The sequence below is a fragment of the Pelophylax lessonae genome (genome assembly GCF_965119305.1).
Source record: "Pelophylax lessonae genome assembly, chromosome: 1".
Lineage (NCBI taxonomy): Eukaryota > Metazoa > Chordata > Amphibia > Anura > Ranidae > Pelophylax > Pelophylax lessonae.
This window is the reverse complement of record NC_138768.1, coordinates 230,761,421-230,863,920: the sequence shown is the minus strand read 5'-3', so window position 1 is coordinate 230,863,920 and position 102,500 is coordinate 230,761,421. Positions and strand designations below refer to the sequence as shown.

Below are 102,500 nucleotides of genomic sequence, written 5' to 3'. Positions count from 1 at the left end.
GACACCTCCCTCTCCGCACACAGAGCGTAGAGGGTACCTGCTCAGCGGGGGATCGGTAGACCGATCCCCCGCTGAGCAGAGAACGGTATTTGCATGTATTTGCACAATTTTCTGTTCAAAAAAAAAAATTTAAAAAATAACATTGTAATAATATATGAGCAAATGAATATTTGAATAAATAATGTAATGTAATAAGAATGTAAAATAAATACACAAATAAGAAAAATCATCATAAATAAAAAAATAAAAAAAATAAATGAATAATATGTAGTAATAAAAAATAACTAACCCCTCTAACCCAAAAAAAATATTAAATACATTATTATTATTTGTATTACTATTATGTTTAATTGTTGATTATTATTAATTATTATTTTAAGGGTAAGGGGTTAATTATTTATGTATTATTAGATATTTTTATTTATTAAATGTATTATTTATTTATGATTTATTTTATTTATTTGTATATTTACTTTACATTTATTATGCAGAGAACGGACCACATCAGACAGCAGACCGTGTGAAAGGAGCCCAAAAGCATAACTCCACTTTTGTTGAAAAAAAACCCATTCCCCTCTGAGTGATCTCTGTACATGGCAGGGTTTGTTGCAGATTCCTTCCTTTTGTTATTCTGAAGAAATCATTGTTTGTTCCTCTGTGCTTATGCCCCGTACACACGTTCAGATAATCGGACGACTTATCCTTCGCATTTTGTTGCATGATACTAACATCGAATTCAACAATGTGTACAAACCGTATGATTTTTTTTTTGTACGATTCTGGAAAAGCTTCCTGGTTGCTTAGCTACATATCAGATGGTGCAAAACAAAAACAATGGCAGCCAGGCTTTTTCCGTGCTATTTTAGTGTTTCTTTGCATGCGCGGTCTTTGTCGATCGATTTTTAGCGGACGCATAGTGTACTGATGAAACGATTGTACAATTGTTTGCGAGGCTGTCGTACGACAGAAGTTTTCCTGTTTGTCCCTTCAGATTTTGTTGGATGAGCTGTCGTGATCGGCTGTCGAAAGCTGTGTACTAACGATCAGATTATCGTGCGATCAGGTCGAAAGCGAGTTTTGTCGTACGATTATTGGAACGTGTGTACGGGGCATAAGGGCTCTTTCACACGGGCGTTCAGTTTTTTATGCCCATCAGTTCCTTTTTTTTTTTTTTTTGAATCGGACACGGATGACACTTGTGTCATCCGGTCTGTATGTCCGTTTTTCATCCCATCCGTTTGCGGATGAAAAAACGGACATAATGTATCTCTATGTAAATACGGATGTCAGCGGATGACACCACTGACATCCGTTTTTGCGTCCGTTCCGTTTTTTGAACGGAAGAAAAAATAGGGTTCTCTTCCGTTCAAAAAAACTGAACTGAACTGAACGGACGAAAAACGAATGTCAGCGGATGATCATCCGCTGACATCCGTATTTACATAGAGATACATTATGTCCGTTTTTCATCCGCAAACGGATGGGACGAAAAACGGACATACGGAACACCCGTGTGAAAGAGCCCTAAGTGGGTCTAATGCAGTGTTTGGGGTAACTAGTTACAAAGTAACTGATTACAGTAACTACTTTACTTTTTTTGGTAACGAAGTAAAGTAACTAGTTACAATACTAATATTGGTAACTACACTACTTTACTAGGCTATAGGAGGTAACTACACTACTTTACTAGGCTATAGGAGGTAACTACACTATTTTACTAGGCTATAGGAGGTAACTACACTACTTTACTAGGCTATAGGAAGTAACTACACTACTTTACTAGGCTATAGGAGGTAACTACACTACTTTACTAGGCTATAGGAATGCGCTTTCCTGCGTTACCCAAGCCGTGCGATACAATCGTTATTTCGAAGAATAGAGAGGGATGAAGTTTATGACTTTTTGTTGCACTTTATGTTTTATTCTGTTTTTTCAGGTTTTGTTCTCATGTTTCCCAAAGCCTGTGTTTATACAATAAACTCTATGCAGAAAGAGTGTCATGTATCTTCTACACGGTCAGTTAAGAAAGAGGAAAGTAAAGTAATAAGTAGTGAAGTTACTTTTCAAATGCAGTAACTAGTAAAGTAATCTCCTTACAATTTACAGAAGTAACTAGTAACTAGTTACATTTTTTGAGTAACTACCCCAACACTGGTCTAATGGGAGTGGTTTCATAATTATCTATCAGCTGTGGCAGCTGCAGGGCACTAATGAGGAAATCTGCATCCCTTTAGACGTGTTCCTATTGGGAGTATCTCACCAAAAACATTTTTGTTGCAGGGGATGCCTAAAATCTGACTTGTATCTTAGGCAGACTTCTGGGAAATAGGTGAGCCAATCACACAGGCAAGAGAAGGATGTTTCTGGGGGATGGTCAGTACACATTCTGTGTACAGAACACCTCCAGGCAGCCATATTGTATTGCATTTTCAGAAAATTACAACAGCTGCAGATTGAAAAGGAAAGGTAATTTTTAATAACATTCAATCATAATATGAATTGTATCGCAATTTGTATACGCTATATTGTTTTTTCTTTGTTTGCTAATTTTTTTTCCCCACGAAAGTGAAGTTACCCTTTACCAATGTTGATAAACATTTGCTGCCAGAGTCTCCTTTTGTTTTGACAGCTGAGCAAAGAGTAAGCAAAGAACAGCTCTGTAAGAATTGAGGACATGCAGTTTTAAGATCTTGAGGGGGTAAATCGTGATAACGATTAATCGCGCAGCTCTAGACAACACACAACCATTAGGAGGGACCCATTCACACCTCAGCGCTTTGTAGCTTGAAGCTCCAAAATGCTGGAGGAGAAAAAAAATGATTCTCCATGGAGATGGTTCACATCTCCACTCCAAGTCGTTAGATGCCAAACGCCTGAAGCTCAAAAAAGTTCTGGAGCTTTTTTTGTCGTTTTTTATTGCTATAGAAATGAATGGAAATGCGCCATTTGCTCGTTTTTGTGCGCATTCGTAGGTTTTGTTGCATGTATTTGCACAATTTTCTGTTCAAAAAAAAAAATTTAAAAAATAACATTGTAATAATATATGAGCAAATGAATATTTGAATAAATAATGTAATGTAATAAGAATGTAAAATAAATACACAAATAAGAAAAATCATCATAAATAAAAAAATAAAAAAAATAAATGAATAATATGTAGTAATAAAAAATAACTAATCCCTCTAACCCTAAAAAAAATATTAAATACATTATTATTATTTGTATTACTATTATGTTTAATTGTTTATTATTATTATTATTATTTTAAGGGTAAGGGGTTAATTATTTATGTATTATTCGATATTTTTATTTATTAAATGTATTATTTATTTATGATTTATTTTATTTATTTGTATATTTACTTTACATTTATTATTATTATCATTATTATTATTAGTAGCACTAGTATTAATAACACCCTAACAAATAAATAAATAAATAACCCTAACCCCTAATCATAACCCCAACTCCTAATCCTAACCCTAGCCTAACCTTAACTCTAACCCATTACCCTAGCGGAAAAAATATTAAATGAATAATAAAAATTAAAAAATAAATAAAAGCTAATGGAAAAGCTAAAAAACCTGAAATGCCTAGCAACAAATAATAGTTTTCTCTATTGGCTAATTAAACGCTAAAGTGTAAAAACGCTGTATGAAGTAGTAACAGTAACAGAAACAGTAGCACATAAAAATGCACCAAAATCGAGCAAAAAAAAAAAACCAACAGAAAAACACTCAGACACTCAAAGAGCTTACAATGTAAAAGGCAGTGTCAAGTGATACAAAAGGTAATAATGTAGCAGCATGAGCTAAAGGGGAAAATAAGAGGGTGGGATTGTCTTCCCTGATGATTTGAGTTTTTAGGCCCTGTTCACATCTCCATATTTGCGATCACATAGGAAGCTGTACAGAAACTGTAAATAAATAAGAGGATCAATGCGCTACCCAGAGGGGTTTGATAGGAGTAAATCAATTCCAAAATATCAAATAAATAAAGGAAAAAAAAAAAAATGTAGAAAAAGCTGCCAATCTAAATCGGTGTCCCCACCGTGAATTGGTACGTGTATGGTGTGAAAAATCGGCGCTAATTCAAATCATAAATAAATGTGATACACTCTGTGACAATAACGATGTCCACCACTGTGGATAGTGCTCTATATGATAAAACCTGATGCAAAAATGTCGAAGTAAAATCAATCCTCAATGTAAAACTGTAAAAGCGAGCCTATACACAAAAGATCTTCAGTGGATGACTCTGAAAAGACTGTGCATAAATAAAGTCCTCAAAAAAAAATATATATATAATGCAATCACAAAATCAATGCAATAGATGAAAAAGGGTGATGATCAATGTAATCGTTGATGACCGATATGTGATGAAAAAATTCCTGAAAATATTTCATAAAACAATTCATAAAAAAAGTTGTGTATAAAAATATAAGTGTCTGAGAAAATCCCACAGTGTCCAATATACAATCAAAGATGAATGAAATAAATTGATCATCACCCTTTTTCATCTATTGCATTGATTTTGTGATTGCATTATATATATATATTTTTTTGAGGACTTTATTTATGCACAGTCTTTTCAGAGTCATCCACTGAAGATCTTTTGTGTATAGGCTCGCTTTTACAGTTTTACATTGAGGATTGATTTTACTTCGACATTTTTGCATCAGGTTTTATCATATAGAGCACTATCTACAGTGGTGGACATCGTTATTGTCACAGAGTGTATCACATTTATTTATGATTTGAATTAGCGCCGATTTTTCACACCATACATGTACAGAAACTGTGCTGCAAACACGCAGCACGCTTGCCTTGCCGTAAATGTTAATGGCACCCATAGCGTGGGTAGCAGGCATGTTTTGCTCTGTGTTTTGTTTCACAAAAAATGCACTGCAAACTCACTGAAAAGCGTGGGAAAAAAAAAACGAGCCACGCTCCACTCCAAGAAAAAAATAAAAATACAGGAGCTTCTTTGGGGCCTTTGTCGCACGTAGAGAAACGTATTCAAGTAAATGGGCTGCCCTATGCAATGCACATTAACACATGAAAAATGCAAGTTCCAGCTATGCGCAGATGAGAGTGCAGCCTTGCACTATTTAGCTTTTTAAATTTTAAAGCTCAATTACACCCTCTGTACTTATAACTGAACTTTTAATATAAGGACACTTACCTGACCATGTATCCCGCAATGTCGGCACTCCAGGCCAATGCAGTTGAAGGTACTGGGACTGCTGCTCCCTGCAGTCCACTAAAGGCACTAGGATTTTCATGGACATCCAAGCCATGGAGAATGTCAAGATGGATTCTCACTTCATGAAGGTATGCCTGGGCAGCCACACTACAGTACATAGTTTAGGGATAACGATGTGGTTTATATTGAACTGTTATGCTGCAGCTTTCAGTAAAGTTACATTAACCATTCTAAACCTGATCAAAGGTAACCTGAAGGTAACCTGAAATTATTCAAAGGGTCGCATTTTGGTTCTGGCATATCTAAAGAAACTGGGTCTGTAAAACACAAGGTGGGAAGTAACACTGCTACAGAAGGGTTTTTTTCAGCAAGACAAGGAAGAGGAGTGTAGTTGCTAGGATTAAACAAGTTCGAGACACAAAGCAACCCGTTCTTAAGTGTGGTACCTGATAAGGTGACAGGTCCTTCGATAGTGAGGGGTTTGATGTTCTGGCTCCCTCCCTACCGGTTGTTATCCATTAGCAACCGGATGCAAACCTGCATTATGGAGATCTTTGGCCTGGTCACAAAGTATGAGAAGAAAGGAGCCAGATAGCAATGATAAATTGCCACAAATATTGTGGCAGTGTTGCATTGTAAGTCTGTTAACTTGCTGCACATTTTCACTGGTAAGTTGTACCCCTGCAGAGCACTTGAAGCACAAGTTCTAGTTGACACTTTTCCAATTTGTAGAAAATTTGCGTGGCAAGTCTCTAGCAAGAGCAAAGTTGCAGTGGTGAGTCTACAGCAAGAGCTCTGCAAGTCTATAGCATGAAAATTCAGCCACAGTGACCCCTGTGGTGGGATGACTATTGCACAACATAACTAAACCAGAACTTGCAGCAGACCTGTAAAATGTTTGCAATGAAAGTTGATCTGGAGTCATGCAATGATGACTTGCAGCAATTGTGCAACACACTTGTGAAGCCTGGCAAGTCTAGGAATAGCTTAGCAAGCCATTTTTAAACTTGCAGCTCAATTGCTTGCTATCTGGGGAGTTAACAAGTGCACACATGAGATTCGGGCTATGTGCATGACAGGACCACATTCTGTTACTGGGAGTGAGGTAACAGAGCTATGCTGAACTGGTGGAGCGGGTGCAGGCTCAGCACATCCCTCCTAATACAACATACATCAGATGCAGTGTGTAGTGACATGGGATAAGACACTTTTCAGAGGAATTCTACATTTTTACTGCATAGTGTTAAGGCTTATCTCACAGTTGGGGAACTGCTTTAGTGTTAGATTCTTCACACGATTGCAGTCTCTGCCTGGTCCCTGGCATTAATGAGTGTGCTCCGATGCATGTAGGGCGGAGTAGGCCCCGTCCACAAGCGTTTTTGTGCATTTTTTCTCAATACCCCAGTCTAGAGGGGATATTTGTAATACAAGAAAACAACAAGAGAAGGGCGCACCGACCTTGTGCATTACCACTTAAAAGTTTATTAAAATCAAAGAAGGGTAGCGTACAATATACTCACAAACGTAGCATATGAACAAGCATATAGGAAATGGGCACCGCTCGCTTCCAGGACACATCTTGAGTGGCGATTTTGGCTCTGAGGAAAGAGGGTCCTCCCTCGAAACGCGTAAATCACATCAGGTTTTGAGGATGCCATCACGCTATCCAGCAGTAGAGAAGTGTCCTGGAAGCGAGCGGTGCCCATTTCCTATATGCTTGTTCATATGCTACGTTTGTGAGTATATTGTACGCTACCTTTCTTTGATTTTAATAAACTTTTAAGTGGTAATGCACAAGGTCGGTGCGCCCTTCTCTTGTTGTTTTCTTGTAGTGCCTTTTTGATACCCTTGGTCCTGAGGGGGGCAGCAAGACCACTTCATTCGTGTCATAAAACCGCCTAGAAGATTCACCTTCCCGCATACCACTCGAGCGCAGGAGAGATATTGTTAATATTTGTAATACCCCAGGCACCTCCTCTTCCTCTTTGTGAGTAGTTTTCTGAGCAGGTAGATAGAGGTGTGCAATGGAAATAGAGTACAGAGCAAAGCTGGTGCTAACCATTGTGTGCCTATTGGGAGGAGAAGAAGATTGAGGCAGAGAACGAGGCAAATGAAGCCAAGGTTGGTAAATCCCCTGACATCCCAAGATCTTACTAAGGGATATATTGTCCTGATGTATGAAGAAATCAGAACCAATCCTGATAAAGTTTACAACTTTACCAGAATGTTAGTGACCACTTTTGACAGCTTACTAACTATTGTTAGACCACGTCTGCAAAGAATGAATACCAACATGAAAATGAATACCAACATTCAAGGAAGTAAAGGGAAAGTGTAACTTTCCGCTGCTAAATGCACCACATCTACCTGCAGCTAAACGCAATGTGCATTTAGCTGCAGATAAGAATGAAAATTCAACCCTGAACGCAGCTCTTTCCTTCTTTTCCTAAACACTGTTAAACTGTCTCCAACTAAACTTTGCTATTCATTATGTGTGAAAAACATTATTATATTGCACTGTGTGAGTCCAGCTGCTTTTATAAAAAATCTTCTAAATGCAGCTAAACTCTGAGATTTAGATGCCCATGTGAAGGTAGCCTTACAAGAAGGTCCAAATTTAGGCACCTTGCTGTCCTAGGTACATCTAAATGGTAAGGCGCCTCTGTAAAAACTCATCCTCTTACTGTAAATCATGATTATTGTTGTAAAGAGTGCTTACAGAGGCAGTGTGCAAACTGTTTTACATTTTCTATTCGATTTTTGGCCAGGGGTAGGCAACTTTAAAGAGGTGGACTGGAGATCTACATGAACTACATGGGAGAAATCAAAGATTACTGGGCAGTGTCACCTCCTCACACCTGATTTAAAACTCTAATTGTCATACTACGGTGTCACAATCGCGTACATTGCACAGCAATCATGGGTTTAAATCAGGTGGTGAGGAGGCAACCTATCGCTTCGTCACCAACTGTCAAACCCACTCGGATCACTTTTTAGAGGAGCAGCTGTGCATGCTGCACTTGTGAATGAACATTTATTTGCATTCGGCAGCAGCACCCTTAGGTCTTGTTTACACATGAAGTTGGGGGGTGATAAAACCCTGCAGTTGATTTGCAAATGTATTGCCCCCAATCCCTACACCCTTTAGCTGCTGAGGCAGCAGCCAAAGATGTACACATGCGGTATAAGCCGATGCCTCCTCTGTAGTGCTGGCTCCTGTCCCATGCAAAGTGTTACTAACTGCACTGTTTTTACCACCCCTGCCCCAACCGCACCCTCTTTAGCTGCAATGGCCAGGGGTGTACACCTGTCGCAGCCGCAGCAGGAGTTTTACGCCATGTCATGGTTGGTGGGTGTAGCACCTGCCAAGCATGACCTATTCAAGAAATGTGGCCACTCTGCAAGTGCCCCCCAACTGCATACTTCTGCAGGGTCCAAGGGGTCAAAACAGATGGTGAGAAAGCAACACAACACTGCCTGCTTTACCCCTTGTTTGCTGTACTGCACAAGGTTGCAGGGCACTTGCAGAGTGGCCTCATTCATTGAATGGGTCATGCTTGGCAGGTGCTACACCCACCAACCATAACAGGGTGCATAACTCCTGCTGCGGCTGTGACATGTGTACACCCCTGGCCACTGCAGCTAAAGGGGGTGCGGTTGGGGCAGGGGTGGTAAAAACAGTGCAGTTGGTAACACTCTGCATAGGACAGGAGCCAGCACCACAGAGGAGGCATCGGCTTATATTGCTCTTGCTCTCTACCACAGCTCCAACTTTACAAGTGGTCCCTCTGCATTTAATTCTGTTCATTCCTCTTAGGTGGTGGGTCAGCAAGCCCAGACCATAATTTACCAGTTACCTGGCCGCGGCCTACAGGTTGCTGCCCCCTCTATATAGGTGTATGGGTCAATAATAAGGAAAAGGAAATAATTGTTTTCCATTATAACGAAGGTTTATGATAACGAAAAAGCTATTATTGTTTATTACAGGCACGTTTTAATCCTTATTGCAGAAGGAGGTATATAATCCCTTTAACAATTACATACAGTATATGTTACTGAAATAAAAAGTGTGCTGTGCCGAAATCTTATTGCTCCAGCATTGTGTAAAAGATACATAAAAGATCCATGGAATGTAAAAATAGATGAAAGGAGAACACAGGTGCCACACTAAGTGCAGAATCTTGAGATTTATCAAAAGAAAGGTACTCACGAAGGGAGCAGTATAAAAAGCATCATTATGTATGTGGATGATCGCTCCGGTGTTTTGATCAGGATGGCTTGAGCGGTCGCGGTACGCAGGCTGTAATCGGTGGCAATCCGTACTTCCTGGTCGCGGGGACACTCTGTTGCCGATCCGTCGTCACTTCCTGGATGGGTAATTGCGTGATGGCGCCGGCGACACGTTCTCTGAGCATGCGCTCCTTCCTCGGCCTTTCAGTAAATCTCAAGATTCTGCACTTAGAGTGGCGCCTGTGTTCTCCTTTCAGTTGGCTCCAAGCATCTTCTACTTGTCACAAGAGCAGCCTACGGAGTGTGTCTCTGGGATTTCATATATTTATTTGTATATGGACTTCTAGATTATGAACTATCCTGTTGAGGATTTTTTGTTTGAATTTTTCATTTTTTGTTTGACCCCCTGCCCAATTAGTGAAACTTGAGAGGTCTCTAGTACTCCTCTCTCCCCGTTGTGCATCAGTTTTTGTTTAACCTTGTAAAAATAGATACCTAGCATTGGTCTATTATACAACATAGTATATTGCATTCATTTTTCTTTGCATTCATCTTCATAAGGCAGGTGTCAGCGCTGTTTTTTTTTTCATCATGTACTATACCCTAGTGAATTACTAATGCCCTCAGGAAGATGATTATTAGAATTCAAAATAGAAAGCAACAAGAAACCAATTACATATTTTCTGTTTAGGGCATTGCTTTCTCTTAACTCACTTTTAAACTCAGTCTTTTATATCACTTTCTTAAGTAACAAGTGGCATGTTTTGCCATCCCTATTAGTGCAATTACATCATAAAGCTCTTCCGTGTTTATGGTAGAAAAACAATCTTCCATTGCACTGGACTATAACATAATTATACTGGTATCTCTAAAAAAAAAGAAACCTAAATATGAGTAATTAGATACACCAGTTTTGCACAGATTAGAGAGACCTCGCTCTAAAAACGCAAGGTCTGCTAATTTACCAAGGGCCCCCTCCTCCATGTCAAAATGCTTCATAGCAATTCATTTAACCAAGGGGTTAAAATGTTAGGTAAAATATCTTTTCCTTGCTTTTGTTTGCCTGCAGCGCCTAGGAGAGGGTGGCGTCACCATCCTTGTAGTGAGATCCTAAGGAGAAGACACTTTTGGACTGTGCTGGAGGCATCATCTCTTCAGATCTGGGCTACTCAGCATTCCCCTGGATTTCGCCAGATTGAAGGATGGTGACATCAGTCTCTGCAGTACTGAGGCTAGGAAAAAAGGTAATTATTTGAAACCATACGTGAAGCCTTTACTTTTTTTAATTTTCGATAGAGGGTTGAAATGTTGAATCATGTATCAGGTTAAATTTGTTTTCTGTGTCCCACTGGGGAGATTTCACTTCACTTTCTGTTTTAGAAACGCAACAGGAATTAACAAGAAATCTCTTCAAAATAAAACAAAATTCCTGTCTTAGAGAGTTATCACAGGAAAATTTGCTCCTATTGGAGAATTTTCCTTACCTATTGCTCTCCTGATGACTCATAATGGTTGTATTTCCCATCATTTTGTCTCTTGGTGACAATGGTCACTTGGAAAAATTGAGACAGTAATGCCCCGTACACACGTACCGATTGTTGGCCGTAAATTTTCGGCCAATGTCCGATCGGCCGATTGTCGGCTTGTTAGTATGATGCTTCCGACAACCGACTGCGACTTTTCGGTCGAACAAAATCTGGTGTGCATGCTATAAAATTTTTGTTGGCCGTCAACAGAACGGCCGATTGTTCATCAGTCAGTACAGATTTCGGCCGACAAAAATCAGATGAGCAAGATTGAGCATGCTCAGAGAAGAAAAAACACACGGAAAGTAAACCAACACGTGACATCACTTCTGAAGTTGGTTGTTGTTGGCCGAAAAAAATCGTGTGCAGTCTAGAGCACATTTCAACCAACACAACAGCACTGGACAAAAGACGGCCGATTGTTCGGCCGACAATCGGTGCGTGTGTACGGGGCTTAAATCTCCCCAGCGAGGACACAGAAACTTGTCAGAGATTTTAACTCTTCTCTGCTCTATCCAAAAAGAAAAAACAGCATTTTACCTTTACATACCATTTAGTTTTTTTACCCACAGTTTTTTTTTATTTTCTTTTTTTAGTGCAGTGTTAAGGCATTGGGGAGGGGGCTCTTAAAATAAGTAAATAAGGGGACCTAGCTTGTAGTGCAAGGTAGGCTGTAAGTCACCCATTGGCTTGTTTCATCTGGAGCTTTTCCGGTAAAAGAAAAATAAAACAGTATGCATTTCCCCTGGGAGGTAATTATATTGTATGTTGACTCTATCTTCATGCAGAATCTCCAGGTGCACAGAGATATGACGGATTTTGCCTTCTCTATACTCTAGCATTGCAATTAGTTTCTACTGCCCCAGCATCCTTTTCAAAATTACTCATTGCACATCACTTACATTTTTATTTTTTATTTTGTTGTGAATAGAGCAGGAAAAGGCTGGTACCTTAGTCAAGTTTTTATTGATGTCTGAACAGGAAGTTGAGGGAAATTTCTTCAATTGGGGGCTAAAGACAAAAACAAATCCACACTTTTCGTAGCGGGGGCAAAAGTTAATCTCTTGCTACCCATGTGACGCATATGTGTGTGTTAGGCTGGCCTTTAACACCGCTGCACATATGCATCGGTGGGAGGCTGGGGTTTCTGGTCTGTAAAACTCTTGGCCTCTAGTCATATTCGAGAGATGACAGGACAGGCTTCTGATCATGTATGTAACCACTGTACCAACTAATCACAGTGATCCCATGATCGGGACGTCCGTTAGGCCCCAGGCATAAAATCTAACTTAAGAGTCACTTGGTTGGATGGGAAGAGGGTAAAACAATGTTTTTATTGCAGTCTGTGTCTTCAAGGGGGAAATTACCACACTCCCCAGAAAATTAGGGAAAATCTCCCAAACATGGTCACAGATTGAAAAAGAAACCCCACTGAAAGTTTAAGCCTTCCTTATTCTATTCAAAGCTAAAACAAGTTTGGCTGGAGATAGTTACATAGTAGGTGAGGTTGAATAAAGACAATAGTCCATCCAGTTCAACCTGTGTAGGTGTGTGTGGCTGTAATCATCTCACATAGCCCTTAATGTCCTGATCCTTGAGATGTGCGTCTAAGAGTCTTTTGAAAGCCACCATACTACCCGCAGAAACCACCTCTTGTGGTAGAGAATTCCACAATCTTGTAGCCCTAACCATAAAGAACCCCCTGCGTTGCCTGAGGCTAAAACGCTTCTCCTCTAATCGCATTGTAATAGTTACATAGTAGGTGAGGTTGAAGATAGGATTTAGTAGCTTCAGTGCTTTCCGATGGAACAGATTTATTTACAAGGGCATATCACAGTTAGATTTTGGTTTGAAAGAAATCATATAGTTATCATTGAGCATTCCACCACAAGGCAAATATTTACACAGTCCAAATCACTATAAGGTATTACATTGGTAGCAGTATTTACTATGGCACTTAGACTACGACATGTGTATATCACATGTTTGTACAATCCAGATAGAAAGTAAAGTTCAAATACAAGTTTGACACCAAAGGACAAACAGGACAAAGTCTCCTTATTGTCAAAGTTACAGCACTCCTGGATGATGTATAACCTTAGTGCAGGAGACTGATGGTAACCTCTGCTGTCACCGGTATCAGTGCAGATTGGGGCTCATCTTCTGTTGATTTTATTGTAGAATCTTTATGTTTTTCTTTTGCTGAAAAAAAAATAAAAAATAAATATTGGTATCCCATGAATATGTTTTCTGAGATATTTATAACTCCTAATCAATGTGAAACACAACTGGATACAAGGATGTTAGCATGCAGGGCAATGCAGTGGCCAATTGGTGAGCACCTTTGCATTGCTTTATAAAAAAAAACACCATTAAATCTCACAGAAACCCAATTGGTATTAGTAATGCATTGCTGTTGTGCTCATTTTAATTCTAACTAACTGCTTGGAATTTGTATTTTTTCCCCTCTTATGCAGAAGCTCCTCCAGGTGTTCCAATTTCCGTCAACACTCTAAATTTATACTGGTAGCTAACTGGCTTCCACCTATATTGGACTGCTCTGTTTTTCTGGTTAAAGGTTTGCATGGGGTCTTTATGGACCAGGACTGATGAAAATGGGTTAGGACTACTTTACACTAATCTGTTCTATCACATTGCGATGTTAGCACACTGTGGTGCCATAGATTTTGGAAAGCGCCACACCTAACTAAGGCAATGCACCAAAGCACATGTGTTGCGGTGCATCACAACACATGGTAATTTGTCACCACTTTTTTTGATGAACTGTGTCATAAAAAGTACCGCTTGTCTTTTGTTTTCCATTCTGGTAAGTTGGGAACCCATTCAAAGAATTATTGCAATGCATATTAATGTGTGACATACTGCATGTTAACATGCAAGCATTATTGCAACACACAAGAACAGCACAGTGTGAATGGGCCCTTAGTATTTTCTGTAAAATGATTTGGGAAAGTGTTAGCCCTAAATAAGGAAAAAAAGAAAAATAAATTACGCTAAGGTTTATTAGAAACATGTATTATAAAGACTTGTATTAGCCATTCCAGTTAAATAGATAGGCTCAATTAACAAACCTAAGCAGGCTGAGGAACAACACTGCATCAGAGAACCAAAAACAAAAACGCTATTTAACCATTTAACTGGACCAGAAGGTTTACCCCCTTAATGACCAGGCAATTTTTTGCAATATGGCACTGCATTATTTTTTTGGTGGTATTTTATCACCTCTGCGGTTTTTATTTTTTGCGCTATAAACAAAAAAAGAGCAACAATTCTGAAAAAAAAAACAATATTTTTTCATTCTGCTCAAAAATCAAAATTTTTCATCATTTTATGCTAATATGTATTCTCCTAAGTATTTTTGGCAAAACAAATCCCAGTAAGTGTATATTGATTAGTTTGTGCAAAAGTTATCACGTCTACAAACTAGGGGATAGATTTATGGCATTTTTATTTATTTTTTTACTAGTAATGGTGGCGATCAGAGATTTTTTTGCGGGACTGTGACATTGTGGCAGACAGATCAGACATCTGACACTTTTGACACTTTCGAGGGGACCAGTGACATTAGTAAAGTAATCAGTGCTAAAAATTTGCACTGTCACTGTACTGACACTGGCAGGGAAGGGGTTAACACCAGGGGCGATCAAAGGGTTAAGTGTGTCCCTAGGGGATGCTTTCTAACCGTGTGAGGGATGGACTCACTAGATGAACACAGAGGCCAGTGTTCCTAAATAGCAGGTACACAAGATCCCTGTGTTCCTCTGTAACAGAACGGCAGTTTGCCTTGTTTACATAGGCAGACCACCATTCTGTCTCTCTGGGAAGCGATCGCGCGTGGCTGGCCGCAATCGCATCCGCTGGACCTGCTAGTTGGCTCCCCCTCTGGCGAATCAGCCCCCACTGGCTTTTGCACGAAACGTTGTACAGGTATGTCATTTTAAGCAATAGAGTCGACCTGCCACAGTATATGTACTGCTGGCGGTCAGCAAGTGATAAAACGCAATTATAAACCTTGATGTTTTTAAAGAAAAAAATAAACATGTTATACTCACCTGCTCTGTGCAATGCTTTTGCACATGGTAGCCCCGATCCTCCTTTTCTAGGGTGCCCCGCTGGCGCTCCTGGCTCCTCCTCTTTGATGAGTGCACCCATAGGAAGCCGCTGATTAACAACAACCTACCAAGATATTCACCTCTTTATGGAATATCAGTATATACTGATGCAAAGAATTTAGCTTTGGATACATTTAGCTTTGGAAAAAGCTGGCCTGAAATTGAACACTATGTAGGGGGTCAGCCCCTTGAATGACTAAACTCCATTACCCTGTACTTCTATTGAGAAATTCCCACAGACTGCCATGATGTCACTGTTGTTGTCAATGAGAATAAGCCAGAGCTGAACTTTGATACTATGGACAGCAGCTGAGAACCAGAGAAAGAGAGGAGAGAACATCCCAGAGCACCTCAAGCAAGTTACAGAGCAAGGGGCCAGACTGCAGTGACCTCCAAGTGACAGAACAAGATAAACTACCTGCAAAGAAACCCAGACCAGTGCATAAGAGACTGCAGCTACAGACAGCAAGGGACAGATCCAGAGACCTGACTACACCCACCATCACAGAGACTGAGATAAAGCAGCTGTACCTACAGAACTGTGAGTGTGCACCGGTGCTAACCTGTGGCAGGGCATAGAGCAGGTTTCTGTAGACAGAGCGTTGCATCAACGTGTCCCGGTTAGCGGGAATCAGATAGGATCATATAGCAGAGTAGCCTGTATTTCTGTGTGTGCGTTGGCGGGAGCGCCATTTTATGTATCACGTTGCAGTTAACTTTGCTGTAAACCTATGTAATCTGTTATTACTGTTAACATCATTCTCCGGCCATTATACTCTGTTGGTTAATAAAGCCGGTATCTGCTTCAGCCTCATTGTCTGCTGTACCGTACTTGAATTCTGCATTGCGGTCCCCTACTCCTCTGACCTCTACAACTAAGAAAACTAAGATCATGGCAACTGGTTCTATCACTCCTTGGCAAATAAAAGGGGAAGAAATGGAAACAGCGACAGATTTGATCTTCGTAGGCCCAAGATCACTGCACACGATGACTGAAGCCAGGAAATTAAGAGACGCTTGCTTCTTGGCAGAAAAGCAATGGCACACCTAGACAACATTTTAAAAAGCTGAAACATCACCCGTCCGACAAAGTGTCGTATAGTCAAAGCTATGGTATTCCCAGTAGTAACCTATGGCTGTAAAAGTTAGACCATAAGGAAGGCTGAATGTCGAAGAATTGATGCTTTTATACTATGGTGTTGGAGAAAACGCTTTAAAGTCCCTTGGACGGAAAGAAGATAAAACCAGTCAATTCTCAAGGAAATCAACACTGAATATTCACTGGAAGGACAGATCCTGAAGCTGAAACTCAAATACTTTGGCCACCTTATGCGAAGAGAGGACTCTTTGGAAAAGACCCTGATTCTGGGAAACATGGAAGGAAAAAGGAGAAGAGGACGACAGAAAAAAAGATGGCTAGATAGCATAATTGAAACAATGAACATGAAGTTAAGCAAGGGAGGCAGTGGTGGACAGAAAAGCCTGGGGCAATATGGTCCATGAGGTCACGAAGGGTCGGACATGACTAAAGACCAACCAACAACAGCAAAGCATATTCATGATTATAAGGACAATGACGTGCCACTGGGGAATGTAAATCTCCATCTAATATAGCATGAACTTGATCATATGTACTTCTGTAACTTATTTTGTCTTGCCTACATAAAAAGCATTACATTTACAGAGCATTAATTACATTCAAATGACAAATGAGAATCATTTACATCAAGTTTCTCCATGTATCCTATGGTTTAGAGACATGAAATTATTAATTGATATGTATTTAAAATTTATATTATACATTTGCTTTTCATAAGGAGTATCTTCTCTGTATGAACTGAGTACTCTTGAAAATAAAGATGTTTGATGAAAATCAGCACATGTATGACATGTAAGTATGAGACTGTAATTTACCCTTGTTCTATGGTCTGATTTAAAAAAAGTTATGAATGTCAGAAAAGCTTCTTGGTTTTTTTTTCTGAGACGTTAAAAAAATGTTTGAAAAAAAATAAAAAAAAATATATATATATATATTTTTTTTTTTAACGTCCCAGAAAAAAAACAAGAAGCTTTTCTACACACACACACACACACACACACACACACACACACACACACACACACACACACACACACACACACACACATACAGTGTATGTGTGTGTGTGTTTATGTATATGTATATGTATATATATATATATATATATACACACATACACACACTATATTGTCAAAATGCTGACGCTTTAAGAGTTCCCTTTACTGGAACTAGGGGGCAAGTCCAACCCCTAGAAAACAACCTCACCCACCAAAAGATTTGGACCAGTGCACAAACCAAGGTCCATAAAACATGGTTGAGCAAGTTTGGGGTGGAGGAACTTGACTGGCCTGCACAGAGTCCTTACCTCAACATAATAAAACACCTTTGGGATGAATTAGAGCCGAGACTGTGAGTCAGGGCTTCTTATCTTCATCAGTGCCTGACCTCACAAATGCGCTTCTGGAAGAATGGTCAAACATTCCCATAGACACACTCCTAAACCTTGTGGACAGCCTTCCCAGAAGAGTTGAAGCTGTTCTAGCTGCAAATATTGAACCCTACAGACTAGGACTGGAATGCCATTAAAGTTCATGTGTGTGTGTAAAGGCAGGCATCCCAATACTTTTGACAATATAGTGTATATTGGTGTTAAATACTACTTTTTATAAATATTACTCTCTTTTTTTCTATTTGGAATTTAGCCCTACAAAAATACTAGATATTTAAAGATACCAGATGAGCGCGGTGTTTTATGAGTTTCTGTGATTTCCATTCCACTTTTTAGCTTTAGTTCTTTGCGTTTTTTACCATCATGAGGAGCCTGAAACAGAACATAATAATAATATTCAATGTATTGCTGGTAAAGAAATATAAGCCACTACAGCAACAGACATAGCAAATACTCAAGGCACACTCCAGCCAAAATCTAATTGGACGAAGTTTGAAAGAAAAGTTTGTTTTAGCTGGAATTGGGCTTTAAAGTGCATATATATATATATATATATATATATATGGTCACACAACATCATATAATAAAAGGATAAGGCAAAGGGATCTTATCAGGAAATACTGGGCTCAATTTACTAAAGGATACTGCATGCAATATTTGGATCATATTTTACATTTTTCCCAAATATCGCATACAATACTGAAAATATCAATTCACCATTCCTTTATGTGGTATTCACCTCAAAAAGCAAAAACACTCATTAAATACTGCATAAAACAGTCAACTCACTAAAGGAAACAAATAAATAAATGCATGCGTTAAATACTGCAGGTAGTGGTCAAGCCATGTAATAGTAAAAGAATGTATTTAATTTCAGCTGGTTGTCAAGAAGCTGGCACCTGCCGGCGTCCTTAACAACCAGGAAATAGTCTCAGCCCGCTGTTGGTTGATGTCATAGAGCCAGACCAGGCTCCGGAAAGATCGCGACAATGAATTTGGGATCCGCCCACATGCAAAGACCGGCACCTGGTTCAGCAAGCCGTTGAGAGCCATAAGCGCAGGGGGCAGAGCAAAGAACCAATGACTGACAGTCACCAGCTCTCTGCTCAGGGAGCTGTGAGAACTGAGCGATTTTGGTGTGTGATCCCACGGTTCTCAATGTTAGAACCAGTGGGGGACAGATGCAGCATCGGATTGATGCTGCATCCGCCTAGGTTAGTGATTGCAAACCCTGGCACCCCAGATGTTTTGGAACTAAATTTCCCATGATACTCATGCACTCTGCAGTGTAGCTGAGCATCATGGGAAATGTAGTTCTAAAACATCTGGGGTGCCAAGGTTTGCCATCACTGGCCTAGGTGAATATAAATGTGCAAAAAAGAAAGTCCATACTTTTCTTTTAGGCAAAGGACATCAATAATTCTGAAGCACAAGTGTACTTTAAGGTTAGTGAGAATGTGATTAGAATATCGCCCGATCATTCGACCACCGACTTTTGAAAAAGTATTTGTCGGTCGAAAACGTTGCCAACATGCACGGCCCGAATATCGCTCGACCGTTGCCCGCCGACCATCAAAACAGTGTTCGTCGATCGAAAACGTTGCCAACATTAACAAACATTTCCGGGAAAATATTTTCGGGCATGCGTGATGAGGTTATACAGATTTAAACTGAACGACCTCAACACCAACGTATAGAATATCGTTCTTTTGCAAACGAGACAACAGAATTTTTCGGGTTTTTCAAATGGTATTTTTCGTTCACAATATCGATATCGCTCATTGATGGCTGGGCATTAACGAGTAGAATATTGGCCGATCGCTCGCTGAACGGAAATTTTCGGCCGATTTTCTTATCGTGTATTCCAGCCATTAGTAATGAAAGCATTTGCCCACACAAGCCAATGATTGACCACATGTCAGCATGGTAAGTGGACGTGGAGGTTCCAGAATTCTCAGACCGTTGACTTCTTTCTTTAGATATGACATTTACCATCTGCCTCCAAATGCACTAGGACCTTTTAGGAATGTTATTAAATCCTTTTGCTATCTTTCAATAGCAATGTCACAGATAGGAATTACTAAAAATGTAACTTGTGTGCATGGCTAGTGTTTATTGACAAAATCCTTCTCTGTACCCATTTGCTGAATATATACCTACGGTGAATGGTTTAATTTCCAACTTTGTGTACAGTTCAGATACACTCCTATTTGATTTACATTACCTTGTCATTGCCATGCTGCTCTGTATCCATTTTTAAGATCCCAAAGTTACACATATGGAATGTTTGACTTTCCCCAGAAACAAGGCTTTCCAAGGGCATAACAACAGATCCAAGATTGCGAACCACTGGGGGATCATGGCGGAGGTCATCTAGGTTTTCTTTCTTCTTCTTACTCTTTGAGCCAGCTTTACTTCCCTGGTACAAAACACATTAGATGTACTCTATATATTGATTTGCTCACCTGCCCACCCAAAGAACCATGAGGTATACAATGAGCAAAGGCTAAGGCTCCATTCACACCTAAGCATACTGCAGCAACACCTGCTGCACCACATTTTTTAGCTTCTTTTGTGTGTTTTTTTGTGGCCCATTTCTGGAGTGGCATCATTTATTTGAATGGGCCTCCCTCCACTCTAAAAAGGAGCTCATGTACCAAATTTTGGCACAGAACCAGGCTCGTTTGACGTAGCGATGTTTGCTCGACAATTGTGGCAAAATCGCATCTCTCATATAAAAATAATTAATGGCATCGCAAACGTGTCCCGTGCGCAATTTTTTCCCATAATTCCAGTACACTGAGGTGTAAATGGAGCCTAAGACATTAGGATATACATTTTGTACTACCAGTAAGACCAATCTGTAGCAATGTATCAGGTAAAACAAATGTTCAACAACAACTGATTAAGTACAACTAAGCTCACTGGCATGAATATTTCAATAAACATAGATCATTTTGGTTAACAGAGTTTATGAAGAAAACATGATTCATCAAATTGATCATTTATAGTTATACGACTTTTGAACCACTGAGAGCAGACCAATAACACTGTTTTTTATGCTTTTTTTTTTTGCTGTCGATACTCTAGATACTAATGAACATTTGGTGGATTGCAGTATAGGATGTTAAACAATTACTTGTAGAGGAACTATAGGTGCATATGTGTGGCATTCTGATAGTTCTAGAGATTTAGGAATTTTATATACATATTTCTTGCAAGTTGTGTGGCCAAAACTAGTATTTAATTAAAGCGGTATAAAACCCAAAACCAAAAATGTAATATATTGCAGGTTACAGAGCCAATCCTGCGCCCAGGCGCCGCGAGCTGAGGCGGAGGAGGGGCGCCGAAGCTCCAGTGGCACTGAGTCCTCTCCTCCTCCAGCGGCAGTGGCGTACCCAGGGCCGGCGCTGTGACACAGGGGAGAGGCGAGCTGCGGGCTGTCCTCTCCTCCTCCAGCGGCGTACCCAGGGCCGGCGCTGCCAGGTTACCAATCATTATATGTGATGGCTGCATCCATTTTACCTTTTTTTCCTCTGTTTTCACCTGGTGATCTGGCCAGGTTTACACATCCTGTATTAGTAAGACACAACTCTGGATGAATGAGAAGAGGAGGTAGAGCAAACAAAAGCATTGTCAGTCTGGGGGGTGAGTCGTTTTAAATGTATTAGCAGATTTGGATACAATAACAAATTGAAGCCAAACTCCAGATAACACTTTATAATCAGTTACAGCAAACATTTTTTTTTCTTTTGGGATAAATTGGGATCTTTTTAATCACCCCTGCCAAGTGGTTTGTCTCATCCATGTAAACTGATACATTCTGTTGGAGAGCTTGATTTTGTGAAAAACAATAGACTTGCTGACTGGATTACCAGAAGAAAATAGAAGAAAGAAAGCCTAAAAAAGGAAACCAATGCAACCATCACATCCAAGAATTGGTAAGCTGTAACATAATAATTAGGGTTTATAACTGCTTTAAGGTGCTTGCCCATACACAGAATGACCCATTCTAGGAAAGATGCCAATAACAAACATGTAATATATAGCTGCTTGCTGACCACATCACAAGGATGTTTGGCGGCAAACCAGCCTCCCCTGCTCTGGATCATGTACCTAGAACATGATCCATGCGCTGGCCTGGCTATGCATTGATTCGTTGCAGCACAAGCCGATCAGCGGGTCTCGGTCAATGATTGGCCGCCGTCACCCACTGATCGGCTCAGCCATTCATGGAACAGAGCTGTGGGATTGTAAACAATGCAGAGCTCTGTTCACTAACAGGGGATCTTGGTATTTTGTTTCCCCCTGTTAAGCAACAAGATCCTTAGTAAAAGGAGTACATATCACACACATACATTACACAGTTAGGCACACATTTAACCCTTTTAACGCCCAAGATGTAAACCCCTTTGTACACAGTACCATTAGTAATTAGTGACAATGCATATTAGCACTGATCACTGTATTAATGTCACTGGTGATGTCAGTGGCAATTAGTCAGTTCCCCCCAGTGTCGTACTATCGCAGTCCCGTTATATGTCGCTGATCACCACCATTAGTAGTGTAAAAAAAATAAAATAAATAAAAATTCTAGTATACAGTATGTCTCATATTTTGTAGACGATATAACTGTCAGACAAACCAATCAACTTTCAAGTATTGGGATTTTTTTTGACCAAAGACATGTATAGCAGAATACATTTTGGCAAAAATTTATGAAGAAATTAAATGTTTTTTTTATTAGATATAGTTTATAGCAGAAAGTAAAAAATATTGTTTTTTTTTTTTTTTTTCAAAATTGTCAGTCTTGTTTCGTTTATATTTCACAAAATAAAAAATCCAGTGGTGATTAAAAACCACCAAAAGAAAGCTCTATTTGTGTGAAAAAAATGATGTGTACAGTGTTGCATGACTGTGCAATAACCAGTTAAAGTAGCACAGTGCTGAATAGCAAAAATGGCCTGGTCATGATAGGGGTAAAAACTCCTGGAGGTCAAATGGATAGACTAAGGCTTGGTTCACACTAGCTGTGACTGTGGCTCACAGCAGGGGGTCCGGTGTGTCTCCAATTAAGGCACAAATTCGGACCTGAAATGGACCAGAAGGCACAGAGGACCCTTTTCCAGTGCGGACCGCGGCAACCTCGGAGCTGTGTGAATCAGCTCTATTGAGAGCCGGTCATACTCTCCTGTCCTGCGAATAAGCTACCATCTGTAACCAGTAAACCATCCTGATACCACACAACCAACTTGAAAAATCTGGTCCATGTTAATGTCAGTATCAAGAATGTATTGTAAAACTATGAACCATGAACTAACGAACTATTGGATTGATGACTTTCTAGATACATATACAAGTTCCCTGAAGAAGCAGAGGTGCTCTGGGAAGCGCGGCGGAACTCGGTATGTTGAACACATTATTTAGAATTATGAACATCAATTTATGTTAAGCCGCTGATTACGTTTCTATGTCTGTTGACTATTTGGAACGTTTTCAAATATTTTTATGGTCACTTTGACCTGATTACTGTTCTTATCCATTTGTAATAAAGACGTTTCATTTTAAAGAATAGTCTACACTGTTTACTTCATTGACAACCTCACATTAATTAAAATCCTATATACTCCACAAGGGTTTTTTCCCCTTCAGTTTTTTGGTTTCTGGTCCATGTTATTGTATCAGTCATATATCATATATCTCAATTCAAACACAGTACAGCAGATTGCTAATTCCTTTGCACAACCCTTTGAATTGCAAAATTGACATTAAAGCTGGCCATACACTGTTATGTTTTTTTTTTTCATCCAGTCAGTGGTTCAGCTAAAAAAAGAAAAAAAACCCCAGAAAAACAGAAATCTCCATCCACATAAAACCTGTCTATTCTGACAGCTTTGCCCACTTCTGTGAAAACACTGATCAGCAGCTGCAGCCAATTGCTTGCAACTGCTGATCAAGAAAAATATTCCAGCATGGCCCTTCGACTTCTTTTGAGTGGGGACCGCACACACCAATCTAAATTTGTCTGGTCCCTGCTGAACTGGGTGAGTTTGGATCAGTGTATGGCCAGTCTAAGAATGTTCTCTCAAATCTGCTAGAGGACTAATATATCCATCTAATATTATTATTATTAGTATTATTATACAGGATTTATATAGTGCCAACAGTTTAACCCCTAGGAACCAAGTCTAAAGAAATGTGTTAATTTTTTAGCTATCTGTTCCTTCAAACTCACCCTGGAGCTACTTCTGGCTTTGTCTTTTTCCTTGTCTTTCCCACCTGCTTTTTTGTCAAGCTTAGGTATAGCTGCACCCTGGTCAGCATCCTGTGGCCAGGACAAGATCTAAGAGAGTAAAGATTGGTTTTATTTCAGAAAAAATATATATGTAGAAAGAAACAATACATTCTACATTGATTTTAGACATGTGCTTGACGAGTCATTCAATTTGTAATCTGGATTCGTATTGAGATTTCCTATTTGTAATTTATTTTGTCTTTTTAGAATTTTCTTTGAATTTACAATTTTTTTTCTATTCAAATCGTTCGCATCAATAAATTTTGAATCAGTGGATTTGAAAACTTTAGATTTTTTTTCGCTTTTCGATTTGAATGTTGCAAAGTAAACCCACAAAAGAAAAATCTTCATCAAATGATTATAAGGACTCTTCTGGACCGAGTCCATTTCTGACACGTGTTGTTTAAAGTTAAAATCTGTACTTTTATCTAGAAAATTACTTAGAACCCACAAACATTATATATGTTTTTTATCAAAGACTCTGGAGAATAAAATGGCGGTCGTTGCAATATTTTTTGTTACGTGGTATTTGCACAGTGGCCTTTCAAACACCGTTTTTTTTTTTTTTAAAATAAATTTCACTGCATTTAAAAAAAACTAAACAATAAAGTTAGCTCATTTTTTTTTGATTGTGAAAGATGATGTCACACCGAGTAAATAGATACCCAACATGTTACGGTTTAAAATTGCGCACACCCACGGAATGGCGGCAAACTATGGTACATAAAAATCTCCATAGGCGGCGCTTTAAATTTTTTTAACAGCTACCAGTTTAGAGTTACAGAGTTGCTCTTTTTTTAAAATTATTGCTCTCGCTCTGGCGATCATGGCAATACCTCACATGTGTGGTTTAATCAGTGCTTTCATTTGCGGGCGCGACTTACATCTGCGTTTTCTTTCGTACGCAAGCTCACGGCGAGAGGGGCGTTTTAAAAAAAAAATTTATATTTATTTTTTAATTTTAGCACAGCTTAAAAAAATCTGATCACTTTTATTGCTGTCATAAGCAATGTAAACATTAGTTTAGTAATAGGCAGTAATAGGCAGTGACAGGTACTCTTTATGGAGGGATCGAGAGTCTAAAAGACCCCCGACCCTCCACTGCACTTCAATGTATTCAAAATGCTGAAATCTGCATTTTTGAATACTGACAGTTTTTTCAATTCAGCGCCTTTAGCCGCTGAGTATCCCGGACGTGACGTCATCACTTCGGGACGACATCATGTGACGTCATCACTTCGGGGTTACTACATCTGAGACCTGATCAAAACTGAATCCGGCTTTGATCAGGACTCCAACCAACCGGCGGACGTGTCGGCTGGTTGCTTGGGTCTTCCGGTGGGACGGGAGACCCAGCCAGAGCCACGCATCGGCTGTTATCACCTGAAAGCCGACCACCGGCTCAAAAAAATGATACCGGGATGATGCCTTTACCTGCAGGCATCACCCAGGTACAACCACTTCTCTGAGCCAACGTAGGGCTACGTCGATTCGCGGGAAGTGGTTAAATCACCTAAGGCTTAACAAAAACAGCATTATTTTGAAATGGTACATAAATAACACACACAGTCTTTGATTTTATAAATATGTTTACAGTTTGAATTCGATGTAAAATTCAATTTGAATTTCAGTTCGAATTTCGTTTTGGTATTCGGTGCATTCGGTAAACTTTGTTTTTACTGTAATTCAGGTATTTGGATTACGAATAATGAAAAAGTTGCCTGAAAATTTATTCGGCACGAAATGAACCGCATATGTATAATTAATTTACATCATCACAGTATACAGTTCTGTGTTAAACAGTAATCACATGTTTTTTGGGCCCTATGGACCACTTTGCTGTGAAAGTATGGGAGACATCTTGACAGCAATATGTCATATTATTTTTGCTTAAAAGACATGTAAAATGTGATTACCTTTTCCTCGATAAGAGTGACTGTCATACCAGAGAGAAGAAACGACTTTAGGATGACTAAATCTGTAATGGTATGTTCCTTTGTATACTCATAGTCTATGACTTCACTCCATGGTAAACCATCAGATTTAAATAAAACTGTTGATGCACAGTATTATAAAAGATTAAAGACGCATAATGTAACTAACATTTTATACAGCAATAGTAATGAAAATTGTTATTCAGATAGTTATTTATAAGTGGGAACAGAAAAACGAATGTACGCTATAAGTTTCTGTCTTGATGGGATTAAAGCTGACATCTAGGCAGATATAAAATACTTAAATTAATGGAGCTCTACAATCCTTACTACATCCTTTAGAGATTTTTCTAGAAATACAAACAGTATAACTACTTAATTGTTTCTTGTTGTCACCCTCTTGTAGTCCCTTTACAGCAGAGCTCAGAAATAGGGAGGGAGAGGAAGCACAATGAGCCAATCAGGTGTGCTGCAGTAAAAGGTGTGTGCCAATAGGATGAGAGAGCAGAGTGACAAGTGGATGAGCTCATCCGTTTTCTGCTTCTCCTTTCACTGTCCACTTACAGGATGAAGGTGGGGAGAAGACCTGTAAATGTAAGTGAAATTGCACCAGAGAAAGATTAGGTCCTCTCCCATGCCAGGTAGGACTGTGCTGTATGGCAAAGCTGTGTACATTTTTGGACTGGATAGACAGAATCACAAATCCTATTAGCAGGTACACCAACTCTGAAAAATGTATTTCGCCAGGTTCAAAGTAGAACTATAGGCAAAACTTTTTTTATTTTAAATAGACTAAGGGGAGTTATAACCCCTGTCAATTTCCCTTCACTTCCTGTCCCGTTGCCAAAACAGGAGGTTAGAAGAAATCTCCACAAATTAAGAGAATCCCTTAGAACCCCCCGATCACCAAAACTAGTGTCCCCATTGGAATATTTCCCCTCTATTACTTTTCTGGGGACAACCCAAAATTTGAGAATTTCTTTTACTTTTCTTTTTTCAATGATAACGGTAAACAGGACAATTAGAGTAAATCTCCCTAACGGGGGCACAGACAGCAATAAAATTTGACAGGTGTTCTAATTCATCTCCACTCCATCCAACGCTAAGAAAAATGTTTTGCCTTTAGTTATATACTATATTGTCAAAAGAATTGGGATACCTGCCTTTACATGCACATGAACTATAATGGCATCCCAGTCCTAGTCCGTAGGGTTCAATATTGAGTTGGCCCACCCTTTGCAGCTATAACAGCTTCAACTCTTCTGGGAAGGCTGTCCACAAGGTTTAGGAGTGTGTCTATGGGAATGTTTGACCATTCTTCCAGAAGCGCATTTGTGAAGTCAGGCACCAATGTGGACGAGAAGGCCTCGCTCGCAGTCTCCGCTCTAATTCATCCCAAAGGTGTTCTAATGTGTTTAGTTAGATTGAGGTCAGGAATGTGCCGGCCAGTCAAGTTCCTCCATCCAAAACTCGCTTATCCATGTCTTTATGGACCTTGCTTTGTGCACTGGTCCAAATCATTTGGTGGAGGGGGATTATGGTGTGGGATTGTTTTTCAGGGGTTGGCCTTGGCCCCTTAGTTCCAGTGAAGGGAACTCTTAAGGCGTCAGCATACCAAGACATTTTGGACAATTTCATGCTCCCAACTTTGTAGGAACAGTTTCAGGATGGCCCCGTTCTGTTCCAACATGACTGCGCACCAGTGCACAAAGCAAGGTTCCTAAAGACATGGATGAGCGAGTTTGACAGCCGATTGGCCTACACAGAGTCCTGACCTCAACCCAATAGAAAACCTTTTGGGATGAATTAGAGCACAGACTGCGAGCCAGGCCTTCTCGTCTACATCAGTGCCTGACCTCACAAATGCACTTCTGGAAGAATGATCAAACATCCCCACAGACACATTCCTAAACCTTGTGGACAGCCTTCCCACAAGAGTTGAAGCTGTTACAGCTGCAAAGGGTGGACCAACTCAATATTGAACCCTACGGACTAAAGCTGGATACACACAATCCAACTTTTGTGGTTAGATTTCCTTCAGATTTACCTTTTCTATGTAGTGCAAGGGCCTGCCAGATTGCATACAAATTGAAAGTGTTTAGGTTTGACCTCATATTATATGGTTTTGGTAAATCTAAAGGAAAAAGTCTTCAGAAAATCTTATAGTGTGCATGGCCCATAAGACTGGGATGCCATTAAAGTTAATGTACTTGTAAAGGTAGGTGTCCCAATACTTTTGGTAATATAGTGAACTTTACACTTTTAACCGCTTGCCGACTGCTCACAGTATATTTACTGTGGCAGTGAGCCCCTCACAGGCAGAGTGACGTAGGTCTACGTCGCTCGCCTGTGAGGCTCTGGGGAGCGAGCGCGCGCCCACTCCTGCGCGCTCCCGCTCCTGCGCGGTCACGGACCCCCCCGCGCGTGTGACCAGCGGACCCGATGTCCGCTGGTCACTCGGCGATCAGCGGGGGAGAGGGAGAATGTCAGGCAGCTTGTGTAAACAAGCCACCTGTCATTCTCCTCGCTGTAAAGACACTGATCACACGGATCTAGTATGTAGATCCGTTGATCAGTGTCCTTACAGCTCAAGCCACAGCCAATCACAGTAGAAAGGACGCCCCTAGGGATACACACAGCCCCTCCCTCCCAAATAAAGTTAACCCCTTCACTACCAGTGTATTTTTACAGTAACAGTGCATATGTATAGCACTGATTACTGTAGAAATGTCACTGGTAACCCCAAAAGTGTCAAAAATGTCAGTCAAGGGTCCGATTTGTCCGCCGCAATGTCGCAGTACCGCAAAAAAAATCGCAGATCGCCGCCATTACACGTTAAAAAAAAAAAAAAAATGACAAAAATCTTTCCCTTTGTTAGTAAACGCGATAACTTTTGCGCAAACCAATCAAAATACGCTTTTTGCGATTTTTTTTACCAAACATAGGTAGCATAAAACAAATTGGCCGAAAATGTTAAAAAATTTTGATTTTTACATTTTTTTTTGGGGAATTTCATATAAAAAAATGTGAAAAATATTGTTATTTTTGCAAAATGTACGCTCTTTTTTTGTTTATAGCGCAAAAAGTAAAAATCGCACGGGTGATCAAATACCACCAAAAGAAAGCTCTGTTTGTGGGAAAAAAAGGACGTCAAATTCGTTTAGGTACAGCGTCGCACGACCGCGCAATTGTCCGTTAAAGTCACGCAGTGCCGAATCGCAAAATACCCCCTGGTCGTTTAGCAGGAAAATCCTCCGGGGCTTAAGTGGTTAAAGGATCAAGAATATATCATATTATAGCAATGAGAAGAACATGATCTGTGCAGTAACTCAAAGCAATGGATACTGTTAACACAATTTAAGACAGCAAGTGCTTTATTTCTATAATTACATTATTTTAACTAGGGCTGAGCTTTACCGCAACTGGCAATACACAGACAAGCTCAACTTTATTAACACCGGATTTCTGCATTTTGCTTTTCATGAGTTTCCATTTTTTTCAGCAAAACCCACAATTAGCAGCATATCTTAGATATGAAAAAATGATCTAATGTACTTATTTTGCTTGTTTGGAAACTATAGTGCAAAGGTCATTAAGTAGGACCTTTATACTATGAAAGTGTGGTCATAGAACATATATGTTATACTTCTTTTTTTAAATACAGAGCTACTGGGCTGATGTCACTTTATTTGGGCTCTCCCTGCAAGTCACTCTATTGGGCTCTCCCTGCAAGTCACTCCATTTGGGCTCTCCCTGCGAGTCACTCCATTTGGGCTCTCCCTGCAAGTCACTCCATTTGGGCTCTCCCTGCAAGTCACTCCATTTGGGCTCTCCCTGCAAGTCACTCCATTTGGGCTCTCCCTGCAAGTCACTCCATTTGGGCTCTCCCTGCAAGTCACTCCATTTGGGCTCTCCCTGCAAGTCACTCCATTTGGGCTCTCCCTGCAAGTCACTCCATTTGGGCTCTCCCTGCAAGTCACTCCATTTGGGCTCTCCCTGCAAGTCACTCCATTTGGGCTCTCCCTGCAAGTCACTCCATTTGGGCTCTCCCTGCAAGTCACTCCATTTGGGCTCTCCCTGCATGTCACTCCATTTGGGCTCTCCCTGCGAGTCACTCCATTTGGGCTCTCCCTGCAAGTCACTCCATTTGGGCTCTCCCTGCAAGTCACTCCATTTGGGCTCTCCCTGCAAGTCACTCCATTTGGGCTCTCCCTGCATGTCACTCCATTTGGGCTCTCCCTGCAAGTCACTCCATTTGGGCTCTCCCTGCAAGTCACTCCATTTGGGCTCTCCCTGCAAGTCACTCCATTTGGGCTCTCCCTGCAAGTCACTCCATTTGGGCTCTCCCTGCAAGTCACTCCATTTGGGCTCTCCCTGCAAGTCACTCCATTTGGGCTCTCCCTGCATGTCACTCCATTTGGGCTCTCCCTGCATGTCACTCCATTTAGGCTCTCCCTGCAAGTCACTCCATTTGGGCTCTCTTTTTGTGCAATTATAGCAACCCATAGCAAAAATATGTTTATATTAGCTCTAGAACAGAAGCATGGAGGATTCAGAAATAAACATTTTTGCAATTCTTGTTTTATTTGTAGGAGACCATTGGAGGGGAGGGGGGGGGGGGAGTAGTAAAACAACACTGTGGTTACTACTAAGAATAAATAATCCCAAGAATGAAGATGTAATATAATGCAATTTACTAGTCCTTAGATGTGGTGATTGCATTCGTTTTTTCTTTTTTTTTTTCCAGCAAGTACAGAAATTACCTGTTGATCTTGCCAGAAATGCAATGTCCTTGTAATTGCTTGTGAACTGAAATGATATAAAAAATTTATCTTTATTATGTAAATACATCACCCACCATGTAAAAAAGATGAAGAAAGAAAGACATGTTTGAGGTCTAGCCTGGGTGACAACCACAGCTCCCTCCATAAATACAGTAGAGGAGTGAGCGTAGCCACCCAGGGACACAAACTGTTTAGTGCTGAAATAAAGAAAACAAATGCAGTCACCTCAACTAGGGACTGGTGAGCTGCAATATAGCCATTTTTGTTTTTGAGTTTAGGTATGCTTTAGCATTCATTTTCATATTAAATGCTCAATTTTTTTATAGGTAGTAAAAAGCAATGTATGAAATACAGTGCAGAATCCTTTACTACAAAGCTTATCAGCCTATCTGCACAGCATAACAGCACTTCTGCTTCCTTACACAGATATTTTGGACATAAATGGGCAGAGTGACATAAAAATACCATTATTAAAAAAAACTATTAGCTCGCCCATGGGTGTTCTCTGGGAGGCGTGTGTATGACAGAATGCCCTAATATGTTCATTTCTGAAATGTTTCAACAATAGTATTTTTAATTCAACCACATGGAAATTTCTGTAAATAAATCTAACACATATTGTAATGATGGATTTTAGTCATCATTTTCCAACATAATTACAGAGTTTATAAGACTGAAAAAAAGACCCAGGTCCATCTAGTTCAACCTACAGTATGTGCATGTACATTTTTTTCTCTAACAATTCCCATAGCCCTGTAAACTCTGCTTTCTGAGAAGACATCTAAGTTTTTGAAGTGCTGGGTAGGGGGAGATGTGTGCAGGGAGGTGCAGAAGTGAGGGGAATAGGGTTGCCACTTCATCCCTTTAAACCAGGACACACATTAATTACACAGGTCCTGTGGCTGATTTAGGTTGTAATTAAACTCACTTGGTGCCTCATGTGCATTATATTAGCCTCAGAATCTGTGTAACTAATATGTGTCCTGAAATACAGGGATGAGGTGGGAAGTGTGTGCTGGGTGAGGGAAATGTGTGCAGGGAGGGAGAGAATTTTCTACAGGGAGAAGGGCTGTTTTTGCAGAGTAGGGGGAAATGTGTTCAGGGAGGGAGGGTGGTAAGTGTGTGCAGGGATTGGGGGCAGTCTGTGCAAGGAGAGGGGCAGGGTGTGCAGGGTAGGGGGAAATTTGTGCAGGGAGGGAGGGCAGTGAGAGCAGGGTAGGGGGCAATGTATGCAGGGAGGGAGGGAAGTGTTTCCAAGGAGGGGGGCAGTGTGTGTGTAGGATAGGGGGAAAGGTGTGCAGGGAGGGAGGGAGGGGAGTGTCTGCACAGAGGGGGGGGGGGAGTGTGTGCAGGGGGGTGGGCAGTGTGTGCAGTGAGGGAAGGAAGTGTGTGCAAGGATGGGGGCAGTGTGTGCAGGGAGGGAAGGAAGTGTGTGCAGGGAGGGAAGCAGTGTGTGCAGGGAGGTGGGCAGTGTATGCAGGGAGGTAAGGAAGCGTGTGAAAGGAGGGGGCAGTGTGTGTAGGGTAGGAGGAAATAAGTGCAGGGAGGGGGGCAGTGTGTGTAGGGATGTGGGCAGTGTGTGCAGGGTAGGGGGAAATAGGTGAAGGGAGGGAGGATAGTGTGTACTGGGTAGGGAAAATGTGTGTGGGATGGTGGGCAGTGTGTGCAGGTTAGGGGGAAATGTTTGCCGGGAGGGAGGGCAGTGTGTGCAGGGTAGGGGGAAATGTGTGCAGGGAGGGAGGGTGGTGTGTTCTGAGTAGGGGGAAATGTGTGCAGGGATGGTGGGCAGCGTGTGCAGGTTAGGGGGAAATGTTTGTAGGGAGGGAGGGCAGTGTGTGCAGGGTAGAGGAAATGTGTGCTGGGAAGGTGGGCAGTGTGTGCAGGGTAGGAGGAAATGTGTGCAGGGAGGGAGGGAAGTGTGTGCTGGGAAGGGGGCAGTGTGTGCTGAGTAGGGGGGAAATGTGTGCAGAGAGGGAGGGCAGTGTGTGCTGGGTAGAGGAAAATATGTGCTGGAAGGGTGGGCAGTGTGTGCTGGGTAGGGGGAAATGTGTGCAGGGAGGGAGGGCAGTGTGTACTGGGTAGGGGAAATGTGTGCAGGGATGGTGGGCAATGTGTGCAGGTTAGGGGGAAATGTTTGTAGGGAGGGAGGGCAGTGTGTGCATGGTGGAGGAAAATGTGTGCTGGGAGGGTGGGCAGTGTGTGCAGGGTAGGGGGAAATGTGTGCAGGGATGGAGGGCAGTGTGTGCTGGGTAGAGGAAAATGTGTGCTGGAAGTGTGGGCAGTGTGTGCAGGGTAGCGGGGAAATGTGTGCAGGGAGGGAGGGAAGTGTGTACTGGGTAGGTGGAAATGTGTGCATGGATGGTGGGGCAGTGTGTGCAGGTAGGGGGAAATATTTGCAGGGAGGGAAGGCAGTGTGTGCAGGGTAGGGAGAAATGTGTGCAGGGAGGGAGGGAAGTGTTTGCTGGGAGGGGGCAGTGTGTGCAGGGTAGGGGGAAACGTGTGCAGGGAGAGAGGGCAGTGTGTGCTGGGTAGGGGGAAGTGTGTGCAGGGAGGGAGGGGAGTGTGTGCTGCGTAGGAGGGAAGTGTGTGCTGGGTAGGAGGAAGTGTGTGCAGGGAGGGTGAGCAGTGTGTGCAGGGTAGGGGGAAATGTGTGCAGGGAGGGAGGGAAGTGTGTGCAGGGTAGGGGGAAATGTGTGCAGGGAGGGAGGGAAGTGTGTGCTGGGGGAGGGAAGTGTGTGCTGGGGGAGGGGGCAGTGTGTGCAGGGTAGGGGGAAATGTGTGCAGGGAGGGAGGGAAGTGTGTGCTGGGTAGGAGGGAAGTGTGTGCTGGGTAGGAGGAAATGTGTGCTGGGTAGGAGGGAAGTGTGTGCTGGGTAGGAGGAAATGTGTGCTGGGTAGGAGGAAATGTGTGCAGGGATGGTGGGCAGCATGTGCAGGTTAGGAGGAAATGTTTGCAGGGAGGGAGGGCAGTGTGTGCAAGGTAGAGGAAAATATGTGCTAGGAGGGTGAGCAGTGTGTGCAGGGTAGGGGGAAAGGTGTGCAGGGAGGGAGGGAAGTGTGTGATGGGGGAGGGGGCAGTGTGTGCAGGGTAGGGGGAAATGTGTGCAGGGAGGGAGGGAGGGAAGTGTGTGCTGGGTAGGGGAAATGTGTGCAGGGAGGGAGGGAAGTGTGTGCTGGGTAGGGGGAAATGTGTGCTGGGTAGAGGGAAAAGGTGTGTAGGGAGGGAGGGAAGTGTGTGCAGGGGGGCAGGTGTAGAGCCGCCCAATCATTTTTACGGTACTTGTGGATGCTGCCCCCCCCCCCCCCCCCACATCTTCACGTCCTGAAATGTGGCAAGCTATTAGCATTTAGACCACATGCATTTTTTTTTTCTTTATTTTAACTTGTTTGTATTATAAGTTGCAACTGGCAGGTCCATATGCATAAATAATATGCAGTATAACAGGCAAACTGCCAGTGCACAACAATTCACAGATTTTGTTTTACATTTTTAAGTAAGTATATGGAGCTCTATGTTATTTTACAGTTTGTGGTCTAAAATCTTTCCATACCATGTTTGCTATACATCACATATTTTCCACCTAATGAGTTAGAAATAAGCATTTGACACAGCATATTCCATCCTTACTTCCTTTTTATGTTGTAGAATAAAAATCCTATTACCAGAGTGAAAGTGAGAAGTCAATGAGTTTAGTAGGGTTACACCTTCTTCTGGGGTTGTCAACTGTGGATTTTGGTACCTTTCAGGCTGTAATGATAAAATAATAATCCAACTTAAAGCAATTTTATAAGCCAGGGCAGAAATATCAACATCATGAGGTCTAACCGACAATAAGATTACCTGCACACCCCTATTGTTTAAAGGAGGGAACAATTAGAGATGTATTGCCGGCTCGTTTATAGGGAGATTTCTCCTCACTTGTCATGGTGATCCTTGTCACATGAGAGATGAAAGAAGGGGACATTTCTCCAACAGTAACAGGATTTGTAGCTGTTGACCTCAAATTTTTAGAGTGTAGTTCTTCTTTAAACCATACTGCATATGATGTATGGCTAACTGCAATTGACTGTTTACCATGTTAGTGTATCGAATATCTTAAATTTGGCGACTTTAGAGCTTTCTATTTGCCAAATTAACATGGATTTACATTAAGACTACAATTTTTTACTATTACTTTTCATTTTTGCAGTCTAGTCAGACATTTGTTTGCATTGCCTAACTCCACCAGAGAAGGTATAGGCAGTCGTATAATGGCCACATCTAGAAATGTCTGCAGCCAATCAGTTCTATTGTTCCTCGGCATTATGTCCATATTGTCAGCCCTTCTAAAGATCTGGATGCTCAATAATGGTTAATCACACAATTCACATGTTGTGTGCTCAGTTTTATCCTCAGAAAGGCTTTGATTGCCGAAGTGCTGTTTAAAGAAACATAACCTCCCAAGGTAACAGTCACATAACTGAAACACAGATTCATGTTTAGTTGTGACATGGCATATTTACTGGATTTATTATCAGGAACAGTAATACTTGACAGTCTTAATAGTCATATATTGGTGTAAACCCTTACATATACCCGGTGAAGAGACTAGCCTTAGATAATACACAGATCAAACAAATCCTCATATTTAAGTTGTACCTGTTTATCTGCAGCCTCTCTCTTTTACAAGGGCACAGTTTGCAAAACATGTATGAGCTTCAGGAGGCAGAGGATCTGACATTACACACTGCACAGTGTGGATTACAGACTGCACAGACAGGTGAGCTGTGTGTAATCTGAGACCTGAGTGGAGGAAATGAGCACAAACTCCTCTATACAGTCTCATAGGAAAACATGCACAGCTGAGGCTGTCAATCACCTGCTGTGTGCAGGATGTGGGAAGGGGCTATTGTCCTGGATTGCTTGGTGTCGGGATAAATGATCACAAGTGACTCATGCAGACAGCAGAGGGAGGAAGGAAAAGCCAAAAAATACCACTAGTTGCTTTTGATTGAGGCAAGTACACACTCTAGAGGGATAGGCTTGTTTGTTTTCATATCAAAGGTTTACAACCACTTTAAAGTAGGCAGCAAGAGATCTTTCCATGCCCATCCAACTTTTAGACCTGCAGTGGACTCATCCTGACTGCTAATGATAAAATGTAGAATACTTTCTAAGGAGAAGAGGTAAATAAATAGCAACAACCACAAATGTTTTCCATCATACAGAAAACTCTATTGACAGGCAAGAAACACATGTAATATGGCACAACTGTTAAAGTTCCTTTTTTTGTAATAAATACAGGATCATGTAGGGCTGCATTACCCTAGTCAAATACAAGTATATAAAGACTGAACTACCCCAGCCAATTGAGACTAATCGGTGATTTCCAATTCTAACAGAATCAGAAGGTCTACACACCAATTATAAACTTCCGTATCAAGAGAGGAACAATAACAGCCTTTGATCACAATTCGATAAACTTCATGGCAAGCTCAACAGGGAAATGGCTCATCTGTTAAGTCAGAATCAAATAATATTTCCCATTTCCCGTACCGTTATACTTTTTTTTTTTCTGTATCCAGTTTCAAAAAATATTTACTCAGGTTCTATCATCAATCGCGGTACTCTATGGCTGTTATTTCTTGTAGCATGCTGGTCACAAAAGAACAATGAACCATAGCAACACAGCTCTGGGAGAACTTTTATGAAAGGAAAAGGTCTCTTCAGGCAGAATTAATGTTTTTTTGATGGATTGCCAGCAGTTTTCTGGGTGGTATATGGCTGAATTCAAATATTGATTCCTTATATGACTGAAGCCCCCCCAAGTGACTGTTAGTTTATTATCACACGTACAGACAACAGTTGCGAATATGTACAGTATCTCACAAAAGTGAGTATAACCCTCACATTTTTGTAAATATTTTATTATAAGAAATAACACTTTGCTACAATGTAAAGTAGAGAGTGTACAGCTTGTATAACAGTGTACATTTGCTGTCCCCTCAAAATAACAACACTTAGCCATTAATGTCTAAACCGCTGGCAACAAAAGTGAGTATACTAAGTGAAAACATCGAATTGGGGCCCAAAGTGTCAATATTTTGTGTGGCCACCATTATTTTCCAGCACTGCCTTAACCCTCTGGGGCATGGAGTTCACCAGAGCTTCACAGGTTGCCACTGGAGTCCTCTTCCACTCCTTCATAAGGACATCACAGGGCTGGTGGATGTCAGAGACCTTGCACTCCTCCACCTTCCGTTTGAGGATGCCCCACAGATGCTCAATAGGGTTTAGGTCTGGAGACATGCTTGGCCAGTCCATCACCTTTACCTTCAGCTTTAGCAAGGCAGTGGTAGTCTTGTAGGTGTGTTTGGGGTTGTTATCATGTTAGAACACTGCCCTGCGGCCCAGTCTCTGAAGGGAGAGGATCATGCTCTGCTTCAGTATGTCACAGTACATGTTGATATTCATGTTTCCCCCAATGAACTGTAGCTCCCCAGTGCAAGCCGTGGCTGTGTGTTGAGTTATTTTGAGGGGACAGCAAATTTACACTGTTATACAAGCTGTACACTCACTACTTTACATTGTAGCAAAGTGTCATTTCTTCAGTGTTGTCACATGAAAAGATATAATAAAATATTTACAAAAATGTGAGGGGTGTACTCACTTTTGTGAGATACTATATATATATATATATATGTATATATATTTACATCACAGCACTACTTGGACAAAGATGCAAAAAAATTTAAAACGAAACAGGAAACAAACAATCCTCTATAAAGAATAAAAAATACACAGTCACTCCATACCCAAGAAAAAACGTTTGGAAAGTTAAAGAAGACCAAAGGCAAGTAAGGGAAGAACGGACAGCAAAGACAAGATAGGCACAATCAATTTTTGAAAGTGGGCAAACCTTTTAAATATTAGGATAAAAGCATAGAATAACAAGCAGGGCCCTCTCATTCCTCCTGTATTGAATTGTATTGTAACTGTGCTGTCTGCCCTCATGTTGTAAAGCGCTGCGTAAACTGTTGGCGCTATTTAAATCCTGTATAATATTAATAATAGAATGGATTATCACAGCATTCCCTGTAGACTTTACAGTTAGAAACATGCAATTTCCATGGACCCATACCATTGATCACAAAATCACAGTAGCAAGAAATAAAAATGTCCTCAGACCCCATTTTCCTCTTTGGAAAGGTGCTAAGTGCCCACATTTAAAGCCTTAGAAATGACTAGTAAATAGTGTTAAGTCTCATATTGACATCATTCCATAACCAAAACTATGTCTACTTTTATAGATGGCAAAAAACTGAATACTTCCCCCAGGGTACAGTGAATACTACAAGACACTATACGGGCAGTGCCTGTTTCAGTAGTGTGACTACTTTGATGACTAGGTGGGGCTTACAAGGACAAATGACTTGCAGTAGCTTAGATATCAGTCAGGTCTCAAGCAATGACCAAGGCAAAGAGGGATACCCTGGTCCTCCAGGTTGGGAGTAGGGATGAGAGAATCTGCCAAGGTTCAAATTTACTTGGGGTTTATTGTTTATCCTGAAAATATGAACCTAGCAGTGAACCATATTGAAGTTTAAGGGGAGGAGAATCTTAATAAATTCTCTCTACGTTCAAAAAAGGAGCATGGGGTGCTGGGCACTGTCATGGGAGTTATTTAAAAAGAAAAAAAAACTTGCAATGGAGAGAAAGTGAAGGTTTAATGCAAACTTGAGGACGACATTAGAACAAACACCTTGCGGCTTCACGGGTGAGTCCCTACTGCACATGCGTGCTGCGCATTTGGATTGGCTCGGCAGCGGGAGGAAGAAGGAGGGGGCCAAACATCTCAGAGTAACAGTGCCGCGGCGCCCTATCCCGAAAGTGGGGAAGGGTACCTGTCAAAAACAGGTACCTGTTCCCCCTCCCTCCTGAAAGGTACCAAATGTGGCACCGGAGGTAGGTTTTATTTTGCTATAAAATTTAGAGTGCATTATCTGAGAGACAATAGCCACAAATATTTTCATGTGGCTGCACAGTATTTATGCAGCTTGGTTAGGCCGTAATGTAAATGTGATGAGAAGAGACAGGTTTTATTTTAAGAATAAACATTAAATTGTATGACTTAAAGTGGATGTAAACCCTCACATATACCCAGTGAAGTGAACAGCCTCAGATGATACACAGAGATGAAACAAATCCTCCTACATAAGTTTTATTTGTATATCTGCTGTCTTCAACTTTCTACTCTGTTTAGAAAGTGAATATTGTGTTAGAATGTTTTCTTTCTATTTCAGCAGTGGGTGTGGAGTCTTGGCATACACTGTGTGAGCTGATTGGAGGAAAGGAACACACCCCCCTCCACATAGGCAGAGGAAGGAAGAAACATGCAGAGCTGTGTTGTGAATAGACCAGCTCTCTGTTAATCTATCTATATGCACCCACCCCGACACAAATTTCCAGTTGCTTTTTATCTCCTGTGTCGGTGAACTTGTCAGAAGTTATCATGCTGATAACAGAGGAACGGAGCAGCAGAAAGACACAGGACTTAGGGCTTTGGAGACAGATAAGTACACAACACAGATATATGTGCCCAGGTCAAATTTCATGAATGGGGTTTACATCCACTTTAACATTAGATGGCCAAAAATATTATACATTGGCCGAACAGTATGTAAACAGCTTGGTAAGGCTACAATATAAGTGGGAGATACAAGCAAGGTTTTACCTTGAAATAAATATAAGAGTATTATCTGAGTGACAATAGTTATATAATGTATATTTTGAGTGCCGGAGTACCGGAATAGGCAGCAAACTTTAGGGCGCAACAGATGATTTAATTTACCCTGCAGAGAACATTAGACGATTGGCAGCTAAGGTCCAGCTTTGGAAACATTGTTTGGCAGCTTTTCAGTGCTTGGGTTCTGGAATAAGCTGCAAACTGTGACCTGTAGCTACCCTGTAGCAATGCAGCAAACATTTGAAATTTTGCTGCTGAGGTCCAGCTGCAGAAAGGTGTATGGTACCTTTACAGCCCTGAAGCTTTAGAATAGGCCAGAAGAGGTGGAAGGAGATGATAGTAGGTGCAGGAATTTTTCTTTTATCTTTTTTTTTATTAACTTGATGGTATTTTAAAGTTTAGTCTGTACCAAAAACAACAGAAGTTTTGTAGTCATTGGTAATCCAAGACTGGTTCATTTTATTGAAAGTGAGCCAGTCTACACTGTCTGGTAGTAGGATTACCCTCTCCTTAACAAAACCTCCTGCTGATCGCTCTCAGCACACTGGCTGCAGGACAAGCCAGAAGCTACAGAGCATACTGTACAAGTTCTGGTCAGTGGTCCAGTCTGACCACCCGATAGTTCATGACATCCTGAGAGTTCTGAGAATATCCACATCACCCCTGAACCTGATTTAGTTAGCAATTATGTGGATCATATGATCATTGCTCCAAACTGTCCCTGATTTGAGGGACTGTCACTGTCCCTATTTTTGAACAAAGTCCCTCTGTCCCTCTTTCAACCTCATTTGTCCCTCTGTCCTTCTTTCCTCCTCATCTGTCCCTCATTTTGGTCTGATCTATATAGTAATAAATTCTAAATTGCTGCATTTGTAAATTTCACAAGCCAGTAAAAAGAAATGGTAGTGGTTTAAAAAAAAAAAAAATAAATAAAATTTGTGGGTTTAACTAATAATTTATTTTGTATAATTCTCAAATTCTTCAAAAGGCGCCAAAATACTGCACACATCCTGATTGTTTAGCCACTGGCATGGTCATAAGAACCCCATCTCCCCATGGCCTGTCCTGGTACCATAATGGCATAGGTACTCAATGATGGCACGCTGTTGCTGGTGCAGCCTCTGCAATATAGTCAATGTTGAGTTACAGCATGTGGGGGGTATGATGAGGCAGTTGGCAGGCAGCTGATGTTGGCACTGCATTTCTGCTGGGCAAACCTGGTCTGGTATGACCGCCTAAAAATGCCACAAGCCCTTCTGACCTGATCAAGGACCTCCTCGAAACCAGGGTACTTCATGATGAACTGCTTCACCACCAGGTTGAGGAAATGTGCCAGGCAAGGTACATTTGTGCATAATCCATGGCAAAGAGTAGCCAGCAGGTTAGTGCTGTGGTCACACATAACCTTGCCTGGCTGAAGATGGTGTGGGGCTCATCACCTCCCCACCTGGGCCTGGAGAGCTGCCAAAAGATTTTATCCTGGGACTTCACATATGCTTTGGGGCACTTGTGGGAAATTCTAGGTTCAGGGACAAGTGAAGAAAAGCGGGTACAGGTGACTGCACTGGCACTATCGAACAAGATACCAGGCAGCACCACCAGCTCCAAGCCTGTGTCCCATCCTGCATTCTTCTCAGCTGCTAGAAGATGGACCCTTTGTGCCATGAATTATATGTGGCATCACTGCCCCTCATGCTGGGACACATTACCTTTCACCTGCTGGTGGAGAAAAGGGATTGCCTTCTGGGCAGTATAATGACAGCTGGGTACCTGCTACTAGGGTGTAGCACAGTTCATACATTCTTAAAGGGAAAGGAAACCATGAACGGAAATAGGGGCTGCAAAGCCAGCAGTTTTCAGGTTGCGTTGTAGTAGATACAGAAGGAGAATATTGTGGGAAATGCAGAGATTGAGGAATGAGAAGGAGCAGGAGGAGTGTGGGCCTTTTGCTGCTGACTTGTTCTATTGAGAACCTGCAGAACCCAACAGTGTCATTAGCAGATGATTCATTAAGAAACACCCACACTGCAGAGCTCTGTGGATCAGCCCTGGTAAAAGCAGCTGCCTGTATCCATGGGGCAGCACTGAAAGATGTATTAGGACAGTTGATGCCTCTAGTCCACTGCAAGCTGTTCTGCCTCTCCCTCATATCAATTCCTCCCCTCCAATTGGTGGCACCCATTGACAGTCTGCCCCCTCATCATCCACCCCCTTCCCATCGCTGGAGCCCACTTGGCCGTAATCTCCAGCTTCATGAACATCACTGCCTTTTGCTGCTCCTTGCCTGAGGTCACCATCCTCGATATCTGAAATGAGGAATGCTTGCACATTACCAGACTCATCCACCTTACCAATCGCTCAGTGCCCGCTGCTCCTCTCTGTCAAGGTCTCCACTGGCTTCCGCTCACCCAACAAATTCAATTCAAAATACTTACAACATCTTACAAAGCCATCCACAGCTTAGCCCCCAACTACATCACTAGCCTAGTCTCAAAATACCAACCTAATCGCTCTCTTCATTCCTCTCAAAACCTCCTGCTCTCTAGCTCCCTTGTCACCTCCTCCCATGCTTGCCTCCAGGACTTTTCCAGAGCCTCTCTAATCCTATGGAACTCCTTACCCTTATCTGTCCAATTATCTCCTACTTTATTAGCTTTTAGGCGATCTCTGAAAACCCTCCTCTTCAGAGAAGCCTATCCTACCCACACTTAACAAATATACCTCCATTTTCTCCCTCAGCCCATCCCCCACGGTTATTGCCTTTTGTTTCACTTGACCCTCCCTTCTAGATTGTAAGCTCTAACGAACAGGGCCCTCTAATTCCTCCTGTATTGAAATGTATTGTAACTGTATTGTCTTCCCTCCTATTGTAAAGCGCTGCGCAAACTGTTGGCGCTATATAAATCCTGTATAATAATAATAATTACCAAAATCATCCTGCCACAGAAGGTCGGTGATGGTATGCTCAAAAAATTCTGCTGACTCTTCATTGCAAATTTGTAGGGCTTTGGCCGGATTAGCAGAAGAGGAGAAAAAGAAGAAGTTGCATTAGCAGCAGTTGCAGACATATGGCTGTTCTGCGCCTGAGAGGAGGAAAAGGAGGTTTTTCAGCCACTCATCTACCTCTTGGGATTGAAAAGGCAGACCTGCTTCTAGAGGATGGGCCTGACCACCGTTTTGACCTGCAGAACCTGCTTGCTTCCTACTATCTGCATGTGCAGAACCTCTGCCACTCACTTGACATTTTCAACAGAGGAGCCTGCTTGACATTTTCAGTAAAGTGGAATGCAAAATGGTGGTGCTTTGGTGACAAAAGCTTTGCTTATGCCAGAAACAAGTGCATGCAGCAGGCCGTATAAAATAAGGTCCTAGTAAAAAAAAAAAAAAAAAGTATTATATATATACTTTAAACCCAACAGAAAAAAAAATTGTGGATATAGTATATATTAGATAAAAGAAAACAAAATCCAATATAACAGACAAAAAAACTGCAAGAATTTCCCTGTGAGTGCTATCTAGTCACCAAATGTAGTATTTTCTTTTTTAACCTCCCTGGCGGTATGATTCTTTCGGATTTTAGGTGCTGAAAGCGGTACCATTATTTTGCATGTAATTCTTAACCAACTATTTACATATGATTTTTTTTTCTGTTCTTCTTTATAACATGTAGGGTATGATAAAGTTTGAAACACAAAATCATAAATTATAATATAATAAAAAAAACTATAAATAAGTTAAAGTATGTATGTATGTATGTATGTATACATATATATACTGTATATATACATATATATATATATACACACACACATATATTATATATATATATATATATATATATATATATATATATATATATATATATATATACGTATACATATATTATATATATATATATATATATATAGATATATATATATATATATATATATATATATATATATATATAAAGTACAATAAAACTGCAGGAAAGGGGGCAAACTGATGTGAATTGTTTTTTTATTTTTAAATTGCATCAGTGTGTTTGGTGTGTTTTACATTTGAATTTTCCACCGGTTCCACCCCCTGCGAACGTCACATCGCAGGAGATACATCGCTGGGTCCCGGTGACAAGGTAAGTAACTCCTCTACCAGGATCCAGCGATCTTCCTAGCGGTACCCCGAGTGTGGCTCGGGGGTTACCGCTTTTGGCACTGAAATTTAATCCCGAGCCACACTCGGGAATACCGCTAGTAAGGTTAAATCATTGAAAAACATTGGGTGCCACCAATTGGAGGGGAGGAATTCATATGAGGAAGCACAGCAAAATAGGCTAACAACATTTGTTTCATGGACTCATTTCTACAGAAGGAAAACACATGCATTTTTACTGGGTGAATTGCTTTGCAAATTAAATTTATAACTACACCCCTATGACCATGACAATTTCAACCACTTATAATAGAAATTAAAAGCAAGTAAATGGGTATGGGAAAACTACCTCCAAATTTTGAAGCATCAAAACTGCTGGTAGTAGGCTGCTTTTAAAGGGTTTGGCCCATTTTGTTATTGAAAGCTGACTGAAAGTGGTTGTATTAATAATACCCTTGTGTCTGGCTAGCATAAAATGTGGCTAAAGACCTTCATAGGGTGTAGCTCTATGGAATATAAACCAGACTAGTCTGTTGGAAACAAGTAGTGCATTGAACACTGGACATTTTGGTACAGTGCCTTGAAAAAGTATTCATACCCTTCGAAATTTTCCACATTTTGTCATGTTACAACCAAAAATGTAAATGTGTTTTATTGGGATTTTATGTGATAGACCAACACAAAGTGGTACATAATTGTGAAGTGGAAGAAAAAATTATAAATGGTTTAAATACTTTGTCAATACTTCGTAGAACCGCCTTTCGCTGCAATTACAGCTGCAAGTCTTTTTGGGTATGTCTCTTCCAGTTTTGCACATCTAGGAGAGTGACATTTTTGCCCATTCTTCTTTTCAAAATAGCTTTTCTGATTAATACTCTCCTTGCCTGGCCTGTCAGTTTAGGTGGACGCATAGGTGTGCGCAGCCTATTGCATTAGGGTGTGCACCCCAAAGTTTAATTACACATGCATGTGTTTGCCTACATGTACATGGCCCCGATACATTACTCTCCCTGCTGGCAAAGTGAAATAGAAGTGTGTGGCACTTCTCTTATGGCAGAGCAGGTCAGAGGGAGATCTTTCCCATCTCCTCACTGGCAAACAGAGCGATAATTCTAATGTGCCCTAGGTGATTAGGGTGTGCCCAGGCACACCCGGCACACCCTGTGCGCACGCCTATGGGTGGACGGCTATGTCTTGGTAGGTTTGCAGTTGTGCCATACTCTTTCCATTTTTGGATGATGAAACAGTGGACTGTGAGATGTTCAAAGCTTGGGCTATTGTTTTTATACCTAACCCTGCTTTAAACTTCTCTACAACTTTGGCCTTCATGATGCTGTTTGTGCAAAGAGGTTCTCTAACAACCCTCTGAGGGCTTCACAGAACAGCTGTATTTATACTAGAATTAAATTACACACAGGTAGACTCCATTTACGAATTAGGTGACTTCTGAAGGCAATTGGTGCCACTAGATTTTAGTTAGGGGTATCAGAATAAGGCTCGGTTTCCACTAGTGCGACTTGCGGTGCGACTTGACACATGTCAAGTCGCACAGCAAGTCAAAACCCATTGTTTTCAATGGGGCCCGTTTCCACTGCCGCGGCTTCAGTTGCGGCGACTTCAAAAGTAGATCGTGCACTACTTTTGAGCCGTCTTCAGTGCGACTTCCCTCTATATATGAGGGACAAGTTTCACTGAAGCCGCAGTTTACTTTCGCTACAAAGTCGTGCTAGAAGTAGCACGACTTCGTAGCCGCACTAGTGGAAACCGAGCCTAAAGGAGGCTAAATACAAATGCAAAACACACTTTTCAGATATTTATTTGTAAACAATGTTGAAAACCATTTATTATTTTCCTTCCACTTAACAATTATGTGCCACTTTGTGTTGGTCTATCACATAAAATCCAAATAAAATACATTTACGTTTTTTTGATTGTAACATGACAAAATGTGGAAAATTTCAAGGGGTATGAATATTTTTTCAAGGCGCTGTATCTGCACCAAGAGATGACACCTTACATAAGCTGACTTACAACTATGATTAGGGATCACACCACCTGTAACAAAATAACATTGGCTGGAAAACCATTTATTCAACCTACTTGAGACTCAGGTAGCTCTCCTATGTCCTGGTCCTCAATCAATTCATAGCAAACACGGTAATTAAATGTAATGATGGGATATTCACTTGCGTTCTGTGGTTCTGTGACAAGGCATGGATTTGGAATTCCTTTCACTTTTCCAATGTGCACAAACAACTTTGCTCTTTTGGTCAGAGACTCTGCAAGGAGAATGGTAATATGTTATATAAGGCATTTGCCAGCAGTGGTTGTCTCGCTGTATAATGCATACAAAGTATCATTACATTTTTAATAATAATATTTATTTCATAGATCGAATTGTTTGATTTTGTAGGAATAGGAAGATAAAGAAGACTGCAGGGATTTCTGTGTGTGCAGTATCTAATGACCAAATGTGGTCATTTCTGTTCTAAATCAATAAAAAACATTCACTCAGCATAGGAAATAGGCTAATAACATTCTTTTTTGCCTCATTTATACAGAAGGAATGTAAATAAAAAAATAAATACAGAAAACAAAGAAAAGCTTAGTGGGTATTGGAAGGAAGTGAACTAACTTGTGACCATCAATCATATATCATTCTAAACTGATTTCTTTACACTAAAGTAAACTTGAGATTGCGTTTCGTTAAAGCTCATGTTAACATTACATTTTGCCCTGTTTTGTTAAATATACATGTATGTATGTAAATAGCGTGAAGCACTTAAACATCTTTACTTTTAGCTATTTTTCTAATAAAATCAAATTGTAAAAGCAGTATCAAATCATGTTTTTAAAGCATATCTTACATCTAAATCTAATGAAACAATATTATAATTAATTATAGCAATAATTGTGTCCTATCAGAATTAATAGATTATATTTACTATCAGGTCTACTGCTCACTTACGGTATCCTACAAAAGTGAGTACACCCCTCACATTTTTGTAAATATTTTATCATATCTTTTCATGTGACAACACTGAAGAAATGACACTTTGCTACAATGTAAAGTAGTGAGTGTACAGCTTGTATAACAGTGTAAATGTGCTGTCCCCTCAAAATAACTCAACACACAGCCATTAACCTTCCTAGCGGTATACCTGAGTGTGGGGTTAAATTTCAGTGCCAAAAGCAGTAACCCCGAGCCACACTTGGGGTACCGCTAGGGAGATTGCTGGATCCTGTAAGAGAGGGTACTCACCTTGTCCCCGGGATCCAGCGATGTATCCCGGCAGTGTGCGGCGGCCGGATCTTCCTCCCGATGCTCTGTGCCCCGGCTTCCGTCTCCTGCAACGTGACGCTCGCAGGGGGGTGGAACCGGCGGCAAATAAAAACAGTAAAACACACCAAACACACTGATACAGTACAAAATAAAATAAATTCACATTAGTTTGCCCCCCAGTGTCCTCTCCTGCTACTTTTTATGTATATATATATATATATATATATATATATATATATATATATATATAGATATACACGTATATCTATTGTGAGGGATTAGCTCGGTGGCGGGTGTGGATGACCCCTTTGGGGGTGCGTTTTCACAGAGAGATAGCCGAGCAGTGGTTGCAAACAACACTTTGTTTTATTAATGCAATTTACTTCACACAATTGCAAGCCTCAAAACAGCCAAAATAAAATAAAACAAAATAAATCCTTGCCACTGTGGGCGGCTACCTTCTCACATACTGGAACCTATCTAATGAAGTCTGTCCCCAACCTACTGTTGGGCAGACTTGGCTGGTCATACAGCAGACTCTCAATAGTCCATGTTTTATCTCTTCACACGGCAAACAGTTCATTTAACATGTCCCTTTTCCTCTTCATATGGAACATGTCCCTTTTCCTCTTCATATGGAACATGTCCCTTTATTTCTTCCACATAGAAATAGTTTGTTTATTTACCTTGAGAAGTCTTCACAACTGGTTACCCTCCTTAGCACACATCACTTCAGGGGGTCTTCTCCCATGCCCACACAGCTTGTCGGGAGGCACTCATCTGACTGTCCTCCTTCTCCCAGCCCACACGGCTTCAGGAGACAGCTTCCGGAGGCAGCAATCCTTCTCCCATGCTTCCTCAGCGTCGGGAGGCACACATCTGTCTGTCCTCCTCTCCCAGCCCACACGGCGACAGGAGGCAGCAAGCAATAGGACTTCCTTTGGACAAATTATAGAGGCCTTAACTTCCTCATTCCGAACAGCTGAAGGCCTTTCAACTTCCTTAGACAGTTCTGGCTACCTCTGCAGCCGACACCCTATAGTAATTGGTGATTTGTCTAACCCAGGTGGAAGTGTAATATATATATATATATATATATAATATATGTATATACAGTGCCTTGCGAAAGTATTCGGCCCCCTTGAACTTTTCGACCTTTTGCCACATTTCAGGCTTCAAACATAAAGATATAAAACTGTAATTTTTTGTGAAGAATCAACAACAAGTGGGACACGATCCTGAAGTGGAACGAAATTTATTGGATATTTTAAACTTTGTTAACAAATAAAAGACTGAAAAATTGGGCGTGCAAAATTATTCAGCCCCTTTACTTTCAGTGCAGCAAACTCTCTCCAGAAGTTCAGTGAGGATCTCTGAATGATCCAATGTTGACCTAAATGACTAATGATGATAAATAGAATCCACCTGTGTGTAATCAAGTCTCTGTATAAATGCACCTGCACTGTGATAGTCTCAGAGGTCCGTTTAAAGCGCAGAGAGCATCATGAAGAACAAGGAACACACCAGGCAGGTCCAAGATACTGTTGTGGAGAAGTTTAAAGCCGGATTTGCGCGCGCGACGGGACATGTAGTGTTTGGGGGTGACAGTAATGTCCCCTTGGACCAGGTCATGGATAGGTCGGATGCCGTGCGAGCCTCTCTGAAACATGCCCCGCGTCTGGGGGTTAAATTAGCTAGATTATTGCACTCCACAGGCTTGGTGGATGCGAGGAGGAATGATCATCCCACGACGCGCAATTTCACCCACTACTCTCATGCGCATAAGACGTATGCCCGAATAGACCACCTCTTTGCATTGTCGGCTCTCCTTCCGTTTGTACTAAAGACACGAATCATCCCCACCCCGTGGTCTGACCACTCCCCAGTAGTGATGACCGTCTCTGACTTGTGGACTAAACCTAAATTTTCCTCCTGGAGGCTCAATGCCTCCCTACTGAATGACCCCCTTATACTTAAGGAAGTGACCGATTGCTTACATCAATATTTTCTGGACAACCCATCGACTGATACATCCCCGGCCATAGTATGGGCGGCGCATAAAGCGACGATTAGAGGCAAGCTAATCCAGATTGCCTCCCGGAAAAAGAGGGAACGCGACAGGGAGATACTGCGTCAGGATGCGGAGCTGAGGGACCTCCTAAGGGAGCAGAAGAGCAATCCTGGGGTGGATATCAGACACAAAATTGACGCGGCACGGGTGGCCCTTAATTTTAGCTTGACCACCAAAGCGGAAAAGTCCATTCGCTGGTCGAGAAATCGCTATTACACACTGGGCGATAAACCACACACTTTTGGCTCGCAAGCTGGCCCCGAGACTCTATTCCCCGGCGCTACCAAAACTGAGGCTTCGGTCTGGTCTCCGGTCACAGGACCACAAATTGGTGGTCAACGAATTTTATCACTTTTACACTAAGCTTTATTCCCAACCGCAGCCGCTCAGACAGTCCGCGGTAACGGCCTTTTTCCAGGACATCTCCCTCCCTAGCCTTTCCTCCCCCCACATGGAGATTATGGATAGGGAGTTCTCTACCACAGAAATATTGGCAGCAATTAAATCCATCAACCCTAATAAAGCGCCGGGACCGGACGGTTTCTCTGGCCATTATTATAAAAAGTTTCACGAGACCCTGACCCCCCATCTTTGCTCCTACTTTAATTCTATTAGAATGGGAACCCCCCATCCCAACATATGAAAATAACGCGTATATCCATGTGCTGCCGAAACCGGGCAAAGACCATGGGGACTGTCTCAATTACAGGCCGATATCGCTTATCAATGTCGACCTTAAAATTATGGCGAAGGTGCTGGCAACTAGGCTCAACACTTTTTTGGCGGAATATATACATCCTGACCAGGCCGGCTTTGTGCAGGGCCGACAGGCGCCCGACCAGACCCGGCGTGCGATAGACGTGATTTCAGCCCTCCAATCTAACTGGGATAACGTAGGCCCCAGAAAGGGCATGCTACTATCCCTCGATATTTACAAGGCCTTTGATTCCCTGTCCTGGGAATATCTTTTACAGACACTGGAGCGCTTTGGCTTTGGACAACGCTTTTTATCTCTCGTCCGTACGATGTATAGTGACCCAGTCGCGAAATTGTCCATTAAGGGTTACGGATCCCCTTTCCTGAACATTAGGAGGGGCACTAGACAGGGGTGTCCTTTATCCCCGCTCTTATTTATCTTAGCCCTGGAACCATTAGCCATTAAATTGCGATCCAACCCAGACATTAAGGGCATACAATGTGGGGGGGTGGAGCATAAGTGCGCCCTGTTTGCGGACGACATCTTGATGTACATTTCTGCCCCACTGATTTCTATCCCCAATTTACTTAAGGACATGGCGGAGTTTGCGTCCATCTCAGGTCTCCAAATAAACCCCTCCAAATCTCGGGCTTTAAACCTAACACTAGATGATACTACCCTGTCTGCCCTCAGGGACAACTTTCCATTTGCCTGGCAAGAAAGGTCACTGCCATACCTTGGAATTCATCTCACGGCCTCAATAACTACCCTTTATGCATGTAACTACCCACCTTTATACAAAAAACTACGGGAAGATCTTGCAACTTGGTCTGCTAGCCCCCCGTCATGGTTCGGTAGGTTGAATTCGGTGAAAATGAACATATTGCCTAGATTGTTGTATCTGTTTCGCACTCTACCCATAATGCTTAATATGACTGATCTTAAAGATTTTCAGGGGTCGGTCATCGGGTTTATATGGGGGGACAAAAGGCCCAGAGTCAATAGGCGGACTCTTTTTACCCCTAAACTCAGAGGGGGACTAGGGGTCCCGGAACTGAGCAAATATTACCATGCAGCTCAATTGGCCCAACTGGTACGCTTCCACTCCCGGGACCCTCTCCCGATTTGGATGCACATGGAAGCGGCCCACTTGGGGGTTCCGGTCCACCACGCGTTGTGGTTAAGAGCTAGGGACAGACCGGGGGTGCTCTGTCCTGCCCTCTCACTCTCCCTGGGGGTTTGGGATAGGCTGTCGGGCAGGCACTCCTTTAAGTCCCTCCATGCTCCGCTAGCACCCCTACTGGGCAACCCTTTGTTTCCGCCGGGTCTAACCCCGGCAATGTTTGACTGGTGGACGAACAAGGGGCTTCTCAGGTTGGCAGATTTATGCGACCACCGGGGACTATTTACCAGGTCCGAACTGCAGGAGAAGTATTCCCTCCCTGAGGGGGAGTACTTTCGCTACTGGGAGAGTCTCTGGACAGGGCGGAATGGAATACTTTAGCACAGTTTAACTCTAGATCCATACTTAATACTTCCCTGATAGAAGCAAACTTTAAGGTGTTTTTGCGTTGGTACATGGTTCCGGTCAGGTTGGCAGCGGCGGTGACTACTGCATCCCCCAATTGCTTTCGGGGATGTGGCCAGGCGGGCACGGTGCTCCACACGTGGTGGACTTGCCCGAAAGTCCGCCGCTTTTGGATCAGAGTCTACAATTTTGTTTACTCCTTGACTCAAGTCAACTTGACGAAGGACCCCCAAAATGCCTTTTTGGGTAAACCAGTGGAGGGGGCAACTAAACCCGCTAAGCGCCTCATTGCCTTTGTGTTCACAGCCGCTAAAATAGCCATAGCCCGCTCGTGGCGAACCCCCGTGGTGCCATTTGAGCTCTTGAAAGCCAAACTGACCTGGATCATGTTGAACGAACGGATGGTGGCAATTTTGAATGATAGGATGCGAATGTTTGATAAAACTTGGGACCCCTGGATAAGGTACCTGGCGGGCCCCTCATAGGGGTGGTCGGGCGCCTTGGTAGCCTTGGACGAGTTGTTGTTGGGGGAATTTCCCCCGGTGGGGTGGACGGGGCCTGGGTGTCGACCCTCGACCCTCTACTTTTTCAATAGCCGCTGATGTTTCTTCCCTTTCTCTCACTCTTCCATTCCTGCTGCCCTCCCCCGCTGTTTCCTCCTTTTCCCCCAGTCTGGTCCCTCCTTTTTTTTTTTTTTTTTTCCCTTTTCTCTTTTTTCCTGGTATTTTCTGACAGTACACGGACGACAGGCTGTGCCCCCCCACTAGTGGAGGGCTTGGTATTGGGGTCGGGGTTGGGGCTCGTCCCCTCCAGAAGGGCGCAGTAAGTTCCCGTAGGGGCGCCATTGGGGGGTCGGACCCGGACCGTCGGTCCTGTAGTGTGTAATGGCGGGGGCACTGTCTGTCCATGTGTCGCTATGCTTCCACACTGATGGTTGGATGCCTAACTTCAGTTTACATTTTAGGTTACAGTCTTATTGACTACTCATTTTTGATTTTGTGTTTTTTTTTGCATTGGCACCATTGTATTTCCTGTTTTCTGAGATACTTACTGTATACATAAGAAGTAATTGAGCCATGTTGGCTCCTTGTGCACTGTTAAAACTTTCTTTCCAAAACTTCAATAAAAACATTGAAACATAAAGCCGGATTTGGATACAAAACGATTTCCCAAGCTTTAAAATTCCCAAGGAGCACTGTGTAAGCGATAATATTGAAATGGAAGGAGTATCAGACCACTGCAAATCTACGAAGACCTGGCCGTCCCTCTAAACTTTCAGCTCATACAAGGAGAAGACTTATCAGAGATGCAGCCAAGAGGCCCATGATCACTCTGGATGAACTGCAGAGATCTACAGCTGAGGTGGGAGACTCTGTCCATAGGACAACAATCAGTCGTATACTGCACAAATCTGGCCTTTATGGAAGAGTGGCAAGAAAAAAGCCATTTCTTAAAGATATCCATAAAAAGTGTCGTTTAAAGTTTGCCACAAGCCACCTGGAAGACACACCAAACATGTGGAAGAAGGTGCTCTGGTCAGATGAAACCAAAATCGAACTTTTTGGCAACAATGCAAAACGTTATGTTTGGTGTAAAAGCAACACAGCTCATCACCCTGAACACAACATCCCCACTGTCAAACATGGTGGTGGCAGCATCATGGTTTGGGCCTGCTTTTCTTCAGCAGGGACAAGGAAGATGGTTAAAATTGATAGGAAGATGGATGGAGCCAAATACAGGACCATTCTGGAAGAAAATCTGATGGAGTCTGCAAAAGACCTGAGACTGAGACGGAGATTTGTCTTCCAACAAGACAATGATCCAAAACATGAAGCAAAATCTACAATGGAATGGTTCACAAATAAACATATCCAGGTGTTAGAATGGCCAAGTCAAAGTCCAGACCTGAATCCAATCGAGAATCTGTGGAAAGAACTGAAAACTGCTGTTCACAAATGCTCTCCATCCAACCTCACTGAGCTCGAGCTGTTTTGCAAGGTGGAATGGGCAAAAATTGAAGTCTCTCTATGTGCAAAACTGATAGAGACATACCCCAAGCTACTTACAGCTGTAATTGCAGCAAAAGGTGGCGCTACAAAGTATTAACTTAAGAGGGCTGAATAATTTTGCACGCCCAATTTTTCAGTTTTTTATTTGTTAAAAAAGTTTGAAATATCCAATAAATTTCGTTCCACTTCATGATTGTGTCCCACTTGTTGTTGATTCTTCACAAAAAAATTACAGTTTTATATCTTTATGTTTGAAGCCTGAAATGTGGCAAAAGGTCGAAAAGTTCAAGGGGGCCGAATACTTTCGCAAGGCACTGTATATATATATATATATAAAATATATGTATACGTGCGTGTATATATATATATATATATATATAAAATATATGTATACGTATATATATATATATATATATATTTTTTTTTTAAATATATATATATATATATATATATATATACACACACACATACATACATACATACTTTAACTTATTTATAGTTATTTATTATATTATAATTTATGATTTTGTGTTTTAAACTTTATCATACCCGACATTTTATAAAGAAGAACGCACAGTAAAAAAAAAAATCATATGTAAATAGTTGGTTTGGGCTGCTCGTTCTTAAGAATTACATGCAAAATAATGGTACCGCTTTCAGCACCTAAAATCTGAAAGAATCATACCGCCAGGGAGGTTAATGTCTAAACCGCTGGCAACAAAAGTGAGTACACCCCTAAGTACAAAAGTACCAATTGGGCCCAAAGTGTCAATATTTTGTGTGGCCCCCATTATTTTACAGCACCGCCTTAACGCTCTTGGGCATGGAGTTCACCAGTCCTCTTCCACTCCTCCATGGCGAGCTGAAGGATGTTAGAAACCTTGCGTTCCTTCACCTTTCGTTTGTGGATGCCCCACAGATGCTCAATAGGGTTTAGGTCTGGAGACATGCTTGGTCAGTCCATCTCCTTTACCCTTAGCTTCTTTAGCAAGGCAGTGGTCATCTTGGAGGTGTGTTTGGGGTCTTTATCATGTTAGAATATTGCCCTGCGGTCCAGTCTCCAAAGGGAGGGGATCATGCTCTGCTTCAGCATGTCACAGTTCATGTTGGCAATGATGGTTCCCTCAATGGACTGTAGCTCCCCAGTCCCGGCAGCACTCATGCAGCCCCAGACCATGACACTCCCACCACCATTCTTGACTGTAGGCAAGACACACTTGTCTTTGTACTCCTCACCTGGTTGCGGCCACACACACTTGACAACATATGAACCAAATAAATTTATCTTGGTCTCATCAGACCACTGGACATGGTTCCAATAATCCATGTCCTTAGTCTTTTTGTCTTCAGCAAACTGTTTGCATGCTTTCTTGTGCATCATCTTTAGGAGAGGCTTCCTTCTGGGATGACAGCCATGCAGATCAATTTGATGCAGTGTGCAGCGTATGGTCTGAGCACTGACAGGCTGACCCCCCACCCCTTCAACCTCTGCAGCAATGCTGGCAGCACTCATACGTCTGTTTCCCCAAAGACAACCTCTGGATATGAAGTTGAGCACATGCACTCAAGTTCTTTGGTCGACCATGGCAAGGCCTGTTCTGAGTAGAACTTGCCCTGTTGAACCACTGTTTGGTCTTGGCCACCATGCTACAGCTCAGTTTCACGGTCTTGGCAATCTTCTTATAGCCTAGGCCATTTTTATGTAGAGCAACAATTCTTTTTTTTCAGATCCTTTAGAGAGTTCTTTGCCATAAGGTGTCATGTTGATCTTCCAGTGACCAGTATGGGAGAGTGAGAGCGATAACACCAAATTTAACACACCTGCTCCCCATTTACACCTGAGACCTTGTAACACCAACAAGTCACATGACACAGAGGAGGGAAAATGGCTAATTGGGCCCAATTTGACATTTTCACTTAGGGGTGTACTCACTTTTGATGCCAGCGGTTTAGACAATAATGGCTGTGTGTTGAGTTATTTTGAGGGGACAGCAAATTTACACTGTTATACAAGCTGTACATTCACTACTTTACATTGTAGCAAAGTGTCATTTCTTCAGTGTTGTCACATTAAAATGTGAGGGTTGTACTCACTTTTGTTAGGTACTGTATACCAGACTAGGTACATCTTTCATGAACGAGTCTTGAGACTGTCATTGCTGTCCTCATTCTCGAAATGCTGGTTTCCTGACTGTATTTAACTTCAATATTTGGACTCACAGACCAGGAACAAGCAAGCTTTGGGTGTAAAAAAAAGTATCATAATTCCTTATTCTTTTACTTGTTATGAGCCAGTGACAAAGAAAGTGTTGGAGCCAAAGAGACAAAATTGCAGCCAGGTTACTAACATTTTCAAAATGAGAGGTCAGCAATAGCAGCCTCCATAAAACAGGTGTACTTTAACCCTTTCACTGCCCTCAGCGTAAGGCTAACAGTGGCAGAGGCAGCATTTATACACATTCCTGTCTGCTACAGCAGCCAGGAGTCTGTGTGTGTACTTTCTCAGCCAACTGTCAGTTTTCCCATGGACCATTTTATGCTCCAGGGTCCCTGCTTTCAGAAAATATATAAGATTTGGGGGTTTTAAAGCGGAGTATTTGTCTTTTTTTTTTTTTTGGGTGGGGGAGGGGATACAGCACCATGCATATTAGTTATGTGTAATGGTGTTTATCCCATTACTTGCAGATTGCTGCTTCTGTTAAAAATCTTCTCTACAGTGCTTCCTCATGCTAAGGTAAAAAAAAACACTTGCGCCAAACTAAATTATATAATACAAAAAGGAGAACTGCTGCTGCTTCAAAAACACCTAAGGGTAGCAGACCATAAAATAAATTGCAAAGTGCAATTTAGCAGCGCAAACTCCACCAGCAATAAATTGATCAGAGTGCTAATAAATTGGTGATAAAGTGTTCACATGCAATAAATGAAATATATGCATGCATAATTAATGTTATTAATGAAAAAAATGGAGAATGTTATACATTCAACAATAAATTAATCCCAGTGTTAATTAATTTGTGGTAAAGTGCTCAAGTGCAATAAATGAAATAGATACCTACATAATTAATATAATTGATGAAAAAAATTAAGAATATTATAAATTCAGTTCAAAATGCACAAATATAAGGTGAAAAAAGCATATATATAAAAAAAGTGTGCAAAAACCAGTCCAAATATATGTGAAGAGTGCAAATATCAATCCAGTGATGAATACAGCCAAAGTGTAGTTTAGGCTCCTTTAATTGTCACAGCCTCCATTTATGTCATTAATTATGCATGTATATATTTAATCTATTGCATGTGAACACTTTATCGCCAATTCATTAGCACTGGGACCTATTTATTGCTGCTGGAGTTTGCGCTGCTAAAGTGCTTCCTCATGCCTGCTGGATACTGCCCTGTGAGTCCGTCTTCCATAACTGTGAACATTCCAGCACTGTCTGCACTTGGGGCCATGCACCCCTGCATGGCTGTCTAACTTTGACATGCAGCTGTATCTATGCAGCCACTGTATATCTGCATCCACTTTCCAAGGCTGCCTGCATGCAGCGGGGATGCAGACATCAAAACAAATGCCTCCTTCATGTAGTATGGGTACCAGTGGCCCTTTCATGAGGCCTAAAGCGTCATGGAAAATTATACCTATATATCATTTAAGTAGTGCTTAGCTGATGATGGCTGCAGACATCCATGGCTACTTTGACAGTCCCCGTAAACTTGATAAGGGAAATGTCTGCTACTCTATACAATATGTTGGGCAATAATGCTGATATAGTTGCAATGTTGATGTTCAACTCTAGTGGTTCACATTCATTTAGTGTAGGGGTAGGCAATCTTTCAGAGAATGAGATCTACGTGAGCAACATGGAGACAATCAAAGATACTCGGGGAAGGAAGGGTTCATTGCCGTCACCCCAATAAAAGGATGGCATGAAGAACACAGTGTGTCACCAGGGCCGCTGATAGGGGGGGACCACCAGTCCTCTTGTAGGGGGCCTGAGCACACAGGGGGGCCCACACAGGGAGGGGGATTAGTGATGAACAACAAATACAGAAATCTTCCTCTAGCACCTGAAAGCTGATCTCTGTTCCTCTCCTTGCTGCCAGCTTTTATCAGCTGAGAAAGAGACAGTTGTCCCTCACTAATCCCCCTCCCTGTGTGGGCCCCCCTTCCAGCCCTGGCTCTAATGTTAGCTCTGTTCCTGAGTTTGTTATCTCTAACTTTGTTTCTCTCCCTCTCTCTCTCTGATCCCGGAGTTCCAACTGCCTAGCCTATATATTTTTTTCACCTCATCTTCATTTTTATTTATTAACTCATTTTTTTCTTTTAGATTTGGCAATAATTATGTAAATTATGTTGAATTTGTGTCTGCTAATAGTGATTTTGTTGTAATTTTAGCTAAATATATCTTTAATATTTTCTTGGGGGGGCCCTGTGAGGTAGTCTGTATGGGGCCCTGCGATTTCTATCAGCAGCCCTGTGTGTCACAGTAGTGTATTTTCCCCCCTTCAAGTCACTCCCCCTCACAGTAATATCCTCTGCCTCCCCCCCCCCGCAGTGGTTTCCTCTGCTCCTTTCACACCACCCCCTTCCCCAGTAATGTCCACTGCCACCCCCCACACACAGTAGTGTCTCCTGTCCCCCCGCACATTTAATATTCAAAGCAGTATGTAGTTAGCTTACACCGGCTGTACATCATGTAGTTAGCTTACACCGGCTGTACATCAGAGCAGAGTGAGAGGCAGCACAGTGCTCGATGGAGGGCAGGAGCAGGAGAAGGGGCTTCCTCAAGTAACTTTTCATGTTAACTAGCTGATCATTGGTTGCTAAGACAACAAAGTTAAGTAAAGCAGCTCCAGCCCTTCATTCAGCACTGTTTTGCCTCTCACTCCACTCTGATATTAAAAGGAGAGCAGTAGAGGCTGGGGGAAGAATCAGTACAGCCCTGTTTGTGATCTACCTGCTGGCTTCCCGCGATCGACGGGTTGCCGACTCCGGATCTAGTGGCTTCAACAATGCATTGCTGGTGTTTTAGGACCGGTTCACATCGTGCATTGTGTTTTAGGCACTAATACTACTTGCTAAGGTCTAATATTACGTGTGGCCTTCAAAAGTTTTAAGGACTAACTCCAAAGCCCCCAAAATGTGACAAATAGAAAAAATAATAATATTGTACAGTAATTCAGGAAATTCATATTTATACAAGAAATGTGAGGGCTCACGTGGCCCTGGAAAGTGTGTAAGCTATTACACTAAAAGTATGCTGCGCCACATTATGGTGCCTCAAATGTAATAGTGGCCCTAGTTTATAACATAGTAACCCATCCTCACCTTTCTGCTTGCATAGTCCATCATACTTGTGTTTTTCATCGGGCAGTATTGAAATATCATCCAATACACACAGCTTTTTTAAACTGTCTATAGTATAGCCTCGATAGGCAGGAATGAAGGTCAGAGGATTACCCTGCAATACCAGGATACGCAACTTATGAAGGGTGCACAGTCTGGAAATCAGGTCGAAAAGATCTGTGAGGTCATTAAAACTGAGGTCCAGGGAAACTAAGGCTGGCCTGAAAGACATATTAAGCTTTTTGTTCATAAAGTAGATATATAAAATCAAATGTGTACTTTAACATAAAATGGGAGCATTTATATTGTACATAGTCCATAATATATTGTGTAATAGCAGCAGGTACTAGAATATCTAATAAGGTTGGCTATTTCATCAACTCTATTTTGTGGGCGAATCTAGAATACATGTGAACTCTCTAAAAAGATAATAATATGATATAGTTTGTCACATTAACATTTCTGTGATATAATTTTTTTACCTGTTGATCCTGCTGTTAGAGCTGTAATTTTTATATTTCTTGTAACATGTCAAGCCATCCACTAAAAGGTACAGGATTGGAATAAACCATGTTAAATTGTGGGTTAAATTGCTTAAATCTTTGCCCAAAGAAGAAAAAAACTTTCCTGTAACCGCTTAAAAAGTCTGCACTAGATGAGAGTTGCACTTCATAGTAAAATAAGATTAGAAATCTAGAAAAGTAACGGCAGAAGGAGACCTAGTAGTCCATCGAGTTTTTGTTTTTTTGTCTTTATGATTTCAGTGTCTGAGAATAGATCTATGTTTGTCCCAAGCATGTTTGAAGCCATTTACCGTTGACTGTCTCACTATCTCTGCTGGTAGTTTATTCCAAGAATCAACTACCCTTTCAGTAAAATAATACTTTATAAAATTAGTTTTTAACTTTACTTCAGTTAGTTTGAGGTCATGTCCTTGTGTTCTTGATTTTGGTTTCATTTTGAAAAAACGGCCCTCCTGAACTTTATTCACCCCCTTGATGTATTTAAAGTAGGGATGCACCGAAATTTCAGCCACCGAAGTTATCGGCCGAAAATGAGCCTCTCGCATTTCGGCCGATAAAGGGCTAACAGTGCTGAAATTAATATGGCCGCCGTGAGGAAGGAGGAGGGCGCAGCGGAGCGCAGGGCAGGTTTTAAAAGTCTCGCCTCTGGCCGGCCGCCCGCCTCTCAATGACGTCCCTACTACTATGATCTCTACATTAATGAAGGGACATACCAGGCAGGAGGGCGGGGCGAGCGGCCGCTAATAGATAGAACTATGTGATCCTTCCTGTCAGCTCAGCGGGACTGTGACTGTGTGTGAATGAGATCTGACCTGACCTGACACCGGGCGGGGGGGCGGGGGGAGCGGCCGCTAATAACTATAACTATGTGAGAGCTTCACTTCCTTGTCAGCGGAGATACATGCCTGACAAGGAAGTGAAGCTCTCACATAGTTACAGCTATTAGCGGCCGCTCCCCCCACCCCCCCGCCCGGTGTCAGGTCAGGTCAGATCTCATTCACACACAGTCACAGTCCCGCTGAGCTGACAGGAAGGATCACATAGTTCTATCTATTAGCGGCCGCTCACCCCGCCCGGACTGTCAGGGAATTGAAGAGAAGTGAAGGCTCACATAGTGACAGATATTAGCGGCCGCTCATGCTGCATAATACAAATACCATTGGTAATTAAATTAACCTATTGCCAACCCGTCACAGTACATATACTGTGACAGGGTGGCAGCGACAGGTGTACGTCGCTGCCTGTTTTTTGGTGTATGCCCCTCTTTTATCTATTTTAAAATTATTTGGGGGAAAAAGTCATTTTCGGTTTCGGTTTTCGGCCAATGGCATCCTGCATTTTCGGTTTTGGTTTCGGCCCAAAATTTTCATTTCGGTGCATCCCTAATTTAAAGGTTTCATGCAGGTCTCCCCTTTCCCCCTATTTCCTCCAGACTGTACAGTGGGAAAAATAATTATTTGGTTCCCTGCAGATTTTGTAAGTTTGCCAACTTACAAAGAAATGAATGGTCTATAATTGTTATCATATTTGTTGACGGGGCCATGTATTGTAAAATCTTGGATGAGAACCTTCTTCCCTCAGCCAGGACACTGAAGATAAGTCGTCGATGGGTCTTTCAGTGCTTGACAAGGACTCAAAATATACTGCCAAGGCAACAAAAGAGTGGCTCAAGAAGAAGCGCATTAGGGCCATGGAGTGGCCTAGCCAATCTCCAGACTTTAATCTTATAGAAAATGTATGGAGGGAGCTGAAACTTCGAGTTGCCAAGTGAAAGCCAAGAAACCTTAAGGATTTAGAGATCTGTAAAATAGATTGAACCAAAATCCCTCCTGAGATATGGATAAACCTTGTAACTAAAAGAAACGTCTTACCTCTGTGCTTGCCAACAAGGGTTTCTCCACCAAGCACTAAGTCATGTTTTGCGTGGAGATCAAATACTTATTTTATTCACTGAAGTGCAACTCAACTTATAACATTTGTTTTATGTGTTTTTTTCTGGATTTTTGGTTGATATTCTGTCTCTGTCATTTAAAATACTCCTATGATACCAATTATAGACCCTTCATTTCTTTGTAAGTGGGCAAACTAATAACTAAATATTTTTTTTTTGCCACTGTACATATTAAATTCCTGAAGGCGTTTTCGATAAGTCTTAGCCCCAAAACCTTTCACCATTTTTGTTTCCCGTCTCTGGACTCATTCTGTTTTATCAATATCTTTCTGTAAGTGAGGTCTCCAGAACGGGACACAGTATTCTAAATGAGGTCTCCCTAAAAATCTACAGTTAGGTTCATATATATTTGGACATAGGCACAATTTTTTCCCCCAGTATTTACCAAAAGGTTTTCAAGCTATAGTTATATAATGGATATGGACTGAAAGTGCACACTCTCAGGTTTATTTGAGGGTATGTACATCAAAATCAGAGGAAGGGTTTAGGAATTACAGCTCTTAAGAATAGCCATCCCCTCTTTTTCAAGGGACCAATAGTAATTGGACAATTGGATCAAAAGCTGTTTCATGGCCAGGTGTGGGCTACTCCTTCATTAGTTCTTCATCAATTAAGCAGGTAAAAGGTCTAGAGTTGATTCTAAGTGCAGTATTTGCATTTGGAATCTATTTCTGTGAACCTACTGTACATCATGTGTTCAAAGGAGCTGTCCATGCAAGTGAAACAGACCATTGTAAGGCTTCAAAAACAAAACAAATCCATCAGAGAGCAAGCAGCAACACTATGAGTGGCCAAATCAACAGTTTGGTACATTCTGAGGAAAGAAGAATGCACTGGTGAGCTTAGCAACTTAAAGAGGTTGTAAACTCCCAAAACATTTTTTTTTTCTTTTTGCAACCTGCAAGAGAAACACATAATGAGCTAGTATGCATCGCATACCAGCTCATTATGAAATACTTACCTTAGAACGAGCCCCCGCCGTGCCGTCCGCCTACCTGTATGACGGGCGACATGATCTTCCGGGATCGCGGCATCCGGCCATCTGATTGGCCGGAGCCGCAGTGACATCACTCCCGCGCACGCGCGCAGGAGCCGACGGTCATGGCGCGGAGCTCTGAAGGAACGGCACGAGCGACCGCTCCTTCAGAGTGCATGCGCCAGTGACATCACTGGCTGCATGTAAGGTAAATATCTCCTAAACGGTACATGTTTAGGAGATATTTACAGTACCTATAGGTAAGCCTTATCATAGGCTTACCTATAGGTACAAGTTACAGAGGAGGGTTTACTTCCTCTTTAAAAAGGTCTGGACGTCCACAGAAGACAACAGTGATGGATGATCGCAGGATCCTCTCTATGGTAAAGAAAACCCCATTTACAACATCCAGACAAGTAAAGGACACTCTCCAGGAGGTGGGGGTATCATTGTCAAGGTCTACAATCAAGAGAAGACTTCACATGAGCAAACACAGAGGGTTTACCACAAGGTGCAAACCTTTCATAAGCCTGAAGAATAGAAAAGCCAGATCAGACTTTGCCAAAAAACATCTAAAAAAGCCAGACCAGTTCTGGAAAAGCATTCTTTGGACGGCTGAAACTAAGATTAATCTGTACCAGAATGAGGGAAAGAAAAAAACCGTGGAGAAGGCTTGGAACAGCTCATGATCCAAAGCACACATCATCTGTAAAACATGGTGGAGGCAGTGTGATGGCATGGGCATGCATGGCTTCCAGTGGCACTGGGTCATTGGTGTTTATTGATGATGTGACCGAAGACAGAATCAGCTGGATGAATTCTGCAGTGTTTAGAGATCAGCCTGGATTCAGCTAAATGCAGCAAAGTTGATTGGACAGCACTTCACAGCACAGATGGACAATAATCCAAAACATACTGCAAAAGCAACCCAGGAAGCTTTTGAAGGAAAAGAAGTGGAATATTCTTCAATGGCTGAGTCAATCACCTGATCCCAACCCAATTGAGAATGTATTTCACTTGCTGAAGGCAAAACTAAAGGCAGAAAGACCCACAAACAAAGAACAACTAAAGACAGCTGCAGTTAGAGCCTGGCAACATTGGGTTCCAGACTTCAGGCAGTCATTGCCAACAAAGGATTCTCAACAAAATATTAAAAATGAGCAATTTGTGATCATATTTATTTGTCCAATTACATTTAAACCCCTGAAAATGGGGGGCTGTGAAAAAAATGGTTGAAGTTTCTAAAATTAATACTTGATATTTATGTTCAACCCCTTGAATTAAAGCTGAAAGTCTGCACTTCAAATTAATTTGGATTGTTTACATTTTTTTTTTATTCTGGTGGCATACAGAGCCAAAAAGTATGAAAATTGTGTCCAAGTATATATGGACCTAACTGTACATATTTTTATCTATGCTTTATTACATTAAATAAAAAAAAAAAAAAGAGATGGCTCAATACATATATGATGTATTCACCAAACAAACCAAACTCCCCAGACGTGTTTCACTCACAGGGATAGAGCAGGTACTTTTGTTTTAATTGTATACAATTATTCTGTGCTGCAGCACAAATGAGCTACATAACAATGCAACATGTCCAACTTTTTTTTTCAGCATGTTCATATGAAAAGAAGCCATAGTACATAAGACAAGTAGCCTTGCCCTTTCTTTTTCTCTCCAGTCCTAAACTGCTGGTGGGAAGGAGCCTTAAGGTTTTTGGAGGCTGGCTACAAAAAAATCACCAGTACAATAATACAAACTGAACTTTGATGTGGTCAATTTCAAATTTTAGTAACTAATATTCTTACCAGAAGTCAGCTGTCAGATATTTACTTTCTGAGGAAAGCTGAATCTTGTTATAGGCAAGGCCCAGATGCTGTAACCCTGGAGGAGGATTTACAGTAAGATCTTTTAGGCTTGAAATGTGGTTTGAACACAACTCCAGCACCTGAAACATATCATAAGGGACACAGGCTTTATTTGACTACAATTCAATTTGGTTGCAATAACGTTATATTGCACATATCCACCTTTAATGTCCGTGGAAGATTGCAGGAACAGACTGTTTTTAATTTATTGGCACTTAAGGCAAGTTCTTCAAGACTGTGAAATTTCAGCAGCCCATCGTCCACTTCTGTTACCTGTAAAAGGAAAAGACCACGGAAGTGACAGCAGTGATGCTTTGTAATAAAACGCAAAAAATAAATAAAAATAAAGGAGTAAACCACATGAGCCTCATGAGGAGTGAGCCTCATTCCAAATGCTTGGAAGTAGCAGGTTCTTTCTTCACTTCTACCAGCTGAGCAAGACTGTGGGACATGCTCAGAAACATTACCTTACAAATAAAGCACATCAGTCAAGGGGAAAATACAGATGATGGCCTCCTTCTACAAATGCTGGTGTCAGAATTCCTCATGGCAAGGTTTCGACTCAGTGGATCAGAGATTGTTGAAGTATAAGCATTAGCATGACAGCCAGGTCATCAGGATTCTCAAAAAAAGAGAGGCCAGCACTGGCAGCCTACATAATTCCCTTATGAAAAGTGTATGCCAAATGTTTACCAAAGTTTCTGTACCTTGTAGCATGGCAGATACAAGACAGCGCTGTCCTACCTTCCCTAGAAGTAATAGATCACTACACCACTGTTTCCATAGCAGGATCAGAACAAACTCTAAAAAAAGCTGTAAGGACTACCTATCCAAATCAGAAGCATTATCTATAAGATTTAGGCTCCGTTCACATGTAGACGTTTTGGGGCGTTTTTGGGGAGTTTTTCTGCTCTAGGATCAGCTCTCAAAACGCCCAACAAGACAAATCCTATTCATTTCAATGGCCCCTGTTCACATCTGAGGGTTTTGACGCTGTGAGCAAAACGCCCAACGCTCAAAAAAGTACATGAGCTTCTTTTTGGGCAGATTACAGGCGTTTTCCATTGGTTTCTATTCAATCTAAAAATGCCTGCACAAAAAACGCCTGTAAATCGCGGTAAAAATCGCGGTAAAAAACGCGCAAAAACGCTACGCTCAGGTGTGAATGTAGCCTAATTCACCTTTACCAAAAACTGCCTATGCAGGCATGAGACACCTAGATAAAAACAAACTGTGCAGATTTGTCCAAAGTTTAATAATGTCCTTGCAATAGATGTAGGCCACTTACTTACCCACCTTCCCCTCCCCACCCCAAAGCCTGACTAAAAAAACTCCCAGAGATGACATCAATCTGTCCTGTCTTGTTTTTAGACTGTTGCGCAGAAATTCTCAGTCAATTCAAACCCCTTTGCATGCGCTCTCTCTTCCCCATTGTAGTAGTTCTAAGCCCATTGATGCTGTGGCAGAGGAGAGAGTGGACCACACATGCACAGGCTTTTGAGAGCTCGCTCCTGTGATGGTGGGGGTGAGCAGGCCGGATGATGTCATCTCTGGGGGAGGGGGGGGGTTCAGCCAGGATTCGGAAGGTGTTGTGAGGGATTAGCTCGGTGGCGGGTGTGGATGACCCCTTGGGGGGTGCGTTTTCCCAGAGAGGTAGCCGACAAGTGCTTGCAAACAAACAGTGTGGTTTATTAAATGGTGTTTTCTTCACCAGGCTGTATGCAGCAAAACATCCAAAATAAAATAAAACAGAAAATAAATCCTTGCCTCTGTGGGCGGCTACCTTCTCACAACTGGAACCTGCCTAAGTGTCTGTCTCCAACCTACCGTCGGGCAGACTTCCTTGTCCTACAGCGGACACTCAATAGTCCTTTTATAATAGCTTCACAGGGCAACACAGTCCTTTGTTTCTTTCACATCAACAGTTCGTCTTCTCACCTTTGAGACGTATTCACCCTTGGTTACCGTCCCGGGCACACATCACTCCGGGGGGTCTTCTCCCAGGCCCACACATCCTGTCGGGAGGCACACGCTGACTGTCCTCCTGCTCCCAGCCCACATGGCTTCAGGACACAGCTTCTGGAGGCAGCAAACAATAGGAATTTCTCTGAACAAATTATAGAGCCTTAACTCCCTCATTCTGAACAGGTGAAGGCCTTTCAACTTCCTGCTGGCTAGCTCTGTAGCCAACACCCTAAATTAATTAATGGACTTTCTAAATCAGGTGGAAATGTATCTCCTTCCTGTGACTACATTCCCAGATTTAGCTGACTTCCTGTTACAGTGTATAAATGGCCAATACCCATAGCAGGGGCAATATCCAACTTTAGTCAAAGCTGCATAGTTTGCTTTTATCTACAGGTGCCCAGATAAGCCAGCCTTTTAATTTAGCTGTACAGCTTTTAAGGTTAAAGTGTCTCTCAAGGCAGAATTTTTTTTATCTTAATGTATTCTATGCATTAAGATAAAAAAACCTTCAGTGTGCAGCAGCTTCCCTCAGGCCCTCTAATACTTACCTGAGCCCCATCCCTATCCAGTGTATACCTAAGTGCCGCCACCTGGGACTCTCCTAATTAGCTGAGACACGGCAGCAGCACCATTGGCTCACGCTGCTGTAAATCAAGGTCAGTTAGCCAATGAGGAGAGAGAAGGGGCAGGGCCGAACCGCGGCTCAGTGTCTGAATGGACACACAGAGCTACGGTTTAGCTCGGGTGACCCCATAGCAAGCTGCTTGCTGTAGGGGCACTTGACAGGAGATAGGAGCCAGGAGTGCCAGCTGGGGGGGGGGGGGGAAGAGGAGGATCAGGGCTGCTCTGTGTAAAACCATTACACAGAGCACGTAAGTATAACATGTTTGTTGATTTTGAAGAAAAAAAAAAAGAGACTTCAATATCACTTTAACCACTTTAGGACCAAGCCTATTTCTGACACATGTTGTTTACAAGTTAAAATCAGTATTTTTTTTAAAGAAAATTACTTAGAATCCTCAAACATTATATTTATTTTTTTAGCAAAGACTCTGAAAAATAAAATGGTGGTCGTTGCAATATTTTTTGTCACTCTGTATTTGTGCAGCGGTCTTTCAATCACAATTTTTTTGGAAAAAATATATTTCATTGCATTTAAAAAAAAAGTAAACAGTAAAGTTAGCCCAGTTTTTTTGTATATTGTGAAAGATGATGTCAGGCCAAGTAAATAGATACCTAACATGTTAGGGTCCTTTCAGACGGCCGCTCCGCTGCTTTAGTCCGCTGCGGGACTTTTTTTTTTTTTCACGGAGCGGATGACATTTGTGTCATCCGCTCCGTGTGCCCGCATATCATCCCATCCATTTGCGGATGATATGCAGACATAATGTAAGTATATGGCACTGCGGATGTCAGCGGATGACACCGCTGACATCCGATTTTCCTTCCTTTCCGTTTTTTACACGGATGAAAAAATAGGGTTCTGTTCCATTCGAAAAAACGGAACAGAACTGAAAGGAGGAAAATCGGATGTCAGCGGATGGTATTCTGCTGACATCCGCAGTGCCATTCACTTACATTATGTCCGCAAATCATCCGCAAAAAAATAGGATGATTTGCGGACACACGGAGCGGCCGTGTGAAAGGGCCAGTGTTGCTCATCTTAGTTTAAAAAAGTAATTAGTTACAGTTACAAATTACTTCTCCCAAAAAGTAATTGAGTTACTGACTCAGTTACCACATACAAAAAGTAATTAGTTACTCAGCAAAGTAACTGACTTTTTTTTTTTAATATTCTATAATGCAATTACGTTCTATAACATCTTTAATAGCAAATATGTTTATATTAACTGATGGAAGAATAGAAACACTATATACAGTATTTTAGAACATTTGTGGTGACGTGGGCGGCACACTGGTGGTGGGCGGCTGCCTGGATGGTGGTGGCGTGGGCGCTTGGCACACTGGTGGTGACGTGGCACACTGGTGGTGGCGTGGCACACTGGTGGTGACGTGCGCTTGGCACACTGATGGTGACGTGGCACACTGGTGGTGGCGTGGCACACTGGTGGTGACGTGGGTGTGGCACACTGGTGGTGACGTGGGCGTGGCACACTGGTGGTGGGTGGCTGCCTGGCTGGTGGTGGCGTGGGCGCTTGGCACACTGGTGGTGATGTGGCACACTGGTGGTGGCGTGGCACACTGGTGGTGATGTGGGTGTGGCACACTGGTGGTGACGTGGGCGTGGCACACTGGTGGTGGGTGGCTGCCTGGCTGGTGGTGGCATGGCACACTGGTGGTGGCGTGGGGGCTTGGCACACTGGGGTGACGTGGGCGGCACACTGGTGGTGGGCGGCTGCCTGGCTGGTGGTGGCGTGGGCGCTTGGCACACTGGTGGTGACGTGGCACACTGGTGGTGGCGTGGCACACTGGTGGTGGCGTGGGTGTGGCACACTGGTGGTGATGTGGGTGTGGCACACTGGAGGGGGGCAGCTGCCTGGCTGGTGGTGGCGTGGCACACTGGTGGTGGCGTGGGTGCTTGGCACACTGGTGGTGACTTGGGCGGCACACTGGTGGTGACGTGGGTGTGGCACACTGGTGGTGGGTGGCTGCCTGGCTGGTGGTGGCGTGGGCGCTTGGCACACTGGTGGACGTGGCACACTGGTGGTGGTATGGTGGGTGGCTGGTGGGTGGTGGTGGGGGGTCCGAGTCCTGTCCGTGAGTTTTTTTGTTACCTGCTGTGCTGGGCTTGCTGGTGGTGGTGTGGCCTCTGGCCTGGCAGGCACACTGTTGTCCGGGTCCCTCTGGCTCCTTCCTCCTGCAGGCCTCCAGGCCTGCCTGTCTCTGTGCCTCTCTCCTCCTCTGGGCTGGCTGTGTGTGTTGGACTGGACTCGTTGGTGGACTGGTGGTGGTCTTCCTGCTGGCTGCTGCCCACTGCCCTGTGGTGGTGGTGGACTGGTGGTGGAGTCTCCTCTTGGCCTGGGGCTGGGCTATATCGTTAAACTGACTGCTGGTCTGTAACACTTTACTGCCCTGCTGCCACTGGTTGACTACTAGAGAGAGAGTGAGAGACTAGTACTTGTGTACACTTCCTTGTATATTTTATTTGGCAGTGCACTGGGCTGGCAGACTGGCACTGTGGGTGGGCGGCAATGGGCCTGGCTGGGTAGGACTAGGATGATGGGATCGCCGCCGGACTCTATGTCCACTCTCCCCTGTCCTCCTGCTGCTGTGCTGGCGCGCTGTTCTGCTGCTGCCGTGCCTGTGAGTGAGACAGCGCCGCCGTGATGTCACGTGACTCACTCGATGAGTCACCTCCTCTTCTCTCTTCAGGACCGCGGACAGCGGTCATATGGCGCTTTTCCACTGCATGGAACCGTACCGGTTCTTCACGCTTTTGTGTTTTTCCACTGCGGTACCGCATGGTATAGGCTCGGAACGGTTCGGTACGGTACGGTATAGGTTTGCTTTTCCACTGCATGGAACCGAATGGTACGGTACGGTACGGCTCTGAAAAAACAGTACCTACTCGATTGTGGTTCCAACAGGTACCAAACTGGTACCATATCCCACAATCCTTTGCATGCAGTCACTACTAGCCACTGATTGGTCAGAGAATCACACCCACCCCGTTGTTATCCCACCCACTTAACTTTAGTACTACTTTAGTGGAAAAGCAAACCTATACCGTACCGTACCGAACCGTTCCGACACTATACCATGCGGTACCGCAGTGGAAAAGCAAACCGGGTCAAGCAGGGCCGAGTAGAGCCGAGCCGGTACTAGCCGGTACTTGCAGTGGAAAAGTGCCAATAGAGGACTCGGAGAGGAATACAATCTAGTGGCGGTAGATGTAATTGCGGTAACAGCGTAACGCAGCCGGAAGTAGCGGCAGCGGAGTTACAGGGAGACAATGAGTAATCTGATAGATTACTCGTTACCCTGAAAAGTAACTGCGTTAAGTAATGCCGTTTACTTAAACGCAGTTACTTCCAACACTGGAAAGGACCCTTACTGTTTAAAATTGTGCACACTCGTGGAATGGCGACAAACTACGATACTTAAAAATCTCCATAGGCGACACTTTCAAAGTTTTTAACGGTTACCAGTTTAGAGTTACAGAGGAGGTCTTTTTCTAGAATTATTGCTCTCACTCTGGTGATCCTTCACATGTGTGGTTGGAACACTGTTTTCATTTGCGGGCGAGACTTATGCGTTTTCTTTTGTGGGCGAGCTCACGTCAATGGGGACGATTTAACATTTTTATTTTTTTTCCCATTTATTTTATTTAATTTTTTATTTTTAGCTCTGTTTTTAAAAAAAAAAAAATAAATATGATTACTTTTATTGCTGTCACAAGGAATGTAAACATCCCTTGTGATAGTATTAGGCAGTGACAGGTACTCTTTATGGAGGGATCAGGGGTCTATAGGACCCCGACCCCTCCACTGCACTTCAAAGTATATAAAATGCCAAAATTGAAATTTTTTGAATACTGACAGTTCATTAAAATCGGCGCCCTTAGCAGCCGAGTAAAGTGGAAGTGACGTTGTGACGTTGCTTCCGGGTTACTTCAGCGGAGACCCGATCAAAGCCGAATCCGGCTTTGTTTGGGACTCCAACCAGCCAGCGGAAAGAGCCACAGAAGGCGGTGGGAGGCGGGGATGTACCCTTCGGCTCGCTGGGATAACAGATGAGCGGCTGCTGAGCCGCATCGGCTGTTATCTCCTGAAAGCTGACCGCCAGCTCTAAAAAACGGTACAGGTGCAGCTGCAGGCATCATCCTGGTACAACAACTTCTGCAAGCCAATGTACATGTACATCGGTTTGCGGGAAGTGGTTAAAGTAATTGTAAACAATCACCTTGTAAAACAACCCATTCAGTTTAAAATTTAAATGAAAGGAAAATCATTTGTGTATAGAATAAAAAAAACATTATAAATACCTTTTTTTCCCTTTTAAGTGATCACACTCCCTCTGTTCTCAGCTGCATAAGACCTGGGGGAGGAGAAATAGCAGCATACTGATCTTCTCAGTGAAAGGCTGTGCAGGGGGGGCCTTTATAGCAGACGCCTATAAAGAATTTGAAATGCTAAATTTTGATTAGCATGGACTGTATCTAGCAGGAAAAATGTGTTATTGGAGAAACACGGAGACTGTGTTTGTTGATCTGTGCTCAGTACCTGGCTGTCATGCCATTTCAATGGATTTATTATCGTTTAAAGTGGAGTTCCGGGCACAGAATCGTTTTTGTATAATTCACTGCATGGTCTTCCTTACCCTTTGCTGAGCCTGAATTGGATATTCCCGTTTTTTTTTTTTCCCCCCCTTACCTGTTTAGAGAGCATTATATACTCACCTTTCCATCGACTTCCTCCCTCCAGAGCCGCGGCTCTCCCCGTCACTTCCGGTCCCGCAATGCGTCCTGGGAGCTCTTACTCGGAGCTCCCAAGATGCACTGTGCAGTGACGTAGGCGGCCGGCCGCTCTTATCATCGCGCTATTTCCTCGAACATTGGCGTCCCTACGGAAACCAGTACTATGCCGATCGCATAGTACTGGGCATGCGCGAGATTTCGCGCTCGACTCACAGGCCTACTCCCACTCGAATGAGGAAGAAGGGAAGACCTTTCCCCAAAACGGACTTGGCGATCCACAAGAAAGATGGCGGCGCTCGTCCAAAATTTTATAAAGTAAGATTTCATACTTGCAAAAAGATTATTCCAGTCTAAGAAACAGGATTAGCGGATATATAGTGGTGTAAGGGTCACTGTTTGGGGGACATTAAAATAAAAAAAAAGATTCTGTGCCCGGAACTCCGCTTTAAGTCACTGAGGGGAAACATTTCCAGACGAGGAGTTCTGATTTTCTTGCTTGATTCTTTTATGTTAGGTGACAGTTTAATTATGGGGCCTCCCTGCTCAGAACTCCCCCTCCCCCCCAAGAACTGGCAAGCAGCTCCAATGCTAACACCAGGTACAGGCTCTCTGCTTTCATCATTACAGTGCTACCCAGCCATTCATTATCAGTGGGCTTCCAAGTTCATCACAAAACAAGGGGAGAGAGGAGCTCTCTAAGGGGTTGTAGTCTCAGAATGTCTTGGCATTACTATTAAAGCAATTGATTGGCATGAGTTCTGATCTAGAAGACCCACGTCAATAAGAAAATTGGGGAAGGAAAGTGGCATGTGAAGCGGTGTTCCACTTTATGTAAAATGAGAAATCCCCTTTTAGGCTCCATTCACACTTGTACGACTCCAAAGTTGCACCAACTTTGACGCAACTTTGCATGGGTTCAACTTAGATATGACTTTGGCTTTGACCAGTAATAATGGACAACTGTTGCATTGTGTAACATTAAGGTATGCTTTTTAGGGCCCTTTCACACTTCTATGACTCCAAAGTTACGTTGACTTTGAAGTGCAACTTTGATGCAACTTTGGATGGGTGCAACTTGGATACGACTTTGGCTTTGACCAGTTTTAATGGACAACTGTTGCACACAAGTTGCATTGTATAACATTCAGGTATGACTTTCATGCAACTTATGAGGGTTAACATTGAAGTCTATGGCCCTCAAGTTGCATAAAAGTCGGACCAAAGCAGTGCATGAACTACTCTGAAGTGGCTGCAACTTTAAGTCACACATATATGAATGGTTATCATCAGGCCCGGACTGGGACAAAAAATAGGCCAGGGCATTTTGGATTGAGCAGCCCGGGAGGGGGGGCGTGGCGTTCGTCGGGATGGTTGATGACAGGATTTAATGTTCCAGGATGTGTGGATTCGATTACGGTACCTTTTTTAGTTTATTCTGACAGACTGGGTCCAATTTAGATCAGAGCTGCCATATGATGCTGAGAAGCTCCAGGTGCCCTCTCCTCCCAGTGGAGAGTAGAGTAGGTAAGCCAGCTGCCATGGTTGCGCCCTAGGCGTCAGCCTGGTACGGTAGCGCCGGCCCTGGCCGTGTCTCAGACTCAGAGTGACTGACAGTCTGTATCAGTTTGTGATGAGAGCCGCAGGCGGCCCGCCGGGAATATGCCCAGTCTGCCCTATGGCCAGTCCGGGCCTGGTTATCATTGGAAAACTTGGGGAATGACTTGCCATGCAACTTTGATGTCCAAAGTTACATGACAAGTCACACAAGTGTGAATGGAACCTCACTCATATACAGTATATCCACTGCAAGACTGATTACCTGTTTTATTGCCATGGCAGCTAAAACTTCATCAGACATTTAGACATTAGCATTAGATAGCTGCAATATCTTCCAGCTCTTTCCAAGCCAGGAAACCAAAGTATTGATACTAAATTATATTTAGAGATTTTAAACTATCCTTCATTACAGCCAATTTACAGATTATTATTTATTCCAATGTTTTTTTAAACAGCGGTATACTGTATTTTCTACAGTGCACACTCCTGGCTCACATCTACTTACCTCCCGGTCTACCACTCTTAGAGATCTGAAGTATGAGTAGATGAACTGTTCAGAAACAACTTCAGGACTTGTGACTGCCAGCTCCCTAATATGTTGAGCCTCTGCGCTGCATCTGTCATCCAGCTCCCAAGGTGAACCATGTTGATTCAGAAGGTCTTTCAGATTGTCCTGACTCTCCTCTTCTGGATCATTGCTTTCGCAGTCTGAACAGGGAGTCTTTCTATTCAGCACGCTGGACTTGTTCTGGAGAAATCGGAATAATTAGATATGTGCGCTCCTAGGTCGCAGGATGTCTAGGCGCACCAAAGAGAAAGTAGCTAAAAAGTGCCACATCCTAATTAACAAAATTGAAAGTAGGGGAAGAAGAGATTGGACTTTATAGGCACCAATATAAAATAGTATATTCTTTATTAGAAAATTTACAAAAACACATACATGATAAACCACAAAAAAGGGACATATAAAAAGAGCAACATGTCATATACGTCAATAATTGCAATATGGCGGCAGAGCCTACAAAAAGTAGTGCAAATCACATAGCCTTATCAGATATTGGTTATTATACAGTGTTCACAAGTGATACAAGGATGACCTGTGTTCATGAGGCGGCCCTGGAGAAGGGATAGCCGTCTCCAAAGGGTCGTCTGTACATAGTAGACGCAGATGTTAGGTTGAATCCCAGCTGCTCTACATGTTTCGCTTAACCTATTAAGCTTCTTCTGGAGCATATGGTAAAGACAAACATCTGAGAAAAATATTACAGGTGAGAGAACTTTATGATGAATCAGGCAATAAAGGCTAGAAAGAGTAATAACGAGGGGGATCGGTGCGCTGTAGTTGGAGCAAGGAGCCAAGTAGAAACGTCCAACATAAATATAAAGCAAGGTATTGGCTTATTATTATGGAAGGTATGGTCCCATGAAGAGGTAATGTGTGGCGACCGAGTGGGGAGAAAAGCCCCGGCCCACAGACCCAAATCGCGGACCAGTGAGGTAAAAAACTCACATGCCTATAGACCAAAAGTATGTTAAGGCTGTGGATGCTGTCACTACAGCGACCGTGTATACATCCCCCCATCCCCATCCGGGGGGGATGTATACACGGTCGCTGTAGTGACAGCATCCACAGCCTTAACATACTTTTGGTCTATAGGCATGTGAGTTTTTTACCTCACTGGTCCGCGATTTGGGTCTGTGGGCCGGGGCTTTTCTCCCCACTCGGTCGCCACACATTACCTCTTCATGGGACCATACCTTCCATAATAATAAGCCAATACCTTGCTTTATATTTATGTTGGACGTTTCTACTTGGCTCCTTGCTCCAACTACAGCGCACCGATCCCCCTCGTTATTACTCTTTCTAGCCTTTATGGCCTGATTCATCATAAAGTTCTCTCACCTGTAATATTTTTCTCAGATGTTTGTCTTTACCATATGCTCCAGAAGAAGCTTAATAGGTTAAGCGAAACATGTAGAGCAGCTGGGATTCAACCTAACATCTGCGTCTACTATGTACAGACGACCCTTTGGAGACGGCTATCCCTTCTCCAGGGCCGCCTCATGAACACAGGTCATCCTTGTATCACTTGTGAACACTGTATAATAACCAATATCTGATAAGGCTATGTGATTTGCACTACTTTTTGTAGGCTCTGCCGCCATATTGCAATTATTGACGTATATGACATGTTGCTCTTTTTATATGTCCCTTTTTTGTGGTTTATCATGTATGTGTTTTTGTAAATTTTCTAATAAAGAATATACTATTTTATATTGGTGCCTATAAAGTCCAATCTCTTCTTCCCCTACTTTCAATTTTGTTCTGGAGAAAGAAGAAACACAACCTTAGCTTCAGTAGGAAAGATCACTATATGTTGCATTTTTTATTTTACATTAAAAAAATACAGCCCCTGCTGCGCGAATCGACGTAGGACTACGTCGGTCGCAAACATGGTGCTGAGGTGTAAGGGGGGATGCCGAAGCACGGGGCTGGCGGTACCGATTGCTGATGGCCACCAGTGATCGGTTCCCCGCTGAGAGAGAACGGTCAGCTGTTGTAAACACAGCCAACCGTTCTCTCTGAAATGATCACAGAGCACCTGTGATCCTTCTATATAGGATCACAGGTCTCTATGGTCATTTCACAAGCCCCTCCCTCCACAGTTAATAAACACTCCCCTGGGCTTACATTTAACCCTTTGATCACCCACTGGGTTAACCCCTTCCTTGCCAGTGTCATTATTACAGTAACCATGCATATTTTAGCACTGATTACTGTAGTAATGTCACTGGTACCCCCAAAGGTGTAAAAAATGTCAGTTAGAGGTCCGATCCGTCCGCCACAATGTCGCAGTCCCGCTAAAAATCACAGATCGCCACCATTACTAGTAAAAAAAACTAAAATGACATAAATCTTTCCCCTAGTTTGTAGACACTATAACTTTTGCGCAAACCAATCAAAATACGCTTATTGTGATTTTTTTTTTTACCAAAAATATGCAGCAGAGTGCAAATTGGCCTAAAAGGATGAAAAATTTGATTTTTAAATTGTTTTTTTTTGGGGAATGTTATATAGCAGAAAGTAAAAAATATTGTTTTTTTTTCAGAATTGTCGCTCTTTTTAGGTTTATAGCGCAAAAAATAAAAATCGCACAGGTGATCAAATACCACCAAAAGAAAGCTCTATTTGTGGGGGGGGGGGGGGGGGGAAAGGACATCAATTTTATTTAGGTACAGCATCGCATGACCGCGCAATTTTTCTGGTAAAGTACCGCAGTGCCGAATCGCAAAAAATGGCCTGGTCATTAAGGGGGCAAATCCTTCCGGTCCAGAACTGGTTAATGAAGCCGGTTCACTCATCTTCGGGGGGGCTGCAGAGCGGATTGTACAGGGGTCCTGTGTGTCTTTGGCTCTGTTTCAGGTCCGAATTCAGGCAAAAATTTGGGCCTGATTCCTGAATTAGAGAACAGGGACACACCGCACCCTTGCTAGCCACGTCGGAATTAGGTGTGAACCCAGCCTCAAGGCAGCCCAGTCTAATACACCAAAATAGTATTTATCAATGGGAAACCTGAGCCTTGGTCAATGTACTCAACTATCATCACATTAGAACAGCCTTTTGAATTAGGGTGTGCACCTCAAAGCTCAAATACGCATGTGTATACATACTGATGGTGTTATTAGGGCAGTGGATGGTGTCAGTAGTTTTTATTTTATTTTTTACAATTTTATTTTTCTTTTACAAATTTGTTTCAGGACGCCCCGTTAGGGGGCCTTGGTGAAATATCAGGGGTTTACACAGGGGGAATCTGCGCCACACAGAGTGAATAGGGGGTGTCGAGGCACATCTGGGGAGCATCAGAAGCCCCCTTTTCACATCAGAGGTCTCCCTATCACATCAGAACCCCCCCCCCCCCATCACATCAGAATCCCTTCTATACCCGAGAGCCCCCCAGATTACAGTTTTCCCTCCAATCCCTTCTGTTTTAGAGCTCCGAAATCTTAAAGTCTGAGCACTTCCACTCGGTTTCCTGTAGGCTGGACCTTTCCGTCTCAGGTTCTGCTTGGTTTTAAAGGAGGTTTTTATTTAAACACATGTGAAAGGCTCCCTCTTCTCTCTCTGGTTCCTAATGGCTTCTCTCACAGGTCTGTTCTATGTAATAGACTATAAGGGATTGGAGGGAAAACTATTGACTCTACTGGATCCTCTGCATTACAGCATAGAGCTTAACTTCTGGATAATACCTTACCATGGGCATTTATCTGATCCTTCTGACTTTACACCCATGTGACTGTCCTCATTCATTCAGGTTGATCCGGACGGTTCGTGCTCTAACCCTGCAAGTGATTGGCACTCCCGCTGGGCTGCATCAGTTGGAGAGATCATCCCTTCTTTGTTGGATCGGTCAGAAGTTTAGTTCCATGCATTGAGTTGGGCTTATTTTCACCTGAGTTGCGGTAAGCGCATAGTGTGATCTTCACCTGTCATCACGGTTTGAAGCACTGCGGTGGATGATTTTGTGTCTTGGCTGTTTCCATTCATTATTGAGCCTGTTTACATCTGATTTGTGTTAAGCGCATACCGCGGCACTTCTGCTCGTATAGAGTGAAGAGCCATCCATCACGGTGAAGGATTTCCTGTTCTTACACTTTGCACAATCTTTGGACTATTCTTTATTCACTCATTATACTATGTTGCTGTGTATTGATCACTATTATTTTTGATTGATTTTTTCAGCACTACTTTTGTATCATTTGTTTCACTATTTGATTATTTATCACATGTTCTTAATGTGCATTTCTCAAATTAGCGCAGCTTTTATTATTATTTATTCTTTATTGGTGTGTTCCCACTTCAGCTGCTGCTTTGATTTTTAGCTTAATTTTAGTTGTGCAATTTCACTAAGCACATATAATTTTTCACAGTGTGTTTAGCGCGGTTATTTTTTAATATTTACTGTATTAGTGTCACTGGTCCCCAAAAAGGTGTCAGGTATCCGATTTGTCTGCCGCAATATCGCAGTTAGGCCACTTTCACACATGTCCGATCCTGTCCGTTACGTTTTCTTCTCAGCGGGGGATTGATCCGCCGATCTCCCTCTGAGCAGGCGGATGACAGCTGTGTCTCCACTCTGTGTGCGGAGACGGAGGTTTCAGATCCCGGCTCTCCTCTATGGGGGAATCGGATGAGAGCGGACCGCCTGTTTGTTCTCATACGATCCACCAGACGGATGGAAAATAGGGTTTCCATCCGCCCGGATTTGACGGACCAGATCAGATCAGATGTCAGCGTACATATCTCCGCTGATATCGGCTGCCCCATAGAGATGCATGGGGCATCCGTTCAGATCCGCCTGAGAAACTGACAGGCGGATCTGAACGATCTGCATGTGTGAAAGGGGCTTTAGGCTTTTAGGGATTTTTTTTTTTACCAAAAATATGTAGCAGAATACATATTGGCCTCAACTGATGAAGAAATTTGATTTTTTACATTTTTTTATTGGATTTGTTTAGAGCTGAAAGTAAAAATTATTATTTTTTTTTTTTTTTCAAAATTGTGAGTCGTTCCATGTTTCTAAGGGCAAAAAAAAAAAAAACGCAGAGGTGATAAAATTTTCTGTGGGAAAAAAATGAATATAAATTTAGCAATAGTTAGTTAAAGGAATGCGTATCACAAAAATTGGCCTGGTTGTGAAGGGGGGGGGGGGGTAAAGCTTCCGGAGGTCAAGTGGGTAATACACCTGGTTTAGAAACACGACTCTGAAGTATGAAAAAAAAAATGTTTTTGCCCTTAGTTTTACTTTAATGCAACGCATGTTAACATGTGACATAACACGTGTGAATGAACGCACTGCACAACTTTAACCGGTTGCCGACCGCCGCAAGTACATATACTGCGGCGGTCAGCCCTGGCCAGGCAAAGTGACGTATCGGTACGTCACTAGCCTGTCACTTCCTTGTGAGCCAATAGCGGGCAAGCGCGCGCGCGCATCGGCTCGTTCCCTGGGAAGTCCGTGCGTGTGACCGGCGGACCCGATGTCCGCCGGTCACTCGCGATCGTCCGCCTTGAAGGGAGAAGGCAGGCGGCTGATGTAAACAAGCCGCCTGTCATTCTCCCCTGTGTAGGAATGGTGATCATACGGTTCTACTATGTAGGACCGTTGATCACTGTTCCTACACCAGTAGCCATGTCCAATCACAGTAAGAAGCACGCCCCTAGGGACACACTTAACCCCTCCTTCCCCAATAAAGTTAACCCCTTCCCTGCCAGTGTCATTTTGCAGTAACAGTGCATATGTATAGCACTGATTACTGTAGTAATGTCACTGGTAACCCCGAAAGTGTCAAAAATGTCAGTCAAGGGTCCGATCTGTCCGCCGCAATGTCGCAGTCCCACAAAAAAAATCGCAGATCGCCGCCATTACGCGTTAAAAAAAATAACACCAAAAATGACAGAAATCTTTCCCTTTGTTAGTAAACGCAATAACTTTTGCGCAAACCAATCAAAATACGCTTTTTGCGATTTTTTTTACCAAACATATGTAGCAGAAAACAAATTGGCCAAAATGTTAAAAAATTTTGATTTTTACATTTTTTTGGGGGGAATTTCATATAAAAAAATGTGAAAAATATTGTTATTTTTGCAAAATTTACGCTCTTTTTTTGTTTATAGCGCAAAAAGTAAAAATCGCACAGGTGATCAAATACCACCAAAAGAAAGCTCTGTTTGTGGGGAAAAAAGGACGTCAAAATTCGTTTAGGTACAGCGTCGCACGACCGCGCAATTGTCCGTTAAAGTCACGCAGTGCCGAATGGCAAAAAAAACCCTGGTCGGAATGGGGGTAAAATCTTCCGGGGCTTAAGTGGTTAAAGGGATGTTTTCGATCTATTTAACCTAAACAGTGGGACAAAATACATAAAATATGTTCTCTACCTGTATGTGCATCACTCTTAAGGCCCGTACACACGATAAGAAAATCGGAAGTAAAATTTCGTCCGACGAACGATCTGCCGATTTTCGGATTGTTAGTATGGTGCTTTCGGCAGCGGATTATGAATTTTCGTATGACAAAAACTGCATGTGCAGGCTATAAAATTTTTATCGTACGTGAACACCATGTCCAATTTTCGTTTAATTAGTACAGTTTTGGTCCGAAAAAAAATTGTAAGAGCAAGACTAGGCATGCTCGAAACGAAAGAACACATACAAAACAATTCAACACACGACATTACTTCACTTCTGAAGTTGAATTCTGTCGTAGGAGAATCTTCCTATGAAAGTAACCTCTTCACTTTCCATATGAGACTAGCGTGCAACAAAAAAGGAACAAAAATGTTTCCGATAATCTGATCATGTGTACGAGGCTTTAGTTTATTATTAGGACGATAGAAGCAGGTTGTATTGCAGCCCATAGAGATGAGAAGAGACACAGACATTAGACAGGGAGGAATGATTACCCAGCTTCCAGGAGCACAGGGGAAGGATTTCAGACCCAGGGCTGTCATCTGCCTTGTCAGGGCTCCGGAGACGGTGGTGCCTGTCATCGTCTTATCACAGCAGAGTCACTATTCCTGTGTGTGGACAGTCAGCCATCACACCCTTCTGCACAGGGAAGCACGTGTATCAGGATAAACATTGCAGGCTGCCTGGAAACAGCATTGTGTTGCTTAGCAACCTGGAGGTCCTGGGAACTGGTCAGTTTGAAATACTCCATTGTGTTTCTATGATCGAGCTTTTACTTTACACGTTTCTAAATAATTACTGTCGGAATGTGTCAGATGTACTTTGCTACTCTGTGCCCCAAAAGGGGAAGTTCCGCTTTAAAGAGGAAGTAAACCCGCTTAAAAAAATGTGAAAAAAAAAAACCTGTAAAGACAAAGGCATAATGAGCTAGTATGCATCGCATACTAGCTCATTATGAATCGCATACTAGCTCATTATGAAGTACTTACCTAAAAAGGAAGCCCCCTCAGTGCCGACAGGATGGCCGACATGTTAGGCCGTCCTGCTTCCTGGATCTCATCTTTCGGCCATCTGATTGGCCGGGGGCGCGATTACATCACTCCAGTGCATGTGCGCGGGAGCCGCCATTCACGACACTAGGATCTGAAGGAACGGCACGGGTGGCCGTTCCTTCAGAGCGCATTCGCCGATGACGTCATCGGCTGCATGCAATGTAAATATCTCCTAAACGGTGCAAGTTTAGGAGATATTTATAGCACCTATAGGTAAGCCTTAATGTAGGCTTACCTATAGGTAAATGTAAACAAAGTGGGTTTACAACCTCTTTAACCACTTGCCGACCGCCGCACGACTACTTACTGCGGCGGTCAGCCCCTCACAGGCAGAGCGACGTAGTACTACGTCGCTAGCCTGCGAGGGTTTTGAGAGCGAGCGTGCGCCCCCGGAGGCGCGCTCCCGCTCCCGAGTGGTCACGGACCCCCCCCGCGTGTGTGACCGGCGGACCCAATGTCCGCCGGTCACTCGCGCTCGTCCGTTAGAGCGGGAGAAAGGCAGGCGGCTAATGTAAACAAGCCGCCTGTCATTCTCCCCTGAGTATGAATGGTGATCATACGGTTCTACTATGTAGGACCGTTGATCACTGTTCATACACCTCAAGCCACAGCCAATCACAGTTAGAATCGGGCCCCTAGGGACACACACAGCCCCTCCCTCTCAAAAAAAGTTAACCCCTTCACTGCCAGGGTAATTTTACAGTAACAGTGCATATGTATAGCACTGATTACTGTAGAAATGTCACTGGTACCCCCAAAAGTGTCAAAAATGTCAGTCAAGGGTCCGATCTGTCCGCCGCAATGTCGCAGTACCGCAAAAAACAAATCGCAGATCGCCGCCATTACGCGTTAAAAAAAAAAAACAACAAAAATGACAAAAATACCAAACATATATAGCATAAAACAAATTGGCCGAAAATGTTAAAAAATTTTGATTTTTACATTTTTTTGGGGGAATTTCATATAAAAAAATGTGAAAAATATTGTAATTTTTGCAAAATTGTCGCCAAAAGAAAGCTCTGTTTGTGGGAAAAAAAGGATGTCAAATTCGTTTGGGTACAGCGTCGCACGACCGCGCAATTGTCCGTTAAAGTCACGCAGTGCCGAATCGCAAAATAGGCCCTGGTCAGGAAGGGGGTAAAATCTTCCGGGGCTTAAGTGGTTAAGGACTCGTAACCCACTCCTCTTGCACAATTGGCACTTTTGACCCAATTTTGACAGGTACCTGCTCCGGACCTCAGAACGGAAGTTCTCCTCCCTCCACCTGCAGTCTTCTGGAACACCTACATGTCCTAAAAGACTGCATCCACCAGTCAGGATGCGCTGCACGACTTACGCATGCACAGTGGGCACCCAGCTGTGAAGTCACAAGCTGTCACAGCCGTGTGCCCATAGTGAAGATTCCAGCGCTGCCGACGGAGGATAAAGACGGCTGGGGCGAGCTCACCAGTTAACCGTGGGATAGGTGAGTGGCTGTTTTTTAAAAGTCAGTAGCTACACTTGTTGTAGCTGACTTTTTTTTGTTATAGGTGCCTGGAGCTCCTCTTTATTACTGGGCACTACTGCCCAGACCAATTTTAAGCTTTCAACACTGTCACACTTTGAATGACAATTGCGCGGTCATGCAACACTGTACCCAAACTACATTTTTCTCATTTTGTTCACACAAATAGAGCTTTCTTTTGGTGGTATTTAATCACCACTTGGTTTTACATTTTTTGCTAGATAAAAAAGACTGAAAAATGTTTTTTTGTTTTTTTTTGTGTTTCGGATAGAACATTTTTCAAATAATTGTTCAAGTAATTGTTTGAAGTAATTGTTCTTAATAAATTTAGCCCAAAATGTATTCTACTACATTTCTTCAGTAAAAATAATACAAATCAGTGTATATTATTTAGTATATAGGAAAGTTGGAGAGTTCACAAATATATCTGAAAATTGGTTAATCCTGATTGACTGAAGGACTAACATTTCTTGAGGCCCAAAAATGTCAGGAAAGTACAAATACCTCCCAAATCACTCCTTTTTGGAAAGTAGACAGCCCAAAGTATTTACTAAGTGGCAGAGGCGTCACAAGTGGGGTGCGGGGGGGGGGCGGACCACACCAGGGTGTCCACCGGGTGGAGGGTGACACCACTCTGCCGCTCTCTTCCTCTTCTATGCGGTCCGGTGTACTGCCAAAATTTTCAACCTCACCGCTGCTGATAATTGGCTCGCAGCTGATACACTTCTTGTGGGAGGTGTGGAAGAAGAGATCGCACCCTATCACAGGATAGATAAGAGAGCGATCATGGAGCCGTCAGTCGTGTGGAGATGATGGCATGGACAGGAGCTCTAGCCACCCCTCCCTCTGGGGAATTCAGCTAAGGGGCGGGGCCACACATCACTGCCTCGGGTCGGGTGAGGGAGATGGAGGCTTCAGAGTGCAGAGCCGAGCAGTGTCCCCTCGAGGGAGCCAGCCTGACCTGCCTTGTGTGTAGCAGCAGGTCAGTGTGTAATAATGACAGCAGTTTAATGTGTTGTGTGTCTAATCACCAGCAGGACTAACTGAGAGTGTTCCTTCCTTCTTTCCCAGTGCCCTTCTAGCAGATGCCATTCCCCAGTACAGTGAGTGCCACTAAGTGTACAGATATCAGTGTTATATATAGGGAATAGCACTTCATGAGTTATTCCCTATATATATATATATCTCTGATATCTGTACACTAAGTGCTTTTCCCTAACACTCACATCTGTTCACTTCAGCTGGAAGAATGTCTCTTAGGCTCGGTTCACACTTATGCGATGCGGGAAGGCTGTTCCCGCATCGCAAACGCACCCTTGGCAGTTCACACTGCCATATGCGATACGCTGGGGGTGTCAATGTAATGTTAACGACACCCCCAGTTTGATCGCATATCGCAGTGCGATCTTACAGTTCGCACAGGATCGGATCGCACAAATGTGAACCACTGTGCGATCCGATCCTGATGCGGCTCAAAAAAAGGGTCATGTGCGACTTTACTGCGGGTGCAGTGCGAATTGCCATACAAAAAGTGTATGGCTAAACTCGCACCGCACAGCCGATCGCATGTAATGAAGGAGCAGTGCGCTCCGATATTACATGCGATCGCCGCAGCCGCACATATGTGAACTGGCACTTAGTCCTAGTTCACATATATGCGATGCTGGAACCCTGCAAATCCACCGCATCGCATTCAAATCGCAGGCAGTTCACACTGCCATATGCGAATCGCTGGGGGTGTCAATACGAAGTTACCGACACCCCCAGATCAGTTCGCATATCGCAGTGCGAACTGTCAGTTCAGACATGAATTGGATCGCATAGGTGTAAACATCCATGCAATCCAATTCTGCTGCGGACCCAAAAAAGGGTCCGGTGCAAGTTGTGTCCAAATGCGATGTGAATTTAGCCATACAATCAGTATGGCTTAATTTGCATCACACAGACATGTGATTTTCAGAGCAGTGCGCTCCGAATCACATGCAATGTCTGTCATCACACATATGTGAACCGGAACTAACATTGGAAGTCAAGTAGGGGTGTTGAAAATAATCGTATAATCGATGCATTGCGATTTAGCCTTAAATGATTCTCCATCAATGCAGGGAACGGCTGAATCACAATTGCATCAATGACATCATTCTGGGGTGCCCCTGTCAGAGTGCTCCCTTCCTTCCTCCTCTCCTTGTGTATGGCACACAGAGCAGCGATCTCCTGCTGTGTTATGGAACTTGGATCTGAATTGTTCTGCAGCGCTGTAACAAAGTCCCGCCTCCTAGACCAGCTCCTATGATAGACAGCACATTGATCCAATGCTAGGAAATTGAATCAGTGTGACGTGTATCATAGGAGCCAGTCTAGGAGGTGGGACTTTGTTGACAGCGGCCGCCGGGCAATTTATATTCAAGCTCCGTGACACAGCAAGAGATGGCTGTTCTGTGTGATCCAGGCACTGATGAGGTTGCATTGGATGGGCACTGATGAGGCTGCATTTGATGAGCAATGATAAGCTGCATTTGATGGGCACTAATAAGGCTGCATTTGTTGGCACTGGTGAGGTTGCATTGATGAGCACTAACAGACTGCATTTGATGGGCACTGATCAGGCTGCATTTTATGAGCATTGATGAGGCTGCATTTGATGGGCACTGATAAGCTGCATTTGATGGGCACTAATAAGGTTGCATTGATGAGCACTAATAAGCTGCATTTGATGGGCACTGGTGAGGCTGCATTTGATGGGCACTAATAAACTGCATTTGATGGGCACTGATAAGCTGCATTTGATGCCACTGATAAGCTGCATTTGATGGGCACTAATAAAGCTGCATTTGTTGGCACTGGTGAGGTTGCATTGATGGGCACTGATAAGCTGCATTTGATGGGCACTAATAAGGCTGCATTTGATGGCAGTGGTGAGATTGCATTGATGGGCACTAAGGACATCTGTACTGTACTCAAAACGCAGGGGTTCCTTGCAGGCCCAAATCTGTCTGGGGAGTGGCCCTTGCACACAGAGGAGGAGGAATAGCAAATTCACACTGACACTAAGGCCCCTTTCACACTGTCCGTCCATCGGACGGACTCCGTTTATCTCAGCGGGGGATCGATCCGCCGAATCCCCTGACAGCTGTTCTCTGCTGTGTGCGGAGACACAGCTGTCAGTTCCCCATGCATCTCTATGGGGGAATCGGATGGGAACGGACCGTCGGTGGTTTATAATAATAGGGTTTCCATCCATCCAGATTTGAAGGATCGGATCAGATGTCAGCGGACATGTCTCCGCTGACATCCGATGCCCCATAGGGATGCATGGGGGGGGGCCGTTCAGATCCGCCAAAAAAACGGACAGGCGGATCTGAACGGTCCGCCTGTGTGAAAGAGCCCTAAGGGTGAATAAACTGATTGCTGAGAGGGAGACAAGCACTGCATCTGATAAATAAAACATATTGAAGTTACGGACTATTTAACAGCACAAATCAAAAAGAAGCTGCTTATATCTGTCTGGGCACCTTAAGTTTAATTGCACTATTTTCCACATTGGCACTTTTTTATGAGTAAATGTAATTGCACTTTTTTTTTGAATAATACAAATATTATGTATGAATATTGCATATATGTTTTGAATAGAGTACTGTATATGAATTTGCACTAAGGAAATGCACTTTGGTCTTTATATGTATGGACCCTTTCACACAGGCCTGTCATCCGCCTGTCAGTTTTTTTGGCGGATCTTAATGGTCACCCTTTGCATCTCTATGTCCGCTGACATCCAATCCGATCCATTAAATCTGGATGGATGGAAACCCTATTTTCCATCCGTCCAGCGGATGGGATCGGATGAGAACAGACAGATGGTCCGTTCCCATCCGATTCCCCCATAGAGATGCATGGGGACCTGACAGCTGTGTTTTATTATTTTCATATGATATTGTAATTTAAAAGTCATTTTAATTCTCCTAGTTATTAATGTTGCTATTGCCATTACATTTAGTGTTATATGGGAGCTATGATTTACAAGTTACATTAGTAAAAAAAACATTATTGAAAGGGGTTGGGGTGACACCGTGAGTTACCGCACCGGGTGACACCAACCCTAGTGACGCCACTGCTAAGTGGCATGATGGGTTTTTTGAAGTTGTGAATTTTTGGCATAATTTTTTGGGAAATTACCATCTGCTGTTTTCTATGGGGCGGTGGATGTCAGCAGACATGTGTCCTCTGTCAACTGTCGGCATCTGATCTGATCCGATGGATGGGGATCTGTTCTGGATTGGATAACAATCAGATGGAACAGGAAAGGCAGTCCGATTCCATCCAACCACCCCATAAAGAACAGCAGGCTATGTCCGTGTCTGCATCAGTGGAGCGGATACGGACCTGTCATCCGCCTGCTCAGTGGGGATTAGCGGAGAGATCCCCCGCTGAGCAGGGGGATCCGCTTGGACGGGTTCTGCTCTGTCTGATAGGGGTCTTACATGCAGTGTTCTATGCACACTGCAATTCTCATAGTCCATAAGGGATGCCCTGCAAATGTCCTGTGTGCAATGCACAAGGGTGCATCATTTATAGGGTTAAAACAGGCAACCGACAAGCAATCTGAATGTGAGCTGCTTTTCAGAGGCGCAGCAATTTATCTGCAAGTCTAACTTAGTCTAAAGGCCCGTACACACGTACCGATCGTCGGCCGAAAAGCTTCGGCCGACGACCGATCTGCCGATTGTAGGCTTGTTAGTATGATGCCTCCGACAGCCGACAGCGCACATTCGGCCGTAAAGAATCTGTCATGCAAGCATTAAAATTTTTGTATGCCGACACCAGAACGGCCGATTGTTCGCCAGTCAGTACAGAATTCGGCCGACAGACAGCAGATTTGCAAGACTGGGCATGCTCAGAAAAGAAAAAACACAGGGAAAGTTAACCATCACATGACATCACTTCTGCAGTCGGCGGACAAAATTCTTGTGCTGTCTTTGCACTTTTCAACAGACACCGACAGCCCGGGGACAAAAGACGGCCGATCGTTCGCCGACGATCGGTACGTGTGTACGGGGCTTTATGCCCCGTACACACGTGCAGATTATCTGCAGACTTTTGTCTGCAGACTTACCTTTTCTATGTAGTGCAAGGGCCTGCCGGATTGCATACAAATTGAAAGTGTTTAGATTTGACCTCATATTATATGGTTTTGGTAAGTCTGCAGACAAAAGTCTGCAGATAATCTGCACGTGTGTATGGGGCATTAAGCCCCGTACACACTATCAGATTATCGAAAAAGAGCTGTCGTCCGTTTTTTGTTGCATGCTAGTCTGATGTGGAAAGTGAAGAGGTTATTTTCATACGAATTTTCCCATACGACCGAATTCTACTGCAGAAGTGATGTCATGTGTTGGATTGCTTTGTATGTGTTCTTTCGTCTCTGAGCATGCCTAGTCTTGCTCTTAAGTTTTTATTTCTGTCGAAATCTGTACTAATGAGACGAAAATCGGACGTTGTATTACGGACAACAAAAATTTATAGCCTGCACATCAGGATTTTGTCAGCCGAAAAGTCGGAGTCGGCTGTCGAAAGCACCATACTAACAATCCGAAAATCGACAGATCGGTCGTCGGACAAATTTTCCCTACAGATTTTCTTATTGTGTGTACGGGCCTTTAGTCCTTCTCTCTTGCACATTCCCCAAACATTAACGGATTAAGAAAAATCCTAAATACTCCTTAAACTGAAAAAAAGTTTCAGGGTTAGCTGTGAGCTTGTATATAGCCAGTATTGAAGTCCAGTAAATCAGAGTAGCCACTAGATGGCAGTGGTTCGCTGATATCACTTTACATAAGGGATACATTGCTTAGAAACACATTCAGAAAATAGGTAGACATTTTTGGAATTGCCCTTGTTCATAAAACGTGTGTAGCCGGTGTTCTGTCAGAATACCACTACCTATCAGATTCTGCAACTGGAAATGATGTACGGACTAGAACAACTTACTGCGCATACGCCATGTGTTCCAACATGGCCGCTATGCGTTCCGATAGGTTTTGCTAATGTTACAGAACACGAAGCAGAGGCGGACATCTTCTTACACCCACGCAAGTCCTGAATTTTACATTTATTTTAGCAGTAAACTCACCTTATATACAGAATCACAGTATTACATTTTTATTATTGTATTCTAGTATGTATAGTGAGAAACCTGCAGGTAGAAGGTGGAGACGGCTATCTTGGTACACCCAGCACTGCTCAGCGACAAACTGATTATATAGTGAAATAGTCTATTTCAGTATATAAGGTGAAAATTAATGAAAATTAATGTAAAATTCAGGACTAGCGTGGGTGTAAGAAGATGTCCGCCTGCTTTGTTTGCCCCACGCTGTCTGCAAATTGGGCCCTGATAATGGCACCTCAGTGAACAGGCCTCACTTAGCATACTGATAGGCTTGGAGAGGCACTGACAGATGTCCATGTGGAGAGCTGCAAGAACTGGAAGGAGAGAGCCTGAGAAGCTGATTGGTACAGCTGGGAGAATAAGTCCTGGCAGGAAAGCTTTGCCTAGAAGTCCGAAAGCTTTCCCGTCACTCTGCTACCTGGCCAAGTTCTTCCTGTGTTGGTGCCTGCACGATGCAAACCCCAGGAGCCGTGTTTCTGTATTACTCCCCAGGTCAGGACCTGCAGAAATCCCCACTGTACCGATCTCAGGCTCTCTACTTCCAGTCACAGGGCTTTTCAGAGGGCATTTGACAGGCAGTCAGGAGATGTTATTTTACCCCCTCACTGCAAGATTTATCTCTATAACGCCACAATACCTTGCTGCTATTGTGTGCATTACAAGCAGTTGTGAGGCGGTCCCATTGAACTCAACTGGTGAGTTTGTAAACAGCCCCATCTGGCTTTTATTTTACAGCTCGAAAGGGCAGTTGGGGGTGGGTGGGGGAGTGGTAAAAACAAGGGGCTGAGGCCTATTAAACCACTTCCCGACCACCCGCCGCCTTGTTACTGCGGCAGGGTGGCTCTCCTGCGCAAACCAAAGTAGACCTACGTCGGTCGCGAGTGGAAAGCTAGGGGGCGAGCGCCGCCCACTCGGCAGCGGGGAAGCCGATGCATGGGTCAGGCGGCTCCAATTGCCCCCTGACAAAAACAAAACAAAAATAAAGATGACAAATCTTTGCCGTAGTTAGTAAACGCAATAACTTTTGCGCAAACCAATCAAAATACGCTTAATGGGATTTTTTTTTTACCAAAAATATGTAGCAGAAAACAAATTGGCCTAAAATGCTAAAAAATTTTGATTTTTTAATAATTTTTTTTGAGAATGTCATATAGCAGAATGTGAAAAATATTGTTTTTTTAAAAAATTTCGTTTTTTTTTTGTTTATAGCATAAAAAATAAAAATTGCAGAGCTGATCAAATACCACCAAAAGAAAGCTCTGTTTGTAGGAAAAAAAGGACGTAAATTTCATTTGGGTACAGCGTCGCACTACCTTGCAATTGTCCGTTAAAGTAATGCAGTGCCGAATCGCAAAATAGGGCCTGGTCATTAAGGGGGCAAATCTTTCTGGTGTAGAAGTGGTTAATGACCTATTTCATAAATATTATTCCTAGCGCCAGGTTTATGTTTTCTGTATGTTTACATACTTGCGGACCTTCTCAGGTTTGGAATAAGTATTGAGCAGAATTAAGTTCAGCCCTCCACAAACAGTCCCAGTTTCTGATGGGGGTCCCTTGTTGAAAATAAACTGCCCGCTGTGGTGTAACATGCTCCAAATTAACCCCCTAAGTGCCTGCTCCCTGTGGGTTCCTCTTCCGTATCCTCTGTCACTTTACAAAATCAGCGCCTATATGAGGCTGCACGCGCACAGGCACATCATTCATACACACATAGGCGTGCGCAGGGGGTGTGCGGGTGTGCCTGGTGCAGATTGCCCCTTCTGATATTTCACCAAAAGCCTTCCAAGGGGTCTCCTAAAAAAAAAAATAGTAAAAAAAATAATAAAAAAATCAAATAATAACAATAAAAAACGACTGACAACATCCACTGCCCCTCTGACACCAACCTCTGCCCTACTGACAAGTCTACTGCCCTACTAACACCATCCATGTTTTAATAAATTTGGGGTGCACACCCTAATGCAATAGGCTGCGCACACCTATGCATACACAATCATCTGTAACTGAGAAAACACTTGTAATGGTACTAATGAGCACAGGCATAGTTCATTCACAAGCCCTGCAGCTTGATGCCAGTCTGTATAGCGGTATGGGCAGAAAGCTGTAGGACTTGTCACCAGGAGCCTGACATCCAGTGATTGTGGGCGCAATGCTTTATTGCGGGTTCTTTGGGGAGAATATAATAAATACACATTTTTTTTCTGAAAAACTATGTGGTTATTATTTTTTTCCCCAAAAGTAAACTTAGCCTTTAATGGAGTAGAAAGCTGAATGGAGGAAAGCCGGTCACGTATTCTTTCAAAGGCTCTCCTTTCAGCATTTTTTCCTTTAGATTTCCATTACATTTGTAAAGCACACTGTACTTTTTATGTGATTGAACACTATTTGTGAAACCAACCATATGCAAAAAAAAATATATTTTGTGATGATTTTTAGAGTATTGAAGTAAACACCATATCGTTTGGAAGGTGGCTAACCAGTTGTGTATCTAAAGCCTCGTACACACGTACCGATCGTCGGCCGAACGATCGGCCGTCTTTTGTCCAGGGCTGTCATGTCTGTTGAAAACTGCAAAAGACTGCACACAAATTTTGTCGGCCAACAACAGCCGACTGCAGAAGTGATGTCATGTGATGGTTAACTTTCCTTGTCTTTTTTCTTTTCTGAGCATGCCCAGTCTTGCTAATCTGCTGTCTGTCGGCCGAATTCTGTACTGACTGGCGAACAATCGGCCGTTCTGGTGTTGGCCAACAAAAATTTTAATGCCTGCACGACAGATTCTGTTCGGCCGAAAATGCGCTGTCGGCTGTCGGAAGCATCATACTAACAAGCCTACAATCGGCCGATCGGTCGTCGGCCGAATATTTACGGCCGAAAATCGGTACGGGGCTTTAGCGCTATTAATATTCTTCACTGACTGGAAAATAGATCCCATTAAAAATACAGCTTAAAATGCAACTTCACCCAGTAGGGGAAGCTCTGCTCTTCCTCCTCCTCCTCCTCCCTACCCCTCCTTGACATTTGGCACTTTTTGGGGGGGGGCATCTGAGTGGAAGCCCCCCTCCTTCTCCCACAGCCTTCTGAGACATGTCACAGGTCCCCGAAAGCTCTGGGACCAATTGGATGCCACAGCGTGGCTTGCGCATGTGCAATGAGCAGCCGGTTGTGGAGCCCCAAGCAGTCACAGCTGGCTGCCCACACTTAGTATGCTGGCCCCGGCAGCTGAAGCCCGGTGAAGAAACCATCTGGGTGAGGACACCGCTGGATCCTGGGACAGGTCAGTGTCTATTTATTAAAAGTCAGCAGCTATAGTTTGTGTAGCTGCTTACATTAAATTTTTAAAAATATGCCTAAAGCACCTTTTTAAATATATAGTACTAGTGATATGAAAAGCACCCTAGAGCAAATTTGGTTCAAGGCAGCTTTATAGCATCCTTCCACACCTGTCTGAAATATTTGTGTTGACCTTAAATCCATGTTTAAAGGACTCTCTTCCCACTTTATTTTATTTTTTTGGGAAATTCTTGGAAATGGCACAAGTACCCCATTACAAACCCTAGCTTCCAATGTCTTTTTTTTTTTTTTTTTTAAATACCTTGCAAGTTAGCCTTGCAAAGTACCAGAATTGACAAACAAGACTAGTCTTTGGTCCTTCTCCGTTCACACCATGTCGGATCCGACTTCGCCGCGACTTGCACGGACTTCATAAATGTCTATGCAAGTCGCTCCAGGTCGCCCCGAAGTAGTACAGGACCCTTTTTCTAAGTCGGAGAGACTTGTGTCGCCCCTTTTAGAACCGTTCCTGTACTACACTATGGGACGTGATGGACCGCGACTTGTCAGGCTGACCAAGTCGCGGTCCAAGTCGGATCAGTGTGAATGGGCTGTTAATGCTGACCTAAACTCAAAGGCCAGACAAGGCATTATTGTTTACAATGATTTTGTCTTGTAAATACGGACCTTACCCTATTAACAAAAAATAGCCCTTATGAAACAAATAGCATGCTGCTTTCAATATTGCATTCTAGGAATAGCCTCAACACAAGGGTATACCGGCATGTCTTCTTTCATACTACATTACCCAATGACAATGGTCAGTCACTATTCTTTCCCCCTGCCCTGCATGCCAAGTAACCATCCCTTGTGGATGAGAGATCAGCTGCTCACTTGTTACTGTAATTGCATATATGTGACTCTTGCCAAATCTTTCTTTTTATTTTTTTAATAGAATGGATAAGTTAATGGTTACATCATGTTTTTATGTTTTATGCAAAAAAATGTTCACATCATAAACTTTCAAGTGCACAACCTAGAGCTGCACGATTCTGGATAAAATGAGAATCCCAATTTTGCTTAGAATAAAGAACACGATTTTCGGCGTAACATCATATTTCACATTATACAAAAAAATTGGGCTAACTTTACTATTTTGCTTTTTTAAATTCATTCAAGTGTTTTTTTCCCCCAAAACATTGCGTTTTAAACACCGCTGCGCAAATACGGTGTGACATAAAAGATTGCAATGATCGCCATTTTATTCTCTAGGGTCTCTGCAAAAAAAAAAAAAAAAATAATAAAAAAAATAAAAAAATAAAAAAAAAATTATATATATATATATATATATATATATATATATATATATATATATATATATATATATATATATATATATATATATATATATATCTCCACAGCTGCAAGAAAAAGTATGTGAACCCTTTGGCATGATATGGATTTCTGCACAAATTGGTCATAAAATGTGATCTGATCATCATCATCTAAGTCACAACAATAGACAATCACAGTCTGCTTAAACTAATAACACACAAAGTATGAAATGTTGCCATGTTTTTATTGAACACACCATGTAAACATTCACAGTGCAGGTGGAAAAAGTATGTGAACCCCTAGACTAATGACATCTCCAAGAGCTAATTGGAGTGAGATGTCAGCCAACCGGAGTCCAATCAATGAGATGAGATTGGAAGTGTTGGTTACAACTGCCCTGCCCTATAAAAAACACACCAGTTCTGGGTTTGCTTTTCACAAGAAGCATTTCCTGATGTGAATGATGCCTCGCACAAAAGAGCTCTCAGAAGACCTACGATTAAGAATGGTTGACTTTCATAAAGCTGGAAAGGGTTATAAAAGTATCTCCAAAAGCCTTGCTGTTCATCAGTCCACGGTAAGACAAATTGTCTATAAATGGAGAAAGTTCAGCACTGCTGCTACTCTCCCTAGGAGTGGCCGTCCTGTAAAGATGACTGCAAGAGCACAGCACAGACTGCCCAATGAGGTGAAGAAGAATCCTAGAGTGTCAGCTAAAGACTTACAAAAGTCACTGGCAAATGCTAACATCCCTGTTAGCGAATCTACAATACGTAAAACACTAAACAAGAATGGATTTCATGGGAGGATACCACAGAGAAAGCCACTGCTGTCCAAACAAAACATTGCTGCACGTTTACAGTTAGCACAAGAGCACCTGGATGTTCCACATCAGTACTGGCAAAATATTCTGTGGACAGATGAAACCAAAGTTGAGTTGTTTGGAAGAAACACACAACACTATGTGTGGCGAAAAAGAGGCACAGCACACCAACATCAAAACCTCATCCCAACTGTGAAGTATGGTGGTGGGGGCATCATGGTTTGGGGCTGCTTTGCTGTGTCAGGGCCTGGGCGGATTGCTATCATTGAAGGAAAAATTAATTCCCAAGTTTATCAAGACATTTTGCAGGAGAACTTAAGGCCATCTGTCTACCAGCTGAAGCTCAACAGTAGATGGGTGTTGGACAATGACCCAGAGCATAGAAGTAAATCAACAACAGAATGGCTTAAACAGAAGAAAATACGCCTTCTGAAGTGGCCCAGTCAGAGTCCTGACCTCAACCCGATTGAGATGCTGTGGCATGACCTCAAGAAAGCGATTCACACCAGACATCCCAAGAATATTGCTGAACTGAAACGGTTCTGTAAAGAGGAATGGTCAAGAATTACTCCTGACCGTTGTGCACATCTGATCTGCAACTACAGGAAACGTTTGGTTGAAGTTATTGCTGCCAAAGGAGGTTCAACAAGTTATTAAATCCAAGGGTTCACATACTTTTTCCACCTGCACTGTGAATGTTTACATGGTGTGTTCAATAAAAACATGGCAACATTTCATTCTTTGTGTGTTATTAGTTTAAGCAGACTGTGATTGTCTATTGTTGTGACTTAGATGATGATCAGATCACATTTTATGACCAATTTGTGCAGAAATCCAAATCATTCCAAAGGGTTCACATACTTTGTCTTGCAGCTTTATATATATCTATATATAAAATATTTGGGGTTCTAAGTCCTTTTCTAGTAAAAAATACTGATTTTAACTCGTAAGCATCAAGTGTTAGAAAAAAGGTTTAGTTTTTAAGAGGTTAAACGGCCCTCACTTAAGGTCGGTTCACACTATAGCGATGACAGACATCGCACGTGATTCGGAGCGCACTGCTCTGCAAATCACGTGATGTCTGTGCGATGCAAATTCAGCCATACAGATTGTATGGCTGAATTTGCATTGGATTCGGATAGAAAATGCACAGGACCCTTTTTTGGGTCCGCAGCAGAATTGGGTTGCATGGTGGTTCACACCAATGCAATCCGATTCATGTCCGAACTGTCAGTTCGCACTGCGATATGCAAACTGATATGGGGGTGTCAGTAACTTTGTATTGACACCCCCAGCGATTCGCATATGGCATTGTGAACTGCCTGCGATTTGAATGCGATGCGGCAACCTGCAGTGGATTCGCAGGGTTCCAGTATCGCATAGATGTGAACCGGAAATTGCAGACGGAAGTTCATTCCTTTGATCTAAAAGAAGGAAATGATACATTTAAAATGTGTATATAGTCATCTCCCAGCCTTGGCAATGTTGATAAACATTTGCCAAGGCTCTCTTTTTTTTTTTTTTTTTTGACAGCTATGAGCGAGCAGCGAACAGCTCTGTATGAATTGAGGACAGGCCGTTTTAAGATCGTGGGGGGGGATTTTTAAACGATTAATGGTGCACTTCTAGCACAACCTAAAACGAAACCCAAGCAATGCAAAAAGCAGAAGATGGCTAGGACACCACAGAGAAAGATATAAAAGTTTACAAAAGACGGAAAAGAGATGTGCAATGTTAGCAGAAACATATCCCAAAAGACTAAAGGCTGTAATTAAAGCAAAAGGTGGTTCAACAAAATACTGACACAAGGGGGTGATCTTTTTTCCAACTCAGTGATTCTGTTTTGGAATTTTTTTTCTGGCATGTTGGTGTTATATCTTCCACTTGTTATAAGTTGTGCTGAGTAAATACAGCTGGATATACTAAAAACTGCCTGTCTTCATTTCAGGCTGCAAAAATGGCGCCGACTGACCTGAGACGCCAGGTAGAAATACTGTACATGTAACTGGCAGTGGCCCACTTACTATGTGCTACTGTCAGTGGTGTCACTAGGGTTGATGTCACCTGGTGCAATAAAACATGGTGTCTCTCCCCCCCCCCCAAAAAAAAATATATATTTTCCCGTTTCCTGAAAGTGTGCCAAAGATGCAGCATGCGGGACTTTTGGTGCACTTTCAGCAAATGCAGAAAAAAATGTGCAACCTAATAGAAACCTATAGGACTGCAGCTATAACTGCGGGTAAAATGTAGGAAGACCCCCTTTACATTATAAAGCCCCCATACCTCTGGACCCCTTTACATTACACAGCCCCCATACCTCTGGACCCCTTTACATTACACAGCCCCCGTACCTCTGGACCCCTTTACATTACACAGCCCCCGTACCTCTGGACCCCTTTACATTACACAGCCCCCGTACCTCTGGACCCCTTTACATTACACAGCCCCCGTACCTCTGGACCCCTTTACATTACACAGCCCCCGTACCTCTGCACCCCTTTACATTACACAGCCCCCGTACCTCTGGACCCCTTTACATTACACAGCCCCCCTACCTCTGGACCCCTTCACATTACACAGCCCCCCATACCTCTGGACCCCTTTAAAATTCAGTCACTGCACCTCTGGACCCCTTTACATTACACAGCCCCCCCACACCTATTGACCCCTTTACACTACACAGCCCCCCACCCCTATCGCCCCTTTTACATTACACAGCCCCCACACCCCTTTTAAATTACACAGCTCCCCCTAACACCTCTGAACCCTTTTACATTACACAGCCCCCCCCCCCATAAATCCTTTACATTTTTCAGCCCCTCCCCATGGAACCCTTTACATTATCCAGCCCCCCCCATGGAACCCTTTACATTAAACAGTCCCCCTTATGGAACTCTTTACATTAAACAGCCCCCTCCATGGAACCCTTTACATTAAACAGCCCCCTCCATGGAACACTTTACATTATACGGCCCGCCCCCCCATGGAACCCTTTACATTATAAAGCCCCCTCCATCGAACCCTTTACATTATACAGCCCTAGCCCCCAGCTCTCCCCTTCCTACCTTATTAGGAGTGCCGAGCAGGAGGGACTGAAGCAGAACGGGAGAGAGAGAATCACCGGCGCTGAATAAACAGCGGGAACTGCCAGAGTTAACTTTGCTAGTTAACAGCAGGCGATTGGTTGCTAGGGGGGTCCTAACAACCAATCACCTGCTCATTAACTTAGAAAGTTAACTCCGACAGTTCCCGCTGTTTATCCTCCTGTTCTGCTTCAGACTGTGCATCCAGCTCCGCTCTCCTGTGTTAGTAAGCGGCTGAGGCAGACCGGCAGCTGGCCCTAACACTCCCTGACACCCCCAATGTGTGGCACCTGGGGCAGCCCCCCCCTTTCCCCCTGTTTGTACTCCACTGTCTGTAGGTGTGGGTACCATACAGTACCACTTCACTTTTTCAACATGCTGGATGTAATTATCAGTATCTGCTCTTATGCTCTGTGTATGCATGATGCACAGTAGCGTGTCTTCTAAACGGGTGTAATTCTCAGTTTATGCCATCATGTAGTATAGATTCTGTACAGTAGAACTGTTCTGCACCTAGCTGGGGAGCGCCCATAAGATGTTTGCCCTGAGTCTTAAAACAGCCCTTCTTGCTGTGATTAGTACACAGTGACAGATATAAGAGGGTACGCTGAAGAGTACTAAAAATATAGCATACAGTATTTGCATTAACAAAAGGCCTTTTGTAAATTAGCTAATCTAATATTTTTTAAAGCAGAGTGTACAGTATAGTATATTCAGTACAACAAAGCTTTACACCCTCACGTCTCCAATTAACTTTTATATGATTATTTACTTGTGATTTCCACTTAAACACGTTAGACAACTAGTTAAGGATTCTGTTGTATTTATGTACAGTATGTCACAAAAGTAAGTACACCCCCTCAGATATTTTTTTTTTTTTAACATTTTATTATATCTTTTCATGTGACAACACCAAAGAAATGACACTTTGCTACAATTTAAAGTAGTGAGTGTACAGCTTGTACAACAGTGTACATTTGCTGTCCCCTCAAAATAACTCAACACACAGCCAATAATGTCTAAACCGCTGGCAACAAAAGTGAGTACACCCCTAAGTGAAACGCCCCGAATTGGGCCCAAAGTGTCAATATTTTGTGTGGCCACCATTTTTTCCAGCACTGCCTTAACCCTCTTGGGCATGGAGTTCACCAGAGCTTCACAGGTTGCCACTGGAGTCCTCTTCCACTCCTCCATGGCAACATCACAGAGATGATGAATGTTTGAGACCTTGCGCTCAGTGGTGTATTTAGGTTTGGGCTGTCCTAGGATTGACTAAGTTTGTGCACCCCCTAATTTAAATATGACCCACCCCTTCCAGTAAAGGCCACACCCCTTTATGTTTATGACCCGCCCTGTCATCTGTACACCACAGACCACAACCACAGTCTATCTGTGCCCATCAGCATAGCCTTATCAGTTCTCATAAGTTCCGCCTCATCAGTGCCCATCAGTGCTGCCTCATTACTGCCCATCAGCACAGCCTCATCAGTGCAGCATATCAGTGTGGCCTCATCAGTGTAGCCTATCAGTGTCCATTAGTGCAGCCTATCATACCAGTGGGTAGAAGTGTGACTGCTTTATGGGGGTGCCAGACTAATTTGCCTCCTGGACCCTGCCCTCTGGCCCAATTTGCCCCATAATACTGGCACTAAACTAAAAGTGTAGCGCAAGCCGGTGGGGACCCTTTTCGTGTTGGAGTCCGGAGGAGGCTGTTTTTTTTCATGCGGTGTGCAGCTTTTTTGCTTGCCCCCTGGAAAGTGCCGCCCTAGGCCTGGGCCTTGTTGGCCTAGGCCAAGATACAGCACTGCTTGCGCTCCTCCACCTTCTGTTTGAGGATGCCCCACAGATGATCAATGGGGTTTAGGTCTGGAGACATGCTTGGCCAGTCTATCACCTTCACCCTCAGCTTCCTGCGGCCCAGTCTCTGAAGGGAGGGGGATCATGCTCTGCTTCAGTATGTCACAGTACATGTTGGCATTCATGGTTCCCTCAATGAACTGTAGCTCCCCAGTGCCAGAAGCACTCATGCAGCCCCAGACCATGGCACTCCCACCACCATGCTTGACTGTAGGCAAGAAACACTTGTCTTTGTACTCCTCACCTGGTTGCTGCCTCAACACTTGACACCATCTGAACCAAATAAGTTTATCTTGGTCTCATCAGACCACAGGACATGGTTCCAGTAATTCATGTCCTTAGTCTTCAGCAATCTGTTTGCGGCTTTCTTGTGCATCATCTTTAGAAGAGGTTTCCTTCTGGGATGACAGCCATGCAGACCAATCTGATGCAGTGTGTGACGTATGGTCTGAGCACTGACAGGCTGATACCCCACCCCTTCAACCTCTGCAGCAATGCTGGCAGCACTCATACGTCTATTTCCCAAAGACAACCTCTGGATATGAAGCTGAGCACGTGCACTGAACTTCTTTTGTTGACCATGGCAAGGCTTGTTCTGGGTGAAACCTGTCCTGTTAAACCGCTGTATGGTCTTGGCTGCCGTGTTGCAGCTCAGTTTCAGGGTCTTGGCAATCTTCTTATAGCCTAGGCAAGTAATGAAAAACCTTGGCATTCACACCTGATACCTTGTAACACTAACGAGTCACATGACACCAGGGTGGGAAAATGGCCAATTTTGTCCAATTTGGACATTTTCACTTAGGGGTGTACTCACTTTTGTTGCCAGTGGTTTAGACATTATTGGCTGTCTGTTGAGTTATTTTGAGGGGACAGCAAATTTACCCTATTGTAAAGTAGTACGTGTACAGCTTGTATATTGTAGCAAAGTGTCATTTCACTGTGTTGTCACATGAAAAGATATAATAAAATATTTACAAAAATGTGTGTACTCACTTTTGTGAGATACTGTATACCTTTCACAAATGTATTAATTTATTGCTTTGGCATGTATAGACAACTACACTTTGTCAAAAGTATTGGGACACCTACCTTTACACAAATGACATTTAATGGCATCCCAGTCTTCGTTCTTAAGGTTCAATATTGAGTTGGCCCACCCTTTGCAGCTAAAACAGTTTCAACTCTTCTGGGAAGGCTGTCCATAAGGATTAGGAGTGTGTCTATTGGAATGTTTGACCATTCTTCCAGAAGGTCAGTCACTGATGTTTAACGAGAAAGCCTGTCTCGCAGTCTCTGCTCTAATTCATCCCGAAGGTGTTCTATCGGGTTGAGGTCAGGACTCTGTGCAGGCCAGTCAAGTTCCTCCACGCCAAATTCACTCATCCACACTATATTACCAAAAGCATTGGGCACCCCCCCCCCCATAATTTGGTGGAGGGGGGATTATGGTGTGAAGGAGACTCAAAGCATCCGCTTACCAAGACATTTTGGACGATTTCAACTTTGTGGGAACAGTTTGGGGTTTGCCTCTTCCTATTCCAACATGGCAGTGCACAAAGCAAGTTCCATAAAGACATGGATGAGCAAGTTTGGGGTGGAGGAACTTGACTGGCCTGCACAGAGTCCTGACCTCAACACGATAGAAGACCTTTATACATGTAGGAAAGAAATGTCAGAATGGGCCGGGGCAAGCAGTTAAATTGCTTCAAAGAAATATTTTAAATACAAAATTTAGAATATGTCTTAACCCAAGGCTTGCCATAGGCAGTTACCATATGCCTTAGGTTAAGATACATTCTAAAAATTGTGTGTTTGAAAATAATTCTTTGAAGCAATTTAACTGCTTGACCCCAGGCCAATTCTGACATTTCTCTCCTACATGTATAAATCTTTATATTTTTTTTGCTAAAAAATTACTTTGAACCTTCACCGCTTTAGCCCCGGAGGATTTTCCTGCCTAACGTCCAGGCCACTTTTTGCAACTTGGCATTGCGCGACTGACAATTGCGCGGTCATGCAACGTTGTACCCAAACGAAATTTACATCCTTTTTTTCCCCACAAACAGAGCTTTCTTTTGGTGGTATTTGATCACCTCTGCGCTTTTCATTCTTTGCAATATTAATAAAAAAATTTTGCGAAAAATTGACAGCCAAAAAATATCCAATGTATTCAATTGTCATATAATTAGGCCAAAATGTATTTAGCTACATGTCTTTGACAAAAAAAATTCTCAATGAGCGTATTTTTAACCGCTTTAAGACCAGAAGATTTTACCCCATTCCTGACCAGGCTATATTTTGCGATTCGGCACTGCGTTACTTTAATGGACAATTGCGCGGTCGTGCGACGCTGTACCCAAATTAAATTTATGTCCTCTCCCCCCCCCCCACAAATCGAGCTTTCTTTTAGTGGCATTTGATCACCTGTGCGATTTTTAATCTTTGAAAAAAAGAGCGACAATTTTGAAAAAAATATATATATTTTTTACATTCTGATGTATATATATATATATATTTTTTTTTAACATTTTAGGCCAATTTGTTTTCTGCTACATATTTTTGGTTAAAAAAAAAAAAAAAAAAAATCACAATAAGCGTATTTTGATTGGTTTGCGCAAAAGTTATTGCGTTTACAAACTACGGGAAAGATTTGTAATTTTTATTGTTTTTTTTTTTTTCACTAGTAATGGCAGCGATCTGCGATTTTTTTTTTTTGCTGGACTGCGACATTGCGGTGGACAGATTGGACCCCTAACTGACATTTTTGGGGGTACCAGTGACATTACTACAGTAATCAGTGCTATAAATGTGCACTGTTACTGTAATAATGACACTGACAGGGAAGGGGGTTAACTTTATTGGTGATCAAGAGGTTAAATGTATGCCTCATGCTTACCGACGTGTGTGGGGGGAGGGGGTTGTGTGACACAGACCACAGGTTCAGCTATGCTGAATCCTGTAATCTGTCACAGAGGAGATCTGCCCGCTTTGTTTACACAAGCGGGCGGATTTCCTCACTCGATCCGACGATCGGGGAAGAGCAGCGGCGATCACTGCCTCTCCTCCCCTGGCCGACTCCCGCTGTGTATGAATACAGTGGGAGCGAGCCTCCGGCAACGCACGCGCGCGCCGCCGAGAGAGGGGAGAGTCTGGTGATGTAGGTCTACCGTCGCCAGATCTTAACGAGCCACTTTGCCACAGTAGCAGCACAGTGACCAGTGGTTAAGCATTATAGGTTCTCTTTAAGTACAGGTCCAAGAGAATAAAATAGTGGGTTTTGCAATTTAAATTTTTCTCATATTTGTGCAGCAGTTTTTCAAACGCATTTTTTTGGGAAAGAATACACTTTATTGAATCTTAATGCACAAAAATACAATATAATATCCTACTATGTAAAATATAAAAGCTGTTAGATTGACATGTCACGCTTTAAATTTGGCATGCCCCTGAAATGGGGACAAAATACAGTACTTTAGAACTTCATAGGCGCCACTTTGCAAGCTTTTACAGCAGGAGTGTCTAACCTGTGGCCCAAAACCAAATCGTAAACTTATGCGATTTTTTGGGGGGGGGGGGATTTTTGTAGAAATTAGTTTACACTTGGTGAAAACATGTTGCCGAAGATCAATATTTATAATGTCTCTTTACTGGACTTTGGGATATTTTTCTTTGGGAAGATAAAACTTGCACTCTTCACAATCACGAAAGGCAAAATTGGAAACAAAATATCTGAAGTACCTTGAGAATTGCTACTACATCAATTGAACCAGATATTGACACTGAAACCAGTGTAAAATATGGCCCTTATGTTGTACTCCTGCATTTATAA

General features: G+C 42.8%; 1 protein-coding gene across 1 annotated transcript; it reads right to left on the bottom strand.

Annotated features, from left to right (window-relative positions):
• Positions 1-12,742: 12,742 nt before the first annotated feature.
• On the bottom strand, positions 12,743-80,212 carry LRRC43 (leucine rich repeat containing 43). Its single transcript, XM_082251508.1, has 12 exons — positions 80,076-80,212; positions 73,120-73,362; positions 63,875-63,985; positions 63,653-63,792; positions 58,373-58,611; positions 45,553-45,731; positions 34,259-34,343; positions 25,795-25,931; positions 23,819-23,926; positions 19,808-20,002; positions 17,868-17,955; positions 12,743-13,163 (listed from the first exon to the last, which is right to left on the bottom strand). The coding sequence occupies exons 1-12, from the start codon at positions 80,160-80,162 to the stop codon at positions 13,060-13,062; spliced, it is 1,716 nt and encodes a 571-aa protein (XP_082107634.1). The 5' UTR covers positions 80,163-80,212; the 3' UTR covers positions 12,743-13,059.
• Between the last annotated feature and the right edge of the window lie 22,288 nt (positions 80,213-102,500).

Bases quoted from the DNA above. Each gene is read 5' to 3' on its own strand.
- LRRC43 (XM_082251508.1), bottom strand. From the start codon at position 80,162: ATGACAGGCACCACCGTCTCCGGAGCCCTGACAAGGCAGATGACAGCC. The intron at 20,003-23,818 runs GTGAGTTTGAAG...GTTTTGTACCAG, and splicing joins AAGCCAGAAGTAGCTCCAGG to GGAAGTAAAGCTGGCTCAAA. The intron at 17,956-19,807 runs GTAATGTAAATC...GTTCTGTTTCAG, and splicing joins AGCAGCATGGCAATGACAAG to GCTCCTCATGATGGTAAAAA.